The sequence below is a fragment of the Elephas maximus genome, chromosome 6 (genome assembly GCF_024166365.1).
Source record: "Elephas maximus indicus isolate mEleMax1 chromosome 6, mEleMax1 primary haplotype, whole genome shotgun sequence".
In the NCBI taxonomy this organism is placed as follows: Eukaryota; Metazoa; Chordata; class Mammalia; order Proboscidea; family Elephantidae; genus Elephas; species Elephas maximus.
The window spans coordinates 121,406,131-121,550,309 of record NC_064824.1 but is presented as its reverse complement, the minus strand read 5'-3'; the positions used below and the strand labels follow the sequence as shown (position 1 = coordinate 121,550,309).

The following is a 144,179-nucleotide window of genomic DNA, read 5'->3' as shown; positions in this document are numbered from 1 at the left end:
ATTGTTTGTTTTTCAAGCCTAGGGGGCTTCCTCTCTCCTCCCATCTTTCCTTCCTACCCCCATCAGCATGGGCCTGCAGGGAAAGGAGGACACAGATCCCTGAACTCAGATGCTATCGAAACATGAATAGGTGAAACCAGCCAAGTGTTCTACATTAGGAAGTAGCAGGGGTTGGGATAAATGGAAGAACATGTGCCCTTTCTAATCATACACTCACAACTCATCTCCTGATAATTGTTGCCAAAGAGGAATGTGGACTCAGTATTACCAGATCTAATTTTTCAAGAGATACTAGAAATCAGGACTTACATGAGACATTTTTTTTAAAATCCTGTGACATTTAGAAGTCATCAGTGGGGCAGATTTAGATAGAGGCGACCTGTTTGCTACTCCTGGTCGTCTCCCTACAGACCTGACCCCAAGCTGTCCCCCGGCAAACTAGATGATTGTCCAGCCAGGGGAGCATATTTTCCTGGATGGGATGTTTAGTCAGCATAAAGGCTACCAGGCAGGAGATGGGTAGCTCCTTATATTTAACAACAACAACAACAAAAGTCTTCGCACTCATTTCCACTCAGGCTTTGTTGATAAAACGGTCAAACACATGTAGGTCTTGTTCCCATTCCCCCATCCTTAAAAAATTCAGTTGCCATTGAGTCAATTCTGACTCATGGTGACCCCCTGTGTGTCAGAAAAGAGCTGTGCTCTACAGGGTTTTCAATGGCTGATTTTTTGGAAGTAGATCAGCAGGCCTTTATTCCAAGACATCTCTGGTTGGTCTTGAACCTCCAACCTTTCGGTTAGCAGCCAAGCGCATTAACCATTTGTACCACCTAGGGACTCCCCTGCCCCCATCTTTATTGTATCAGATATCTACAACTAGTATGTCACAAGTAAAGGAAAGGAGAGTGGTACCACATAGCCCATGGAAGAAGCCAGTGGGAAGGAAAACTAAAAAGGGGGAAGTGGAGAGAGGTGGATGGAGAGAAAGAAGAAAAGAGGGATGGAAAAGGCAAAAAAGAGAAAGAAATAAAAGAATCCAGAATACAGTTAACATTTATCAAACTTTAGCATGCAGCAGGTAGCTCCTGGATAAAGCCCATACAAATATATGAGGTCTCTTAATTGTCACAGAGGCCTAGCAAGTAGAACTTATTATCCCAATTTGCAAAGAAACAAGATGAAGCTCTGAGAGGTTTCCTTTAAGGTCCCATATCTAGAAAGTGGTATAATAAGGATATAAACACAGGCCGACCTGATCCTCAAGTCCACACACTCTATCATGTCGCATGGTGTAAAAGAGCAAGACAGAAAGTCTGAGGACAAAGAGAGAGAAAAGCAAGTGGCATACTTGTCTGGGAACTGGGAGAGTGCCACCAACAACTGCTTTCAGATTCTAAATAGTAAAGGAATTTTGATTTATTTCTCCAACTATAATTCTTAGCCATTATGAATACTCTACCATCAACTCAGGCTCCCTAATTTTGTATGTCTCCATGCCATTAGCTGGATCATAAAACAACAATACATTTTTTCAGAAACTCTGAAGGTTAAAATTATACAGTATAAACTGCAAAGAATGTGGACAGTGGCTTGGGGCTTCACACAACTCTTTAGGGTTCAGCAGCAGGATAGTATTACAGTCAGATACTCATAAGACTTTTACCAGGACAGACGAACATCGAAATGGCTTTCCCTCTCTTCTGCCAAGAAAAAAAAAAAAGAGGCACACTGGAAATTGCTCATAACATGGACACTTCATTACATTAGGCACTGTCTTAGTTTCCTAGGGTCACTGTAGCAAAATACCACAAAGTGGGTGGCTTTACAGAGCAGAAATTTATTGTCTCCCAGTTCTGAAGGCTGGAACTCCAAACCAGGTTATTGGCCATATTAATTCCATCTGAGGACTCTGTGAGAGAAACTGCCTCATGCCTCTGTCCTAGCTTCTAGTGACTCCCAGCAATCCTTGGCATTTGTTCCCTGGCTTGCAGCTGCATCTGTCTCTGTGGCCACATGGCCCTTCTTCCTCTGTCTGTTCTCCACTTCAAAAACACACCACTAAGAAGGGATTAGGAGCCATCCTACCAAATTATGACCTCATGTAAACCTAGCTGATAACAGCTTCAAAGACCCTATCCCCAGCCAAAGAAGGAAATACTTTAGAAGCCCCTCAAGTGTTGGGTCCTTGGTAATCTGACCGATTCCCTGCCCACCACCCCGTGTCATCTTGTAATAGCAGCACTTATTGCAAGGCAGCTGCCAGTTCCAGACTGTTATGATTATGTCAAGTTCCACCAATTACTGACTCATTTCTCAAACTCCTGCAAACCCTTGTGACATAGTGGTTAAGAGCTATGGCTGGTAACCAAAAGGTGGCAGTTCAAATCCACCAGGTGCTCCTTGGAAACCCTATGGGACAGTTCTACTCTGTCCTATAGGGTATCTATGAGTCAGAATTGACTCACTAGCAACCGGTTTGGTTTTTTGGTTTTCTGTCAACTCCTTTTCTGCTCCCAACTGGAGGAACGATTTCAACATGTGGTGTGACTGACCAGTGGGTTGGTGATCAGGACCCATGCAGAGAACCAGCCTTCCAGTTAGGATCTGATGTGATAAGAATGGAAAAAACTGCCATTTGGTTAAAAAATTAAATAAAAGAAAATGGCCCTAATCACTTCTAGGTTACACTGGGGCAAGTTAGGCAAAAAGAAGTAGGTGGCGTTTTGCACTAGAGAATCTATACTTTGGGTCTTACTGATTGTATGGCTGGGCACAGTCTGGAAGAAAAGGATTACATTAAAAAATAAATAAATAAAAACGAAAACATGCCACAGAATAAAGTAACAGATAATCCTGGAAATAAACCATTTAAGAGGCTTTAAAACTCAGCAAAATGGGAGACGGGAAACACGTGTGGGGAAAAGAGGATCACTAACAAATTGGTAAAAAATAAAAAATGAGGGGGTCTTGTACTCAGATGAATGGTAGTAGTAGGGAGGGTGTTATGGATTGCATAGTGTCCCCAAAAAGGATATGCTGAAGTCCCAACCCCTGCGCTTGTGAATGTGGCCCTGTTTGGGGAGTTGAGTTTTTCTTTTGTTATCACTTGGGTTATACTACAGTAGAGTGCGTCACGGTTCTAATTCCTTTTGAGTGGTGTCTGATAAATAGGGAGTCACACACAAGAAGAATATGAATGCCATGTGACAACAGAGGCAGATGCATCCGTAAGCAACAAAGGAACACCAAGGATTGCCAGCAGTCACAAGAATCTAGGAGACCCACAAAAGAAATCAACATGCCTGAAACCCTGATTTGCACTTCTAGCCTCCAGAACTGGGAAACTATACATTTCTGTGGCTTAAAACCACCCAGGGCTTGTGCTGTATTTTGTTGCGGCAGCGCTAGTAAACGTAGGTCCTTCCTCTGTCTGCCTCTGTCTTTTTTATGGGGACACAAGTCATATTGGATTAGGACTCACCCTACTCCAGTATAATCTCATGTTAACTGATAACATCTTCAAAGACTATTTCCAAACAAGGTCACATTCACAGGTAGGTACTGCAGGTTAGAATTTCAATATATCTTTTGAGGGACATAAAAAATACATACAAGTTCAACAAGGTTTGCTATGTTCAATTGTTCACTAGTTAATATTTTTGCATTGTTGTTGTTTTTAGGTACCATTGAGTCAGTTCCAACTCATAGCGACCCTATGTACAACAGAACAAAACACTGCCCAGTCTTGTGTCATCCTCACAGTTATTGTTATGCTTGAGTTCATTGTTGCAACCACTGTGTCAATCCATCTTGTTGAGGGTCTTCCTCGTTTTCACTGACTCTCTACTTTACCAAGTGTGATGTCCTTCTCCAGGGACTGATCCCTCCTGATAACATGTCCGAAGTGTGTGAGATGAAGTCTCACCATCCTTGCTTCTAATGAGTATTCTGGCTGTACTTCTTCCAAGACAGATTTTTTCATTCTTCAGGCAGTCCATGGTATATTCAATATTTGTCACCAACACCATAGTTCAAAGCCATGGATTCTTCTTCAGTCTTCCTTATTCATTGTCCAGCTTTCACATGCATATAAGGTGATTGAAAACACCATGGCTTGGGTCAGGCACACCTTAGTGCTTTAAAGTGTCATCTTTGCTTTGTAACATTTTAAAGAGTTTCTTTGCAGCAGATTTGCCCAAAGCAATGTGTCATTTGATTTCTTGACTGCATGGACGTTGATTGTGGATCCAAGTAAAATGAAATCCTTGACAACTTCACTATTTTCTCCATTTATCATGATGTTGCTTATTGGTCCAGTTGTGAGGATTTTTGTTTTCTTTATGTTGAGGTATAATTCACGCTGAAGGCTGTGGTCTTTTATCTTCATCAGTAAGTGCTTCAAGTCCTCTTCACTTTGGGCAAGCAAGGTTGTGTCATCTGCATAATGCAGGTTGTTAATGAGTCTTCCTCCAGTCCTTATGCGGTGTTCTTCTTCACATAGGTCAGCTTCTCAGATTATTTGTTCAGCATACAGATCGAATAGGTGTGGTGAAAAGATACAAACTTGACACACACCTTTCCTGACTTTAAACCTTGCAGTATGCCCTTGTTCTGTTCCAACGACTGCCTCTTGGTCTAAGTATAGTTTCCTCATGAGCGCAATTAATATTCTGGAATTCTCATTCTTCCCAATGCTATCCGTAATTTGTTATGATCACACAGTTGAATGCCTTTGCACAGCCAATAAAACACAGGTAAACATCTTTCTGGTATTCTCTGCTTTCGGCCAGGATCCATCTGACGTCAGCAATGATATCCCTGGTTCCACGTCCTCTTCTGACTCAGGCTTAAATTTTTGGCAGTTCCCTGTTGTTGTACTGCTGCAGTCATTTTTGAATGATCTTCAGCAAAATTTTACTTGTGTGTGATATTAATGATACTGTTCGATAATTTCCACATTCTGTTGGATCACCTTTCTTGGGAATAGGCACAAATATGGATCTCTTCCAGTCTGGTTGGCCAGGTAGCTGTGTTCCAAATTTCTTGGTACAGACGAATGAGTGCTTCCAGTGCTGCATCTGTTTGTTGAAAAATCTCAGTTGGTATTCCATCATTTCCTGCAACCTTGTTTTTTGTCATTCTCTTCATTGCAGCTTTGACTTCTTCCTTTTTGATCATATTCTACCTCCTGATATGGTTGAACATAGACCAATTCTTTTTGGTACAGAGACTCTAGAAAACCATATGGGGCCGTTCTACTCTGTCACATGGGGTCTCTATGAGTCAAAATTGACTTGATGGCACACAACAACATAAGGCAGCATAGTACAGTGGGAGACTGTTGACTGAGGGGAGGAGTTATAAAACTTGAGTGTCTATAGAACTGTCACTATCAAGGTGGGTGACCCTGTCCAAGGTCCAAGGTTGGACTTGGACACGCAACCATTCTGGTTCTCATTTTTTTGTAAAACAAGAGAGTGAGGCTAGATGCATATTCCTTAATATTCTTGGCTTTAAGGACAGCTTTGAAAATCTGATGAAATAAATCTATAAAGCCATACCCTTAGAAAAATGCATATTTGTTCTTACGATTTTTTCTATATCCTTTCCTACACCCCCCCCCCCACATCGCACCTTTTAAAGAGGATTTTGTATTTGTTCTATTTTCCTTAGAGCCTTTGTTATACAGATCAGGGTAATGTGTAGAAAGGAGAATTGGAAGTAACAAGAGAGGCTAGATTGATTTACCTAAGAAAGGTCAGGTTGTTAAAGTAGAAAGTAAGTAAGAATAGATGTGGGGTAGATAAATTAAACGTCATCAAAATTCAAAGCATTTGTTCTGCAAAGATATCACCAAGAAAAAGAAAGGATAACCCACAGAATGGGATATAACATTTGCAAATCATATATTTGATAAAGGTCTAGTATTCCTAATATTTAAAGAATTTTTGCCTCTCAACAATAAAAATCAAATGTGCAAAGAATTTGAATAGACATTTCTCTAAAGAAGGTATAGACAGGTATGTTGCTGTGTGCCATCGAGTCAATTCCAACTCATAGCGACCCTCTATGACAGAGTAGAACTGACCCATAACGTTTCCTAGGCTGTAATCTTTATGGGAGCAGATCGCCAGGTCTTTTTTCCCTCAGAGTTGCCGGTGTGTTCAAACAGCCTTTTGGTTAGCAGTTAGTTCAGCACTTAACCATTGTGCCACCAGGGTTCCTTTACAGAGCTATAAGCATATGAAAAGAAGCTAAACATCATTCGTCATTCACCATTAGGTAAATACAAATCAAAACCGTAATGAGATACCATGCCACACCCACTAGGACGGTGAGAATCAAAAAGACAGACAGTAGCATGTGCTGGTGAGAATGTCAAGAAATTGGAACTCATATACTGCTGATGGTAATATAAAATGGTACAACCACTTTGGAAAACAGTATGACAGTTCTTCAAAAGGTTAAACAGAGTTCCCCCTATGATCCAGCAATTCTATTCCTAGGTATATACCCAAGAGAACTGAAGATATGTACACACAAAAACTTGTCTATGAATGTTCATAGAAGTAGTATCCGTAATAGCCCCAAAGTAGAAATGGCCCAAATATCCATAATTCGGTGAATGGATAAACAAAACGTGATATATCCACACAATGGAATATTATTCAGCCGTAAAAAGGAATAAAGAATGGATACATGGTACAATATGGATTAAACTTGAAAACAGTATGCTAAGTCAACAAAACTAGTTACAAAGACCACATGTTGTATGGTTTTATTCATATGAAATGTCCAGAACAGGCAAATCTATGGAGAGAGGAAGTAGGTTAGGGCTTGCCAGGTACTGAGGGGAAGGCAGGACGGGGAGTGGCTACTAATGAGTACGGAGTTTCTTTTTGGAATGTTGAAAATGTTCTGGAATCAGACAGTGCGGATGGGTGCACGACATTGTGAACACACTAAAAACCACTGAATTGTACACTTTAGAAGGATGGATCTTATGGCATGTGAGTTATACCTCAATTAAAAATAATAATGATAGCTTTTGGGATAAAAAGGTGGAGAAGAAAGGAGGGAGACCGAGGAGCAGTTTGTGTGGGAGTTTGAGGAAGAAAGAAAAAACTCAAGGCACCTGCCTTGTTGTACGGGATGTTAGGGGGGTGGATGGGTGTCTTAATTACCTAGTGCTGCCAGAGCAGAAATACCACAAGTGGATGGCTTCAAAGAACATAGATTTATTTTCTCACAGTTTTAGAGGCTAAAAACCCAAATCAGAGTCTCAGCCACGTTGACTCCTTCGTTGGACCTCTCTCCTAGTTTCTGGTGTCTGCTGGCAATCCTTGGCATTCCTGTGCTTGTGGGTGGGTCCTATGCCTGGGTGGGCCTCTGTATCTGCTTTCTCTTTTCGTAAGACACTACTTTGAAGTAATGAGGTTTAGGACCCACCTACTCTGGTATGACCTGATGAACATAACAAAAGAAAACCCCTATTCCCAAATAGGGTTGTATTTACAGGAACATGGGTTAGAACTTCAACACATATTTTGGGGGACACAATTCAATCCATAAAAACCCATTGCCATCAAGTGGGTTCTGACTCATAGTAACCCTGTAGGACAGAGTAGAAGTACCCCATAGAGTTTCCAAGGCTGTAATCTTTACAGAAGCAGACTGCCACATCTTTCTCCTGCAGAGCAGCTAGAGGGTTCAAACTGCCGAATTTTCAGTTAGCAGCCGAGCCCTTAACCACACACCACCAGGGCTCCTTATTCAATTCATATATAAAAACCAAACTGAGGGACGTTCAGTGGATTCCAACTGAGTAGAACTGCCCCTATTTTTTTTTATAGGGTTTCAAACTCTTTACAGAAGCAGACTGCTACATCTTTCTCCTGTGGAGCGACTGGTGGGTTTAAACTGCTAGCCTTTTATTTAGCAGCTGAGTGCTTTAACCGCTGTGCCACTAGGGCTCCATACACACATACACATATATATCTGTCATTCATGGAACAAGTATGAGAGGTTTTAAGGTGGTAAGCCCTTCAAGCTAAAAATAGGTATTAAAATGTCAGTAATTTGGAACTCAACAATTTGGAATTCGTGCAAAGAGGGGCATGGCTGAGATTTAGTTTTATATTATCAGTAAGGAAAGAATTTGCAAAAAAACAATGTAAAAGCCAAATACTTAACTATATCCCTCAATCAACCAGCAGGCATTTCCTGGAGGTCTACTGTATGTAATGCACCGTAATACACTCAGAGAAGCCCACACTTTGTAGATGGTAAAGCTGGAAGGAAACTCATTGACGATCTAACAAGGGCTTCAATCACTTCATTGGACAGAGGAGGAAACTGATATTCAGAGTTTCAAGTGACTCGGCCAAATTTCCAAAGCTTGCTCGTCACAGAGCTGGGGTTATAGTCTCGGTGCCCTAATTCCAGGCTCAGTCAAAAGCATTCATTTCAAAATAACTGATATGTTAATGATAGATTGTCTACTTACTAAATCAAGGACCTAACATTCTTAGTCCTGCCTCTCCCAGTTAACAATAGTGAAACAGCATTTTGTTTGTTGATTTTTTTTAATTTATTTGCATTCTCCATGAAACAATACATTACTTCTTAATTCTTTCTCTATCAGTTAACAAAAATGATTGATTTTTTTTTCATTCATTCAGCACGATACTAGGCACCCTTAGAGGTAGGAATGCCATTCAGATACAGCCTCCTGACCTCAAAAAAATAAAATCCTACAGGAGGAAATAAGACGTTCACAAACAATTGTGATGTAAGGTGGATCTCGATGACACCATTAGAATCGTACCATGTGTCATGAATTCAGGAGGCGCAAGATCACATCTGGTTTGGAGAAACAGGCAAATATATTCTGACTTGACAAAGCTTTTGAGAATTAACTTCTAGAGTTAATTGAAACTGTTCAAGCCTGAGTAACAAAAAAGCATATAAACTTCAAGGGAAAATCAGCAATTTCCTTAAAAGCACTCAAACAAACTGACTTTGTTTAACCAAGAGGCATATTTTAAAAATTCGTTCCTGAGACTTTTAGAACTCTGGGCAAATATCTTGGCAACTTATCCATCATTGCTCCCGGTTGTCCTCAGTTATATCTACACTTGAGAGGTTAAAATACTTGACAGAAAAGAATTCAGGTCTCTCTAAACTGGTACCATCAGTCTTCATATTTTAAGCTTGCGGTTGTAACTAAATAACCTCATCTACTTCTGAAAAATCAGCCATTGAAAACCCTACAGGAGGAAATAAGACATTCACAAATAATTGTGATGTAAGGTGGATCTCGATGACACCATTAGAATCGTACCATGTGTCATGAATTCAGGAGGCGCAAGATCACATCTGGTTTGGAGAAACAGGCAAATATATTCTGACTTGACAAAGCTTTTAAGAACCACTGATCACTTGACAATTGCCCCACCAGGGCTCCTTGGGACTCCAACTAATCAAAAAACCAAACTCACTGCTATCTAGTTGATTTGGACTCCAACTACCCATTACCTGTTACCGTTGAGTCAATTCGACTCCTAGCGAACCTACAGGACACAGCAGAACTGCCCCATGGGTTTCCAAGGAGCATTGACTGTGATGGGAGCTTTTAACGAGGCTTGGTAGTTTGCCATGGAATGAATGAAAGCTTTAAAAAAGAAACCCTCAGGTTTATTAAGTTATAATTTAAACCAAGAAACTAATTGCTGTTGAGTCAGCTCTGAGTCATGGTGACCCCATGTGTGTCACAGTCTAAATGCGCTATAGGGTTTTCAACGGCTGATTTTTCAGAAGTAGATCACCAGGCCTTTCTTCCAAAGCTCCTCTTGGGGGACCTCCCACCTTTGGGTTAGCAGCTGAATTCATTAACCATTTGCACCACTGAGGAGCTTCAACTAAATCCGCTGCCATTGTGTCAATTCCAACTTATAGCAGCCCTATAGGAAGCATAGAACTGGTCCCATAGAGTTCCCAAGGCTGTAAGTTTTTACAGAAGCAGACTGTCCCGTCTTTCTCCCATGGACTAGCTTGTGGGTTCGAACCACTGATCACTTGACAATTGCCCCACCAGGGCTCCTTGGGACTCCAGCTAATCAAAAAACCAAACTCACTGCTATCAAGTTGATTTGGACTCCAACTATCCGTTACCTGTTACCGTTGAGTCAATTCGACTCATAGCGAACCTACAGGACACAGTAGAACTGCCCCATGGGTTTCCAAGGAGCAGCTGGTGGATTTGAACTGCTGACCTTTTAGTTAGCAGCTGAGCTATTAACCACTATGCCACCAGGGCTCCCCGACTCCATTTAGACTCCATTTAGATACCTCTAATTCTCTACCAGACCCCTATCAACCTGGTTCACAGTGGAAATAGAATGCCTTGAACAGCAGTGGTCCTAGGGCTTTGAGTCTTAGACAGATAGGTTCAGAAGTTAGAGAAACAAAAGAATTGCCATGCACACTTGGATGTAGCCCAGCTTGCCCTCACAGAAGCTCTCCTTTTCCCCACTATGAGCAGCTGGCTCAGGGGACACGCACAATGCCATCTAGCGGAGTTCAAGAAGGCTAAAGAAACATGGTGAGGAAGTTCATTCGGCTCTCGTCCAGCAGAACAATGTGGCCACTGTCTTCTGTTCTGGCTTCTCCGGTCTTGTCACATCTTCACAGACTGTAAACAAAGAGATTTGAGTTGGCCAAGACACCCTTATTCTCTTTGGCTTTCAGTTCGTGTGGTTGCCAAACCATCCTTACATCACATCACCCCATTTGCTTCCTCCTCCCACTGTCTTTCAGTAGAGACCATTATTGTCAGGTAGCCTCAGAGGGTAATTGTAAAATGAGAATAAGAGGTGTGACCGTCCTCTCTGCAGCAGCAGAGTGGAATGAGCGTGGGGCCTGGAGTCTGGAGACCTAGTTTCAAATTCTAATTCTGCCACCAAATTGCTGTGCAAATTGGGGTGCCTCATTATCCTTTCTCTCAAGCTTGGTTTCTACATCTGTAAGATGAGATTGATAATAACTTCACAATGCTGCTGCAAAGATCAGGAGTGATAATGCACACAAAGGAACCCTGGTGGTGCAGTGGTTAAGTGCTCAGCTGCTAAACAAGAGGTCCGCTGTTGGAAATGATCAGCCACTCCGTGGGTGTGGCAGTCTGCTTCCATAAAGATTACAGCCTTGGAAACCTTATGGGGGCAGTTCTACTGTCCTGTAGGGTCACTACAAGTTGGAATCCACTCGATGGCAACATGAATGCACACAAATGTCATGTGTAAATTTCCAAGCACGGATTTCAGCATTTTTTACTTGATGACATTAATTAAAGATTTGTACAGCTCATTGGGGTAAATAGACAAGGTGGCCCACAGAGAGTTCTCACTGCCCCAGGGACTCCTGCACCTCTAGAGACTCCTACTACCCACGTCCCTGCCAGGCCATGCCCCAGGATGAGAGAATCGATGACTCATCACACCTCCAACTTGGATATGTCAAGGTGCAGCTCTTGAAAAGCTGTGTATTATGGATTGAATTGTGTCCCCTAAAAGTGTGTGTCAACTTGGCTAGGCCATGAATCCCAGTATTGTGTGATTTTCTGCCGTTTCGTCATCTCATGTGATTTTCCTATGTGATGTAAATCCTACCTCTATGACGTTAATGAGGCAGGATTACAGGCAGTTATGTTAATGAGGCAGGACTCAATCTTCAAGATTAGATTGTATCCTGAGTCAATCTCTTTGAGATATAAAAGAAAGAAGCAAGCAGAGAGACAAAGGGATCTCACACCACTAAGAAAGAAGCATTGATGGCATAGTGTGTTCTTTGGACCTGGGGTCCCTGCACTGAGAAACTTCTAGACCAAGGGAAGACTGATGACAACTACCTTTCCCTAGAGCCGACAGAGAGAGAAAGCCTTCCCCTGGAGTTGGCACCCTGAATTCAGACTTTTAGCCTCCTAGACTGTGAGAAAATAAAATTCTCTTTGTTAAAGACAACCACTTGTGGTATTTCTGTTATAGTAGTACTAGATGACTAAGACAGAATTTGATACTGGGAGTGGGGTGCCTCTAGGCACTTATCAGTGGAGCTAAAGAGCTTTGGAACACTTGCCTGAGTAGGACAGATGTGGGTGGTAAGGCCAGAGGGGCTGAGAGGTGAAGGAACCAGGAAGTAGAAGCCAAAGAGACAAGGAACACAAGAAGCAGAGCTGTCTCAGTCTCAAAGGGTAGGGCCACAACTGCTGATGGGTCAAAGGGTGGAGCCATGGCCTCTGAGGTTTCAAAGAGTCAGATCTTCACCAATTCGGTTATGGAGTGTGGGGCTGCCATTCACAAGGGCCAGCTGGATGGGGCCAGGTCTACTACCCAAAGCTGAGGGGGTGGGGTTGCCATGCCCAAGGGGCAAAGAATGGGTCTACCAGGGCCAACAGGGTAGTGTTACCACTCAGATGGACTAGGAGAATGGGGCTGCTCAAGTCCAAGGGAGCAGAGTTGCTGTCTCAGTAGGCCTAGAAGGCAGAGCTGAAACCCAGGGCAGAGGGTCCTCCACCCAGAATCAGAAGAGTGTGGCCAACACCCAGAGTCTAGAGGGCAGGGCCATTGCCTAAACGGCCTCAGAAAACAGAGGATTATTTTCAAGCCTTGAGGGCTAATGCATTGTGTTCTGCTGAACTTGCTTGGTTCCTGTTATCCCTTCTTTCCCTCCAATTTCTCCCATTTTGTAATGGAAATGTCTACCTTGCGCCTGTTCCACCATCATACTTTGGAAGCAGATAATTTATATTCTAGATTTCACAGATGAAGAGGAATTTTTGGATTCTGGACTTGGAGTTTATTTAAGACTTTTGCTAAAATATAATGGGGTGAATGTCTTTTACACGTGGCAAGGACATGAATTTGAGGGGGCCCAAAAATATGTGGGAATTTGGCTAAGTCATGATTCCCAGCATTGTGTGATTGTCCAGGATTTTGTCCTCTGATGTGATTTGCCTATGTATTTTAAATCCTACTTCTATGATGTTAATGAGGCAGGACTCAATCTATGAGATTAGATTGTATCTTGAGTCAATCTCTTTTGAGGTATAAAAGAGAGAAGTGAACACAGGAACAGAAGAAACTCATGCCACCAAGAAACCAGCACCAGCAGCAGAGCACATCCTTTGGACTCAGGGCTCCTGCACTGAGAAACTCCTAAACCGGGGGAAGATTGATAAGGACCTTCCCCCAGAACTGACAGAGAAAGAAAGCCTTCCCCTGGAGCTGAGACTCTGAATTCAGACTTCTAGCCTCCTAGATTGTGAGAAAATAAATTTCTCTTTGCTAAAACCATCTACTTGTGGTGTTTCTGTTATAACAGCACTAGATGACTAAGACAGTGGGGTTCACGGTAGTGTGGTAAATGGGGACCCACAAGGATCTCATTCTTCAGCTCTTCTTCGTTGGATTGGTCAGTTTCCCCAGAGAAGGAACCTCCAATCTCTTGTTGGGGAAATAGGAAACTGGCTCTCCAGGACTCTAGGACCCCGTATAGGAAGGGGGCTGTGGAACTTACCATTCAATATGAAGATTTTTCACTTAATCCCCTCTGAAGGAACCTCACATCCTCATTCCCCTCAACTGAGCCCAGTGTCCCTCAACTCAGGGCTTCTCTAGAATTTCCAAGAGCAAAGCTCTTATGCTCTACTCAGGTAGGGGTTAAACGACTTACAGGAAACATTTGACTACTCTTTCTGTTTTTGATCCCCTCCACATCCAACCTGCCACTGTTGAGGCTTTGAGATTCTGCAGTGAGAATCAGCTTGCTTCTTAGGGTACTTTCCACTTCAACTCCCTTGGCGTTAAATTTCTGCTTTCTATGCTCTGCCAAGTCAGTTACCACTAGTCCATCTGTTTTCCATTTTGCAAAACAGTGTTAATATCACTTTCTCTTTCCTTTCCTACGCTCTTTGATTTTTAAATTATTTACTATTTTTATTCATTTATTCTCACTGGGGTTTCCTGGATGGCGCAAACGGTTAAGTGCTCGACTACTAGCCGAAAGGTTGGCAGTTTGAACCCACTCAGAGGCACTCAGAAGGCGAGCCTAGTGACCTACTTCCAAAAGCTCACAGCCTTGAAACTCTATGAAGCAATTCCGCTCTGCACACATGGGGCCACCATGAGTCAGAATTGACTTGTGGCAACTAACAACAGTATTCTTATTTCAGCAGAGTTTCCAAGCACTAAATTCATCATGTTTAACTGAAAGTAACAAAGATTAAAGTTTTAGGTACTAAATTTTATCTAGGCATATGGGCACCTAGCTAGCTATGTGTATATGTGAGTGTGTATATTAGAAAGACAAAAATATATATATTTATATCTTTAGCAAGAGAGACTATACTTTCCAGCTTCCCTTGCAGCTTGCTGTGTCATGTGACAAAGTTCAGGCAAATGTGATGAAAATGGAAGTAATGGCGCCTTTTCTGGGCCTGGGTCTTAAAATATCAATTCTGTGCTTCTCTTTCTGCTTTCCTTATGGGCTAGAATGTACATATAGCAGTGACCAGCTATAGAGACAAAGACAGAACTCCAGGGGATTGTGAAGCAACAAAACAGAAGGAACTTGGGTCTTTGATGAGCACATAGAGCACAGTCACCCCACCATTTTGGATCATTCACCTCCAGGCTATGTGAGGAAGAAATAAACTTCTTACGTAAGCCTCTGTAGCTTGGGTTCTCATTGCTATGGTAGCTTACTTTGTATGCTAATGCAACCCAGTTCAGTGGTTCCCAAACTGAGTCCATGGGTAAACTGCATCTGTATCACCTAGGATGCCTAAAAATATACAGATGCCCAGGCCCCACCCACAGAAATTCGGATTCAGTCATCTGGGGTAAGGTGCAAAAATCTGTTTTGTTTTTTAGCTACCTAGTTTTTTTTAATGATACATACATGGCCAAGATTATGAACCACTGGCTTTGCCCAATCTGCTATAAAATGTTTTCTTTCCATTCCCATAGTTCTCTTTTATTCATTTTCTTTGAGTCTCTCATATTCTTTTTCTGACTCCTTTGTTAAAAGTCAAATGTAAATGCTAGTGTAGTGGACAACTGTTTTTTTGCCTTTCCAGAATCCATTCACCTTGACTTTCCTCTATTCTCAATCCACGTAGTTCAGACAAACAAGCCAGTCTCACAATACCCTCAGCTCTAGAGGGGATACTGAACCACACAGCCAGGCCACAGCCCAGGTCATCCCAGCCCAGACCTAGCAATATGCCTACAAGGTCAGCATATTCCTGTCCGTAGACCGTCAGGGTGGGTTCAAGGGTGGACACATGGTCCAAGTCAGTTCAATGAGACTCAATTCTAAGAAAACGAGAAGCTGTTTTTCCTCCAGGGGTGCTGCCCAGGTAGGATATGTGCCTGCAGCTGCTGGTGGCCCTCTAATTACCATGAAGGAAGTCTGGGGGAGGGAAGAGAGGAGAGAAGGAGAGAGACTGCGTTCTGATGCTGTCATTTGAGCTTCTGCATCCATGTCTGAAACCCTGAACTTGTCAGCCGTGTAAGTCAATACATTTCTTTTCTAAGAAGGTGAATATCCTATTACGGTTATTAAAATTAAAAAACAATTTAATTATTCAGGTCAAGTTTTTCTTGTTTTTGCCAAAAGGCCCTATATATCCATTTACATTTATATGCACATACGTAAACATACACACAATGTGATCATAAAATCATTACAATCGTCAAGTTCGAAAGAGAACTAACAGAAGGTTTCTAAGGTCATATTCACAAGTAATATTTTAGAGATATTTTCAAAAAGAAGAATCTTTAGACCAACATATCACTATCCTGTTTTAGTTAGCACCTCTAAGAGTTTTATCCTGAATTTTCAAGCAGCTGATACAAACAGGCCTTTGAACAATTAAGCAAATTATCATATGTCTTACACCATCAGTAATTATCCTCTGTTGGTTACAAGTCTGGACTTTATTCTAGAGTTTTCTTGTGAAGAATCAGACCCAGTTTTGCAGGCATTTTAGGGCAACCTAAAACAAAATATGTAAAATGTATAAGTCCTCTGGCCCAGGAGATCAACAATATAGATTTTCTGAGTTAAAGGTATCTGGTAACTTTGATTTGTAACCAAGAGCATGATTTAGAAGCAGGTCTTTTATTGTTAAAATCAAGAGAATTAAAGGTGACCTGATAGACTGAGCTTCTGTCATCACTTTTGACTATTCTATATCCAAGGTACAGAGCCTATTTACCGTAACACTGTTGGTGAGCCTCCCAAAGCCATTCCCATCTCCTTTCACACTACAGGGCCAGAGTCAGCAAACTAAGGGCCAGATTGGCCCGCTGCCTGTTTTTGCGCAGCCTGCCAGCTAAAAAATGGTTTTCACATTTTTAAATGGTTGAAGAAAAGTCAAAAGGATACCATTTCAGGAAAATTAGATAGAATTCAGATTTTGGTGTCCATCAATAAAGTTTCATTGGAACACAACCACGTTCATGCATTTACATATTATCTATAGCTGCTTTCATGCTACAACGGCACAGTTGAGTAGTAAATGACCTGCAAATTCTAAAATATTTACTATCTTAGTCTTTATAGAAAAAAAGTTTTCCAAGGGGCAGCCGGTGGATTCGAACTGCCGACCTTTTAGTTACCAGCTGAGCTCTTAACCACTGTGTCACCAAGGGTCTAACCACAGGTATAAAAAGAGGGGTTAGGATTTACAACACATATTTTGGGGGAACACAATTCAATCCATAACAAAAGACCAGGCGATTTACTTCTAAAAATCAGTCAGTGAAAACCCTATCGGTCACAATGATCTGATCTGCAACCAATCACGTAAATGGTACAGGGCTGGGCAGCCTTTTGAGTTGCTGTACCTGGGTTCATCATGAGTTGGAGCCCGCTCGAAGGCAGCTAACAGCAACAGCAGCCATCCCTCCCAAAGATGGAGACAACTGCTACCTGGGCCCGGGATACTAGGGCTATGTGGTATTCTGCCTTAATGCCTATCAAAACTAATTATTCAAGTTCGTCTGAGACTGAGGAAATTCTCAAAACAAGAGCTTTCAGTGCTAAAACCGGGAAAGTCCCTCGCAAACTATGACAAGTTGACCGCCCTATCCTGACTCCTTTGCCTGGGCTTTGCCTTCATTCTCACTTCAGTCTTCCTCCTTGCAAAACTAACTCAATTTCATTGCTTCCATGACTCCCATCCAGTTGCCCTACCAGAATCAATCTCTCCAAACACCCAAAGCACGAGGTTGGAACTTCTCTTAGGACACTTGCTTCACTCCCGCTCCTATCAGATATTGTCCTAATTCTGAGCTTGAGTGAAGAGCATACATGCACCATGCCTGGGCTTTCTTCACTGAGTCAGGGCTTGATCAAAAGTGTCCAATTGAAATGTCACTGGAAGAATGTCCAGAAAAGGGTTCTGAGTATCTTCTTTTCCATTACACTGAGATTTCTCCTTGCATTTACTGGTAGGAACACGCCTTGAGTCCTGGTCTCAACACCTCCTCCAGAATCTCTGAATTGCTGGGAGATGCACAAAATTCCAAATGAATCTAGTAACCACAAAGAAAGCTGAAAATAATCCTTCGATGGACTCTTGCCAAAGAACTCTGGCAGAGAAATATCCCTGATGGAATTCAGTGAATTAGCAGAAAACACATTACATATCCCAGATCAGGCTAGAGTCACTGGATCCCCATGTTTCACAACAACTAGAGCCCAGAGAAAAGAGAAATCACAAGCAGCATGGAAGGGAAACTTATGCTTTGAAATGATGGCCCTGGGGCAGCTTCTAAAGCCTATCAAGATGTGGAAAACAAATACCCTCTGCAATAAAGACAGGCCAAAAGGATGTGGTTAACAGCTTCAGAGGAATACAGAAGTTCAGTGCCGACAGTTCCTTATGGAAAGAGTTTTCTCTGGCCACAAATGACCTTTAGGGCAGACTGCTTTACATAAGCTCTATCGTGGAAACATCTGAACTCAACAACTGTAGTTGAATCCTCCTGATGGTTTGTTTCATTATCTCTCAACAATAACCATGGAGATACATCGTTCTAAAGGCTATATTGCCTATAAAGTTTTGAGAATGGAATAGTAAAATAGAATTTTAACATTTTCACTTAAGGAGCCCTGGTAGTGTAGTGATTAAGCATCATAAAGTGTCATTATAGCATATCCCCTGTGTTTACTTGTAATAATGGCACTAAGTAAAACTAACCATATATTATTCAGAATAGAAATCAAATTCTATCTTTTTTAAAATTATAGCCAGTTACCAAATGATTCTTGTTTTATTCCTAATGATTTAAAATGTCCTTTAATTATTATTTTTAAAACACCAAACATATACACCCATTCCTCACACGGTTAGGTTCCAAAGACCAGGTGGTTATGCTAAAATCAGCATTATGCAAAAATGGAGGATGGCCATGTCAGATCATAAAACGGTGGATGACTACATCATTAAATAACTGCCAAATTATATCATTACATAACTGCCAAACCACTGAGAATCATGGCCCAGTCCAGTGGACACAGAGCCATCACAGGCAGCATTACTCTTGCCTCCCACCTCAGCATTAGTTACTGCCAGATGTACATTGTTAATGCACAAAATAGTCAGATAGTAGATTTTTTACTATTGTCGTAAATTTAAAATGTTGGATAATGAGATAGTCGATAAGTGAGGAGTAGGTGTATATCCTTTCTGCAAATCCTGCTAAACTTATTTGATAATTTCAGGTTTTATATTCCTCTCATAAACCAAAACCAAACCAAACCAAACCCAGTGCCGTCGAGTAGATTCCAACTCATTGCCACCCTATAGGACAGAGTAGAACTGCCCCATAGTTTCCAAGGAGCGCCTGGCGGATTTGAACTGCCAACCCTTTGGTTAGCAGCCGTAGCATTTAACCACTACACCACCAGGGTTTCCATTCATGTACACATAAAAAACCCATTGCTGTTGAGTTGATTTTGATTCATAATGACCCTATAGGACAGAGTAGAACTACCCTATAGGGTTTTCAAGGAGTGGCTGGTGGATTTGAACTGTTGACCTTTTGGTTAGCAGCTGTAGCTCTTAACCACTGCAACCCCAGGGCTGTACCATAAACCAGATTAAATGTTGTTTTAAAGTTAAGTCAATTTGATGTTATAAATTGTATGATCCTGCAATTTATAATAATCTAAGAGAATACTGACAGCAGTAATTGTGATAATGAGCACCAAAGGGTGTTCGTTATCACATCTCAAAAATCAAGGCATAGAAATAAGTCAGTCACAAAAAGATAAATACTGTATGAACTCACTTACATGAAGTAACCAAGTACATAGAAATCAAAAATTATTAGTGACTACCAGGCGTGGAAGGAAGGGGAAAGGGGAAGTTTTTGCTTAGGGAGCACTGAGTTACGTTAATAGTGTGGAATAATTTGGAAAAGGGTAGCAAGAACGGTCGAACAACTTGAAGAATGTTATCAATGTCACTGAATTATACATGTAGAAATGGTTGCATTGGCATATGTTGTGTTGTTCATATTTTTACCACATTAAAAAAAATTATTAAAAAAATGGAGGCATAAACTTTATCATACAAAGTGCTGGCATTCAGAGGGAGGCAATTACATTCTTGACACACAAAAAAGGAATTTTGGTTTTGGTGTCTTCTTCTTCCATTATTTTGGCAAATGTATGATTGACCTGATTTTTTTTTTAAAGACAGCTTTACTTCGATGTAATTCACTTACCATAAAATTCACCCACTAGAAATGTAGTTCGGCAACCATCACCACAATCTAATTTTACATTTTCTTCACCCCAAAAAGAAACCCCATACTCATTAGTAGTGGTTGGTTTGATTCATAATCTATAAATTTTTCTACCAGTTCTTGAAAAGTCTGGAGACAATCTTCACTCTTAGCCCAACCACGTGAGGCCACGTCAGTTTCCAGGTCCATTTCTTCTTGCTGTCCCTTGTTCTTGCTTCACACCTGTTCACCTGCAGTTTTCAGTTAGCCCTGCTGACACCTTATGTTTGGTCTTTTATTCCAGCAAGAGGATTTAAAATACCAACTCTTCAGTATGAGAATCTGCCATGCTCACGGGACATTTTGCTGCGATTCCCTTGCTTATATTCATTCCTAAGTCTAAATCTAGCCTTGCCGAAGTGCGGTAAATGAAAACCATTCCATCCAGGTTAAAAATCACACCCACACATTGATAACTTGGGCATAAAAACACATTTATTGTTCAAAACTTTATAATCTGAGAGCTTTTTAAAAACACACACAGGTACACGTACCATATAGAAAATATAAAAACTCGCTGTCAATAAAGAGTTTAGCACATAATAAACCAGGTTGTTCCACAGTTTTCAATGATATAAAAGATGAAGCGTCTTAGATAAATTTCTTTTACTTCAAGAATTAATTTTTTCTTAGAAAAACCATGACCCTTGAGAAATTTCATTTGCGATTTGTGTTTTATATAGACGAAGAAAGGGAGACAATCATCTCAGTGTATTTCCTGGGAGAATAGAATCAAAGTAAGGATGGTACTATAAAAGGAAAAGCCATCAGATAAGCCTACCTCTCTAGAAGTCATTACCAGGGCAGAAAAAAAGGCTAGACAGAGACAGAGCCAGAAGGGACCTTGCAGACCATTTATTCTAACTCTATTTATATATGAAGGAACTCAGCCCAGGTGTAGAAGCCTGTAGAGTAGAAAACCATGAGGCAGTTATTTTCCCTGTCACCTTGACATCACTGAACACCTACACTGGAGGAAGTAAAATCCAACCAGAAAGAACTAAAGCTCCAAGCTAGCCTGGAAATGGAGCAGGAGAGAATGACGTAGCCCTTGAGAATATGAGGACAGTCAGGATTAGTTTTGTTTTCAAGAAATCAAAATCTAAGAGCTATGAAAAAGCAGCTGCAACATCCAGCTGGGTGAGGCAGGAACCAGAATGACCTCAGCTTGGGCTGAAAATAAGGCAAAAGAAGCTCTATTTCCACCCTGTCCAAGCTATGGGATTGCATTGGCCTACACTAAAGATTGAAATTTAACTACTCAGGAAGATTCTTTTCTGGGCCCATCAGTCATCCTAGGCACAGGGCCCCTGGCCTTACCCCCGCTGCTCTAATACACAAGACCAGTGGCTAAGCCGTTTTCGAAAACTTGGGCTTTCCCAGGACACATCACAAAAACAGCCCTTGCAAAAGGGAAAAATCAACAATGTGGTGTACTGGTCTTAAAAAAGAAAAAAATGTTCTCAAAACCAGTAAGACAGAGCTTGCTTCAGAGTTGTTAAATACCTTGCTCTAAGTGTATTTTTAATTTAAAATTTTTTTTAATTTTTAATTTATACTCCACTTTTTTCCCCCACATTTGTCTTATAGAGGAATTCTTAAGTTTATATAATCAGTTATCATGGAATAACAGAACCTCCTGCTCAGTCTACAAAAAAATGAGTGCAATTCACATTAAACTTTGCTGGGATGCAGAAGGATGAACTAGTCAGACTATGAAGTCTCTTCTCACTCTAAAACTTGCGTCTATGACACAATCCACCAAACTTCCAGATTACTGCCTATCTTAGTCATCTAGTGCTGCTATAACAGAAATCCAAGTGGATGGCTTTAACAAAGAGAAATTTATTTTCTCAGTCTAGTAGGCTAGAAGTCCAAATTCAGGGTGGAAGTCTTTCTCTGTCGGACTTCTCATCAGTTTTCCCCCAGACTAGGAGCTTCTCGCGTAGCAACCCGGTGTCCAAAGGACGCGTTCTGCTCCGGCACTGCTTTCTGGGTAGTATGAGGTCCCCCTGTCTCTCTGCTGACTTCTCTCCTCTATATCTCAGGAGATTACCTCAAAACACAATCCAATCTTGTAGATTGAGTCCTACCTCACAGACACAACAGCTGCCCATCCTCCCACATTAACATCATAGACGCAGGATTTACAACATAAGGAAAAAATCACACATTACCGGGAATCATGGCCCAGCCAAATTGATACACACATTTTTGGGGGGACATAATTCAATCCATGACAGTGCCACACACATTTATTGACTGTGGAAGGTCCTGGTGGGCACAATGGTTACTCAGCTACTAACCAAAAGGTCGGCAGTTTGAATCCACCAACTGCTCCTTGGAAATCCTGTGGGGCAGTTCTACTCTGTCCTGTAGGGTCATTATGAGTCTGAATCTACTCAATGGCAACAGGTTTTGTTTTGTTTTGTTGTTTGAGTAAATGTCAAAACACAAATAAAATCCAGATTCAGCTATTGAACAACTCATCATCCTATGGATTAACTATGGATTGACAGAAAACGTTCTCTTTCTCATGTGAGATATTAAGGCACTAAGTTGGAGATGTTTGGGAAGAATCAACTAAAATACCTAAAATATAAGGGACTAGAACTACTATAATGTTTGCTATCTCGAGAAAATAAATCAACTGATTCATTATTTTAGAAGTTCACCATTTTTTCTCCTTAAAAAGATGTACAAATTATACTTGAAGTAACTCTCTCAACCCCACAAATAGGTATTTTATTTAGTGTCATAAGGTATGAATATGACCTCAAAAGTATGGCCCCCGGCCACCCTTTTAACTCAGTAATGAAGTCACTCCTGAGGTTCACCCTTCAGCCAAAGGTTAGTTAGGACCATAAAACAAAACGAGACTAAATGGGCACACCAGCTCAAGGGGAAGGATGAGAAGGCAGGAAAACTGGTAATGGGGAACCCAAAGTCGAGAAGGGAAGAGTGTTGTCGCATCATGGTGTTGGCAACCAATGTCACAAAACAATATGCGTATTAATTGTTTAATGAGAAACTAATCCGCTCCATAAACCTTCATCTAAAGCACACGTACAAAAAATATTTAGAATGCAACACATTCATCAGTTGGAAAATAGATTCTCAAGAAAAAAAAGATACAAATATGAGCACTGGCAATTTGGACTACTGGGAAATAACAACCAATCAGCAAATTCCATCAACACTGCCTCTTGTTGGAGGCAAAGAAAGCAGAGCTTATGCACCCAAAAATTGTTTTCATATTTACCACAAACTTTGGTATTCTGCATTAGCGAGGCAGTTTGGAAGACATGTGAAGTTAAAGTATGGACATCACCAGGCATCCCAATTCTACCTCACAAGCCTCCCATGATGAAGATGTACCTTCTCATGAAAGTAGGGATTTTCCTTTCAACCCTGTGCAGGTAACAAAGGCTCACCTATCATCCCTGAGCTATACACACTTTGATTGTTTTCATAATAGTGGTGAAGGGTTTGCATTCAATCATCCAGCTTCCCTTGCCCTGGTTTCTGTTGGGACAAAGCAAAACAGGCTATCCTTCATAAGAGTTGAAGCTGCCACCTTCAATGTGAGCATAACAGAGTTAGCTGGTTATAGACAATTCCATACACTTCTAGCTGCGAGATAAAGTTAACGACTCAGTCTGAACCCTGTATGTGAGGGCAACAGAGCAGAAAGAAACCCCAATTCAACCAATGTAAATGCACATTTCCTCCAGACTACAGCCTCAGTCTCTCTGCAGTGTTCTAGGTTATTTCTGTTGTTGTTCTGTGTCATTTTGTTATTTAAAATTATGTGCAATTGCATAGTAGATGAGAACCTTTCAAATAGAGGAAATCTCCATCGAACCATAGTAGGGCATAAAATAAATGGCCTACATTTGTGCTGAGTAAAAACTCATATCAAGAAAATTCTTTCACAGCTTTGGATGTTACATTACACATCCAAAGGATGGACTGGTATGTTAAAAGAAAGAAAGATGCAGACCCCAAATTCTCACAAAAAGACCATACTTAATGGTCTGACTGACTAGAGGAATCCCGGCGGGCATGGTCCACAAACCTTCTGTTGGCCCAGGACAGGAACCATCCCCGAAGACAACTCATCAGACATGAAAGGGACTGGACAGTGGGTAAGAGAGAGATGCTGATGAAGAGCGAGCTAATTATATCAGGTGGACACTTGAGACTGTGTTGGCATCTCCTGTCTGGAGGGGGGATGGGAGGAGAGAGAGAGTTGGAAGCTGGCAAAATTGTCACGAAAGGAGAGACTGGAAGGGCTGACTCATTAGGGGGAGAGCAAGTGGGAGTACGGAGTAAGGTGTATATAAACCTATATGTGACAGTCTGACTTGATTTGTAAACGTTCACTTGAAGCTCAATAAAAGTTAATAAAAAAAAAAAAAGAAAGAAAGACACTATTTTCATAACATGGGAATTGGTTAAATTCCATAAACGTATCATCAGAATTTTAGTCTAGAGACATGTGGTTTGCCATGCTAAGGGGAATTTCTTCTTCCTGAACCTCCCTCTTGACTGTTCACAGTCTTTGGTCAGGCAACCTTCTCCTCTTACTTATCATTAATATACATCTAGGTTATAAAAAAAAAAAAAATTCCTTTGCAATCTATAGGGTTATATGGAGCTTTGAACATATGACAAGGTTTCTGGTATGGCTGGATTAAGACCTCTGGAGACTCCGAAAAGAGACAGACCCTCCACCCATGTGTCCTTAAAAATAAGATTTTACTTATGTCAAAAATAAAATTTCTTCTGTCTAGATTTCTTTAATGGCAAAATTCTAGATAAATTCATTAGAGCAAAACTTTTTTCTCTCTCATTTTTTAGAATCCCTGCTTTGAGTTTTAGCTGCCTACAAAATAATCCAGCTGATGTTGGGTGGTCAGCTTGGCCTCCTCACTACTAAGTAGGAGATTAAAATTTATACCTCTGTAAAATTGCGAAAGGGTATGTGTTACGGACCTTTAATAAGCTTCTCCAAGGGGATAAAAACATGGATTTTATAATAACTTCAAGGGCTTTAGTTGTTGGGGTCAATGGACTCCTGGATCACTTAACTAGTGTGAAGTCAAAGAAATGCAGGCCAAAAGACCTCATGTAGAGGAATGGAGAAGGCCCATTTTTTTTTTTTTTTGCTGTGTGAAATGCTTTCCTACTCAAGACATTCAGTATAATTTTGTTTCGCTATCACTGAACCTAATCCACGCTTTAGCCCAGGGCTTAATGTTTTAAAAATCAGAGGCTTAAAGACATATTAACAATAAGTAATATGTCAACTCTGTAAAGTTACCCTCAAATATCTAGAGTGGATGAGGCACAAAAACAAATATCCGACAATGGAGATCATTTGGAAACCCTATATTCTTCTTACCTACTTACTGACTCTTAGTGACTAATTATCAGAAACCTCGCTCTGACTTGGTCTGTATGAGTACTGTCGATTACAGGTGCAGGACAGAAAACAAAGCAAGTTATCTCCTTCTGGAAGTGGGTCTTGTCTCATAATAGGTTTCATCCTATGGAATAACTTTAACAATTTTTGGCCTTATGGCAAAGGTTGGTTGTATGTTCATCTCTACACGCATTCATTAAAGTCTTGTACGCCTACTAGGTGCCATGAACTGATCCAGGCACTGAGGAGCCAGCCATCACCAGGACAGCCAAGGTTCCACTTCCATGCAGCTAATATACCCCTTTAGAGAAGATTCAAATAACCTGAGTCAACTTTGAACAAGACACATCTCACCAGAGGGTACTTTGTTTCATAACTTGTGCTACCACATCTGACCAGAGGGGGCACTTTCATAACTCGCACCAAAGGGGCCATTTGGGAAAAAAATTAAAATTTCATGTATATTAACATGAAAATCTCTTGAAATTTCAGTGTTCCAAAACCTCTGCAAAAGCATATTTTCCAAATAGACCTCCTTGTCTATAGCAGATGAACGTATTTCTAAGCACACATAAAAATGAAGATACATACTCTTGTCCACATGGATGTCCATATGATAGATTTAGTCTATTTCCAAAACTGCATAAAATTCTGCACTACTGTTTAAAAATGCATTGATCGGCATGACCTAAAGGATCACATTTTCTAAGTATTAAAGTAGTATTAGTCACTAACAAACGGTCTGTTCAAGCTAAAAAAGAAAGAAACGATCTCTAGTTCTATATGGCAAATTGTTTTACATACTGTCTCTTAAATATTCCAGCTGTGCTGACCAACATCTGTCATATTTAGTCAAAATGCCTTCTTATATTATGGTCATGTTTAGTAAAAGGATCAAATTGTTTCTGAAGTTATAATTTTGGGGGAACACATGAATAATTCTAAACCTTTTCCTTCCCAAATGAGGAATATTATTAAAATTTTTATAGTCCTCCCCAACATTATCTAATAATCATCTGCTGTGTTTTTATTTACCACAGACAAAAACATCAGTATCGGCCACCATAAATAATACTTTTCAGTTATAAATTGATGCCACAGTCAAAGAAAAAAAAAGCTTATTATTTATTCTCTCAATCGAATGTTTTTTTGTCCTCCCTTACGCCTTCTGAGAGTGTGATTATTTAAAAATGAGAGTTCCGTGCTCAGAAATATCATGCTTCCATTTGTGCTCCTCAAATAATTTCCTGAGCTCCTCCAGATAGGTCTGATGCAACTCCTCAGTCTGCTCTGGGGTTGGGTGCTGAGTCTGATGAACAGGGATTGGGGGGCCAACTGCAAAAATAGAGACTACATCACACACGAGAAACCAAAACCACGCCACCACAGACAACTGTCTCTAACAGACAGCTCTGAATCCATTCAGGCCTGCTCGTTCTGATCCCTTCTTTATTTTACTGGCTGCCCGCAGTCATCACACCACCCCAGCTGGTATCAAGTAAAGAATTTTCCTTCTCAGCAGACACTGGACGGTCAGTGTCCTGGTGGCTTGGACTTTGACTGAAATGAGCTGCTGTGCTGACTGCAGCTGTGAGGTATGTGAACAGGGCTGGGCGTCCACGTCACCAGCATTCTCCCTCTGGTACAGCCGAGAGCCAGACCACAGTAGGCTATCGTTGCTGACTATGAAATCCCTTCATCGTGTGGCATCGAGCTTCCACTCTGACTCTTCTTCTGTCTTTCTAAATAACACAATGTGCGTGTGTCTCTGTGTGTATCTTCACAGCTAAAGGTCTGTACTAGAGAAATACACAGTCTTGAGGATTTCACTGCAATCATAAAAAAAAACTGAAAGTCAATTAAAAGTCTCAATAAAAGAATTATTGGAATGGTCATTTCGATGGAATCCTGGGCAGTAATTTTTTAAAAAATGAGATCATATATACGTGTATACACACATAAAAAAAATAGATGGTTCAAAATGTATTCTTAAGTGAAAAAAAGAAAGCTATAGGAATGATACAGTATAATCCCGCTTATGAAAAACAAAACAAAAACCTTCTATGTCTAGACTTAGAAAGAGAGTCTAGAAAGTCTAGAAAGAGGGATAACAAACTGGTAACAGTGGTTACCTCTAGGGAAGGAGGTAGGAATGGGGAACTTTCACTTTATCTGTATTATGGGAATTTTCTAAGGGAATATATTTACCCTTTACCCGTATAACAACAAATCCAATTAATAAAAACAAATCCGGCAACTTCTATTTGTATTCTAAATGGCATTTAATACAATAAATAACGTTTCTCTCACTTGTCTCATATGTTGGCATCCTTGGTACCTGTTCTCCTGGATCCTCTCTGCTATTCACTTTGCCCCCTGCTGGTCTGGTGCTGCTACTGAATGTCGTTGTCAGGTGCCCTGGAGTCGGCTCTGACTCATAGCTACCCTATGTACAACACAAAGAAACACTGCCGGGTCCTGGGCCATCCTGGCAATCATTACTATGTTTGAGCCGATTGTTGCAGCCACTGTGCCAATCCATCTCCTTGAAGATCTTTCTGTTTTTCGCTGACCCTCTACTTTACCAAGCATGACGTCCTTCTCCAGGGACTGGTCCCTCCTGATAACTTACCTAAAGCACAAGAGAGGAAATTTCACCTCACCATCTGCAGAGCATTCTGGCTGTACTTCTTCTCAGACAGATTTGTTCGTTCTTCCAGCAGTCCATGGTGTTTTCAATATTCTTTGCCAACACCATAATTCAAAGGCGTCAATTCTTCTTGGTTCCTCCTTATCCACTGTCTGGCTTTCCCATGCAAATGAGGCAATTGAAAATACTATGGCTTGGGTCAGACACACCTTAGTCTTCAAAGTGACGTCTTTGCTTTTTAACACTTTAAAGAGGTCTTTTGCAGCAGATTTGCCCATTGCAACAGTCAATTTATTTCTTGACTGCCGCTTCCATGGGCGTTCATTGCGGGTCCTAGCGAAATAGAATTCTTGACAACCTCAATATTTCTTCTGTTTATCATGGTGTTGCTTATTGGTCCAGTTGTGAGGATTTTTGTTTTCTTTATGTTGAGGTGTAATCCACACTGAAGGCTATAGTCTTTGATCTTCATCAGTAAGTGCTTCAAGCCCTCTTCACTTTCAGCAAGCAAGGTTGTGTCACCTGCATGTCACAGCTTGTTAATAAGTCTTTCTCCAATCCTGCTACCACATTCTTCATATAGGGATTATTTGCTCAGCATACAGACTGAATGAGCACGGTGAAAGGATATAACCCTGATGTACACCTTTTCTGATTTTAAACTACTCAGTATCCCCTTATTCTGTTTAAACAACTGTCTCTTGGTCTACATACAGGTTCTGCATATGCACAATTAAGTGGTCGGGAATTCCTACTCTTTGCAATGTTATCCATAATTTGTTATGATCCACACAGTCGAATGCCTTTGCGTAGTCAAACACAGGTAAACATCTTTTTGGTATTCTCTGCTTCCAGCCAAGATCCATCTGACATCAGCAGTGATACCCCTGGTTCCACAGCCTCTTCTGGATTTCTCACAGTTCCCTGTCAGTGTACTGCTGCAACCATTTTTGAATTACTTTCAGCAAAATTTTACTTGCATGTGATATTAATGATATTGTTTGATAATTTCCGCATTCCATTGGATCACCTTTCTTTGGAATGGGCCCTTATACAGATCTCTTCGGCTGGCCACGTAGCTGTCTTCCAAATTTCTTGGCATAGACAAGTGAGCGCTTCCATCGTTGCAACAGCAACTCCGGGTGGTTTCAAATCGCCAACGTTTCGGTTAGCAGACAAGTGCTTAACGATTTGTACCATCCAGGGTCTTTTCAAATAATACAATCAACAACAACAAAAAATTACAATATGCACTAGTATATCCATCAATTCCTGGAGCCTTGTCTTTCGCCAATGCCTTCAGTGCAGCTTGGACTTCTTCCTTCAGTATCATCAGTTCCTGATCATATGTTACCTCCTGAAATGGATGAATGTCAGCCAATTCTCTTTGGTACAGTAACTGTGTATTTCTTCCGTCTTTTGATGCTTCCTGTGTTGTTCAACTTTTTGCCCATAGAATCCTTCAATATTGCAACTTGAGGATTGAATTTTTTCTTCAATTCTTCCAGCTTGAGAAATGCCGAGCGTGCTCTTCCCTTTTGGTTTTCTAACTCCAGGTCTTTGCCCTTTTCATTGTAATACTTTGTCTCCTCAAGTCGCCCTTTGAAATGTTCTGTTCAGCTCTTTTACTTCATTTCTTCTATTCACTAATGAACGAAGGCCAGGCAAGTTGTAGGATGACATCAAGGACTTCATACATGAAGAAAGCAAAAGGTCATTAAGAAGACAGGAAAGAAAGAAAATACCAAAATCAATGGCAGAAGAGACTCTGAAATTTGCTCTTGAATGTAGAGTAGCTAAAGTAAACAGTTCTGTACTGAGTTACTGAAAATCAGAATACTTCTGAGAAGAGTCCCTGGAGCCCTAGAAAACCAGAAGTTACTCTTTCCACAAAAAGAGTTTTTACTACTAAAGAGAAGAAAACATGTTTACAACATAAGACTAGATTAGATGCAAGCTGCTGCATAATTCTTTTTAAACCGCAAGGGGAAAAACAGCTTCATCAGGCTGCTCTTGGAAACTGCACTTCTTTTTTTATAATTTTATAATTTTTATTGTGCTTTAACTAAAAGTTTACAAATCAAGTCAGTCTCTCACACAAAAACCCATGTACACCTTGCTAAAAAAAAAAAAATTTTTTTTTTTTTTACACACTCCCAATTACTCTCCCCTTAATGAGACAGCCCGCTCTCTCCCTCCACTCTCTTTTCGTGTCCATTTTGCCAGCTTCTAACCCCCTCCACCCTCTTATCTCCCCTCCAGGCAGGAGATACCAACATAGTCTCAAGCGTCCACCTGATCCAGGAAGCTCACTCCTCACCAGCATCCCTCTCCAACCCATTGTCCAGTCCAATCCATGTCTGAAGAGTTGGCTTCAGGAATTGTTCCTGTCCTGGGCCAACAGACGGTCTGGGGGCCATGACCACCGGGGTCCTTCTAGTCTCAGTCAGACCATTAAGTCTGGTCTTATGAGAATTTGGGGTCTGCATCCCACTGCTCTCCTGCTCCCTTAGGGGTTCTCTGTTGTGTTACCTGTCAGGGCAGTCATCAGCTATAGCCGGACACCATCTAGTTCTTCTGGTCTCAGGATGATGAAGACTCTGGTTCATGTGGCCCTTTCTGTCTCTTGGGCTTCTCATCACCTTGTGTCCTTGGTGTTCTTCATTCTCCTTTGATCCAGGTGGGTTGAGACCAATTGATGCATCTTAGATGGCTGCTTGCTAGCCTTTAAGAACCCAGACACCACTCTTCAAGGTGGGATGCAGAATGTTTTCTTAATAGATTTTATTATGCCAATTGGCTTAGATGTCCCCCTGAAACCATGGTCCCCACACCCCTGCCCCTGCTATGCTGGCCTTCAAAGCATTCAGTTTATTCAGGAAACTTCTTTGCTTTTGGTTTAGTCCAATTGTGCTGACCTCCCCTGTATTGTGTGCTGTCTTTCCCTTCACCTAAAATAGTTCTTATCTACTATCTAATTAGAGACTACCCATCTCCCACCCTCCCACCCTCCCCCCCTCGAAACCACAAAAGAATGTTTTCTTCTCAGTTTAAACTATTTCTCAAGTTCTTATAATAGTGGTCTTATACAATATTTGTCCCTTTGCAACTGACTAATTTCACTCACCATAATGCCTTCCAGCTTCCCCCATGTTATGAAATGTTTCACAGATTCCTCACTGCTCTTTATCGATGTGTAGTATTCCATTGCATGAATATACCATAATTTATTTATCCATTCATCTGTTGATGGGCACCTTGGTTGCTTCCATCTTTTTCCTATTGTAAATAGTGCTGCCATAACATGGGTGTGCATATATCTGTTCGTGTAAAGGCTCTTATTTCTCTAGGATATATTCCAAGGAGTGGGATTGCTGGATCCTATGGTAGTTCTATTTCTAGCTTTTTAATGAAGCACCAAATCGATTTCCAAAGTGGTTGTACCATTTGACATTCCCACCAGCAGTATATAAGTGTTCCAATCTCTCCACAGCCTCTCCAACGTTTATTCTTTTGTGTTTTTTGGATTAATGCCAGCCTTGTTGGAGAGAAATGAAATCTCATTGTAGTTTTGATCTGCATTTCTCTAATGGCTAATGATCGTGAACATTTCCTCATATATCTGTTAGCTACCTGAATGTCTTCTTTAGTGAAGTGTCTATTCATATCTTTTGCCCATTTTTTAATTGGGTTATTTGTCTTTTTGCAGTTGAGTTTTTGCAGTAACGTGTAGATTTTAGAGATCGGGCGCTGATCAGAAATGTCATAGCTAAAAACTTTTTCCCAGTCTGTAGGTGGTCTTTTTACTCTTTTGGTGAAGTCTTTGGATGAGCATAGGTGTTTGATTTTTAGGAGCTCCCAGTTATCTAGTTTTTCTTCTACATTCTTTATAACATTTTATATACTGTTTATGCCATGTATTAGGGCTCCTAACTTTGTCCCTATTTTTTCTTCCATGATCTTTACCATTTTAGATTTCATATTTAGGTCTTTGATCCATTTTGAATTAGTTTTTGTGCATGGAGTGAGGTATGGGTCTTGTTTTCATTTTTTTGCAGATGGATATCCAGTTATGCCAGCACCATTTGTTAAAAAGACTGTCTTTTCCCCGTTTAAATGTTTTGGGGCCTTTGTCAAATATCAACTGCTCATATGTGGATGGATTTATGCCTGGATTCTCAATTCTGTTCCATTGGTCCATGTATCTGTTGTTGTACCAGTACCAGGCTGTTTTGACTACTGTGGTGGTATAATAGGTTCTAAGATCAGGTAAAGTAAGGCCTCCCACTTTGTTCTTCTTTTTCAGTAATGCCTTATTTATCCGGGGCCTCTTTCCCTTCCATATGAAGTTGGTGATTTGTTTCTCCATCTCATTAAAGAATGTGATTGGGATTTGGGTTGGAATTGCATTAAATGTATAGATCGCTTTTGGTAGAACAGACATCTTTATAATGTTAAGTCTTCCTATCCACAAGCAAGGTATGTTCTTCCACTTATCTAAGTCTCTTTCGGTTTCTTGCAGAAGTGTACTGTAGTTTTCTTTGTATAAGTCTTTTACATCTCTGGTAAGATTTATTCCTAAGTATTTTATCTTCTTGGGGGCTACTGTAAATGGCATTGATTTGGTGATTTCCTCTTCGATGTTCTTTTTGTTGGTGTAGAGGAATTCAACTGATTTTTGTATGTTTATCTTGTATCCCAATACTCTGCTGAACTCTTCTATTAGTTTCAGTAGTTTTCTGGAGGATTCCTTAGGGTTTTCTGTGTATAAGATCATGTCATCTGCAAATGAGATACTTTTACTTCTTCCTTGCCAGTCTGGATGCCCTTTATTTCTTTGTCTAGCCTAACTGCTCTGGCTAGGACTTCCAGCACAATGTTGAATAAGAGCAGTGATAAAGGGCATCCTTGTCTGGTTCCTAATCTCAGTGGGAATGTTTTCAGGCTCTCTCCATTTAGGGTGATGTTGGCTGTTGGCTTTGTATAAATGCCTTTTATTATGTTGAGGAATTTTCATTCTATTCCTATTTTGCTGAGAGTTTTTATCACGAATGAGTGTTGAACTTTGTCAAATGCCTTTTCTGCATCAATTGATAAAATTATGTGATTCTTGTCTTTTGTTTTATTTATGTGGTGGATCACATTAATTGTTTTTCTAATGTTGGACCATCCCTGCATACCTGATATGAATCCCACTTGGTCATGGTGAATTGTTTTTTTGATATGTTGTTGAATTCTACTGGCTAGAATTTTGTTGAAGATTTTTGCATCTACATTCATGAGAGATACAGGTCTATAATTCTCTTTTCTTGTGGTGTCTTTACCTGGTTTTAGTATCAGGGATATGGTGGCTTCATAGAATGAGTTTGGTAGTATTCCGTCCTTTTCTATGCTCTGAAACACCTTTAGTAGTAGTGGTGTAAACTCTTCTCTGAAAGTTTGGTAGAAGTGAAGCCATCTGGACCAGGGCTGTTTTTTGTTGGGAGTTTTTTGATTACCTTTTCAATCTCTTCTTTTGTTATGGGTCTATTTAGGTGTTCTACCTCTGTTTGTGTTAGTTTAGGTAGGTAGTGTGTTTCTAGGAATTCATCCATTTCTTCTAGGTTTTCAAATTTGTTTGAGTATAGTTTTTCACAGTAATCTGATATGATTCTTATAATTTCAGTTGGGTCTGTTGTAATATTGCCCATCTCATTTCTTATTTGGGCTATTTGCTTCCTCTCCTGTTTTTCTTTTGTCAGTTTGGCCAGTGGTTTATCAATTTTGTTGATTTTTTCAAAAAAACAGCTTTTGGTCTTGTTAATTCTTTTGATTGTTTTTCTGTTTTCTATTTCTACTCTGTCCCATAGGGTCGCTATAAGTTGGAATCGACTTGACGGCACTCGGTTTGTTTTTTTGTTTTTTTTTCATTTAGTTCAGCTCTAATTTTTATTATTTGTTTTCTTCTGGTGCCTGTGGGTTTCTTTTGTTGCTCTCTATTTGTTTGAGTTGTAGGGATAATTCTTTGATTTTGGCCCTTTCTTCTTTTTGGATGTGTGCATTTATTGATATAAATTGGCCTCTGAGCACCGCTTTTGCTGTGTCCCAAAGGTTCTGATAGGAAGTGTTTTCATTCTCATTGGATTCTCTGAATTTCTTATTCCATCCTTAGTGTCTTCTATAATCCAGTCTTTTTTGAGCAGGGTATTGTTCAGTTTCCAAGTGTTTGATTTCTTTTCCCTGCTTTTCCTGTTATTGATTTCCACTTTTATGGCCTTATGGTCAGACAAGATGCTTTGTAATATTTCAGTGTTTTGGATTCTGCTAAGGCTTACTTTATGACCTAATATGTGGTCTATTCTAGAGAATGTTCCATTTGCACTAGAAAAGAAAGTATACCTGGTTGCTGTTGGGTGCAGTGTTCTGTATATGTCAACGAGGTAAAGTTGGTTGATTGTAGCAATTAGATCTTCCGTGTCTTTATTGAGCTTTGTTCTGGATGTCCTGTCCTTCACTGAAAGTGGTGTGTTGAAGTCTCCTACTATTATTGTGGAGCTGTCTATCTCACTTTTCAATGCTGATAGAGTTCCTTTTATGTATCTTGCAGCCCTGTCATTGGGTGCGTAAATATTTAATATGGTTATATCTTCTTGGTGTATTGTCCCTTTAATCATTATATAGTGTCCTTCCTTATCCTTTCTCATGGATTTAACTTTAAAGTCTATTTTGTCAGAAATTAATATTGCCACTCCTGCTCTTTTTTGATTGTTGTTTGCTTGATGTATTTTTTTCTATCCTTTGAGTTTTAGTTTGTTTGTGTCTCTAAGTATGCAGCATATAGACGGATCTTGTTTTTTAATTCATTCTGCCACTCTCTCTTTATTGGTGCATTTAGTCCCTTTACATTCAGGGTAATTATGGATAGGTATGAATTTAGTGCTATCATGTCTTTTTTTGTTGTTGTTGACAGATTCTTTTTCCCACTTGATTTTATGTGCTGAGTAGGTTTTCTTTACATATTATCCTTTCCTCATATTTGTTGTTGTTGATTTTGTTTCGCTGAGTCTGTATTTTTCCTTGTATTTTATTTTGGTGAGTAGGATAGTTTGTCTCCTTTGTGGTTACCTTATTATTTACCCCTATTTTTCTAAATTTAAAACTTTTATTTCTCTGTATCACCGTATCTTCCTCTCCATATGGAAGGTGTATGATTACATTTCTTAGTCCCTCTTTATTATTTTAATGTTGTGTTCTTTTGTATAATAACATTGCTGTTACCCTGTTTTGGGCTTTTTCTTTCTTTCTTTTTTTTTAATAATCTTGCTTTTTTTTTTTTTTTGGATTTCCCTGTCTGGGTTGACTTCTGGTTGCTCTGCCTAGTGTTCTAGTCTTGGGTTGATACCTATATTATTGATTTTCTAACCAAAGAACTCCCTTTAGTATTTCTTGAAGTTTTGGTTTGGTTTTTACCAAATCCCTCAACTTGTGTTTATCTGGAAATGTCTTAATTTCACATCCATACTTAAGAGACAGTTTTGCTGGATATATGATTCTTGGCAGGCAATTTTTTTCCTTCAATTTTTTAAATATGTCATCTCTTTGTCTTCTTGCCTACATGGTTTCTGCCAAGTAGTCCGAGCTTATTCTTATTGGCTCTCCTTTGTAGGTGACTTTTCGTTTATCCCTTGCTGGGAAACAGCACTTCTTGCCCTGGAAAAATCAGCCAGTGCCTACTTGCCATGGTGGAGTCATCAGGAACCACAGCTTCTGTTTATGTTTTGCTGCTTTTGACCGCTGGCACTCTCAATTGTTGCCTTTTCCAAGTTCCATCCAACAATTCAGGATTTGTTATATATGAATTCTGTACACAGTAAGCTTGCTCTAATTTCTATTGTGCCATGCTGCATTTACCTAAGATGAGGAATGAGCAGCTTCCGACCCATGTGTGTCAGAGTCGAACTGTGCTCCATAGGGTTTTCAATGGTTGTAATCTTTCAGAAGTAGATCTTCAAGCCTTTCTTCTTAGGCAGCTCTGGGTGGTTTCCAGTTGGCAACCATTTGGTTAGCAGGCGAGTGCTTAACCATTTGCACCACCCAGGGTCCTTGCAAATAATGCAATATGCACTTGTATCCCAGATTCACCAAATTTTAACATTTTACATCACTGGGTTTCTCTCATTTTTTTTATTTTTGTAGAATCATTTGAAAGTAAGTTATAGACATCAAGTCTAAATATTTCAGCATGTGTTATCACTTAAGAATAAGGACTGTTTTACAGAACTGCAATACCATCATCATACCCACAATGTTTAACATTTATATAAAAAATTATTTTATACCTACTCATTTACTGACTATCTCATTATCCAACATTTCACATTTGCCACAAAAGTAAAAACTCTGCTATCTATTTTGCACATTAATGATGTATGTTTAGTGGTAACAAATGCCAAGGTCGAGGTGAGAGTAACGCAGACTATGGTGGTTAAGGTATGTGTATCAACTTGTCCAGACCATGATTCTCAGTGGTTTGGCAGTTATGCAATAATTTGGCAGTTATATAATGATGTAATCTGGCAGTTATGTAATGTTGTAGTCATCCTCCATTTTGTGATCTGTTGTGGTCATCCTCCATTTTTACATAACGCCAATTTTTGCATAATGATCTGGTCTTTGGAACCTAACCATGTTGATAAGTGAGGGGTGGGTGTGTATTTAATTTATATTCAAACGTTATGAATTGTCCCAATAATACCCTTTACAGCTGCTCTTCCCGTAATCCCTGACAGCTGCTGTATGTCTGTAAGTAGCCTTTCCTTTTTCTGTCTTTCATGACACTTATTTTTTAATAGTCCAAGCCAGTTGTTTTTTTTACAGTGTTCCACAATCAGGATTTGTCTGATTACTTCATGATTTGGTTCAGATTAACATTTTGGCAAGAATACTTACACAGGGAAATTGGAACACATTTGAATGCTCTCAACAATGGGATTGGGACAGGCTTCTGCTCTGTATACCAGCCAACGTTCACCTATCATTTGGAGTTTATGGAGTGCTTTCCTACTTTTCATATCATTTAATCCCCAGAATAACCCTGAGAGAAGATAAAATCCAAAAAAAAAACCCATTGCTGTAGAGCCAATTCCAACTGATAGCAACTATACAGAACAGGATAGAGCTGCCCCACAGGGTTTCCAAGATTGTAATCTTTATGGAAATAGACTGCCACATCTTTCTCCAGCAGAGCAGCTGGTAGGTTTGAACCGTCAACCCTTCAGTTAGCAGCCGAGCACTTAGCCACTGCTCCACCAGGGCTCCTTTGAGAGAAGATAGGACAATTATTATTTCTCCTCTTTACAGCTGTAAAATCTGAGGGTCAGCGAACATAAATGAAACATCTGAAGTTACTCAGGCCTCAAGCCAATGCCACCACCTTCGAAACATCTGGCTGATGCATAATGAATGCCTTCTGAATGTCAATATGAATTTGTAAGTGTGGCTGGCACATGAACATTAGCCGTTATTGGTCATGCTGGGCCTACAGTTGGACAGAACCAATTTCTTTTTGTTGTCATTGTAAAAATACATAGATTTCAACATTTGCCAATTCAACATTTTTCAGGTGTACAATTTAGTGATATAAAAACCAATTTCCTGATGGCATTGCTTATATTTCCTCAATGTTACTTTAAGAATAAAAATGGAATCAACACTTCTGTCACATCCATAATCAGAAAATAGGTTCAGGAGTTAATAGAAAGTCAGAGAGAGTCTTGAGGAGAGAGGAGATGGGATTGGAGCCCTTCTGTGCTACATACAAACATCATTGATTAGCCCATCTGGGTATTTATAATTCAAAGTAATCTAATATTGGGAGAAGAGAAAGTTCTTCTTCAGAACTGGATGCCAACTAATAAATGTTGAAGAAATGCTAGACTTAGAAAATCACCAATTTGCAACCACAACTGTAATAACTGATTTGAGCAAAAATTATCAATGGGTATTAAAGCCACTGAGTGGACCGAAGCAATTTTCCCTTATTCTGAATCTTTCAGAGAAGCACACTGGGCGGACATGAGCAAAACCCACAGGTGTACTTCTCTAGGATTTACAACTAACTCAGATTCAGTAATTTCCATTTGACTCTTGGCCAATTAATTATTCTGTCAGTAACCAGGCTGTATCAAATGGCAAGCCACTTTTTTAAAAACGCTTAGTCCAACCAGAGGATAACTGTAACCACTTAACTCAACAGAATACACTTTCAACATTTACAAGTTAGTTCATGTGTGCATGAGTTTCTTTTAGATTCTTAGTTTCTTAAATAATGTCTTACAATTTTCTTTATATGCCCCAAAATACCAACTATAGTACTTGGCACGTAAGAGATCAAAATGATTAATACTGTCCCAAAGAAATGTGGCCAGCTTATTTTAAAAAGTACAATTGCAAACTTAAACTTGTTATTCCTATGATAGGAAATAATCATCAGTCTGCTAACATTCCATCTAGCTAAAGACAGCATTTAAAAATAACACTGGGTGACTGCATATGAAATTCAAAGCTCTTATAACCCGACAATAGTAAAATCCTACTCTAGTGAAATAGACCTAAAATATATATATACACATATACATATATATATAACCATACTTGAATTTCATTAATCTATGGTGAAAACATTACTTCCAGTTTCATATAAAGTGTATAAAACCCAAAAAACCAAACCCATTGCCATCGAGTAGATTCCGACTCATAGCAACCCTATACAGTGTATAAAAAAAAAAAGTATAGTTTTGGCTAATTATGTTATTGACACTTTCTCATTTTCAGCTCAGCAGTCCCTTCAACCTGTTAATTTCTTTGTTCCTCAGTCTTCTTTAACATGCTTGTCACCCTCTTTCCCCACCTCAATCTCCCCAAACATACAACTTTTTAAAATAAAATTAGTCTATATTAACCCAGTGCCGTCGATTCGATTCAGACTCATATTGTTAGACTACATATATGTAGTACATAGGGTCGCTACAAGTCAGGACTGACTAGAAAAAGAACAACATAAATATAGCTAGTCTACAGATGATGGATACTAAAAACATCTTTTGAAACTGATGCTCATGTGAATTGAATATGATGGCGAGGTCTATTATACAGAGCTTTTCTTCTATTAGTAGACTTTGATATTAACTTATTCATCAAAGAATTTTTATGTTATAACCTACTGGTACAGAAAAATAGATTTATTGCAGGCAATTAGAAACTTAGTTTTTAAAAGCGGATTCTACCTCTAGCTCAGTAGCAGTATTCTTGAAAACAGTCAATGCCCATCCAAATGGAAAATGTAGTTATTTCATAAATAAAAGGTATACTCTAAATGAAGCTTAAATAACATCCATAGGATTTTTTTTTCAGTTGTCTTCCTCGTATTTCAAAATCAAAAAAGAAAGCAATTTAAAACCTCTTTTAATACTTCTTCGTAACCCTCCACAGAACATTGATTAGACACCAGACATAAATGTTGGCTAACTCCAAACACTTGTTGATATTTCAGTTCCTCACAACTGCTGCAAACAGGGAAACAGCACCAACTTCTAATGAAAATCTCTCATACATTTCTTTTTTTTAAATTGCACTTTAAGAGAAAGTTTACAGTTCAAGTTCGTTTCTCATACAAAAATTTATACACACATTGTTATGTGTCCCTAGTTGCTCCCCCTATAAGGTGACAGTACACTCCTTCTTTCCACCCTGCATTTCCCATGTCCATTCAACCAGCTCCTGTCTTTCTGCCTTCTCATCTCGCCTCCAGACAGGAGCTGCCCATTTAGTCTCACGTATCTACTTGCACTAAGAAGCACACTCTTCGCAAGTATCATTTTATATCTTATAGTCCAGTCTGGTCTAATCTTTGTCTGAAGAGTTGGCTTCTGGAATGGTTTTAGTTCTGGGCTAACAGAGAGTCCTGGGGCCGTGTCTTCTGGGGTCCCTCCAGTCTCAGTCAGACCATTAAGTCTGGTCTTTTTACTAGAATTTGAGTTCTGCACCCCACTTTTCTCCTGCCCATCAGAGACTCTCTGTTGAGTTCCCTGTCATGGCAGTGATGGGTAATAGTCGGGCACCATCTAGCTCTTCTGGTCTCGGGCTGATGGAGTCTCTGGTTTATGTGGCCCTTTCTGTCTCTTGGGCTCATACTTTCCTTGTGTCTTTGGTGCTCTTCATTCTCCTTTGTTCCAGGTGGTTTGGGTCATTCTCCTTTGTTCCAGGTGGGTTGGGACCAACTGATGCATCTTAGATGGCTGCTTACTAGCTTTTAAGACCCCAGATGCCACTCACCAAAGTGGGATGCAGAACATTTTCTTAATCAACTTTGTTATGCCAATTGACCTAGATGTCCCCTGAAACCATGGTGCCCTATAGGATTATTATTTTAGGAAGTTCTTATTCAAAGCCACTTCTCCTACACGGGCACTTCAGTCATTAATAATAAACATTGCTCAGCTGATCAATAAGATAATATTTTTACTCATTTTAACAAGCCTTTAATTTTCAGTGTACACTGTAACTTTTAGGTTATACCAACAGTGTGGGTAGGTTTCAAACAGGGTATGAAGCCAAAATTGTACTGACAAATTCCTCTTGCGTAAAACAGTGGCAAACCAAACCTCCTGATACACTGCAGTTTCTCCTGTAAATTTCAAAGTCATGAGCCTTCAGGGTTGTTTACTTGTTTAAATAGCTCATTTTCACCAAAAGAAAACACTGGGACCAAATAGTCACTGCAAATAACAAAGGGTAAAAATTTGAATTTTAGATGAAAAGGACTTAATATTTCAGTCTGTCCAGCTGACTTTTGCAACTAAAAACCAGTTGCCATGAAGCTGATCCTGACTCATGGTGATGCCACGTGTGTTAGAGTAGAGCTGACTGTGCTCCATAGAGTTTTCGATGGCTGATTTTTCATAAGTAGACCACCAAGCCTTTCTTCCAAGGCTTCTCTGGGTGGACTTGAACCTCCGACCTTTTGGTTAGCAGCCAAGTGTGTTAACTGTTTGCACCAGCCAGGGACTCCAAGTCTCTTTATATCAATAACTTCATGTTACCTACATTGAAACGGCCGTGTTCTTGAAATCTTTTGGACAGTACTTCAACAGTCTAGCCATTTACAGAATTTTATTCTATACAAAATCAAGGTTCCAGGAAGTTTCTTTTTCAGTTATAGCTTTGGCCATTGTTAATTTGGCTACTTTGGCTGGTTCCATTCCCTAAAAATGTACATACCTACTTATATTTTAAGATTGATTTGGGTAAGTCTGTCTTTAAGGGCTAGAAAAATTATTTACCTCTTTTTGTTCATTTAATAATGTCATAACTTCCCTGATCCAGGGAATAAAATGAAAAGCTACTTACCCATGGGTCAAAGCCATTTTAACAAATCCTTTTTGCTGGCGGATGAACACAGTGACGTTGCCAGGATGTGCATTCAATGACTCTTTTGCACCCCCAAGGACAATGGCTGAAATGTTTCTACCTCCCTCTTTGCTCAGCACATAAGACACACTTTTCTTGGAAACTGAGACTGGCCCTTAGTGAACAAAACAAAAGTTACCCTCTCGGAAAAAAAAAAAAAAAAAAATTACATTTACTTTTTTCATAATGTTCTATGGCATCAGCAAACATCAAAGAAAATTTCCTACCCTGTTTACATTTGGAATGCTTGGTAAGATTATAACTTCTACACAGCCAAATCTTTCGTAATGTATTCCATTCATAAGATCTAACATTTGGCAGGTATGGGATTAGGTCTTTAAAATGTGAAGCACCGCATTTTAAAGGTTTGGGATTATCAAATGTCACCAGACCATTGCTAGGTCCACTGTTATGTTTGGGCATGTTGAGCTAGGTTCAACTCAGCAGAACCCCATTCACAATGCATTCCAAGTCAAAGGTTTCCCCTGGAGTTGCTCCATGCATAACCTGCTTGGTCATATGTGGTGGCCTTGATCATCACCACGGTCAGTTTTTGCTCAGAACTGAAAAGTATATCCTTCAAGAAGCTGCAGTGGATCTTCTAAAAACATAATGGCCTGTTTTCAGATATTCTATATAGATTCTTGTTTTCCAAACCTGGATTCATAATATAAATGGCTTTAAATATTTCAGACATTTGACAAACAACCTAGATCATTTGCACATCTCTATACAGTTCTGAAAAATGTCTAGTCTGACTTTGGTAAGTTGTTCATTTAAGACAGCTGCATAGTTGTCTAGTCTTTGTATTAGGCTTTCCCACGTAAAAATAACTTTAAAGAGTCTTTTTCTGATTATAAATTTAGGGACTCTTAGTGGAAAATATAAATAATAAAGATGAAAACACAAACCACTCATGATCTACATTTCAGAGATAATTGTTTTTTAATGTCTTGTTATGTTTCCCTCCACTCTTGATTTTATCTATTTTTTTTAGTTATAACAGAATGTGTTAGACTGCTGTAAGTGCATTACACATTTCATCTTCCAGAGAAAATTATGTAGTTTGTGGGCTTCTATTACTGGGGGAATTTTAGAACGATGACAGGATTCTGAATCACTCTCTTTTCGGAAGAGGCAGAGGGTGGTGAGTCAGAGGGAAGAGAATCTGAGCCAAGATAGGTTTGAACTTTCATTGACTTCAAGGCATGGTCATCCTCTCTGCTCCATGTCAGCAGAGTGACAGGTGGAGGCATCTCTTCCACAGGAAAGAGCCTCGGTGGATTTCAAGCCACCTGGCTCTCCTGGCTTGCCTCCTACCCCTTTGGTCACTTTTTCTGTTTCCTCTTCAGGCTCCCTGTCTTCAAGTCACCCTTGTATTTGCTATTTCCCAGCATTCCTTCATGGTATCTCTTGTCCTGTAACCTCATCCACACCCATGGATTCAACCATCACTTGTGTGTGCTGAGTTCTCTCAAATCCATCTGCTGCAGGCCCACATCTCTAAGTGCCCAATGGACACCTGAAACTGGATGTCTCAACGTCACCTCAAACTCCATGTTTCTAAACTCACTTCATTAAATTCTCCCTCAAAGTTGTTCACCGTCCAACATTACCTATCAAGGTGACTGAGGCCATCATCTATTCAGTCACCCAAGTCAGAAACATAGGCTCTTCTTAAATTTATTCCTCTTAGTCACTGCATTGACTGGCTTACTCATCCGTTCATTCAAAAGCATTTATTGATCATCTGCTACAGACAAAATACAGTAGCTGCCTTCATGAGTCTAAATGAATCATTAAGTCTTACTGACCTGTCCAAACATTTCTTCATATTGATCCCTTCTTCTATGCTTCACTGTCATGGCAATGTTTTACTTTAGCCCTTATCATCTCTCCCAAGAACATGGCAATGGGCCTGTTCCATCATCACAGATTCAATGTTTACCTCCCTCCAACCTGTTTCCACGCTGCAGCCTGAATGATCTAACACACAAAATCCAATTGGGCTCCTCCTTTATTAAAAATTTCTCACATGTTCCCTGCTGCTTATCCAGAGGATGAAATCTAAATTCCTTTGCACGGTACATAAGGCTGTTGTGATGTGATCCCTGCTACCTGCCCAGCCTTAATGAGTAAACAAAAGAGGCTATAAGTTTCAAAACATACAGTCTGCTCTGGCTGATACCTGGTTAGCATAAAAAAAAACCCAAAAAACCAAACCTGTTGCTGTCAAGTTGATTCCGACTCATAGTAACCCTATAGAACTGAACAGAACTGCCCCACAAGGATTCCAAGGAGCAGATGGTGATTCAAACTGCTGACTTTCTGGTTAGCAGCCGAGCTCTTCACTACCGTGCCACCAGGGCTGCTTGGTGAGTATAAAAACCAAAAACCAAACCCACTGCCGTCGAGTCAATTCCAACTCATAGCGACCCTATGGACAGAGTAGAACTGCCCCATAGAGTTTCCAAGGAGCGCCTGGCGGATTTGAACTGCTGAACTCTTGGTTAGCAGCCATAGCACTTAACCACTACACCATCAGGGTTTCCTTGGTGAGTATAGACATACCAAAATAGTCCAAGAGGAATGGGTTGGAGGTGGGATTCCCGAGGACTTACAGCCAGAGAGAAAGGCATTGCTGATTCAGAGGCAGAATTCTCATCTTCCACGAGGGAGAACCGGCTTGGATTTCCAGCCAGTGTACCTCGTGTGCAGCTACCACCTGTCTGCCAGTGGACGCTTGCGTGCTACCCTGATGCTGAACAGGTTTCAGTGGAGCTTCCGGACTAAGATGGGCTAGAAAGAAAGGCTTGGTAATCTACTTCTGAAAATCAGCCGATGAAAACCCTATGGATCACAACGGTCCAATCTACAAAGGATCATGGGGATGGGACAGAATCAGGGAGCATTTCATTCCATTTTGTATGCGGTCACCACGAATCAGGGGCTGACTCAACAGGAGGTAACATCATAGCTATAAAAACTTCTTGGGTAAAAGCTAAACAAACAACATTCAGCAAAGGTTCTCTAAAACCCCACTGATTCTTCACTACACGAGATCTAGTTATGTCTGTCTGTCCTTCATATCCAGAGAGGCAGCCACTGGGGCAGACACAGAGTAGATGGGCAGGCTTGAACCAGGAGTTGTCCAGGGAAGTTGGTTCTGGAAATGATTGAGAAACGTCTACATTTAGAGACAAGGACAGCCTAAACCTCCACTGGATATTTGGATATTTTTATTTAGCTGTTGGAAACCGTGGTGGTGTATGGTTAAGAGCTATGGCTGCTAACCAAAAGCTCAGCCATTCGAATCTACCAGGTGCTCCTCAGAAATCCTGTGGGGCAGTTCTATTCTGTCCTATAGGGTCACTTATGAGCAGGAGTTGACTCGATAGCAAAGGGTTTTTTATTTAGCTTTTAGGACATTTAAGGTTGTAGTAAAGGAAGGGATTTCATGATGTTATAAACCAATGATTACAGATAAGTTTCATCTCAAGTGACAACTCTAGTAAACTGCAGTGGCTGTGGGAGTGCTATGGAAGAAAATTCTAAGACTGATTTTTTTTTTTGTCTCTGGCATGCCCATGGGAGAGGGGCATACAGACATCTCTTAAACCACAAATTTGTCACTCTTGCTCTCAGCTACAATATTCAAATTCACCTTTAGCTATACTTTGAACTAACAAACCAAAAAACTAAGCCCGTTGCCATTGAGTCGATTCCGACTCATAGCAACCCTATAGGACAGAGTAGAACTGCCCTGTAGGGTTTCCAAAGAGTGGCTTGTGGATTTGAACTGCTGACCTTTTGGTTAGCATCCAAGCTCTTAACCACCGCACCACCAGGGCTCAAATTAACAAACAGTATATGCAATGGGTTTTTTTGTGTGTGTGTTGGGGGGGGTGTATACTGTAAATGGAGCCCTAGTGACACAATGGTTAAGAGCTCAGATGTTAACCAAAATGTCAGCAGTTCAAACCCACCAGCCGCTTCACGGCAGCAAAGACCTGGTGATCTACTCTTGTAAGATTGTAGCCTAGGAAACTCTATGGAGCAGTTCTACTCTGTCCTATCGTGTTGTTATGGGTCAGAATCGACTCGATGGCACACAATAATGTAAATGTATTTCTGTGTTTTTGAAATTTTCCTTTAATTTTCTTCCTTTTGAAAAACTCTAACCCAATGTCTGCATAAAACAACAGAGAGGGGATTTTTTTCCCTTTATAGCAGTTGGGGGGTTTTAGTGCGCCCTCTATAGGTCAGATAGAGTGACAGTGCAGACTGGACTCCAGAACCCAGGGCTATATGAGTGAACTTCCACAAACAGAATATGAGAACCCAGCTATGGATCCTGATTCTTTCATGCTTAGTCATTTCCTAACAGCTACCTAGCGATAACAGAGACTTGAGAAATTAATAGGAAGAACAAAAACCTGGAAGACCACGAAATATTCTATTCCTGAATATGCCATTTATTGATCCTGAAATTATAATTTTTTTAAGAGAGTGTACTATTCTTCATATCCAAGAAATGCAAGGACAATAATAAGTTACCTACACAATGCTCATAAACATAAAACAATCCATAAGTTATTACAGTTCATGGTTCATCCATAAGCTGATCAACTTGGAAAACTAAACAAATTGAGCCTCTGAAGTAGAAATGAGAGCTACCAACACAAGCTATACACATCCATAAAAGTATCTTTAAAACATTTTGGCTTAATTTTATCTTGGAATTGATAGAATTATGGTTTCACTAATCAAAGAGTCTTCCATTGGCTGACAGCAGCATAGCAAAAAGAATCCCTGTTCCTGAACCAAGTTATAGTTAATCTGGAAATAAAAAGATAGCCAAGTTGAGTAGGTTTAGTTTCTATCATTGTCATAACTTCAAGACACATTAGAGGACATTCTCTTTCTCTAATATTCACAAAAGCATGCCAAGGGCCTCTCCTAAGGTGTGATGTGCCATTTACTTGACCCATGATTCTTCCTTTCACATCTGGATACAAGAAACGCATTCAGTCATTTTTTTTTTTTAATGCAACAAATATTTACTGAGCTTAGGTGTGTCTCAGGCACTGTGCTAGATGCTTGAGATGGAACAGAAGAAGAGGCATAGGCTGCGTCCTCCCAGCACTTACAGTCCAATGGAAGAGGTATGAACTATCCAGACAGCATAGGAAATACTAGATAGGGATAAGGACACAAGGTTTTGCCCTAAGAGACTGTAAACCTGACTGGGTTTGGGAGGGGACATTCTGCATGCTCCTGCCACCCTCAATCACTGCAGTCATCTGCCTTCACTTCCCAATACTCATCAGATATTCTCGGAAGAAAGGACAACAGAGCCAAAATGGGAGCATATGAAAACATGCAGTAAAGCCAGGAAACAGCTCCTTGAAGTCCGAATGGTTTGCACAGAAATTTCCAAAGGCTCCAGCAACCAGTACTCCATGGGGGTGAAATCCAAATATGTAGTTGTGACTTGGATCCAAATCCCAAGTTTTGATGAGCTACAGTGCATTTATATTGAGATAAAAAATGACATATTCTCTTATCAGTTTCCAAAGAGAAATGAAAGGACTCAGCATTAGTTCTTATGTCAAGAGAAAACAGAGAGCAGGACTCTTTTCATTTCTCTAGGCTGGAGATGTTTCCAAATCTCCAAACTATCTCCTGAGCTCAGAGTCCTTTTGTCAATTTAACTTAGAGTCCGTTTAGCAACTTGGGCCAAATTGTACGCTTTCACCCTCTAAAAAGGAACAAGCTGGAAAACAGGCAATGAAAACAAATCCCCATTCTTCTCCCAGCTCAAATCAATATCCCATAAAACAATGCAACTCACATGAATTGGAAAATAGTCCTTAAAGTAGCCCCAAACGGCCCAGCTTCTGATCCACTGGGCTCTCCTGCTTCCTAGCTCCGGAGTACACCAGTCAAAGTAAAGCCATGTCAAGTAAGGGACCTGAAGGAACCAACAGGTGTGTATGATCAGGATCACGAGGGTTCCAATGCACTCCTGCGCTGTAAGAAAACAAAAAACCCCTCGTGAAATCAAGGTCCGTTAGTATCTGCTCATTGTATTACACAATGGATGGCCCACGGGAGGGCGATTTATACATACAGGGGATATTGAACTGAGCCTCAGTTCCAGTGTGGTAATTGTCATCAACTGAATTATGTCCCCCCAAAATATAAGTCAACTTGGTTAGGCCATGATTTCCAGTATTGTGTGAGTGTCCTCCATTTTGTGATCTAATTGTTGGATGTGTTGTAAATCCTAATCTCTGGCTGTGGTTAACGAGGCAGGATTAGGTCATGTTAAAGAGGATTAGGGTGGGGTGCAACACACTTACTCAAATCACAGTCCTGATCTGATGTAAGAGCGGGGGTTTTGCTGGGGTGTGGCCTGCATCACCTTTTATCTTACAAAAGATAAAGGAGAAAGAAGCAAGCAAAGAGAGAGGGACCTTTTACCACCGAGAGAGAAAAAAAAAAACAAACCAAACCCAGTGTCATCGAGTTGATTCCGACTCATAGCAACCATATAGGACAGAGTAGAACTGCCCCGTAGAGTTTCCAAGGAGTGCCTGGCGGATTTGAACTGCCAACCCTTTGGTTAGCAGCCATAGCACTTAACTACTACACCACCAGAGGGAAAAGCAGAGTGAATTCTTTGGACCCAGGGTCCCTATGCTGAGAAACTCATAGACCAGGGGAAGATTGATGCCAAGAACCTTCCCCCAGAGCTGACAGACAGAGAAAGTCTTCCCCTCGAGCTGGCACCCTGAATTTGGACTTCTAGCCTCCTAAACTGTGAGAGAATAAATTTCTGTTTGTTAAAGCCATCCACCTGTGGTATTTCTGTTACAGCAGCACTAGATAACTAAGACCGTAATATAACAATAAACAAATGACATAATATTTAACATTTATTAGATGTTTACCATATGCCAAGCATCGTATTGTGTGCTCTGCCTGAATATTCTCATTTAACATTCATTATAGCCTTAGTACTTAGTAGCCTTAGCGGTTCAGTGGCAGAATTCTCACCTTCCATGCAGGAGACCCGGGTTCATTTCTTGGCCGATGGACCTCACGTGCAGCCACCACCCAGCTGTCAGCAGAAACTTGTGTGTTGCTGTGATACTGAACAACTTTCAGCAGAGCTTCCATTTCAGACTAGGAAGAAAGACCTGGTGATCTACATCTGAAGATCAGTCAATGAAAACCTTATGGATCACAATAGTCCAGTCCGTAACCCATCACGGGGATGGCACAGGACTGGGCAGCGTTTTGCTCTGTTGCACACGGGGTCGCCACGAGTCCGGGGTCAACTCAACGGCAGCTAACAACAAACTTAGTACCAATAAAAAATAGCCATAGTAATTTATCCCTTCTTTAGAGAACAGAAAATGGACGCGGAGAGAGGTTAATTAAATTGCCCAAACGATACCGTATGTACATGGCCGATCTGTCTGACTTCAGCCTCCTTAGCCATGACCATACTCTACCTCCCCCATTGTGATATACGGAGGGACATCCTTGACTGGGGGGATGTACAGAATTTCCTACTACAGGTGCTCACCTTGACTGAGCAGCCATCACTCGTATGCCTATGAAGAGGGCACCTTCTGGCCACAAACTTCATTTCCAGGAACTCTGTTGACAGAGATTGAAACAGCACAGGAAGGACTCTAGATCTTAGGTCATGTGCCACTTCTTGCAGCATTTCAGAGTGACAGAGCAATTCTAATTGCTTATGCACCTAATAACTAAGCTTCGAAATACAGGAAGCAAAAATTGAAAAAACGTGAGTGGGAGTTACCAGAGTGCTTACCTTAGTGTGATTATGTTAAGCTAAGCTATACGTGGTTTTAAACCTGTGCTGTGTTATAATAAAAATTATTTTTAAAAAGAGAAATATGTCAACGAGAGAGAGAATGTACGCAAAGATACAGTCTAGCAATAATAAGTGCTCAAGTGCCAGCTATTACTACTACTTTAGGGAGTTCCATCGCCTGTCTCTTCCATTATCTGCTGCCAGGTCCAACCTGGTGCTGACTTCAGTCGCCACGCTCCTTTCCATTCCTTATCAACTTTGTTAAAAAATGATCCATTAAGGTAACTGAGTAATGGTGGCTCAATTTATTATTGTTCTCTGTGTGTGTGTTTTAAACCAAGAACAGGACATGTATTTAAATTTCTAGCAATACCTAAATTAATGACTTTCCCAATGTGGATTTAACCAAAGCAGACAATTGAACCTATTCAAAGCATTGACTTGTTGCTCCTTCCAGGGTTTTTAAATAAAGGTTAACAGAGAGGGGTGTTTCGTTGCATCTGGAACCGCCAAGCTTCCAAGAGTTCAGAAGCAAGGCCAAAAGCATGCCCTCTACCCTCATGTTTGCCAAGGTCATTCCATGTTGCTTCACCTGCTTCCTACCACCCAGGTTAGAGGACTGACAACTTATCATCATTGGTTAATTTTTTGCTGATTTACTAAAATGTACAAAAATGTACAAGAAACATAGTTAGGCCTCATTCTTCTTTACTTAAAGCCAGATCAGGTTGAGCTAAGGCGGACTAGGGAAGGGAAGTACAGCTGTTGAGAGGTGACCATCGCCCAGTCACTCTACACAGGCAATCACCTTTACTCCTCCCCACAACCCTCAAGACATGTATTACTGTCCCTACTATTCACTTGGAGACACTGAGGCACAGGAATTTTGAGGGCCCAAAGGGCTTGAGCCTGGTTCTGCCTAATCCCTAAGCCCATGCCCTTTAATTAAAAAAAAAAAAACACACTATCCTTCAGCTAATGGTAACAGCCCCAGTAATTTACGAGTAGTTATTGCAAGTGCATAAGCAGATTCATAAAAATCAGGTACATGGAAGAGTCGCTTTTCCTTACTACAAAGATGGAGAGGCTGAGACCAAACGCAAACTGACTTAATTTGACAGAGTGAGCCAAGGGCAGATCCAGAAAAAAAGTCTCCAAGCTACTGATTCAAGGTTCCACTAACCCAATCACATGTACTCTATATAGCTTTATCTTTCCCTTAGATACACATTTCTATGGCTTGCAATTATTACAAGAACATATTTCCATATGACTTGTGTGAGCAGATAAGCCAATAAGAAAGTGCAACTGAAAAACATGAGTCAGGCCTACCTTGTAAACTCCTGGTGGGCAGACACTAAACCTCTCCTTGATGCCTCTCTTTGTTTTTCTGCCTCCACTCTGCTTTGTGGGTATTGAGAGTCATTAGTATTCAATCTTAGCCCAGTTCCTTTGCATATCTTTTTAACATTCATTATATGTTTTGTATATATAATGGTTAAGACTTGGGTCTGGAACTAGACTGCCAATGTTGGACTCTGCCACTGAGTATAGCTGCCTGACCTTGGGCAAGTCCCTTTACCATCTGAGCCTCAATTCCCTCATCTGTGAAATGGGCTAATGACAGCATGTGTCTCCAAGGACTGCTGGAGGAATAAATGACATAAGGAATGCCACACTGCCTGGCACAAAGCAAGCACTCGATGTGAGCTATTGTTATAATACATACATTTATTATTATACGTTTGTAAATTCAAAAAGTAGAAGGAGACAAAATATCAGCTCTATCCTTGTCACCCATCAATAACTAATATAAAGTTTTCCTTTTCATCTTTTTTCTCCTATGAACAGGTTTTTTTTTTTTTTTTTTTTAACATAGACGATCATACAGTTTTTATTCTGTATTTTATCACCTGCAATTACATCACTTTAGCAGTGTGGTATTATAAGTTTGGCATTATATCACCTTCATAAACATTTCTCTTGGTGGTAAATGTGTACATAACGAAATATTTGGCAATTCAACATTCTTCACATGTACAATTTAGTGGCATTACTTGTATTCATCATGTTGTACAACCATCACCATTACCCGTTTCCAAATTTTCCATTATTCTTAACAAAAGCTCCGTGTTTCCAAGCAGTGAGTCCCCTTTTCCCCCTCCCTCCCACCCAACCCTGGTAACCACTAATAACCTTAGGTCTGCATACAGTTGCCTCTTCTAGATACTTCATATAAGTGGAATCGTACAATGTATGCCCTTTGGTAGCTGACTTATTTCACTCAGCAGTATGGTAAATGTTATTTTTTAAGGCCTGATCAATACTCCATTGACTGACAGTGTAATTCGACCATTCATTTTTGAACGATTTGGGCTTCTAACAAATCTTCTCTGTTAAACGTAACCCCTTTTGCAGTGAACCCTTTTGTATATAACATTTTCCCCACATTTTAATTTGCTACCACAGGACAGTAAGTGAAATATGGAGCGCTGGTGGCACAGTGGTTAAGACATTGGCTGCTAACCAAAAGGGTAGCAGTTCGAATCTACCAGCTGCTCCTTGGAAGCCCTATGAGGCAGTTATACTCTGTCCTACAGGGTTGCTATGAGTCGGAATCAACTTGACAGCAGTGGGTTTAAGCACACACACTGATACCTTGGTATCCAGAAGAGTTGTTCTAAAACTCCCACTCTACACATTGCATAGATTCTTTTCATATTTCACATCATAAACGGCACCAAGATAGTTTTTTAACCGCTTGATTCTAAATTGGAGCTAAAGAAGAGGACATTACAAAACTAGGTGACTAGTTCACCTCTGTTTTCTGTTTTTATCTCATTAAGCAACCCAAGGTAATTCAAGTCTTCTGAATTAGAGGCCAGAGGGGAAGAGGAAGATGCAAAGGCCTACTCCAGTACATTGTGCAGTTCTCAGAACTGATGTTGATACCTTTTAAGTTTGTCTAAATTCACAAACCAAGTTGTATTGAAGGCTCGAATTTCAGCTGGCTTTACTTTTTTTTTTTTTTTTAACTTAGGCATGGAGCCCTGGTGGCACAGTGGTTAAGAGCTTGGCTGCTAGCCAAAAGGTCAGCAGTTCAAATCCACCAGCTGCTCCTTGGAAACCCTACGGGGCAGTTCTACTCTGTTCTATAGGGTCACTATGAGTCAGAATTGACTCAACGGTGAGTTTGGTTTTGGTTTAACTAGTAAAGAATGTCTGCCTTAAACATTGTGCTCTTTAAGATCTATCTACATGGGATCGAACTGACAAAAGCAACTCGAAAGATTAGATAGGAATCTTAGGGGTAGTGAGTTTATATTAATGGGGAAGGAACACCTTGGAATGAGAGGGTGAGAACAGTTGCAAAACTCGAAGAATGTAATCAATGTCACTGAATTGTACATGTAGAAATTGTTGAATTGGTGTATGTTCTGCTGTGTATATTCTCAACACAACAAAAATAAATTATTTAAGAAAGTAAAACAAATGAATCTTATTAAGGCTCTCTGCCTTTCAGCGCCTCTTCAGCCGAAGACCTGATGTACATAAGCTGATAAATTTCTTAAGTTCTAGGTTTTAGTTTCCCTACTTTACCAGACAGTAGTATTCATAATATGGAGAAATAATTGATTTGTGAAGACTAAATAAAATAATACACACAAAGTCTTGAGAATGATTATGGCATAAGGAAACTCTCAATACATGTCAGTTATTATCAGGCTGAACCATATGAACCATTCGACTGCTCCAAAACCACAAAAGCACCAGTTTTACGTTGTCCGAGCCAGTATGTTATTTGATTTGTTCTTATGTGCGTATATTACTTTGATAAAATAATTTCTAATACATGCACAGGAGTAAAGGAATATGTCCAAATATTAACAATGATTATGTCTGGATGGGAATATAAAATGTCCTAGTCTCTACTAAACGTTCTTCTACTTTTTTTTTTTTTTAATTTTTCTCATGGCGTGAGTCATCTTTTTTTTCAAAAATTTTATTTTGAAAAAGAAATAAAGTTGCCTCTACTAAGGGGAAAAAACTAAATGAAGCTCTGCAGAAAAAATCCACTTATACAAGAATATTCTCATCTTGAAAACGATTTCATTAAATATTCATGAGCAACCTGCATCAGAAAAACATTGTGAAAACCGTTAAAAGTTATTTACTTGTGTTACATAATGACCAATAATAAAAAATAATTTTAAATACTTAACTTGTCTGTGTATCCTTCCCATTCTCCTCCAAGAAGTTTTAATTCCTCCCTCCCCAGGAAACCGTTTCTGTATCATTACTGAGTAGTCTCCTTATTGTAACTATCGAACTTAGTCTTGAGAAGGAAAATGGATTCAGAAGCAAACAAAACATTAGCACACTTTTTCTTCTGATTCTTAGAGGCTTTATTTCTGTGTTGTATTTTAAATCACCAATCAGTGCTACCCCCTGAACATAACGATGTAAGTGTGACATTCTTCTGATTTTTAAAAGTCCAGTTCTAAGAGGTCTTGTCTCCTAGAGTTTCTTCGGATGGTGCTGAAAGACCAATTCCAGGCACCTTTGCAGAATTTTGCTGCTCCACACTGCTTTTAAAAAGTATTACTTGGAGGTAAAAATAATATTAATAGTTGAATTGGTGGATGTTTGCTGTGTATATTCTCAACAACAAAATAAATAAAAGAAGTTTCCCTCTTCATGAAAACAAATAATAAAGTATCAATTGCAGGAAACTATGTTTTCTTGTTTCAAATCAAATTCATTACTGGACCCACTTCTTGCCTAAAGAAGGCAAATAAATTTTGGCAAGTATCCATTTGAAACAAATATTTCCCTGTTATGAATATTTCATAGGGGTTTTCATGCTTGAGAACAAAATAAGCACAATACTTTGTATAGTTACAAACTGAAAACCATGGAGATAATCCACCCTAAAAGTAGCGCAATAGTGTTCATGAAAGTCCAAGAATCTAGTAGGATCCATTCAAGTAAATGTTACGATACCCTCCCCCAAAGTTTTCCAGATTAAAGGAGACTAAAGAGAGATACGGCAACTAAATACAGCATGTGGATTTCTTTGCCACAAAGGGTATTTAGTGGGACAATTGCTGAAATCTGAATGAGGTCTATGGATTAGATAATAGTACATCATCAGTGTTATTCTCCCGATTTGGATAATTATACTGTGGCTATATAAGAGGTTGTCATTGATTTTAGGAAATACATACTGAAGTCTTTAGAGGTAAAGGGACATCACGTCTCCAACTTACAGAGAGTCCAGAAAATACTAATACATTTATTTATACGATATATATTGATTTAGGAAATAACACTGGAATCATCGTTCCCTGTCCTTGAGCGTAGAGAACGTAACCCAGCAGGAGTTAGGCTCAGAAGAACTCATAATGACTCACAAGGACACATTAATTGGGCCCTGAGATATAAAGACGATAGACTAATCTTAGAAAATATCTTTTAGGGAACCTTTTACATAAGCCAGAACACACAAGACTTTCCACTCTTATCTTTTTCTTATTAACACGTAGTGAACAGAAATGTGTTGGACCAGTGAAGACCCTCCTGACTGTCCTTACTGAAACATGTACCAACGATCGTTAAGAAAGACAATTCAGAAGGTAAGATGAAGGTTTCTAGCCAATCTGTGAAAAGGTGACGCTTTCGATGGTTTTGCCCGTTTGCAATGTTAACACGTCCTGATGACTCTGCAACCTTCCTTGGACTCGGGCAGACATGGCTGTGGCAGCACGCTTGTCCGTTTTCCCACTTGTCTATTCTGTAATATTCTCTGGACTAGAGCAGACATGGCTGTAGCAGCACGCTTGTCCGTTTTCCCAGTCTTGCTTACTCTATAATATTTCCTGGGATTCCGGCAGACATTAGCTCTGGCAGCATGCTTGTCTGCTTCTCAACTTTTGTCTTTTTGCTTTACTAAATTTTGTGATATTTTTTCCCCTACAACAATATGCAGATACTGCCTCATAGGGTTTCTAAGGGGCGGCTGGTGGATTTGAACTGCCGACTTTTTGGTTATTAGTTGTAGCTCTTAACCACTGTGTCATCAGGGCTCTGATAATAATATGTTTGTTTATATAATATATACGCAGATATGGAGCCTTGGTTGCAAAGTGGTTAAGTGCTGGGCTGCTAACCAGGAGGTCTGCAGTTAGAATGCCCCAGCTGCTCCGCAGGAGAAAGACGTGGCAGTCTGCTTCCACAAAGATTTACAGCCTTGGAAATCCTATGGGGGCAGTTCTATTGTGTCCTATAGGGTCCCTAGGAGTCGGAATCAAGGTGATGGCAACCGGTTTGGTTTTTTATATTATTCATATGTATTCATTATACATATATATGAAGACAGAGAGAAGGACAAAGGAAACATAGCAAAATGTTACATTTGGGAAATCTAGATGAAGGAATATAGGATTTGTAATACTTTAAACGGAAACCCTGGTGGCGTAGTGGTTAAGTGCTATGGCTGCTAACTAAGAGGTCGGCAGTTCAAATTCACCAGGCGCTCCTTGGAAACTCTATGGGGCAGTTCTACTCTGTGCTGTACAGTAGCTGTGGGTCAGAATCGACTGGACGGCAGTGGGTTTTTTTTTTTTTAAATACTTTAAACTTTTCTGTAATTATTATTTCTGAAATTATTTCAAAATAAAAAGTTACCCCGAAAATGTTAATAGCGCTCCCTATGACCTGATGGCAAGGATCTGGAGCAACCGAAATGTTTCATACACTGCTAGTGGGAATATAAAATCGTCAACCACTTTGGAAGAAGTTTGGCAGTTCCTTAAAAAGTTAAGCATGCATACTGCCTTATGATCCAGCCACTCCACTCCTAGGTTCACCCAAGAAAAATGAAAGCATACGTCCACACAAAGACTTGTAAGTGAAAGTTCACAGCAGTATTACTCAGAACAGTTACAACCCAAATATCCATCAACAAATTGATCTATACGATGTAATACTACTTAGAAACAAAAAGCAAGGAACTATTGATATACCAGCAAGGGCTGCTAACCAAAAGGTTGGCAGTTCAAATCTACCAGGCACTCCTTGGAAACTCCGTGGGGCTGTTCTAGTCTGTCCTATAGGGTCACTATGAGTTGGCATCAACCTGATGGCAATGGTTTTTTGTTGTTATTGTCGTTATTGATATACCAAGGAAATAATTATGCTGCATAAAAGAAGCCAAACAAAAATGAGTACATACCATGACTCTCCACTAATATAAAACTCTAACCCTTTGCCAACATGTTGATTCTGACTCATAACAACCCTACAGGACAGAGTGGAACTGCCCCATAGGGTTTCCAAGGCTGTAATCTGTAAGATGGCATAGTGGTTAAGTGCTACAGTTGCTAACCACAGGGTCGGCAGTTCAAATCTGCCAGGCGCTCCTCGGAAACTCTATGGGGCAGTTCTACTCTGTCCTATAGGGTCACTATGAGTCGGAATCGACTCGACGGCACTGGTTTTTTTGTTTTGGGGAATCTGTAAGAAGCAGACTGCTACATCTTTCTCCCTCGGAGCAGCTGGTGGGTTTGAATCACCAATCGTTTGGTTAGCAGCCAAGCACTTAACTGGGCCACCAGGGCTCCTTATATACATAAAACTCCAGGAAATGTAAAATAATCCGTAGTGACAGAAAGCAGATCAGTGATTGCTTGAGGATGGGGGTGAGCAGGAATTACAGAGAAATCTTTGGAAATGATAGGTATGTGCACTATCCGGATTTGTGATGATGCTTCTTGGACATACATTTATCTTTTACCAAATTGTATACTTCAAATATGAGCAACATATTGTATGTCAGATTTACCTAAATAAAACTGTTGAAATATATACCTAAGCCCGTTCAGTAAAAGATCATGGTCCTACCACTTATTCACATGTGGTCTTAGGTAAGATACTCAAACTTCTGAGCTTCAGTTTTCTCACCTAAGACACAAGTAATAATAATCCCTGGCACATGGGGTTGTAGGTAGATGAGGTTTAATATACGTCAGCTCTGTTTTTTAGATTTCAACTTTTCAGTTAGCAGCTTGGTGGTATACAAGCTTCTAACATTTTTTTTTTTTCCATCTTAAAATTGGATGACCGGTAGTTAACATTTATCTCAAAGAAACAGTGTTTGATTTCAAAGAACGTTTTGCTATTTTTGAGTACATCGCAAGTGCTAACAGCTTAAACTCACCTGGTGGTGGAAAAGAAAACGCATTCCAGGATTTTGATTTTGAGATCTTAAAAAATACAGTAAATAAAATCTCTCGTTACCTTTGGAAGTAGCTGTTTACATCAACTCTTTGCTTGAAAACTGATGATTTAAAGGAAAGAATTAACCATTTATCCTGCCCTCCCTGTAAACATTGCATTCCAGGGTAGCCAAATGGCCCTATAAATGCGAAGGAAAAGTTCTTCCTTAAAGAAATTCCAATAATGGTGAAGAATGAAAGACAGAATAAGAAAACCACCATTTTTCCAGTCCCAAGCAAAATGATTAATCCAGGCACTATCATTAACGGAGGCTTTAAACCACTAGCTGAAAGGTCAACAAGACATCTGTTTGCAAGGTGTTCAAGTTACCATCCTGCAGATTACTTCCTGGTTGTAAAGGGAAAAATCACAACTTCAGAAGAAGGGACTAGGGGACCCATACCCGGACCCACTGATCAATCTCGGACACTCCTAACATTATGTACATCCTGATTCAAATCAGCAGCTGGGAAGAAATCTTGCCAGAAAGATCTGTATCTAAATCTAATCAAGCCTTTAGATTCAACTTCCATTTTAGAATACAGGGAACAAGGTAACACAGTAAGGAAACAGGTAGGTAAATTCTGAAGGTGAGACATCCTGGCTCTTTCAAATATCATTAACAAGAAAACAGAGAGGGGAGCATTGTTCTAAATTAAAAAAGACATAAAAACAAACACAACATGCGAGTCTTGTTTAGATCCAGGTTCACCAGTAAAAGTGTATGTCTGGCCACATTCAGGAAATCTGAATACGAACTTGGTTTACATGATTTTAAGGAGTTATTCTTAAGATCGTTAAGTGTGGGAATGGTATTGTGATGATGTAAAAAATAAATAAATAAAACCTTATTTTTAAAATGTGCATACTAAAGTATTTGGAACTGAAACATCACAATGTAACTTACTTGAAAATACTTTAGCAAAATAATAAATCAAACAAATACAGCAAAAGATTAAATCACCGTAAACCTAGGTAATGGTTACACGGGAGTTCATACCCTTCTCTCTACTTCTCTGTATACTGGAAAATTGTTATAATAAAACTATCCAGATGTATGATTATACAAAATAAATGTGCAACTATAACACAAATGTCAGATGCATGGAAGAAAAATATTTAAATAAATTGTCCATGGAACCATCGTAGTTCGATTCGAATTAAGAATTGTGTATTGAGCACCTGCCAAGTGCAAATCACTAGTCTTCACATTGGGCAACATGTGGCTCCACCACCCACCACTGAGCAGCGTGACCCTGAGCAATTTACTTACCGCTTAGTTCCCTCATTTATACGAGTGCAAGAGCGGTGCTTACCTCAGAGAGTTGTTGTGGGGATTACATGGGAAACTGCGGTGAATAAGCATTTTCTCTTTTGTGTGACAGAAAGAAACTAGACATTGAACAGATATTTACTGAAAGCCTTCGTGAATCAAGCACGTATTAGGTATTGCCCTCTGTGAGCACAAGACTTTCTCAAACCACCACCAAACCAAACCCATTGTGAAGCAATTCCGAGTCATGGTGACCTCATGTATGATAGAGTAGAATTGCCCCATATGGTTTTCTTGGCTATAATTGTTACAGAGGCAGATTGCCAGGCCTTTCTTCTGTGGTACCGCTGGATGAGTTCAAACCTTCAGGTTACCAGTCAAGTACAAACAGTTTGCGCCACCTACCTGTTGCCATCGAGTTGATGCTGACTCGTAGTGACCCTATAGGACAGAGCAGAACTGCCCCCTCGAGTTTCCAAGCTATAAATCTTTACGGAAGCAGACTCTCCCCCGGAGTGGCTGGTCAGTTCTAACTGCCAACTGCTTAACTGCTATGCCACCAGGACTCCTTCTGCCCCACGTAGGGAACCTCCAAATAACCATATACACAAACAAAAACCCACCCCCATAGCCATTGAGTCAATTCCGACTCAGTGACACTACAGAATGGAGTAGAACTACCTCACAGGGTTTCCAAGGCCGTAAATCTTTAGGGAAGCAAGGACTGCCACATCTCTCTCCCACGGAGCAGCTGGTGGGTTCAAACTTCCAACCTTTCAGTTAGCAGCCCAGCGCTTAACCACTGCACCACCAAGGCTCCTCCAAATAACCACAGGCATACAGAAATACAAGTGGTGATAAGCAGCATGAAAGAAAAGTACATTAGGCTATCAGAGATGTGCTGAATGATCAGTCAGGATATCCAGCTCCAAGTTCAAGCTATAACATGGTCAACATAGTGGTTAAATGCAGGAGCTGCAGGCAGACTACTTGGGTTTGCATCCAGCTCCTCCACTCCTTAACGAGCCACGCGACTTTGAACATTTACTTCACCTCTTAGTTCCCTCATCTGTAACATGAATGCAGGGGCGGCACCTATCTCATCCGGTTGTTGTGGGAATTGTTTTGTCATTAGCTGCCATCAAGTTGGTCCCAACTCATAGTGGCCCCATGCACGAGTTGGACTGCTGTGATCCATATGGTTTTCATTGGCTGATTTTCAAAAGTAGATTGCCAGGCCTTCCTTCCTAGTCTGAGCCTGGAGGTTCTACTAAAACCTGTTTGGCATCACAGCAACAAACAAGCCTCCACTGACAGATGGTGGCTGTGCTTGTGGTGCGCTGGCTGGGAACAACATGGGTTAACAAGTGTGTCTGGTTTAGAACAGCACCTGGCATATGCCAAGCCCTCGTAATTGTTATTTGTTATCATTTCTGTGTCTCTTTGGCCCAGAGCAAAATGGAGTGTAATCCCACAAAATGATTAATCCAGACAAGATCATTAATGGAGACCTAAAAAAAAAAAAAAATTTTTTTTTTTTTTTTAACCCACTAGTTAAAAGGCCAACAGGGACATCTGTTTGTAGGGTATTCAAATTACCACCCTGCAGATTATTTCCTGGTTTTAAGGAGAAAAGCACAACTTTAGTGTGATTATATTCCATTTTGCTGCGGGCCAAAGACACACAAAGATAATAACAAAAAACACTTACCGAAGGGTTGGTATGTGCCAGGTGCTGTACTAAACATTCTAAACAAAATCTTAGCTCATTAAGTCCTTTCCATGTGGCCCGTGAGGACAATGAGCTAATATTTTGAATTTCTTTTACCGAAGGGTTGGTACGTGCCAGGTGCTGTACTAAACATTCTAAACAAAATCTTAGCTCATTAAGTCCTCACGGGCCACATGGAAAGGACTTAATGAGCTAATATTTTGAATTTCTTTTCTCAGTAAACCCTAGCGCACACTGGTCACTGGGAGAGATCTTCAACAACAACAACAAAAAGCTCTGATGCAAGGGCTCCTTTCTGAAACCGATGAATTAGAAATTCTGGGGGAAAAGCCTGAGCATCCATATTTCTTATAAGCTCCTCAAGTGATTTTTACTGTGCAGCTATGATTGAGAATCACTGATCTAGTTAATGCAAAATGTCAAACCATTTTAAAAGTGGAAACTCTTCAGTGCACGGAGGTTTGTTTTGATTTGTTTTAATCATTGCATTTGCCTCACTGGCACCAACACCACACGACCCATGGTCTCATGGCAGGTGAATGACCTCAGCCTTCAGGAGAGTTTCAGCTCCCATAGAAAAAAAAAAAAAAAAAACAGAAAGGGATCCCAATAATTGATCTCTCCCTCCACCCCACACCCATTTACTCCAACCAAGAGTAGAACAAGCATGCGGAAAAAAGGGCTCAGATAAGGCTTCCTGACCCATCTGGCCAAGGCCAGACCACATAAGGTTAACGTCTCATGTGTAGTGATTGGCTCCTGTGCGTTTTTCTACAGTGGATTTAATTTGGGATCAGGCTGGAACACACTCCTGGGCCAAATTATTTCCACACAGGAGCCACCTGTAATGGATTGAATTGTGTCCCCCTATTTTTTTAAAAATGTGTGTCAACTTGGTTACGCCATGTGTGGTTGTCCTCCATTTTGTGATTTTCCTGTTATAAATTATCATCTCTGCCAGTGGTTAAAAGGATTAGGGTGGGATTGTAACACCATCGTTACCCAGGTCTCATCCCTGATCCAGTGTAAAGGGAGTTTCCCTGGGGTGTGGCCTGCACCACCTTTTATCTCTCAAGAGTGTGTCCTTTGGACCTGGGGTCCCTGCTCCTGAGAAGCTCCTCGACCAGGGGAAGATTGACGACAAGGACCTTCCTCCACAGCCGACAGAGAGAAAGCCATCCCCTGGAGCCGATGCCCTGAATCTGGACTTGTAACCTACCAGACTGTGAGAAAATGAATTTCTCTTTGTTAAAGCCATCCACTTATGGTTATTTCTGTTATGGCAACACTAGATGACTAAGATACCACCCAATCCGTTCTGTTGCTCGGGGCTTCCAAACCAGTTCGTTCTGGTTCGACTCACTCTTGAAAATTTGCCTTTCTACCCCAGATATTTTAACAAGACTCCCAGGTGATTCTTGATCTATACATAAGAATCACCTGGGGATCGTGTTAAAATGTAGTCTGATTCAGTATATCTGGGGCAGAATCGCAAATTCTCAGCCAGGGATGAAGCCTGAAAGAAGCAGTTAAATGCCTTGGTTTTGCTGCAGCTTTCTTATCTTTCAGCATCCAGGAGACCTTACACACGGAAAACAAACACAGCTGCTTGCCATCAAGGTGGAGAGAGAAGGAATTAGATTTTAAATACTTGAGCTTTATTTTTCCATTTCCCAACTTAAAGAAGAGAAACGAGTTTACCAACTTTTAGAGGCTAAAGTGCAATGTCCTACGGCTAGATTGGGACGTGGCTACCTCGGGTATATACATTCGTTAAAACTCATCGAGAATAAGAGTACTTAAAATAAGTGTACTTATAACCTGTACGTTTTATTGTTGGTAAAGTATAACTCAAAAAAAAAAAAAAATCAGGACAGGGAAAAATAAAGTTGGTAAACAGTCGTTTGCTACGAGGTTCACCAAAAGCCAAAGAGGAGAGGTCCAAGTTAGCTCCAAACGCCGTTTGACCTCCTGCTTGGGCTGACAAGGGAGCAAGGGCAGCGCGGTTCTGAGCGGGTCTTCGGAGCTCCACTCACACGGCGTTTCGCCTGGATGTCCCGTGGCCTGGAGTGCGCGGACCCCTTACCCAGCAGCATGAAGGACAGGACCCACTGCAGCACCGCCGCGGTCTGCAGCCGTCGCGCCAGCGGGACGTTGAGCGGCGCAAAATCGATCTTCATGGCCCGGCCCTGGCGAGGACTGCGCAGATCGTATCGCCTGGAACCCTGGTTGCTCCGCGGCCCGCGGGGTAAGTGCGCGGCCGGATCCCGCCCTGCGCTGGGTAGTCGAGGAACTAAGAGGAGGAGAAGGCGGCCTAGGGCCAGGCGGGGGCTTGACTTCGCCTTGGGTGGGAGGGCGCTCCCGGGCTGAGGCTGGCGGCTGCCAATCACAGGCGCCAAATGCAGCCGCTGACCCCGAGCGCCCGTGCCCCGGAGCACCTGGCGCGCCCAGGGCGCATTGGCCGGCACCCCCGGGCACAGGCGAGAATGCGCCCGGTGGGGAACAGGAGACTGGGAAAGGGGTCACCTGGCGGCCGGCCCGAACCTGGCAGCGCAGGCTCTTACCTCCTCGCTGGTGACCTGGTATCTCCACAGGGATCTGACCATGGTTCAACCGATGGGTCTCCGTGCACTTGACTTCAGCATTCGCCCTTAAACCCACTGCTTCCTTCGAACTTCCTGCAGCTGGGGATGGCTGGTGCTCCAAAGAAGGCGCAGGTCTTAGCCTCTCCGGAATAGCCTCTCCGGAATAGTCTCTCCCAGCGTAGGGTACTCATCTGTTTATTGGTCTGTGTCCGAACACCACCTCCAAGCTACAAGATAGTGGGGACCTGGCCTCCTCACTCTTATGTCCCCAGATCCATACCCAGGCCCTGGAAGCCTTTCATTTATTCATTCATTCAACAGACACTTATTGAGCACCTACCATGTGGTGGGCACCATTCTGGGCACTGGTGATACAATGGGCCTGGAGTCATCCATGGTCTCTGCTCTCAGAGAGCACAGGTTATGGGGAGAGAGACAGAAGCCAAATAACCACACAATTGGGTGTATAATTACAAAGTGAGGTCCTACAATGAATGAATGGAAAAAAGTTCTAGGACCTAAACTGGAGGGTCAGGGAAGTCTCCGAAGAACTGACCCTGACTTGAGCTATCATGATAAATGTACTCAACAGAAAGGAGTCGCTGAGTGGTACAAATGGTTAACGTGCTCTCCTGCTAACGGAAAGGTTGGAGGTTCGAGGCCATCCAGAGGCACCTCAGAAGAAAGGCCTGGTGATCTACTTCCAAAAAACCAGCCACTGAAAACCCTACAGAGCACAGTTCTTCTCTGACACACGCGAGGTCCACATGAGAGGGACGCACCCAATAGAAGTTAACCTAGGGGATCATCCAGGCAAAGGGAAACACAAGTCACAAGCCTCGTGGCAGAAACTCAAAGACCAGCAGGGAGGAAGCTCAGGGAACGTGGAGGAGATTGAAGTGAGATGAGGCAAAAATGGTGGGCAAAGGCTGGATCCTACAGGGCCTTGCAGGCTGTATTTAGGGTTTGAGTCTTCACACCAAGAGCAATAAAAGCCTGTGAAGAGTTTCAATTATGACGTGTTAAATGGATGCATGGATTCTAAATAGTGCCTAATCCTTCTGGGAAAAAACACAAAAACCAAACCAACTGCTGTGGAGTGGATTCCGACTCATGGCGACCCGACGTGTGTCACAGCAGAACTGTGCTCCATCAGGATTTCAATGGCTGTGACTTTTCGGTCAGGCCTTTCTTCCGAGGCACCTCTAGGTGGATTTGAAATGCCAACCTTTAACCTTTCTGTTAATAGCTGAGTGATTAACCATCCAGGGACAACCAGTCTTTGTGGGCATCCACTATGTTTTCTTTATAAATATTAATTACTGTAGAGTTGAGAAACCTCAGCGGCTGGTGGCTGTTGAGTCATTCCTCAAGGGGATTTGGAAGAGGGCAAGACCTCCTAGCCCCATGCTCCTTTCTCCTTCAATATTTTAATATGGAAAATTTTGGATAAAAAAAATACCAAGGCCAGCTACTCAGGGGAGTTTCTTGTGACTTCTTGTACACAAAACTTGTGGGGTTTCTTTCCTAGTTGAGGAACCACTTTCTTCAGTCCTTTTCGAATTTTTTCCTGAGCCTTCTCCCCGCAGTAGGTGGGGCACCGTGAGTACCCAGTGCAGAGCCCATCACAGGCCGTATCTCATCAACGGCAGCCCCATGAAGTAAGCCTTAACTCCAGTCGAGCAACTAAAAGCACTCAGGGTTCAAAGTCACACAGCTGATAAGCAACAGAGTACAGAAGATTCAAATACAGTTTGGCCTAAAACTTGGAGAGGTGATTCATTGCTTCATCAATTGAATCAAATATGGAGCAAATAATTATTGAGTGTCTGCTTTGTATCAGATGCATGGGAGGATTCTAAATAGTGCCCAACCTTGGTGCTGGTGACACAAAAGTGAATTAAGACAGGGTCTCTGTGCCTTTGAGGATTCACATTCATTCATTCCTTGACTATCTGAGGAAAGAATGCTAGGTACTGGATAGGTGCAAGAGGGTGGGGTGGACTATAATGGTGCATAAGAAAGGTCTCTGTCTTCCTGGAGCTCACAATTTGTTGGGAGAAACAGAAAATAACCACATATGTATATAACCAGGAGCACGATCGTGCCCTGAAAGCAGCATACAGGTCCAGCAATAGAGAATAACAGGCATCTATTGAGAACAGATCAGAGGTAATAAGAATGGAAGTAGGAAGGACCCTAAGGAAGTTATTCTAGTGAGAGAGGATGGCGGCTTGGCCTACTTTGGTATCAATAGAGAATAAAGATGGATTTAAGATATGCACGGGAGATACAAATGGTAGGATTGGTTGATTAATTAGATTTACAATCTGTTGATGAATAAGAAGAGCAAGACACCCAGAATTCCTGACCCTAGTCACTTAGAGCTAACTGTACTTGCTTAATAATGCCTTTATTACCTGCCTGGCTAGAAAAGAACTGCCATATCCTACCACAGCCCAATGAAGCCCAGCATGGTCCCACTAAGGCTCAGTCAATTTAACAGTTCATCACCATTTAGTCAACAATTAAGTCCTTCACTCCTTCATTTGACATTCAACACATGTTATGTGTGTGTTGAGTGCTAGGTTACTGGATTTAAATAATTACTGTAATTAAATGGTTAAAAAAAAACCCATTGCCATTTATTGCAACTCATAGCGACCCTATAAGGCAGAGTAAAAGTGCCCCATAGGGTTTCTAAGGAGCTCTTGGTAGATTCGAACTGCCAAGTTTTTGGTTAGCAGCCTAACACTTAACCACTACACCATGAGGGTTCCCTTCAAATAGAAGGTTTTAATTTATCAAGCTATTTAAAACAATTCTTCTGTATGAATCTTGTGAATCTCGTGAATCTCTAGAATTTAAATAGGAAAACAGGAACCTTAGGTATTATCTCTACAAACTATACATTTCACAGAACAGCTAGCTTAGAGAAGTTAACTGATTTGCCCAAGACAACCCAGCCAGCTAGTGCAGGGAGTAGACCTAGGCCTCTTTATAGCTTTACAACTGATACATGACATTTAGAGCTAAAATCAATGCGGAGAAGCATTGTGGTGGAGGATAACGGTTTTCAAACTTTTAGATTTTTTTTTTCTTCATCTTCAAAGAACTTCAATTTATAAAACAAATCAGAGTGAAGCTGCTCTGGTTGAAAATGGATAGACAGCCTGGCTCCTACCTTCTCAGCATCTTCCTCCTTCCCGAGGTGACTACTTTGAGCAAAATGAAATCCCCATCGGTGACAGAACTTTGGAGCGTTCACCAAAACCCAGGGTGAAAACCATTGCTTATTTTGCTCTTCGTTTTTTGTGGGCAGCCCATTATTTGGGGAAAAACAAAGTTGGTTTCCGGGTTGCAGTTCAAAACTGTGCACGATATACTAATACTACTGAGCAGTTACCACCTACCAGGTCTTGTGCTACGTACTTTACGTGCCGTGTCTGCTTTAAACCTCACGACAACCTTCCAGGGTAAGGGTAGGTAGTATTTATTCCTTTGACCACTTAAGAATCTGAGACTAGAGGTCAAACTGATTGTTCACCTTGTATGAGTGGAACTAGGTTTCTGTGATTGGAAAATAGGTTTGTCTGTTTCCAGAGCCTGAGAAAGTTCTGGAAATAAAATTATAAGGAAGGAAAGAAATGTTGTCAAAACAGAGGAACAAGTCATTGAAGGGTATGTAGTGAGTGCTGAGGACCAAATTAGTCACAGTCTGGGCTGGGGTTAGTTTTCCATTCAATCAGCAAATATTCATCAATCACATAGTACGTGCTGAGCATTGGATATACATAATACAATAAATGTAAGTTTATAATAGTTCAACAAAAAACTAAGCATCTCCTGTGGCAAGTCTGAAGGGGCTGGGGATAGGATGGTGAGAGAAAGCCAGCACAGACCTGTGTGAAGATCTGAGATTCTATTACCCAAGTATGGTTCTTCTTTCTCCTTCGAAACTCTAATGAAGGAACAAGAAGGCAACGTTTCAGATTGTCTCATAGATTATGAAAGTCTGCTGTTGGAAATTAAAAATCATTTCCTTTTGTTTCTTGTCCGTTTTATCACAGATAACTTCTCCTAGCAAGAAGGTGACAATGTCTTTCTGTGACGTGACATTTTACTGCTAACATGTTCCCACTGCCAAGTTAAAAGGAAAATAGTTTTATTTCTAAACTGAGAGTCCTTAGAGCGGGAAATTTCTGACTTTCACAACATGTATTAATCACAAGTCTGTCTCGGAGGAAGTACAGCCAGAATGCTTCTTAGAAGTGAGGATGGCAAGACTTTGTCTAACATACTTTGGATATGTCATCAAGAGGGATCAATCCCTGGAGAAGGACATCATGCTTGGTAAAATTGAGTTAGTGAAAAAAGAGGAAGACCCTCAATGAGAGGGATTGACACAGTGGCTGCAAAAATGAGCTCAAACGTACCTACTATTGTGAGGATGGCACAAGACAGGGCAATGTTTCCTTATGTTATATATAAGGTCACTATGAGTTGGTGTCAACTCCACGGCACTAAACAACAACATTAATCAGAAAGCCAAATATTTTCTCATTCACGTGTATGAAACGTGAGGGCCCTGCATGTCCCCAGGTCAGGCATAGTGGCCGATTCCCCTGGTCACAGGACCAGGAAGCCAACTACATGAATTCTAAGTGTGCCTTTCCCATCCTCCCTTGAGGCAAGGCTGCCCATGGGTCCCTGGCCTCAGATGCTAAACCCACCTAGGGGTGGTTCATAAGGAGCTCACAGTGACTGGCAGCATCTAGCTGTCCGCTGTCCAGTGGACTGCTGAAGACTCTTGCATCCTCCAGGGTTCACGACTCCAGGCTCCTTTGCTTGGCTCCAGATTTTTCTATTATCCCTACTTGAGAGGCAGTCCAGTATAGTGCTAACAGTTCTCTATATTAGTCAGACTAAAAACAACTACAAGAATTCAAAAACAAAAAATATATAGAGAAATAATTTTAATAGACTTCTATATTGTTAAAGCAATCTTGGATTTCTGGTATGTGACAACTTGGAATTGGTAGTGATTTTTTTTTTTTTTTTAATATTCCTTAGCTTTTATCTGCCATAATTTTTTTCTTTTGCATCTGTACTTTTAAGAGGGATTCTATCTGAGCTTTTTAGCCTATCTGAGCTACTTCTATCAAGTGAATTATTTTTTTTTTATGAAACCCTGGTGGTGTAGTGGTTAAGACCTATGGCTGCTAACCAAAAGGCTGGCAGTTGGAATCCACCCGGTGCTCCTTGGAAACCATATGGGGCAGATCTACTCTGTCCTATAGATTACAACCATTAATTAGGACACTTTCATCATACAAATTATTTGTTACTTGAAACAAATACAGGCATTTCTTTTTACAGGATTTTTCTAACAAATTCTTTCAATTTTTTTATGTGGTTATAGATCCATTCAATATCTCTATTTGTTATTAAATCTCATTTTGATGATATTTTCTTTACAAATTATGTTCATTGCATATTTTCAAATTCTTGCAAACCATTTTTTAATCCCTATTTGTGAGTAAACCCCTCTCTCTTTATCCCATCTCTCACTCCTTGTATTGTGAATTATGTTTTTCATTAGGAGCCCTGGTGGTGCACTGGTTAAAGCGCTTGGCTGCTAAACAAAAGGTCAGCGGTTCGAACTCACCAGCCACTCCCTGGGAGAAAGATGTGATGATCTGCTTCTGTAAAGATTTACAGCCTTGGAAACCCTATGGGTCAGTCCTACTCTGTTCTACAGGGTCACTATGAGTCGTCATCAACTCAACGGCAGCAGGTTTTTTGGTTTTTCATTAGACAGGCAGAGATTTTTTTCCCGAAGTGCCATGTCTTAGATTTATCAATTTTATAACTTTTTTCCTAATGTGGTAATTTCTGCTTTTATTTATTAATAAATGTTATAAATAAGTCAGACTAGAATCCTGGCTCTACTGCTTACTAACAGAGAGCTTGAACAATTACTGAATACTGATAAGGCTCAGGTGACCATCTTTAAAATGAAAATAATAATAACCTACCTTCTTGGACGGTTATGCAAATTCTAGGAGAAAGAGTTTGTGTTAGGGTTTGGCCTATCTCGAACGCTTGACACATACCCACTCTTTCACAGCCTTTTCTATCTCCTCCACTACACTTTCCCTGCCTTCAGAGTAGGTGCTCCCCAGAGTTACATCCTCCTGGTGATCTTCTCCCTGAGTGACCCCCTCAGCTCCCACAACCATCTTAACACAGACGGCTCCCATTCTAATCTCTAGCCTCTCTCTCGCTTCTGTGTGTATTTTGTACAAGCTTCTGAACATCTGTACCTGGACATCCAGCAGGCTGGCATCTCATATTCAGAAAGAAACTGAACTTTCTCCTTGCCCCAAATCTTCTTCTTCCTCCTGTATTCCCTTTCTTTTTCAATGTTCCTCCTCCCTCATGTCTTTTTTCTAATTGGCTATGATTGCTGACACTTGGGATAATCAGCCCAGAATTCCTTTGCTCTCTCATTCACAGGGTAAGCTTGAGAGTCACCATGTTAGAGTAATTGGACCCCGTATCTCACTCCAGTGCATTGGTCTATTGGGTCTAGGAGTGAACATCTAATCAATGCTGGATTTTAGACTTGGGACCACAGAGAATTTGAAGTCCATTTTATTTAAAAAGCTGTAAGATGTGCAAGTCTGGAGCCTTTGGTGGCCTTGTTTCTCACCACATGGAGGAAACTCATCTGTGCTGAAAGAAAACAACACGGATGCCAAAAAAGAGCATAGCAGAAAGAGGCCTGGGAGCATTTAAATCCCTCGTTGTCCATAAGGCCCAGGTGCCTCCCTCCTCTTCCAGAAATGTGGCAGTTCAACTGAAAGAAGTTCAGAATGATTAAAACTTAGAGTGTCAGGGTTGAACAGACTCAAGAGGTAAGTAGATGCCCTACACTGCAGGGTCCAAAAGCACGTTTAAGACTTTGGAACTTATCTTAAGAGCAACATGAAGGAATTCAAGGAAATTAAGCAGAAAAACAACATGATCAACTGAGTATTTTGGAAAAATTACATTGGCGATATTGTGGAAATGGTATTGGGGTGATAGTTTGGAAGGCAAACCAAGGAGAATTTCAAGAATTAGGGAATGCTCAATAATATAAAATGCTGAACAAATTTACTTTTAAAATGCAATTAAAAATTACCTTTGGTTTGACAATGAGGAAGTCAGCATTATTCAACTGGATTTTTGATGGGCCTAGCAGACCTCCTGGGTTTCAGACAGAGGAGTTAACAGAAGCCCAAGAAAGTAAGTGGATTTTGATCATGTCTTAAAATTCCAGGACCCAGCAATCCCAATCCTAGGTATATACCTAGAGGAAGTGAAGGCAAGAATGCAAACAGAAACCTGTACAATAATGTTCATTGCAGCACTTTCCACAATAGCCAAAATGTGGAAACAACTGAAATGTCTATCAGCGGATGAATGGATAAACAAAATATGGTATACATATCCAACAGAGTAGTATGCAGCTGTAAAAGGAAAAGAAATTCCGATGCATGCCACAGCATGGATGAACCCTGAGAACAAAAGAAGTCAGCCACAAAAGGAAAAATACTGTGTGAGCTCACTTACATGAAATAAGCAAACATATAGAAACCAAAGATTAATGTTTACTAGTTGGTTTTTAGTGTGGAAGGGAGGGGAAAAAGGGAAGTTTTTGTCTAGGGGCACTGAGTTTATGTTAATAGACTTAATATTGGAACATATTAGAAGAGGTTAGTGATGATGGTGGCAGCAAAACACGGAAAATATAATCAATATCACTGAACTGTAAATGTGAAGTTGTAAATTCTACAATCTATTATCCTGCTCCTTGAAAACTGTGGGGCAGTTCTACTCTGGCCTACAGGGTTGCTATGAGTCAGAATCGACTCGACAGCACTGCGTTTGGTTTTTGGTTTTGGTATTATCCTGCTTACCCCCGGGAGACAGTAGCTCAAGTTTTACTAAACTTAACACCGGAGAGAATTTATATTCTCGGACCACTTGGGTTGTTACCTGGAGTAAAATATCTAATATTTGAATGGCACTTTGCAGGTTTTAAATTGTTACTATACTTTATCCTCACAATCATACAAATAGTTACTATATGCATTTTATGGATGAGGAAGCAGGTTGGGAGTGGACAGTGTTTACTTTCAGAGAACGGCTATGCTGCATACAATCCCAGCGTACCCATGTAAATTATCTGTTGCTCCAGTTCACAATGCTGTCAGATACAGTACTGCATTTTTAGAGCCTACGTAAGGAGGACTTCCAGCCCGTCTGTTTCCCAACTGGTGGTCAACGCACAAGCATTACAGGAAAGTGGCACAATCATCTCAGAGAATTCCTCCATCTCCAGTATTACATGGTTTACAGGCAAAAGCAATCAGGATGACACAGATCTAAGCAGGCTCTGACCTCTGTGGTGATGACAGAACTGGATTGTCTATCCATACCTGGTTGGACAGAGAACTGAACACATCAGGTTTTATAGTAACCTGGTTTTTTTCCTCACAATAAATGTAATACCTGTAAATTACACAGTTACAAAATACAATACAATTCCTATCATATAAAGGTAAAAAGAAGAAAATAATCTCATGATCAAGGACAAGAATTACAAATTAAACTGGAATTTTAAAATAGTTTTTTATGGGGGGGAAAAAAAAACTTAAAACGTCAGATGTCAGGTAATTCTACTGCTTCCACTCAGCCAGAGGCTGGCAGAGGGCAGTGGTGGTTCAGTGCTAGAATGCTCCCCCCCACCTAGGACACCTACTTCAACTCCCAAGGTACCTCATGCGTAGCCACCACCCTTCTACCACTGAAAGCTTGTGCGTTGCTATGATGCTGAACAGCTTCAGCGGAGCTTTCAGGCTAAGATGGATGAGGAAGAAAGGCCTGGTAATCTGCTTATGAAAATTAGCCAATGAAAACCTTAAGGATCACAATGATCCAATCAGTATTTTGTTCCTTTTTGCCTGAGTCCCCATGAGTGTGGGCTAAGGGCCGCTAACAAGAACAACACAGCCTGGCAAGTATTTGTGGCCTTCTCACCCACAAAAAGAATGCCACACTCATCTTTTTTCTCTCCTTCATCTTCAATTTCTTAAAATACAATCATGAAGGTGCACCAGGTTAAACAGAACATTACCAATACTTTTGAAACCCTCTGGGCATTCTAACCGCCCAGGCTGTATCCTCTCCAGCTCAGAGCTAACTAGTCTCACGTTTTGTGTTTATCATCCTTTACTTTTCCTTAGAGTTTTACCACCTATTTATGTATGCCTAAACAATATACTCTTTAGCCTGTTTTTTCAATTTTTATATAAATGGCACCATATTGGATATATTGTTATATATTGTTTTATAATTCGTTTTTGCTTAATATCATGCTTTTAAGATTTATCCAAGATGAATAAAGAAGACCAAAGAACTGACGCCTTTGAATTGTGGTGTCGGTGAGGAATATTGAATATACATACCGTGGACTGCTAAAAGAATGAACAAATCTGTCTTGGAATACAATCAGAACGCTCCCTAGAAGCAAGGATAGTGAGACCACATCTCACATACTTTGGACATGTTATCAGGAGAGATTAGTCCCTGGGGAAGAACATCATGCGTGGTAGAGAGTCAGTGAAAAAGAGAAAGATCCTCAACGAGATGGACTGACACTGTGGTTGCAACAATGGGCTCAAGCATAACTAAGTGAGGATGGCCCAGGACCGGGCAGTGTTTCGTTCTGTCGTACGCAGGGTCGCTATGTGTTGGAACCTGCGCCCCAGCACCTAACAACAACAACAGAGTTGATCCATGCAGCTGTAGTTCATTCATTTTCACAGCTGTATGGTGTGTCATTGTATAAATTTACCATGATGATTTGCCCATTCTAGTACTGACGGATATTGGGTTGTTCCCAGCTTTTTGTTATAATAAAGTGTAACAATCAACATTGTTATTTGTGCTTTCTGGTGTACCTAAGTGGGAATTTCTCTGGGGAATATTCTTAGCAGTGTAATTGCTGGGTGGCAGGGTATACATAAGGAGCCCTGGTGGTGCAGTGGTTAAGTGCTTGACTGCTGACTCAAAGGTCATCAGTTCAAACCCACCAGCTGCTGCACAGGAAAGATATGGCAGTTTGCTTCTGTGAAGACTTATGGCCTTGGAAACCCCACAGCGTAGTTCTACTCTGTCCTCTAGAATCTCTCTGAGTTGGAATCAACTCAACTGCAGTGGATTTGGTTTTCATTTTACAGTGTGCATATGTCCCACTTTTCTAGGGACGGCCATATTTCCCAAAGTCGTATCCATTTGTACTTTCATATTCTTGCCAAACTCTGATTTTGTCAGACTTTCAAATTCTTACCATCCTGGTACGTATGAAAATATATTTCATTATAATTTTAATTTGTGCCTAGGTTTCGGCAGAGCTTCCAGGGTAAGATGGACAAGGAAGAAAGGCCTGGCTATCTACTTCCAAAAATCAGCCAATGAAAACCGTATAGATCACAACAGTCTGATCTGCAACCAATCATGGGGATGGTGCAGCACGGGGAGGCATCTCGTTCCAATGTGCGTGGGGTCACGAGTCAGGGGTGACTCTGTAGCAGCCAACAACAAATTTCTAATGAGTTGGGAATCTCTTCACATTTGCTGGCCCAACATGAGAGCATTCCTAGAAATGCTACCATGTGCTCCTGCTCTCTGCTACCATGTGCTCCTGCTCTCTGCTACCATGTGCTCCTGCTCTCTGCTACCATGTGCTCCTGCTCTCTGCTACCATGTGCTCCTGCTCTCTGCTACCATGTGCTCCTGCTCTCTGGCTGGCCCTAAAATTAGATAAGTACCTTCCTACACCTTTTGATACATTTATCTCCATATTTGTCAAGTATCTTTCCTACCACTCGGCCAATGTCGTTAGTGATGAGCAAGCATGGCCTAGTTTTTTCTTATTCATTAGAATCTTCTAACAGATTAGCTAGTCACAGAGAAGGTACAGGGTACCTGTACGTGCACAAAGGTGAAAAGCAGGATGGATAAGCTGGGAGATGTGGGGGAGGAAACAGAATGTCCTTGAGTGGCCTGCAGATAACAGGAAACTGACTCAGAGGATAGCTAATCATCATGAACACTGTCCTACTTCCAGGACTGACAACGTGGTAAGAACTACAGTAGTCATTTAAGGGTACTGTTTCTAAGAACTAGATGGTGCTCCGCTACCATCAATGACCGCCCTGACAGAGAGTCCCGGACAGAGCGAGAGAAAAGTTTAGAGCAGAACTCAAACTCACATAAAAAGACCAGACTTAATGGCCTGGCCGAGACTGGGGAAACCCTTGAAACCACGGCCCCCAGATGCTCTGTTAACCCAGAACTAAAACCATTCCCAAAGCACACTCTTCAGACAAAGATTAGACTGGACTATAAGACATAAAATAATACTCACAAAGAGTGTGCTTCTTAGTTGAATCAGATATATGAGACCAAATGGTCGGCTCCTGTCCAGAGGCAGGATGAGGAGGGAGGAAAGGACAGGAACTGGTTGAATGGACACAAGAAACCCGGGGTAGAAAGGGGAAGTGTGCTGTCACATTATAGGGATTGCAACTAATGTCACATAACACTATGTGTATAAATTTTTGTACAAGCATCTTAGTCACCTAGTGGTGCTATAACAGAAATACCACAAGTGGATGGCATTAACAAAGAGAAATTTATTCTCTCACAGTCTAGTAGGTTACAAGTCCAAATTCAGGGCATCAGCTCCAGGGGAAGGCTTTCTTTCTCTGTCGGCTCCCGGCACTGCTTTCTTGGTGGTATGAGGTCCCCAACTCTCTGCTTGCTTCCCTTTCATCTCTTGAGAGATAAAAGGTGGTGCAGGCCACACCCCAGGGAAACTCCCTTTACACTGGATCAGGGATGTGGCCTGAGCAAGGGTGTTACATCCCATCCTAACCCTCTTTAACCACAGGCAGAGATTATGATTTATAACACATAGGAAAATCATAAAAGGGAGGACAACCACACATGGCCTAAACCAAGTTGACACATACTTTTTGGGGACACAGTTCAATCCATTACAATGAGAAATTAACTTGAGCTGTAAACTTTCACCTAAAGCACAATAAAAAAGAAAAAAAAATACTGTTTCTAATCTTTATAATAATTCTCTTAAGGTGTGTATTATTACCCTTATTTTACAGATGAGGAAACTGAGGTCCAGAAGCCACAGAGCACTTTGAAATTCCCAGAGGAGGGCAGCTCAACATGCAATCATTCAAGAAGTCCTTTATCCATGAGCTAAGCACCGATTTTTGAACAAGAATCGTATTTGGCATTGGGAATGTTTGCCATTCACGAGATCCCTGTCAACCCGTTACGTTGGGTACTGAAATAAGACTGCCTGCAGCCATGGGCAGTGAAAGTATAACAACATTGTAAAAAAGTGTTTGGGAGACCTAAATCTGGCCCAGCTATGATTCCCTCACCTGTACGGCCTTGTCGTTGTTGTTAGGTGCCATAAAGTGGAGTCTAATTCACGGCGATCTGTTTTTGTAAAAATTACAGCCTGTAAAACCCTAGGGGGCAGTTCTACTCTGTAACACATGGGAATAGCACCTACCTCAGTGTATTAGTTTCCTATAGTGCCTGTAACAAATTACCACAAACTTGGTGGTTTAAAACAATAGAAATTTACTCCTGAAGGGAAAAACAGGCTTTGTGAGGCCAGACACAGTTACCCTCATGCTTTCCATTAGTTCGCTGCTGTTTCCCAACCCATCATGGGACCTTGCTGAGGCAGCCTTATGTAACTCTCCTGGCATGTAGCCACTATTGTCCCTGACCCCTGTAAAACCTCTGCCGTCCCACTGTGGATCGTGGAGATTTGCTTGGGTCCTACATCTGCCAGGGACTGCCTTCTAAGTCTCCCTAATAAAGTCCTTCACCGCCACACTGGGATTGCCTGCCTCTTTCTTTGGTCTCTCAGCACCCTCCAATTTTAGAGACCAATTTCAAGTTACTGGTCCATGCCTGGATGACTCCCTCACAGTTTTGGAGGTCTGAAGTTCAAAACCAGTTTCACTGGGCCAAAATCAGGTTGTTGATAGGCCCACTCTAGAGGCTCTAGGGCAGAATCTCTTCCTTCCATCTTTTATCATCTGGCCACATCACTCTAATCTCTGCATTCCTAGTCACATTGTCTCTTCCTTTTCTCTCTGGATGTCAAATCTCCCTCTGCCTCCCCCTTATATGCATACTTTCTTTGTCATCTAGTGCTGCTATAACAGAAATATCACAAGTGGATGGCTTTAACAAAGGGAAATTTATTTCCTCACAGTAAAGTAGGCTAAAAGTCCAAATTCAGTGCATCAGCTCCAGGGGAAGGCTTTCTTTGTCAGCCTTCTCATCAATCTTCCCCCAGTTCAGGAGTTTTTCTGGGCAGAGACCCTAGGTCTAAAGGACGTGCTCTGCTCCTGGCACTGCTTTCTTGGTGGTATGAGGTTCCTCTCTAGCCCCTCCCACCCCCACTTTTCTCTTTTATATCTCAAGAGATTGCCTCAAAACACAATCCAATCTTGTAGGTTGAGTCCTGCCTCATTAACACAACTGCTTCCCATCCTCCCTCATTAACATCATAGAGGCAGGATTTACAACATATAGGAAAATCACATTATTTCCAGGAATCATGGCCCAGCCAAACTGATACACACATTTTGGACGGACATAATTCAATCCATGAAAGATACCAATCTCTGGAGAAGGACATGATGCTTAGTAGATTGTGAACAAAAAGAGGAAGACCCTCAATAAGATAGACGGACGCAGCAGTTACAACAGCCTCAAACATACCTACTACTTTAAGATTGGTGCAATGTTTTGTCCTGTTATACATGGAGTTGCCACCAACTCAACGGCACCTAAGAACAACTGCATTTAGAACTCACCCTCATAATCCATCTCGATATCCTTAACTTAATCACAACTGCAAAGAACCTGTTTCCACATGAGGTAACATTTACATGTTCCAGGGATTAGGACCTGATATCTTGGGGAGTGGGAAGCATTACTAAGTGTACTACACTCTGGGCTGTTTATAGAAATCTGCTAATGCTGGCAGAGAGCTGAGCACAGTATCTGAAGGGTAGAGAGTGCTGAGTAAATGTCAGCCTGTTTCATCTTTCAAAAAGAAGTCTCTAAAAATGCCTCCCTTTAGCAAGGCCTGCTGTAAGGTTCAAGCAAAACCCAGGTCTAAAAAAAGTGGAAACAACCCAAATGTCCATCAACTGAGGCACGGATAAATAAAATTTGTACATCTATATAATGGAGTATTACTTCCTACCATTGAGTTGATTCTGGCTCACAGCGACTCTACAGGACAGAGTAGAACTGCCCCATAGGTTTCCAAGAAGTGGCTGGTGATTTTGAACTGCCCATCTTTTATTTAGCAGCCCAGCTCTTAACCACTGGGCCACCAAGGCTCCCAGTGGAGTATTACTCAACTATAAAAAGGAATGAAGTACTGTTACATGTTACAACAGGGACAGATCTTGAAACCATTATGGTAAGTTAAAGAAGTGAGACACAAAAGGTCACATATGGTATGACTCCATTAATATAAACTCTCTAGAATAGGCAACTACATACAGAAAAAAGGTAAATTAGTGGTGGTCAGGGGCTAGGGGTACGGAAAGGAGCCCTAGTGGTGCAGTGGTTAGAGCACTAGGCTGCTAACCAGAGGTCCTCTGTTTGAACCCATCAGCCTCTCTGCAGGAGAAACATGTGGCAGTCTGCTTCGGTAAAGATTACAGCCTTGGAAACCCCATGGGTCAGTTCTACTCTGTACTACAGGGTCACTATGAGTGGGAATTAACTCCATGGCAGCGGGGTAGGGGTATGGAAGGATAGGGAGTGAATGCTAAGGCGTACGGTTTCTTTTGGGGATGATGAAAATGTTCTAGAATTAGATAGTGGTGATAGTTGAATATTTCTGTGAATATACTAAACATCACTCAATTATGTTTTAAAAAAGAATTTCCTGATATGTGAATTATACCTTAATAAATATAAATTTAAAACAATCATGATGTAAGACTCATAAAGGTACAAAGTAAATTAAGGAATGAAGTACCAACTGCTACAGTTTTCCCCGCTTCCATTACTTGGGTTTGCAAACCTTCGTCTCCTGGCTGCTTTTCCGCCTGCTTCCAAAACGTCGCCAGTCAAATCAACCAGCCAGTAGGCAATTCTACTCTGTTCTATAGGGTTGCTATGAGTTGGAATTAACTCCAGCGCAATGGGTTGGCTTTCCGCTTTACCTTTTACCCAGACCAGCAACTCGCCTCCTCTCCTGCTAGAGGTGAGTAGCCGCCTCCACGAAGCCCCGCCCCCCTCGCCCCGCCCCATCTAGTTTGGTGTCGTTTACCTCCAGGTCCCTTGCTGCTGAAAAATCCTGTCTATCCTTTTTACTGCCGGAAAAAGTCTAGCCGATTCCATCCAATTTTGTCTTCTTCTCCGGCCTGTAAGTTATTCATCCAGTGCATGTATATTTTACAACATAGATAGTGGCAATCCGCTTGCTTTCGTATGAAAAATAGAGAGCAGGGGCTGTTGCAGTAAGACTGGCAATATTCAAGACAGCCCGGACGAGACCGACGGGGTCCTAAACACTGCGGTCGCTGACGGCAGCCCGGCGACCGCGCATGCCCAGTGAGCCCGACTCGCCATGCCGACTGTCAGCGTGAAGCGCGATCTGCTCTTCCAAGCCCTGGGCCGCACCTACAGTGAGTGTCAGCCCCAAAGCCTGGGCTGTACATCCCGGGAGGCGTCCTCGCAACGTTCATGCTGCGTGGGAGCCCAGCTTTGGCCCGGGGCGGTCGGGATCTGCACAGGGAGGGCTGAGGACCGGGGCGGCATGGCTGGGATCCTGCCTCTGAGGTTGCCTCTGGAAACCCGCATCGCCGCAGCTGCCATTGCATCATCTCCTCGTGCCAGGCCGGCTGTGTCATTCATTCAGTGAACTCGCATTGAGCGTGCCTGGCATGGAGCTCGGTGCCAGAGCGTAGGAATGAAGCCTGGGGTTGCGCAGCCAGTTTAGTGCAATAAGAAGAGGGCTGTGGGAACTGTGTGAGGATGGGAGTAGTTTAGATCAGAAAAGAGGTAACGGCATCCCATCTATCTTTGTTTAATTTTATTAAGGTTTACCGAGCGCTTGTTCTAAGCACTTGGGAATACAGCGCTGAGGATGACACATACGGTCCATGTTTTCTTTCTACTGAGGGCGACAATCATTAACTCGCACATTAATGAAATGTTTTTGGATAATGTTAAATGCTGTGAAGGAAATAAAACAGGGTATTGTGCTAAGAACAACATTAGATAAGATGGTAACGTTTGAACTGAGACTTGAATTACAAGGAGTGTTCCCCCAGGGGTCTTAGTCTTCATGCTACACTTAATCTCTTCTTCAGGTCTAAAAAACACCACCACCAAAAAAAAAAAAAAAAACAGCGAAGTGTTAGATACAATCGTCAGTTACCACATAGTTGTAGCAGTTGAAATAACATCTGCCTCGCCTCCTAATTATCAGCTTTTATAAAAGCTGTAGCCGCTAATCCGTGACAGCGCTTTTTGGTTTCAGAGCTCCATATGATAACAAAGCCCTATGGGCTTTAGTAACAGTTGGGTGTACAGCTTCACAAAATAAAATATTTGTCAAACGTTACTGTGAAAATAAACCTTTTGCCATGGAGTCAATTTCAACTCATAGTGACCCTATAGGACAGAGTAGAACTGCCCCATAGGGTTTCTAAGACTGTAATCTTTACCAAGCAGACTGCCATATCTTTTCTCCCATGAAGGAGCTGGTGCGTTTAAACCGCCGACCGTTTGCTTAGCAGCCGAGTGCTTAACCACTGTGCCCATCAGAGCTCCTGAAAATAAAGTTAGCTTTTTGAAAAACTTTCTAGAAGGTGCACTTTCATATGCTCTGTTCTTTTAAGTTTTCTTACTCGTGAAATTCTGTCTTAAGTTCCTCAAACTAGAGCTCAGCTCTAATTTCTTAATACCAAAAAAAAAAAAAAACCTCAAACCCATTGCCATCCAGTCGATTCCAACTCACAGTGACCCTCTAAGACAGAGTAGAACTGCCTCATAGAGTTTCCAAGGAGTGCCTGGTAGATTCAAACTGCTAACCTTTTGGTTAGCAGCCAAAGCACTTAACCACTAGGCCACTAGGGTTTCCAATTACTTAATAGCTTTTTATTTTGTATTATGCTTACATTTCTTACCTGTCCTTCTAAACCAGAAGCTCACTAATCGTGTACAATATACCTGAATTGCACAATGTGGCATGTGGCAAATATTTGTTCAAACCGTATGTAATCAGTTCCCAGCCAGGGCTCCATCTCTGAGGAAGTAAGAAACAATCCAAGTTGTTTAAAATGGTGAGGTTTATAAACTGTTTACTGTCATCTGGTATTTTAATATATTCCTTAGCTGCCCCCTCCTTTTTTTTTTTTTTATGTTTAGAAAGATCAAGTAAGCTAGATTTTTCCTGTTTGTTAGCTATTGGGTCTTTAAAAAATTTCAGTCAGAAGATTAATGTTATTAGGATGTGCTTTAAATCAGTCAGAAATACCATTAGTTTATATTTGCTGAGCTCCTTCTTGAAACCTTTTTATTCTTAGTTAGATTGAGGTGGGAGCTGGAAATCATGTTCATCAAAGAATCTGGTTTCCAAATGATGTGGCACTATCTTATTTCTCACCTCCTCCCCCCCTTTTTTCCCCTTGTTTTCAGATAATGTCTCATTCATTCACGCTTTGCCTATCCACGTTTTTTTTCCCCAGCCCCTCTAGGAGTTGCTTTCTATCTATCCTAAAATCCATTTTTTCTACCAATCACCACCTTCTCCTTCACCACCTTCTTGCTTATCAAGGATATTTCTCAACCCATTTTTTTCATTCTGACCATTTTGCTCCTCTGACTCCTCTAGGTCAGCTTTGTCTCCTTATTCTACCTTTTTACTGCCTTTCTACTCAGTTTTTTTTTTGGCATGTGGGAGGAACAGCCACTGGGGACCAAAGGATAACTTGGTAGTAAGCCTCCAAGACGGCCTCCAAGGATCCCTGCCTCCTAGTATTCACACCCTTGGGTAGTCCCCCCCATACTGTGCCAGGATTGGTCGGTGTGACCAAAAGCGTCTACCAGAAGCGGCTATATATCACTTCTGAGATGTTATTAAAAACTGTGGCTATCGAGAGCACTCTCACTTCCCTGCTCTCTCTTGGTTATCTCACTCTGCGGGAAAACAACTACCATGTAAGCAGTCCTGTGAAGAGGCCAATGTGGGAGGAATTGAAGCCTCTGGCAAAAAAGCAGTAAGCAACAGGGGCCTGCCAACAACCATGAATGACCTGGAAGCAGATTCTGCAGTCCTAGTTATGCCTTGAACTAGCTGACAGCTTGCCATGCAAAATATATGCACCCCAGAAGTATCATCCCGTTACAGCAGCAGCTTATGGTCTAGAAGCTCATCTTCTAAATCAGGTTCAGGTGGGGATGAGGCATCTCAGGTATGGTTCCTTAATCCCAGCTCCTTGAGAACTGTTACTCCTGGCCTGAGAAACTAGAGACAAGTTATCTGCCCCCTACTCAGTTAATAAAGGAGCCCTGGTATTACAACAGTTAAGCACTTGGCTGCTAACTCAAAGGTCTGTGGTTCAAACGTGCCAGCGGGTCTGCAGGAGAAAAGACTTGGCAATCCTGCTCCCATAAAGATTGCAGCCTAGGAAATCCTATGGGGCAGTTCTGTTCTGTCACATGGACCTGCTGGGAGTTGGAACAGACTTGTCACACAACAAAACACCTAGCATACAATAGTATGTTAGGGGTGGTCATAGGATGACAACTGTAGACCTTGCTCAAAAAGGGAGAAAACAAGAGACACAGAGGAGTCACTGGGGCATGGCAGTTCTGAAATTGAGCTGGCGAATGCTGCCTTTCCTTGATTAGGTCTCAAAGTCTGGAATAACCCTCCATGACTCCCAACTGTTAGGCTCTTGATTCTGTCCTCCAAGTGGCCCTTGTGGAAGGAAGAAGGTGCTTGCAGCTAAGTTTTCTCAGCCTGTTTCCTGCTAATAGAATCTTAGGGATCCAAAGACTATTTTGCCCTGTCTCTGTCCCGTTCAGTCCAAGCTGGCAATGTTTCTGCACATGTAATGCTTTTAAAAACTTTGTGGGGCTTTGGTGAATTTCACCAGGTTCCATTTCATTAGACAAAAACCATGTCCACAGATTTCTGCAGTTAGCTTGAGCTTCTGCTGATACAATGCCCTTAACTATATAAGCCCCGCTGTAAGTTAGTGGATTTGTGTGATCTTGGAGGGCATTGTTTCTTAATAAGTAGCGCCTTTAATCTACATTTTAAGAAAAACTTTTACTGTCATACCCCTGATTTCATCACTGGATTATGTTTTCCTGGCAATGCCCTTTGCTTTTCTCAGAAGCCATTTCTAAATGTTAACATTGTCTTATATCTGGAGAGACTGAGAATTACCAACACTGTCAAGCCCCTGCTTTTTAGCAGCCTTTCACTTATCTTTTACGTTTTGTTCGAAAAAGTAAGGAAAAACCAGATGGTGTTTTCAACACTGGTTGGGAATCTCAGGTACATCACCCACTTGATTGGGTACATTTTCTACAGTTTGCAGAACTGCAGACAACAGCGTTGCTCAACTTTCTGCCTCTGAATAACAAGGATTTGCCTTCTTTCAGTTTCCAGTAACCTCCCAAACCCAAACTACTGCCGTTTAGTTGATTCTGGCTCATAACGACCCTAGAGGACAGTAGAACTGCCCTACAGGGTTTCTCAGGCTGTAATCTTTATAGAAGCTGTCAGTCTCACCTTCCTCCTGCGGATCGGCTGGTGGTTGGCAGCCGAGTACTTAACCACTTTGCCACCAGGGCTCCTCCGTAACCTCCAGTCTACCCGATTTCCCTCTACGTCCTCACCTGCATCCTCATCCAAGACCATGAGGCTTCTGTTAACAGTTTCCCCAAGCCCTGGTGGCTCAGTGGTTGAGAACTTGGCTGCTAACCAAGGTCAGCAGTTCGAATTCACTAGCCACTCCTTGGAAGCCCTATGGGGCAGTTCTACTCTGTCCTGTGGGGTTGCTATGAGTTGGAATCAACTCATTGGCAATGTTTTTTTGTTGTTGTTTTCCTAAGGCATTGTAGGTTTTCTTTAACACTTTCCTTAAAGCCTGCTGCCCGATTCTGAATCCATTCCCACATTTGAAGTTTTTGTTATGGCAGCACCCCAATTCCAGGTATTAAAACCTGTATTAGTTATCTATTGCTACATAACAAATTACCCCAATACTTAGGCATGTAAAAACATTTACAGGCAGTTCCCGGGTCACAGATGAGATCTGTTCCTAAGGGTGTCTAAGAATGTGTAGGTAAGTCAGAGCAGGCACTCAGGGTTCTTGTGTAGCCTTACTTTAGTGCAAGAAAAAACTCGAAGCCTTTTCAGTGATTTAAGAGCTACACAGGCAGCAAGTGAAGGTGATTGTGTTGAAGAATTTGTTGCCAGTAGAGGTTGGTTCAGTTGTTTTAAAGTGAGGTCAAATTTACACAACATTAGTAAGAGCAATACAAGTTGTTGCCCAGGAAGTTAGTAGCCCAGAGACTTACTGTATTGTTTCACAGTTTCTGAATGTCAGGAATTGGGTAGCGCCTATGCTGAGGTTTCAGGGTCTGTTGCCAACTTACAGTCAAGCCGTCCACTGGGCTACAGTCATCTCAAGTCTTGACTGGGCTGGAGAATCTGCTTCCGATCTCACTCATGTGGTTGCTTCAGGCCTTAGTTCACATGAAGGTGGGAATACCAGGAGGCAGGGATCACTGGAGGCCATCTTGGAGGCTGGCTACCTCTGTATTCCCTGCCTAGTTAGTGATACCCCTACCTACCACTTCACCCCAGCTAGAGACCTAGAAGCCATCCTAGACAACCCCTGATCACTCACTGTTCCCACCTCCCATCCAGTCATTCTGCCTCTAACATCACTCATATTCATTTCTTCCCCATACTCACTGCTGCTGCTTTAAATCAACCCCTCACTGCATCTCACCTCTAGCAGTGGACTCCTTGCTCCAGTCCATCCTCCACCCTGCCACCAGTCGTTGATCTCCAGAATGGAGATCTAGCCATGCGTTTGTTCAACTAAAAATCCTCCTCGCTCCCACTGCCTGCAGGAAAGAGTGCAAATTCTTTGATGTGTCTTGAGTTGGCCTCTTTCTACTTGTTCCATCTTATCTACCACCACTTCCTGCCATGTACTGTATGTTTTATCTGTATTGAACGACTTAAAAAACTTTTTGCTGTCGAGTCAACTCCAATTTATAGCAGCCCTACGGGACCGAGTGGTAGTGCCCCATAGGGTTTCCAAGGAACAGCTGGTGGATTTGAACTCCTGATCTTTTGGTTGGCAGCCGAGCTCTTAACCACTGCATCACCAGGGCTCCATTGAACAACTTAGGGTTTCCAAATTTGCCATCCTGTTGCTTCAGTCCCCACAGTCTCTGCCTAACGAACTCATCTTTTTTGTGAGTCCTTAACCTGCCCTCAGTTGAGCTGATTACTTCTCTTGTGCCACCTCCGTACCTTGTTCTTAATATATTTATTTGTGCATCTAGTTTCTTTATTGAAATAAAAAGTAGTTAAGGCAGGAGTTGTGTTTTATTTATCTTTGTAACCTTTGAGTGCCTGGCATATAGTAGGCACTCAATAAACATTTGTTGAAGTTGAATTGATTAAGCTCAATGTCAGGATCCAGAATCTTAAGACCAACTTTTCACTAGAATATACTGGTGGTGGTAAGGTTTGTGCTCAATTTTGGATAATGTGGAAATGCTCTATCCAGCACCAAAACAAAGTGACATATAATTTAAAACTGAGAAGAAATACTACTCGGTTAAAGCACTCAACTGTTAAGCAAAAGGTCAGCAGTTCAAACAGCCTGCTTCTGTAAAGGTTTCCAGCCTTGGAAACCCTATGGGGCAGCTCTACCCTGTCCTATAGGGCCACCGTGAGTTGGAACTGACTCGACGGCAGTGGATTTGGGTTTTATGTTTCAGGCCACTGTGCCATGCCCGTTATCTGCATGATCTCATTTAATTCTCTCCAACAGTTCCGTGCTTAAATGGCTGTAAAATGCCGCTTTACGGCTGAGGTTCAGAAAGTTTGCATAGGATGCCAAGCTCTCAGAACTACTAAGTGGCAGAATCAGAATTCAAACTGATAATGTGAACTCCGAAGCCAAGTGTTAGGCTGCCTTAGAGAATTTTAAATAATAGAGCTTATATAATATTATTCTATTATGTTGGATCTGTGAGTTGGAGCCTACATTATAGTTGATCCCTGCTCAATGGTTGTTTTTCTTCTAAGTAAATGGAAAATTCCCGGTGCAGGTAACCTAATTCTGTAGCTGATGCTAGTAAGGGTTAGTCAACCATTTAATAATTTTGTTTCTCTTTTCTTATTCTTTTATTTTATTTTTTTTGGTCAACTACTTTTGGTTCCTAAATTGTTGTAGCTGATGCCCAATATTTAGCTTGCTTGATCTAACACCCTTAATAATAGAAAAATACATTTTATATAAAAAAATATGTACTATTTTATATACTATTTTCAATTATGCCAAACAGATTAAAATTAGCAATTTCCTTTTTCCCCCCCTAGCTGATGAAGAATTTGATGAACTATGTTTTGAATTTGGCCTGGAACTTGATGAAATTGTATGTATTGATATTTGTTTATTTTTCACGTAATCCATGTATAAACTCGTTTGTCGGGGTTTATTGTATTTATCTTTGTTGCCTTGTACTCACCTAAGATCATGCCCTTGTGGGCCATGGGGATTTCTGTGTTCGGGGGGCTAAACTCCAGTTCTAAGAGTGTCTTTTACTTGAGTTAGAATCTCAAAAGGGGTTCATGCCTTATTGTCTATGCCATTACCTCAGGTTATCAGGCTAATGCTGTGGAGATGGGTAGAACATGTCAGATACCCCCAGAATAGCATGAACTCTCCAGCAGTGACCTCCCCTTTCGCAGATTAGAAGGACCCCTGGTCACACAGTGGTTAAATATTCGGCTGCTAACTGAAAGGTTGACAGTTGAATCCACCAGCTGCTCCATGGGAGAAAAATGTGGCAGTCTGCTTCCGTAAAGATTACAGCCTTGGAAACTCTGTGAGGCAACTCTACTCTGTCGTTTAGGGTTGCTACGAGTCAGAATCAACCTGATGGCAGCAGGTTTCTGGTTTTGCAGGTTAACCGTGGAGAGGGACCTGGGAAGCAGTAGACATGTTCTTCAACTGGAGTTGCTCATCTCCTTGGTCTCTAGCAGCCCCTTCTTCAGGCCCTCTTTGCCCCCACTCCCATCCTTCCTCCATGCTGATTTAAACAGCTTCAGTTCATTCCTAACCCATTACTGTCCACACTGATTTCCTTGGAGAGTGAGCTCACCTATTTTTTTATGAATTGCATAGAAAATGAATGTAAAGGACTTTGCTGGTCTTTTGATGGTATAATGATTAGGGTATTTAAAAAAATAACATGTATGGGCAGTATACTTTAATTACAAATATATTATTAATGGTGACCAAAGACATTATGCTTATAATTAAAAAGTTAATTTAATAGTTCTCTTGTAATTAGTGTTATTTTTTTCCCTAAGCCTTCTATCTTTTTGATCTACTCTGTGGTTTCTGACACTATTTTAGGTGTGAGTTTAAAAAAATCTTCAGGCTAACAAAAGTGTGTATTGTTTTGCCTCATTTTTCCCTGATGTTTCTTTATTATTGATACAGGAAGATACTTTTTATATTGAGCATCTAGATGCTTGAGAAGTAGGCTGAAATTTCTGTGATTTCCATTAAAGTTTATTAATAATTTTATTAATTCTCACAATGATTTTTTAGGCTGTGTGATAGCCAAGAATATCGAGCTGAATATCCAAAAATTAGAATCGTAGTGTCAGCACCAGAATTTACTAGGTGTGTGACGGTGGACAGTTACTTTGTTTTTCTGAGCCTCATACTTTAGCCTTTCTGGACTTTCTTTTTATCTGTGAAACAAAGGGTTTAAATTATATGATTGCTATTGATTCCTTTTGCCCTAAAATTTATGTGGTCTTTGATATTTGGTGCACTGACAACCCAATCTTTGAATATGGTCTTTGCATGAATTGAAATACTGAAAATAAAAGAAGATTTAAGCAGCAGTGTCTTTGTTTACGGAGTCCCTGGGTGGTATAAATGCTTAACACACTCAGCCAATAACTAAAAGTTTGGAGGTTTGAGCCCACTCAGAGGCCCCTGGGAAGAAAGGCCTGGTGATCTGCTTCTAAAAAATCAACCATTGAAAACCCTATGGAGCAAAGTTCTCAGACACACATGGAGTCACCCTGAGTCAGAATTGACTGGGCAGCCTTTGGTTTTTACTTGTAGTCTTTATTTACAAAGGAATTAGGCCATGTTTTATTCAGTTGCTTTTATTTCTTTGGTCTCCATGTTATTCCCTTTCTTCATATAGGTTTCTTCTGAAATCCAGCATCTCCTGTGAGGTGACTTACTTTCTTCACTGAACAACAGTAATTTTATTGACCCCTTTGCTTAAACATTATTTAAGTTCTATTTCTTCCTCTTCTTCCTTGCTCTTGTCCCTCTCCCCCCCCCCGCCCCGCCCCATCTTTCTTCACTCCTCCTCCTCCTCTATGTTTTCATTTCCCTAATTAAAAAAAATTTTTTTTAAATACACCTCCTTGGTTTGAGATGGCCAGGCTATATGATGTTTGTTGCTTGGCTTGGCCTTAGATAGTCATAGCATTGTGGGGACCCTTTGGTTCCTCAAGCGTGAGTTAGGCACACAGTGCTTATCCACCAAAAGTGAGTCCATTACATACTGTGCAAGTATAGATTATAATTCTTAATTTGAACTACTCCTGTTGTGGCATTGGGGGGCATCATGTAAAACAAAAATCATTGCATATTTTGATAGGAATTCGTCGGTTATTTCAGCAGGTTACTGATGGTGGTAATAGTGGGAGTTCAGGTTAAGTGGAATTTCCACATAATTAAGCTCTTTGCCACTGCATTAAAAATAACCATTCTAATATTACTCTACTCTCCTTCGGGGTTGCCTGCATTCTTTGCTGCTCTGTATCTTTGTCTTCACTGTCACTAGGTTGCTTCTCATTGTACCTGTGATCCCTTCTAACTGTCACCACAACATCTGTTGATCTCTTTGAATGGTTTTTGATGTGTTTTTGTATTATCATTCTGACGATGCTTCTATGTTTGGGTGCCCACAGGATTTAGCTTTTAGAGCCATTATCATTATCCTGTAAGAAGTTGTGTTTCTTTCGTTTGGAAAATTATCTTTGCTTTGTGTCTTTAACACTGTTGTTTGTTTGTTTGTTTGCTCTGTGTTCTTTGTGGTGTTTTAATCTTCATTAGATCAGGAATGGGCACACTTTTCCCGTAAAGGTCCAAACCAAAAATCCAGTTGCCTTTGAATTGACTCTGACTCATGGCAACCCCATGTGTTGCAGTTTTGTTCCATAGGGTTTTTTAAGGCAGAAGCAGATTGCCAGGCCTTTCTTCCAAGGTGCCTCTGGGTGGATTCAAACTGCCAACCTTTTGGATAGTAGTTGAGCGCTTAACTATTTGTGCCACCCAGGGACTTGTAAGAGGCCAGGCAGTACATACTTTAGGCTTCATAGACTAGATAGTCTCTGTCCCGACTACCCTACTACGCCATCGTAGTATGTAAATAACCATAGATAAATGGGCCTGGCTGTGTCCAGTAAAACTTTATTTACAAAATGGCAAATGTTTTGTTATATTTATTTTACCACAATAAAAATTAAAAAACAACCACATCTATCGTAGCCTCCACCAGACTGAGTCCAGTACAACTAGATGGCGTCCGGCTACCACCACTGACTGCTCTGACAGTGATCATAATAGAGGGTCCTGGACAGAGCTGGAGAAAAATGTACAATAAAATTCTAACTCAAAAAGAAAGACCAGACTTGCTGGACTGACAGAGACTGGAGAAGCCCTGAGAGTACGGCCCTCAGACACCCTTTCAGCTCAGTAATGGACTCACTCCTGAGGTTGACCCTTCAGCCAAAGATTAGACAGGCCCATAAAACAAAACGAGACTTAAGGGGCACGCCAGCCCAGGGGCGAGGTATAGAAGGCAGGAGGGAACAGGAAAGCTGGTAACAGGGAACCCAAGTTTGAGAAGAGAGATTGTTGACATGTCGTGGGGTTGTTAACCAATGTCATAAAGCAATATGTGTACTGACTGTTTAATGAGAAACTAGTTCTGTAAACCTTCATCTAAAGTACAATTTAAAAAAAATTAAAAAACAAAGCAAAAAAACCTTTTTAAAAACCAACAGTGGGCATGTGCTATTTTGGGATGACTGAGGAAGCTAGATGTCTGAGCTCGGTAAAAGTGGGAGTATTTTCTGTCTGTCATTATTATAGCATTTAGTAGTCTCAAACCCATCTTGTTTTTGTTGCAGAAAAAGTAACTACTGCCTCATAGGACCGATAGATTCAACTTTTTAAAAAAGAGTTTAGTTTTATTAACTTCTATTTTTTGGCTTGTTTTAGACTTCTGAGAAAGAACTTATAAGTAAGGAGCAAGGCAATGAAAAGGCAGCCAAGGCCTCTGATGTTGTTCTTTACAAAATTGACGTTCCTGCCAATAGATATGATCTCCTGTGTCTGGAAGGATTGGTCCGAGGACTTCAGGTCTTCAAAGAAAGGTAAAGAAACATGTTCATTAAATACTTTGCTAACTTGGATTTCATTTCTTTCTTTTTAATCCCTGTCATTATCAGCAACCTTTAGTTAAGTTTTTAGAAAAAAATCTTGTCGGACAGGTTCACAGCTTTAGATCTGCTCAGAAAGAGGGATGTTTGGAGGATGAGATTCATGTGGGCTGTAGCCATTCAAGCGTTTGCCTGAACGCTGAGTCTTAGCCTTTCATTTTTGAACCATTTTAAAACTGGAGTGGTTAATGATTTTATGGCTTCTTAAATGAAAAAATTCTTTAGCACCTTCGTGCTGTTTACCTAATCTATAATGAAGAAGAGTTCAAAAGGCCCCTTTTAGATGTTCATATAATGCATATACAAGAGTGACTATATAAAGTGAAAAACAGGTGAAACAATAACAGCTGTCAGAAAATAATTACTTTTGGTTTGGATTAATTATACATTTGCTGGTTATTTGAAAAGAATAAGAACCTCTGGCTGATGGGCTGGACTCTGAAATTGTGAGGCTTTAAGTGAGTGATGGGTCTTGAAAGGCATTTGGTTAAGGTGGTTGAAGTTTGGGGTTGACTCAGTTGGTTCCATGCATGACAATCAGATACTTGTGTCCTAGGGTCAGGGATAATCCCTTAGAGTTGTGTTGCTCAAACCTGCCTAATCAAAATCTATATTTTTAACAGGTATCTCATGCAATCAGATAAATGTTGGAAAAGTGACTTAAAACCATTGGTACTCAAAGTGCAGTCTGTGAACTAGCAGCATTTGTATCACCTGGGACCTTGTTAAAAATGCAGAATTCTTCCTCCATCCAAGACCTATTGAATCAGAATCTGTAGTTTAACAAAATCCCCAGCTCATTGCAAGCACATGGAAGTGCAAAGCACTGCCTTAAAACAGTAGTTCTCATCCTCTTCTGGTGACAACAGTTGCAGGGAAATGTCTTCAAAGTGTATTGTTCACCAGGCCTTCCCCTTGTATATCCTAATTCACTAGGTCCTGGTGGGATTCAGGAATCTGTATTTCAAAAACAAAAACAAAATCCAAACCTGTTGCCTTCGTCAATTCTGACTCATAAGTTGTGTTTTTCTTAGAAGTCCAAAATCTTATGTTTGGAGTAAAACTTAAAGGTTATCTAATCCAGCCCTTCAGCTAAACAGTCGCTTAGTTAATGGTTTTCTAGCATCTGCTAGGAAACTCATTATCTTATGAGGCATCCTATAACTTCAATCCATTGTCCTCGTTCTGTTTGTTTTGTATACTTGCCTTACGTAGACATAATTACTTTATCAAACATTTTGATTAATTGTATGTTTCATTTAATTTTATTTTAGGATAAAGGCTCCAGTATATAAACGGGTACTGCCTAAGGGAGAAATCCAGAAATTGACTATCACAGAAGAGGTAAATGAGGATAAGTCCTTTTTTTCTTTCATTTAAGAATCTCTTTCGTAAGTATGTGTATAAGGTAGGGAAGAAAAAGGAACAAATCTTTTTTGCCAAATGTGCCCTTCTTTGTTCATTTGCTAAAATGATGTTTTAATACTTAGCCTCTCGCTTTAAAAATTGTCAATTTGTCTTACCGACAAATAAAAGGGAACAAGTCATCTATTTTTCATAAATAATTTTGGAAAATAATATCTAAGTGTTTATTTATTGCCAAAATAATGGTATATTAACCATAACCATAATCGACTTTTTGGGGGGCGCTGGTACAGTAAAAATATTAAAGATTCATTTTTTCTCAATTTTTAGCTAATTTTCAAAAATCTTGCTGAAATGTAAATTTCTTGAGGACTGTGACTTTGTCTTTGTTCACCGCTATTTATGTGTTGAGTGAATGAATATATACCTGTTGGAAAAAAAAATTGGTGACAGTGTCAAGAGGGCAGCTAACTTTCTATTACAAGACGTTATTTTAAAGAAAAGCATTACTATATTAATGATATTATAAATTTCAGACAGCTAAAATACGCCCTTATGCTGTAGCAGCAGTTCTCCGCAATATAAAGTTCACCAAAGATCGCTATGACAGTTTCATTGAACTTCAGGAGAAATTACATCAGAATATTTGCAGGTTTGTAGTTGCCTTGTCTTGCTCCCACTTTCCGCTTTTTCTCCTCACTTCCCCTTTTTCCTTCCTTCTTTTCCCTCTCTCTTTTTTCCTCCTCCCTCCTTTTATTCCCCGTTCCTTCCCCCTTCCTTTTTTCCTCCTTTATAAATTTTTTTAAAAGCATTTCTAAATTAATAATATGTGAGAGTAACAAGCATTTAAATTTGCTTCATCAGAGAGCTACCGGTCAGGTATTTGTTTCTGCTTAGGAGTGGTGTATGCATAGAGAAACAGGAGATCGATTTTGAATATAATGTAGAAAATACATATCTAGTCTTAGAAAAAAATTTTTTCTTGGTTCAAACCGTTGGTAGCAGATTATGCTACTAAATATAAACCATGATAATTTGAAGTGTGATCTGTAGTTCTATAAACAGAAAAAAAAATATGGCTATAATTATAAATTGTCAGAGTAATCTCTAAAATGAAACTTCTGACTTTAAAGTAACTGAACTTGCTGTATCTTTGACGTTGTTATACATCATTTCCTGTCACGCTTCTACGAGGGATGCAAACCGAGAAAAACCCATGCCGTCCAAGTAATTCCGATGCATAGCGATCCTATAGGACAGAGGAGAACTGCCCCATAGGGCTTCCAAGGCTGTAATCTTTACAAAAGCAGACTGCCACATCTTTCTCCCATGGAGCTGCTGGTGGGTTCAAACCACCCAACTTTTTGGTTAGCAGCCAAGGACTTAACCACTGTACCACCAGGGCTCCCTCAAAGATCTTCAAATCTGTATAATTTAGAGGTCAAGAAAGGTAACAGTGGGAGTCCTTGAGCTAATTTCAGTATTCCGGAAACCACTGATGATCAGAAAACTCAAGCTTTAGCTAACACATCAAGCTTCTTTGTGTAGTCCTGAGATGTACTGGTTATTTCATGTTGCTCAAAACGTGATTGGCAGTTACATATGTCTTGAGTAAAAGCAGAAGAGTAATTTTTATTTTTTAGTAATTGCAGTTAAATCATGGAGACTAGGAGGAGCTCTTGTGTGTGGGATAGGCTATAGACAGGGCTGAGAGAGAATAGTCAGTGTTTTCTGTGATGAAAATGTTTAAAAATAAAAATCACACCTGTGGTTAAGCTCACTTAAAAAAAAAAAACAAAACCCTGTTGCCGTTGTGTCAATTCCAACTCATAGTGACCGTATAGGACTAAGTAGAACTGCCTCATAGGATTTCCAAGGAGCAGCTGATGGGTTTGAACTGCTGACCTTTTCGTTAGCAGCCAAGTTCTTAACCAGGGCTCACTAGGTTTCTCTCTTCCCTGAAACACAGTTGCTGCTACCAAGTGGTTGAAGCAATATTTTTTCGTGCTTGAAGTAACATTTATTTCCAGCTCTTTAAAGAGTCTATTTGTTAGCTTGTTATTATGTAGTTATTAAACAAAACAATAAAAATTTAAATGTAATTTCAAAATAAAAAACAGGATATAAGATTTCTGACAAGCATAGGTTTCTGGATATGCCTCGTTTTAAGAACCTATTTTTATGTAACTCAGAGGGTATTCCTTCACTTAATTCAGCTTTAAGTTCTATTTTATCTGATATTTCTGGAACTCATGAGCTTTTTCTAAGGGGAAGAATAGGACTCATCCTAGTATGTTGGTGCTCCAGAGTCGCCACCTGTCAGTAAGTCCTAATTAACCTCTTTTTAGTGAACTCTGGAGATTTCTGTTTTTCAAGGATTGTATCCAGTTTATCTGAGTTGTCAAATTTATTGGCATAAAGTTGTTCATAATGTTCCCATATTATCCTTTTAATGTCTGTAGTATCTGTAGTGATATCACCTCTTACAGCCTTACTTCTGTTTCTTTCTCTCCTGCTTTGTATATTGCTGTAAGTTCCTAAAATTACCTTCAATCCTTTGCAGATAAACTATGGAACAAATGAAATTAATAGCTTTTGACTTTTCTTACATAAGTTAAACTTTAAATGTTATTTGCAGCTTTTAAATTAAAATTTTTTATTACTAAATAATATAGCTATCTGACAGAAAATTGAGGAAAATAATAGAAAAGCCAAAAAATGTAGAAATTTGGTACTTTATTCTAATTTAATGAAAACATTTACGTTCACTTGAGGATGCTAAGAAGAAACAGATTAAAAGAATGTAAAGAAAATGCTGACTTTGAAAATGTCCCAGTAACAATATTTGGGAAAGCATAGTGACAAGGAATATATTTCAGCCAAAAAACCATATTTTTACACAAATAATGTGCACTTTCTATGTTTGTTTGCCAACCACTCCCTCCCCCCATGAGGTATTTTCATAAGCACACTATGCTAATTATTTTTTACAGCAACATGTGAAAAAATTGACATAGTGGTGCTTATGAAAATACCTCTCAGGGGAGGGAGCAGTTGGCAAACGAACGGAGAAGGTGCACATTATTTGTATAAAAATGTGATAATGTGTTTTAAGTAGTTTTGTAATTTCTCATTATTCTTAATGGTTGAGAGAATTTGTTCATTGTATTCCCCTAAAGGTGCCATTTAAAAAAAAAAAAAAAAAAGGTGCCATTTAGCAACAGTTTATTTTAGGGTAGTATCTAAAAAATAATTTCTTAAATTGTCTGTGTTATCTTTAGAATTTCTGCTTTGGAATATTCACATATCTCTCTTTTTAACATTTTAGAAAAAGAGCACTGGTTGCTATTGGTACTCATGATTTGGACACTTTGTCAGGCCCATTTACTTATACTGCAAAGCGTCCTTCAGATATCAAATTCAAGCCTCTAAATAAGACCAAGGAGTATACAGCCTGTGAACTGATGAACATATACAAGGTAAATGTTCTTTTATATTACGCAAATACAAAAATCCAAACTCACTGCAGTCAAGTTGATTATGACTCCTGGTGACCCTATAGGACAGGGGAGAACTGCCCCATAGGGTTTCCAAGGCAGTAAGCCTCTACGGAAGCAGACTACCACATCCTTCTCCCACAGAGCAGCTGGTGGGTTCAAACCACTGACCTCTTGGTTAGCAGCCAAGCACTTAAAACCACTACACCACCAGGGCTCCTTTATATTAAGCAATAAAAAAAAAAAAAAGCCCATTGCCATCGAGTTGATTCTGATGCATAGTAACCCTATAGAACATAGTAGAACTACACCCTAGAGTTTCTAAGGAGCGGCTGGTAGATTTGGACTGCTGACCTTTTGGTTAACAGATGAGCTCTTAACCACTACGCCACCAGCATAAATCATGAAATTCCTTCAGAGCGAGTTCTTGGAACTAGGGAAATGTAATGAGTGCTTTTTAAAAAAATACTAGTATATAGTGAAAACCCTGGTGGTATAGTGGTTAAGTGCTGTGGCTCTGAACCAAAGGGTCGGCAGTTCAAATCCACCAGGCGCTCCCTGGAAACTCTGTGGGGCAGTTCTACTCTGTCCTATAAGGTCGCTATGAGTCAGAATCGACTCGACGGCACTGGGTTTGGTTTTGGTTTTAGTATATAGTGCTCACTTCAGCAGCACATACACTAAAATCGGAACGATACAGAGAAGATTAGCATGGCCCCTGTGCAAGGATGACACGCAAATTCATGAAGCGTTCCACATTTTTAAGCACAATAAAAATTAAAAAAAAAAAAACTTCCCTAATTGAGGTGAAAGGTGAAGTAACTGCTTCACAAAGTGAAAGAGAAGGTATGGTCAGAGGGCTACCAGTTATACGTCTGACCTCGGGCAAGTCTGAACCTCAGTTTTCTAACAAACCGTGCAGTAACATCTATTTCACAGGGCTGTCGTCTGTTGTGAGGATCAAATAGGATAATGTATGTGAAAGTGCTTTGCAAAATATAAATTTGTAAGCAAACATTAGTTATTATTAATACAAGGAAAGTTTCCTTCCTCTATAAATAAAAAAAAAAATACTAGTGTAGCTATTATAAGAATTCAAGAAAAGGTTTAAACATAGAAGAAAATATTCGAGGGTGGAGAGGGAGGGAGAGGGGAGTTCACTAACCCGATAGTAGACAAAAATCAGCTTAGGTGAAGGGAAGGACAACACACAGTACAGGGGAAGTCAGCACAACTGGCTAAACCAAAAGCTAAGAAGTTTCCGGAACACAGCCAAACACTTCCAGGGACAGAGTAGCAGGGGCAGGGGTCTGGGGACCATGGTTTCGGGGGACATCTGGGTCAACTGGCATAACAAAGTTTATTAAGAAAATGTTCTGCATCCCACTTTTGTGAGTGGTGTCTGGGGTCTTAAAAGCTTGTAACTGGCCATCTACGATGCGTCAATTGGTCCTGACCAACCTGGAGCAAAGGAGAATGAAGAACACCAAAGACACAAGGAAAATAGTAGCCCAAGAGACAAAAGGGCCACATAAACCAGAGACTGCATCAGCCTGAGACCAGAAGAACTAGATGGTGCCCAGCTACCCCAGTGACTGCCCTTACAGGGGACTCAACAGAGTCCCTGACGGAGCAGGAGAAAAGTGTAGTGCAGAACTCAAATTCGTGTAAAAAGACCAGAATTAATGGTTTGACTAAGACTGGAGGAACCCCAAAAGACATGGCCCCTAGACTCTGTTAACCCAGAACTAAAACCATTCCTGAAGCCAAGTCTTCAGACAAAGTTTAGACTGGATTGTAAAACATAAAATAATACTTGTGAAGAGTGTGCTTTTTAAGTTCAAGTAGATTCATGGAACTAAATGGGCAACTCCTATCCGGAGGTGAGATGAGAAAGGCAGAAAGGGACAGGAGCTGGTTGAATGGACACGAGAAACCTGGAGTGGAAAGGGGGAGTGTGATGTCACATTATAGGGATTGCAGCTAGGGTCACATAATGATATGTGTATAAATTTCTGTATGAGAAATTAACTTGAGCTGTAAACTTTCATCTAAAACACACACACACACACACACACACACACACACACCTTGTGAGCGGCCATCTAAGATCATCATTTGGTCCTAACCCAAGTGGAACAACGGAGAATGAAGAACACCGGACACAAGGAAAAAAATAGGCTCCAGCCCAGAGATACTGATTCATTGGATCTAGGATGGGACCTGGGCATAGTTCTGTTTGTTATTTTTTCAACTTCTCCGATGATTTTAATGTACGATTAGGATTGAGAACCACTAAAATAAGCCATACCTCACTGTAACCTTCGTATTTAGGTATAATTAGAACTCATGCAAGTTTAAGATTTAACTAATTTTATGTGAGAAATAACAATTGCAAAGTGTTTATCACCCATTATTAGCATTTTAGAGTCCCAACAGTGAAAGTGAACTCAGTAGGCACTGTAAAGTGCATGGAAGTAGTGGGTATCATTCGGAAAAGCACCTATTAACCTGGTCTGATTTGCAAACAGTTTCTTCCTACTTACCTGAATAGTTCAGTGATGGTTGTATTTTGTTTGAGATGATTCAGGCACCTGATGCCAATTTATTTTCACTCTTTAAAACACTCAGGTGTGTTCTCTTTCCCCTTAGAAACCCTATGGGGCAGTTGTACTCTGTCCTATAGGGTTGCTATGAGTCGGAATTGACTCAGCGACAATGGGTTTGGTTTTGGTTTACCTTTCCCCAGTAGGAGATGAAGTGGTACAAGTATATTAAGATATTAATTTATATTAGAATATCTTATAAATTCAGAGCTGTCTGTAATGTGAGCCTTTTTTTTTTTTTTGCGCCTGACTTTCCCCCTCTCTTTTATGTTAGGTAGCTTTGTAAGCTAATTATAGTGCTAGAAATAAAAGACAAGTTTTATTTGACTTAATTTTTTTTTCCAGACTGACAACCAGCTTAAACATTATTTACATATCATTGAAAATAAACCTCTGTACCCAGTTATCTATGATAGCAACGGTGTAGTCCTTTCAATGCCTCCAATCATCAATGGTGAGTTATTTCAAAAGCCTCATGGAATTTCGCTGTTTCTTCTTTAACATTGCTGTAGAATTCTCAATAGATTTGGCTGAATCAAATCAAATAACTCTTAACCTGCACATCTCAAGTCTTTTGTAGATTTGATTGTAGTAGCTCTTTTCATTCATTCAAGAAATGGAGTGATCTAACATTTCACTGGTGATTTTATGAAATTTGTAAATGCACAAGTATTTATAAATATTTTTCTATGCCAGTCTCTGGATTCTGTTATATTCCTCCAAAAGGTGTTGTTATTCTGGTTATAGCAAGCAATTAATGTAGTTCAATTCAAAGTCAAACTCTGTCTTGTCTGCATTTTTATAGTTAAACTAAAACTTTCAAACTAAATTTTGCCATCTTAACTCCTTTCTGAAGGCTTTTTTGGTGAAGCAACTTAAATGTATTTATAAAATTTAATGACACGTCAGCCATAGATGTTTGCTGGTGCTGGAGGTGAGAAGGAGGATGAGCTGATTCACAGTGGGAAGGAGAGTCTTCCCTTCCTTCAGATCTTGGATTGTGGTAGTTACGGTGTTTTGGAGCACGGCTTTGGAGTTATCCAGATCTAGACCCAAATCTCAGCCTGGCTGCCTGTTAGCTTGTGATTAATGGTCAAGTAGCTTACTCCCTCTGAACCTTAGTTGCCTTGTCTGCACCTCCATCGTAGGTGATCTTTACCACAAGGTAAATATTAAATGAGACAACGTACGTTAAGTTCTTGGCACAGCACCTGACACAATGTATGCACTCAAAACAGGCTTTTTTATTTTTATTTCCTGATTCACAGTGGGGACTTAAAATAAAAGTTGAATACCCCCTTACCTCTGATTTATGTTATGCCCTAAATTAAAAATGTAGTTTCCGTTTTGCTCAGTTTTTAGCCCACTTATATTTCTGAAAATGATTTTGTTTATTGTTATTGTTTTGTTTTCTTTGCAGGGGACCATTCCAAAATAACAGTAAAGACTAGAAATGTGTTTATTGAATGCACAGGAACTGACTTTACTAAGGTAAGTAAAATTTTTGTCCTATTTTTATACTATCAGACGAGAATGATTTTACTTCTGGGCCAAGATATATGGCTAAACTTTAAAATGTGTTTGTTTTGTAGGTATAAACATATTTTAGATATTTTGAAAATTAGAAAGATGTAGATATTCTGTACTTTGGTTATGGTGCTTTCATTCATTCAACAACTATTTGATCAATACCTACTGTCTTCCCAGTGCCAGGAATTTAATAATGAGTGACATGTTTCTTGACTTCGAGGAGCTCTTTAATCTCTTGGAAAGAGTTAGCCATATACTCATATAAACAGACTGGGATGAGTGCTATAAGGAGAGCTGTACAGATTATTTCTCTTAGTTGACTTAATTTGAATGCTGAATAATTTCATACCTTTGTGTACTTGGGAAAAAAATTAATGAATTGGCTCTAAAGAAGTTTTATTTACCAAATTGTTAAAAGATTTATGCATATAAAGATATCTTTGTTCATTTGTCACTACATTTATTGGAATGGATTGCTATGAAAGCTTTTTTCTACTGCCTCTGACTTTACACACGTTAGGGAAGGCATAGAGTCAGCTGGCAATTAAGCAGTTAAAGAAAGCTAAACTTGAATGGGGAAACCCTGGTGGCATAGCGGTTAAGAGTTCAGCTGCTTACCAAAAGGTCTGCAGTTCGAATCCACCACATGCTCCTTAGAAACCCTACGGGACAGTTCTCGTGTGTCCTAGAGGGTCACTATGAGTCAGCATCGACTCAATGGCAATAGGTTTGGTTTAAACTTCAATGGCAGGAGAAGGCTGAACAACAGAAGTAGAGCAGATAAATGGCATTCACATACATTTTAAAGGATTGAAGACCATTGTAAGGTATTTTATGTTACAATAAAACGGTTGCTGTTAGGTGCCATCGAGTTGGTTCTGACTCTTAGCAACCCTATGCACAACGGAACGAAACAGTGCCCAGTCCTGCGCCATCCTTACAATCCTTGTTATGCTTGAGCTCATTGTTGCAGCCGCTGTGTCAATCCACCTTACGGAGGGTCTTCCTCTTTTCCGCTGACCCTCTACTTTGCGAAGCATGATGTCCTTCTCCAGGGACTGATCCCTCCTGACAACGTGTCCACAGACTTTGGATATCTTCCCCGAAGCTTAGACATACAAGTGAAACAAGTATGAGCAAAACATATATCCCAGTAAGATGACCATATTTTTTCCCAAAGCTTAGAACCAAGGCTTGCGTATACTAAGGGTCTTATTAGTTGGTTAAATGTTTTTTTTTTTTTAATTGGAAAAAAAAAAATGCTTTGGGAAAAAAATATGCATTTAATCCTCATGATAACCGAGTGACGTTAATTTAACAGATGAGAAAACGGAGGTACAGAGATGATAAGGAGTGACTTGTCCAAAGTCATACCACTAATAGGTGGTTGAGCCCCAAGAATCAGACAGCCTGGCTGCAGAGACTTATGAGATGGATAAGATTTTCTCCAGTAGTTAGCCATGCAGAGACTTATGAGATGGATAAGATTTTCTCCAGTAGTTAGCCATTTCTCTGTCTTTTGAAACTTGGTGAATCCAAGGGTGGGGGCAGGAAAAGCAAGTGATTCATTCATCTCAATCTCGGATTATAACTCAGAATTGCATAAATGTAGAACATCTGCGATAAAAATGGCCCTACTTTAGCTCATACATTTTTATTCCACTTCCTTTTTTAGAATGTACATGTAAATGGCCACTTTTAGATGTTTGGAGACTAAATTATATTAAATATTCATTTCCATCTGTGTGAAGAGAAGGTATATTTATAGATAACCATGCTGTTTTTTTTCCATTTGCAGGCAAAAATAGTCCTTGATATTATTGTCACCATGTTCAGTGAATATTGTGAGAATCAATTCACGTAAGTTCAGTTAGCACCTTGATTGATTGCCTAAGGAGCCCTGGTGGTGCAGTGGTTAAGTGCTCAGCCGCTAACCGAAAGATCAGCTGTTCAAACCCACCAGCCGCTCTGGGAGAAAGATGTGACAGTCTGCCTCTGTAAAGATGACAGCCTTGGAAACCCTATGGGGCAGTTCTACTCTGTCCTGTAGGGTCACTGTGAGTTGGAATCGACTTGACAGCACTGGGTTTCTTTTTATTGATTACCCACTGATCTGAAGGCAAGGCATTAAGGCCTTGTGCTAAATATAAAAATGAAGCTTATGATTCCTGAAACTCAAACATAAGACATACACAGAAATAATGTATAAAATAAATAAAAAGTGACTGAAGTATTTTTAAAAGTTTCAGTGATGTTCTAGGTGTTTGTAAGAGCATGTTACTGTCAAATGAGGCGATCTGGGAAGGCTTCGTGAAGGGAGTGAAACTTAAGCTGTGTTTAAGGATGATTGAGTTTGAGAAAGTAAAGGTGGGGAACAGCAGAACCAACAGCTACACTAAGGCATAGCAGCATCTGTAAGAGCACAGCACGTACCTGGTATATCTCAGTGTGATTGCTATATTTCTTTCAAAGCACATCTTTTTCAATTAAAAAAATTACTTAACAAACCTACATGTCCCTTACTGTGTGCTGGCATTATAGTTTATTCTAGAGTATTAATTATAATTAAAAATAAATGAATATCTGTAGAAAACGTGACTGAAATTGTATGGGCAGCATCTTTTTTTTTTTTTAATATGCATTTTAGTGGTTCTATCAGTTTTTTTTTTTTTTTTTTTTTTAGTGTTGGTTGTGTAACAAACCACCCTGGTAAAGCCTAGACTGTGTACATCAATATTGGCAAGGAGTCCATATATAGACGCATGCTTTGGAGTACTGGGAAGTAAACGTATCAAGTGGGCATTGCCTAAAGGGACATGGGAGCCCGTGGCGATGGACTAGGACAGTAATACTGTAAACAGGAAGACTAACCCAACAGTAGTGTTGGAATGCGAATGGATGGAATGTGTTAAAGCTATAGTTGTAGATCAAGTGGAAGATTTGTTAACTATACACATTTCTAGAATTTACAGCCCTTTTTTTCCTACGTGGAGCCCTGGTGGCACAGTGGTTAAGAGGTTGGGTGTTGACCAGAAGGTTCACAGTTCGAATCCACCAGCTGCTGCTTGGAAACCCTATGGGGCAGTTCTACTCGTGCCACAGGGTTACTATGAGTCAAAATTGACTCCACAGCAACGGCTTTTCCTAAAGAACTTTATTTTTGGCTTTTGTTTTTTCAGGGTTGAAGCAACTGAGGTAGTTTTTGCTAATGGGAAATCACATACCTTTCCAGTAAGTATTTAAGAAGTTGCTTACTGATGGTGATGATGAGAACAATGCTCATAATAATGGCTGTAGAATGTCAGTCTTCTGTCTACCTACTTATCCATCCAACCATCTACCCACCCACCTAGCCACCCATCCCCCTGCCCATCCATTCACCCACCCACCCATCCCCCTGCCCATCCATTCACCCACCCACCCATCCCCCTGCCCATCCATTCATCCACCCACCCATCCCCCTGCCCATCCATTCATCCACCCACCCATCCCCCTACCCATCCATTCACCCACCCACCCATCCCCCTACCCATCCATTCATCCACCCACCCATCCATCCACCCATCCCCCTACCCATCCCTCCATGTTCTTTACATGGTGAGGTTGTTGTAGCAGGAGCGAGAGAGCAAGCCCAGTGCCCAAGTGCTTGTCAGCATGGAATGTAGATTATATTCCCCAACCTGGGCACTGATAAGAAAGGAATATCTTCATTACACGGTAGACTTAGTGTGCCAGACAGTACATTGTGTTGCTTGAATTATTCTCTCTCGGTCACATACACCTGCTTGCATGAGATGAAATGGAAAATCTTTAGCAAGATTTATAAACGTCTTAGAAATGATGCAGTGTGCCAGTATTTTACTATAGGGAATGGTGGTTAATCAGAAACAAGAGAAAAATGTTTGGTGTTTTATATTAGTTCCCAGCAGTGTGAATTGTCTAGCAAATAAAATGTTCATATATGAATCTAATGTAATGAATTTGTTCCTCCATAATAATGTTTTGAAACACCGGATTTATTTCCAATCTCTGGCTCTAATGAAAATTTCTTGGGAGGGTAATGAAATTCAACAACAATAAGAAAATTGGAAAGAGTCAAAAACAGTATCTGATGGGGAATGATTAAGCAGGGCTTCAAACTGTTTCTTCCAGTTCCACCCCCTGCTGAGAATTTGCCTTTCTACCCCTAGATATACTGAATCTGAATCTACATTTTAACAATGTGGCTCTCAAAATTATTGTACATAAGAATCACCTGGGGATCTTTCCAAACTATAGATTCTGAGTCAGTATATCTGGAGTGGATTGCAAATTCTCAGCAGAGAGGCGACCCAGAAGGAACCAGTTTGAAGCCCTGAATTTAAGCTTCTCAACTATTCTTTTTCTTTTTAAGGAGCTGGCTTACCGAAAGGAGATAGTGAGAGCTGATCTAATTAACAAAAAAATTGGAATCAGGTATGCTCTGAAAACTTCACTTACTTATTGTTGAAAGAACTCAAGAATGACGTGCATGTGAGAGTATTTAATCTTTCCTGAAAGAATGCTTGGAAGAGGGTTTTGATTCCCCTTCAGAGTCAATTAAGTGTTGACGGAACATCAGCTCTTAGAATGTGTAGGGTCTAATAAAAATGGAACTCAAAAAAGAAGGGTTACTGTTTCAGGTAGTAGGATATTTTAAAGCAGAATATTAACATGTTTTAAATAATCCAGTGAAGCTTATGTTTCATACATTCCTATTTCAGAGAAACTCCAGAAAATCTTGCAAAACTTCTGACCAGGATGCATTTAAAGTCAGAAGTCATAGGCAATGGGAATCAGATAGAGATTGAAATCCCTCCAACCAGAGCTGACATTATCCATGCCTGTGATATTGTAGAAGATGCCGCCATTGCTTATGGATATAACAACATTCAGATGAGTCTTCCGAAAACGTACACCATAGCTAATCAAGTAAGATTGCACCTTTAAATAAAGACACCTTATTGTTAGGAACTGATTACTGAGTGCCAGGAAGACTTGGAGAAAAGCCGAACAGAGAGATTAAACAGTATTTTGGCATGCTACGAGAGGCATTTGCTATTGGGAGGATACAAAAGAGATGCCCAATTGATCAGAGTAAGTTGAAAACCTGTGATGACTAGTTCTTTGAAGAAAGACAGATTTCAAGCTTGGAGCCCTTTTGAATCTCTAAACTGGGAAATTCATTTTCTGAACTGGGGTTGAAGGTAGGCATGGTGTGTGGGAGAGGGGATTTGTGCATCTGTATGAATAGTGGGGTGACACGTGGGGAGGAGGTGATGGTGGGACTAACAGTACCTTAGAAAGGCTTTCTCTTTAATGATGTGTTCTGTCTGAATCTTTTTGTTAAAAAATAGGAAATTTGATTGATGGAAATACAATGAATCCTTTTTTTTTCTTTAGTTTCCTCTTAATAAGCTCACAGAACTTCTAAGACATGACATGGCGGCAGCTGGCTTCACTGAGGGGCTTACCTTTGCTCTGGTACGTCTTACGTGCTTTTTCTGCTCAGCTGCTTGTTTACTTTGAATCTCTAAATTATTTATTCTACGATTCCTATGTGAATTGATAAAATCTAGACAACTAAAATCTCCAGGTTCTAGAAGAATGACATTGTTATTTGAGATTATACCATATCTGGTAAATAAGTATTGAAGATTTCTTTTTTAGTAACAGAAAAATATGAAGGACTAGAAAAAGTGACTTAAATGGCAACATATTTTATAGTATCATGTAAATGTTAAGGGTTTCTGATGAATTTCAAAACCAAGTTTATCAATTTAGAAACTTTTGGTCTTAACTTGGTTATGGCCATGCCTACGAGATGCCACCCTGGTTAAGGGCTTTTGGACTGTTCCACATTAAACTTATTTCTTTGTCTTTGAATGTGTTCACAAACATTTGCTTTGAGTTGAAAAGCTGACATAAAAAGCCTAAATCAGGAAATGACTTTTATTACAGGAAGAGATGGATGCTCCCCTCCGCCACCAGATTGATCATTTGAAAGAATAAAATGTGTATGCAATTTGTAATTCTCTTTTCTCTTTTGCTGAGCATTTCTGTGATGCATACAGTGTAGTTCCTGAGTATTCAACTAAGTTTCAGCTTAACAACCGAGGGCAAAACACACAAAAACAACCAAAAAAGGATAGCTTGTTTTAGCCCTAAAATTCTCACCCCTTTAGAGTATTTACTGGAGGTGGGAGTAGGAGTGACCATAAGGAGATACGGCCTCTCTCACGGCCCTTTCTTGAGCATCTGCAGTTCGTGGCACATCAACATTGGAAGGACCTTAGCGATCTTCTAGTTCAACACCTTCATTTTTCTGGTTGAGCAGTTATTCTCCCCACAACTTCTGTTGAGCATCTTTTGTTTGCCAGGTACTACACCAGTGAAAAAGCCTGAGGCCTGGAGAGGATAAGTACCTAACAATTTTACACAGAAGCAAAACTGTGACCAGAATCCTGACCTTTGGTTCCTAAGTGCTTTTCCATAGCCCCATACTATGTATGCTGGGTCTGTAGAACCATGTTGTTCATACATGTATATATACATATATACACACACGTGCACACGCATATGTGCTTATGTGTTTATGTATATATACATATATATATGTTGTTGTTAGGTGCTGTTAAGTCAGCTCCAATCCATAGTGACCTTATGTATAGCAGAACAAAGCATTGCCTGGTCCTGTACCATCTTCTTGATCATTGCTGTGTTTGAGTCTATCATTCCGGCCACTGTGTCAACCTGTGCCACAAGAAGCCTCCCTCACCTTCACTGACCCTTCACTTTACCAACCATAATGTCCTTTTCTAGTGATCAGTTTTTCCTGATGACGTGTCCAAAGGAAGCAAGCTGAAGTCTTGCCATCCTCACTTGTAAGGAGCATTCTGGTTGTATTTCTTCTGTGTGTATGTACATAGAGAGAGAGAGAGAAGGAGACATGAGCATCGGTGATTTCATGTAAAATGAAATGCAAAAAACAGAGAAGTTTATTTTTATTTTTTGAAATTATATAAATGGCACAGGAATACAAAAGATTCAGACTTTACAGAGCTATGTAGAATAAACCATGGGAGTTCCCCTTCAGTTCCCTTCCCCACTTCAAATCCTATTTTCCTTAACAGAACTAACTATTGTGAACGGTTTTGCATGTATTTTCCCTGAGAAGAGCACATACTCTGACCCCGAATTGTGGTGGCTCTGCAGAGTGTTCACCCCACACCGAGGGCTCTGTGGACCTAGTCCCATTTCTCCACAGTCCAGCCCTGTGAGGCAGGCATTCCTGTCTTACCAGCAGTTAGTTTAAGTAACTGGTCCCAGGCCACAGAGCCAGCCCACTGTGGACCAGGTATTCAAGCCCAGGCCTGTCTGCATCCCAGGCCTGTGACTGAGCTGCCACACCAGGGCTGTTGGAAACAGTGCTGTCAGAAGTCACTTTAAAACACAGTTCCACTAGGGGGGAAGAAGCAGGGTGGTGGAAAGTTTCCGATTTGTGAGAAGACTTTTCCTCTAGGAACTACAACACTAAAGGTGTTTAGAAAGTTAGAAGCCTCAGGTGCAAAGAGGGTCTGTATAGGTGCATCTGGTTTCGCACTAGAGTAACAGCCCCTCTTTCTAAAGAATAGTTTTTCATTTTCCAAATATCAGGAATTCACATCTCATCATTATGACTTTTGCTGTATCTGCATGCTGGTTATAATATTTTCTTTTAAATTAACTCTCTTTTAATACAAAATACCTACTTTGGCCTTATAAGCAATAATATCTGTAAAAATTATGGGCTTCATTTACTTGTTATATTTTTATCTAACACTTTAAAATAAACATATAAATAACATTTTTAAAATGTACCTTCCTATATACCTAACTTGGAGTCCTGGTGGTGTAGTGGTCAAGAGCTCAACTGCTAACCCCAAGGTCAGCAGTTGGAATCCACCAGCCGCTCCTTGGAAACTCTATGGGGCAGTTCTGCTCTGTCTTGGGGGTTTGCTATGAGTCGGAATCGACTTGACAGCAACTTTTTTTTTTAATATACCTAGCTATTGCCACTTAAGGCTACCTTGATTTAAACTGCTTCTTATTGCTGTATCTCATTGTCCACCCTTGTGATAAAGCGCAAGGTTACTCATATACTTAGCTATGTAGCCACGTGTCTGCGGAGCAGTTTATTCTTTGATGGAGACAGTCAGTGCTAGTTCTGTTTGAGAGTGAGTTGCATCGTGTAAGTTGCATGTCCTCATTTAGTGATGACATCATATCTAAATCTTGAAATCTTGTTACAAAAACTCCCCATGCCATAGAAGAAGCAGTTGTAGCCACAGGCCTGGCCCTGCCCTCCCCCCCCCCCCCCCGCCCCAACACACACACACTGTTCTCTGCAGCCATCATAGATCCCAGCACTCTCTTCTGCTCAGCCTGGATGTGGCTTCAGAATCTTTCCCAAGAAAGCATGGCAAGAGTCACTAGAACTGGCAGGAAGTGGTTACCAGTTCACTTGTTCTACACCATCCTTTTTTCTAAGCGAAAACAGATCATTTAGTCCTTGAAGACCATTTGTAGAACAGTGAGATGAGCAATATTGCCCAATGTTGGAAAATAGTACAGTAATATGATGGCACATTAGTTTTCATGTTAAGTTTTAAATTCTTTTCCAGAAAGCTAGCATCAAGGTGTGTAATCATTGTTCATTCTTAGTAATGATTTATTTATCATCATCATTATTAATATTTATCAAGTGCTTACTCTGTGCCAGGCACATTATTTCTATCATCTCGTCTCATTTATTGGACATGATGTGTCTAATAGTCAGTGAGTTTATTTGTGTAGCTTCTGCCTGTTGTTGTTGTGTGCCATCGAGTTGATTCCAACTCATACCAACCCTGTAAGACAGAGTTGAACTGCCCCATAGGGTTTCCTAAGCTTACAAGCTTTACAGGAACAGATCGCCATGCCTTTTCTTTCAAGGAGTGGCTGGATGGATTTGAACCACCAAGTGCTTATTCATTGTACCACCAGGGCTGACTTCTACCTACCACACTGGTTTCCGGGATGGCTGCAAGTAGGGCTGGGGGGGTGTTTTAGGTAAAGACAGAGAAATGTGTAAGACTTAGGGAGTGGGTAAGGAATCTATAAATAAGACCGGAGGTGCAGATAATACCACCGTCTCCATGTGAACATTCACCTTAGCTCTGAATCCAGGTTAGAAGTTCTGGTAAGAGAACTATTAATGTTAAGTTGCATCTGCTATGGGCCTGAAATTAATAGATGTATGTTTATGCTTACCTTCTTCTTAACTTACTGACTTATGTAGAGAATGTACATTGCTACAAGAGCATCGTAAGTTGACTTACAGCATTAAATAATTTTTATATTAAATTTAGCCACTGTTTTTCCATATTGATCTATTTTGTATGTACTTCTTAGTGCTCCCAAGAAGATATTGCTGATAAACTTGGTTTGGATATCTCTGCAACAAAGGCAGTGCACATAAGTAATCCTAAAACAGCAGAATTTCAGGTACGAATTTTAAGTAGATAAGAATTTAGGTAAAAACCAAGAAGCAATGCATGGGTTAGGAAAAGGCGCTTCTGTTATTATATTTCAAATGACAAAGTCTTACAAGCTTTTTTTATAATCTCTTTTTGGGTAAGTTTGTAGTTGGTTCTTACAGGCTTTGCTGGCAAAAATTCTTAAAAGTTTTTTTTATTATTTTTTAGTTAACTTTATAGTTGGTTCTCACTTGCTTTGTGCTATCTAGCCCAATCTCTTCTTTTTTTTTTAATTGTTGTAAATGGCCCAGTCTCTTTAGTCTGAACTTTTCATTTCATAATTGATTTTTTAAATATTATTTTCAAATTTCATCTCTTTTCTACTCATTTGTAATAAAAGAATCAAAACCTGTTCTCAGTACCCCCATTAAATTCTTGACTCTGCTGTCTTTGTCTTTCATTGTAATTTTCTAGTTTATTGGCAGTTTCATGTAGAGTTTAGAAAGATTTTAATGAGAATGATACTTTAATAGTAAATATTAAACCTACTAAATTCCGTAGAGCTACCTAGGTTAGAGCTACACTAATTAAATAACCGATTGGTAAATAATATGCGTCAAGTACCTGGGTTCTTCCTCGACATTCAGTACCGGAGCTTTGAAGAATCCTTTGACTGGTTTCGGAAGAATTGCGATAACAAGTTTTCATGTTTTTTGAGGTCACTGTATTTGGTTAGAGTGATTTTCAGTAAATCTCAATGGATTTTTATTTGATTTATTCCAAATTTCCCTTTTTCTCCCAGTTTTATTAATCAAGTTTGATAGGTTTATTAAGATATGGTATCTCTTATGTTCTTTAGGGTTTACAGCCTGTTGTACCTATTTTGTGTAAGTGGGAAGAAAACAAACAGAAATCCATTAAATGGTACTATAAATAGCTATGGCTTAGCACGGTTTTAAGAATCAATATTTCTGCATCAAATACATTAGAAATGACAGTGAGTATGTCTTTTAGACTTGACAGATTCTATATTTTACCCCTGCTTTATCGTTTTTTTTTTTTTTTTTTATCAACAGATAAACAGGTTATCATTACTGATGTGTGCCACTTTTCCCTATCAACAGAGGGGCAGGGATGGCTTGCGTATGTTGCCGTCATCTCAGAGGGACGCTGGGTAGTTGCGGGATGTGGTCTGGTTGGTTATGCTGGCGTACTTGTAGGGGTTGAGTCGAAGCAGACGCATGTTGCTCACTTACTTTTAATCAGATTTCTGATTTTTCATTTTGTAAGTTTGGAAGCCAGAGTCTTTTCAGTTATTTTAGTGGTCCTGGAATTGACAATTAAAAATGATTTGGGTTTTCCTGAAATATCTTCCTGTGAAGCCAAGGAGTCTTTTGGCTTGTCTTTAACCGAGAAGATCTGTTTGGTTCCCATTTGGTCAGTGCAGTTTCACGTCTTCTCCTGCAGGTGGCACGCACTACCCTTCTTCCTGGCCTTCTAAAGACAATAGCCGCGAATCGGAAGATGCCCCTTCCTCTGAAGCTGTTTGAAATCTCAGACATTGTAGTAAAAGATTCTAGCAGAGGTAAGAATGAGTCACCGTCAATGAATATGCTTAAAATTTTTTTTTTTTTTTTGCATTATGAAATTTTTCAAACACATGTACAAGTAGAGGAAATAGTGTAATTAACCTCTATGAACCCAGCACCCAGTGTCAACAACTGTCAACACGTGACCAGTCTCCTTCATCTATACCCCCACCTACTTCCCCATATTATTTTAATGTAAATCCTAGGCATTATAATATTTTGTCAGTAAATACTTTAGTATATATTTCTGAAAAATAAAGATCACTACTTCTATTTTGTTCTCATTTTTTTATTTTAATAATCTAACACCGTTATCATGCCATAAGATCATCAAATATCTAGCCTAGTATTCAAATTTTCCCAGTTTCATAAATGTAGTTTTTATTGTAGATTTATTTGAGTCAGAATCCAAGCAAGGTCTAGATAGTTGGTTGCTGTGTCTCTTATCCCTTTTCATGTAAAGCACATTTTAGCAAAGAATTTAGTAAGATTTATGAAGAGCCCTATTAAAACCTCAACTTGAAAAGTACTGTGGAAAATTTTTTTTATTCCTTTATCACATGACTTTTAGGCATATCGTTTTAATGTACTTCATATCAAGTCATTCTAGTTTATCATGACTCCTCACAATCTCTGTTATATCACTTTCTTTCCATTTTGAGTATGATCTGGGCTTGTTAGTCCTGGAAGTAGCTTGGTCCATCATTTGGAACACAGGAGTTGTTTCATAAATATATTGTATATTTAGTAAATACCTAAACCTGGTTGTGAGGGAGGCCTATTCCATGCAGACATCCATGTCTCTAGTCTCTGACACAAGCCAGACTGTGATTGCTTCAAGCTGTCTTTCTGGTGGTCCTTGGTGAGTGGTGCCCTCAAATGACTAAACCGCTGGCAGCGTTTCCTAGGTTCCCTGGATTTAACAGCTCAAGACCCAGCATTGTCTATTCAGCGACTCTTGCTCTAGAGTCTATGGACTTCCTGAACGTTCTTTTGAATAAGATGGCAAATGCAAAGGCCTTTTCCTTAGCTTCCTCCTAAAGAAGATACTGTGGCATCATTCTTAATGACCAAAACTAGTCAGAAACAATTGGTTATGAATTTACCCATCTTAGAAAATATTCTAAAGGTATGACCACCTTGACCCTATATCAACTGTCCATAGTGACTTTTCAACCAAGGCTGGATTCTGTCCATTCGCCAGTGTCAGCCTATCTTTAGTTAACAGCATTGCCTTGCATTCGTATAGTACTTTTTACTTTTCAAAAAAAGATTTTAAGTATACTTTTTATCTTTTGATTGTTAAAACATCTCTTTGAGACAGATGGCACAAGAAATATCCCCATGTAACATATATAGGAAAATTGAGCTAGAAAAGTGGTGCCTTGTGTAGGGTCACGTAGAACTATTGGACTTGACGCCAGAGCTAAAGTTTAAGTCTCAGTGCACGTGTCCTCAGAGAATAAAAGTTCATTTTAATAGCAGTCTATGTAGAATTTGTGTTTTGGGCAGTAAATCTGGAATAGAAATCAGAAAGCATTTTCTTTGCCAGCTGCAAATAGTTTGAGGGTTCTTGTGCCTCAAATCCTCCATTGGTTGAGATAACTGAGAATTTGTTATAACTCCAGTGTCGGATTTTTCTGTTTGCTTTGACTTGTTGCCTTTCATCTTAGCTCTCTGATTTTTATGCTGTTTTGATCTTTGGTTATATCCATGCATATTTATAAATACTGGATTTGGCTAATTAGACTAAGCTTCCTCAAAAGTTCTATAATACTATAATGCTTTTCAGGAATAAGCCTCTCCCCTAATTGCAAGGGCTCCCTACGAGGCTGTGCAGGCTAGTGGACTGGAGGCTCAGAGCCTAGAAGGTGACAGCGGGAAACAAGCTGGAATCCTCACAATTGCCACAAGGGAGGTTTCAATGTAGGTATGAGCACTTTACTGCAGTGCAGTCCTGGGTGGAGGTGTGTATTTGTTGGGAAGGCATGGACTCTACTCTGCTTCTCTTTCTGGCCCCAAGGCTCATTCTTGAAGATGACTTTCCTGTTTAGAGAGCTGTTCTTAAGCATTAATGCTATAGGCCATCTTTTAACAAATCACCCGGGTGTTCACCCCAGAAACCCAGTCCATATACTTTTAACTCAAAGATTTCATTTCTGCTATATTTTGCTTCATCAGAAAGAATGGTTCTTGTCTACTTAAAGAGCAGTCTTCTTTTATACGTGTTTTTAGTTGTAATTATTCTGCTATTTTCCCATCAATTCAATTCTGTCTGATATTATTCTTTCCTGTTCCCATGCCCCATAATGATTTATTCTGTTTCTTTAAAATGCTGTATCGTATCAGTGGGATTTGAAGAAGGAGGGGAGGTAAATGTACACAGTAAGTCTACCGTCTTGAAAACAGAGGTTGGTTTTAATTTATTTGGGGTGTTTTATGTTTAGCAAAGAGCCCTGGTGGTGCAGTGGTTAAGCGCTTGGCTGCTGATCAAAAGGTCGGCCATTTGAACCCACCAGCCACTCCTCCGGAGAAAAATGTGGCCGTCTACTTCCATAAAGATCACAGCCTTGGAAACCTTATTGGGCAATTCTGTCCTGTCCTATAAGGTCGATGTGAGTTGGAATCGACTCCATGGCAGTGGGGTTGGGTTTGTTTTATTATTTAGGGCTGGATTTTATTTCATAACAGAAGAAGCTTTTCTGGCGGATTATCCTAAGTATGTGTGTGTGGGTCCCCAGCTTGTCATCTGGCGCACATGGAGGTCTGTGTAGGCGAGGCAGCACAGCATCAGGGGTCCAGAGAGACTGGAGTCAGAGGGCCTGCCACTCACTAGCTGCTTAACTTTGGGCAATTTACTTAACCTCTTTGTGGCTCAGTTTCCACATCTTCGCAATGAGGAAAATAATGGCACCTATTAGATTTGTTGTAAGGGTGAAATGAAATTGCATTTTGAAAAGTTTTACTACGTAGTTAGTACTGTTTGATATCCTCATTATTGTTATCGGTACATCAGCTATCCCGCAGGCCAGATAGCTAGCATTCTGGTCGTGAAAACTTTAGCTGGCCATTAAAGGGTTAATATCACTTTGCTAAGGTCCTTGGGACTATTGTTTATCTGAACCTTTGACTTACTTGGTTCTTCTTCTTTTGCACCCTCTTTTAGGATAGGAAAAACAAAAAGTACTAACATTGGAATTAAGAAAACAGGAATGGTGTTTTTGAAGTAATTCATCTCCCGTTCCTTTTCAGTAAATGGAGCATGAGTGTTTTTACTGTCTCAAAGCAGTAACCACCTCTCTGTTGGATTTATACTAGCCATATCCTCCCAGATAAGGTGACTTTCTTTGAAGAAAAAATCTAGACTGTCAAAAATCAAATGATAGAGGTTTCCAGTTAGTTTGGAAGCTTCTCAAATCTTCATTAGCGGGGGTAATATTCAAAGTACTAGTTCAAAAGGGGTGGGTAGATAGCGAGAGTGGGCAGTCTAGCTCAGTGCATGGATAGAAAAGTTTTTTGGAGTTCCTTTCCTTTGCTAGGGATTGCTTGGTATACAGGGGAAAGAGTTTCCAGTCTTAAAGGAAAGACAGAGCAGTGAGCAGATTCTTACAGATAGTGTTCATAGGGAACGTGAAGGTGCCCCAGGAGCACAGAGGAATGAGCAACATCTGCCACTTACATACATGTTGAATAATATTAAGAAAAAACCCAACACTCCCAGGCTCACATCAGTTTTGTGTAGGTAAGTATATCTTCCACAGTGGAAATGAAAATGGAATCCACGCTGGATTTCAATATGCCTCCCACACATTTTATCTGACTGCCTCCCTCTCAGAGTAGATGGACTATCAGCCCCTGTTCTCATGCTTGACCTAACGGGACAGTTTATTATGCCAGTGAGGACTTCTTTGACTGATGGTCTATGTGGTGTAAGGCTGTCAGGCTGCCAGCCTAGAGACTCAGCCAAGCACACTTCTCAAGTGCTAACACTTCCTCTCTAAATCAGACACGTTCAGGTTCTTTGAGGCTGCGCCAGCCACTGCATTTATTGAACCTCCAGATCCAAAGTGGCTGCAACATTTTAAAAAATTAGTCATGACTCAAGAGTCGAAGCTGATTGATGCCTTTTGTTGGGCAGAGTGGCATGTGTGTTTGGAATGAGAAGTTGAATGCAGACTGCCTTGGGATACTTTTTTCAGCTTTGTAGCAGGGAAGTCCGTAGAGCCAGCACTGAAATTACTCCTAGGGGGCATCTGGGTGAGTTATTGGTGGGTTTTGGTCGTTAATATTTTTGTTTATTCTCTTCGATGTCCGGAATAACTATAGACAAAATGGTAAACACATTACTTCAGGGGGACAAAGGACCTAATTATGGATTGCTAATCTTTGTGCCCAGAAAAACAACTATATTTCGCAAAGTCATATATTCCAGGTTTTTATTAAATGCAGATTGAATCCTGTAATCACACTTTATTCCTTGATGGTCACTGAAGCTGCTGGTATGTCTAAAATCTCACAGAAAGGACAGGAGGAAACACATCACGAGGTTGAGTCTGTTTACCTTTAAAAGGATCAAGAGTCTAAGAGAGGAAGACCTAGTTTGGCCTTGTAAAGTACATCAGGTGATTTAGATTTAACATGACACAATTACCATTTGGACATATATCTATGAAGAACACTGATAATCAAATTGCCTTGCACCTTAGTTTCAACTACTGCATTTAAAATTTTTTGGATGTTAATAACTATTATAGTAGATGGAGTAGGTTAACAGCCCTTGACCACTCAGAGAGCTCCAGTTACCTGGATTTCCTCACCAAGCACATCGCTCCAAGCCTGCCTTTCTTGCTCACGCCACCCGCCTTCCTCCAAGGCATTGCTGCAATCCTGGTACAAACTGCATTTCCCTAGCCCCCCAAAGCACTGTTTAAATAGTTTCTGAAATTTCATATTCTCTATGAAGCTTGTCTAAATCAGAGAATCACCTAGTTTTCTTCACCCCACCTAGTTTGAATGTGGAAATCAACTTTTTTTTTTTTTAACTTTACTTTCAATATATACGATTCCTGTTCCTTTCTCCTCTCTGGACTGCCATGGCTGCCGTAGACCATAACTAGTTCACTGTGCTGTTGTGATTTGGTTTATTCTTTCAATCTACTGCCAGTTTGTACCATATATGTATGTACTCTAGTGTTCGTGGATCTGTCTTATATTGTAAGCTACTAAAATATGGAGGCAGATCTTTATAGTTTTCTCGTGAAACTCTCTTCTTGATAAAGAGCTTGGTAAAAACTTCTGATTACAGGCTTGTGCTGTATTTTCTCAGCTCTTAGAAATTGTCCATTTATTCAACAGCCATCAAATAATGGAAGCATCCACATGTGGAATGTGGTTTTCTGAAGGGAGCTTATGTCACCAGTCTGGATTAACTTAATTTTACTATTTCATATTTTTGGCATGTAGAACTTCCAATTAATAATTCAAAAAGTATGGGTGTAAGGAGGATTAACATTACAATGTTTGAAGCAGCATCATTCGCATATGTGATGGCATCTTCGCTGTACAGATACATCATTTTTAATATAGAAAGTTATTTTAGTTTGTTTAGTTCCACATAGTTAAGATCGGCTAACGTGAATATAATGTGCTTTGCCATGCATTGAATATGATATTTTTTAATAGATAAAAATCCATTCCAGGTTTACGTTAATGAAATAAAAACCAACCTATGAGGACACAACTTTTCATTTGTGCATTGCAAAGGTCATAGTTTCTCCTCGCATTTGTTTCGTGGTTTTTCAGCATTATCTAAAAAAGAAAGACCCTATACTTTAGGGCTGTAATATAAAAATGTTACAAGAAAGATTGTTCTTAAGTTTTACTGTGTTTATTTTTTAAATTGAAAGTATGTTTATAGTATCTTTAATAGCTTTCAAGAATACATACTTTTAACTTAAGTGTAATTTTATTCTTTTTATTAAAAAGTCCTTCCCCTGGAGCTGAAACCCTGAATTTGGACTCCTAGCCTCCTAGACTGTGAGAGAATAAATTTCTCTTTGTTAAAGCCATAAAAAAAAAAAAAAAAGTATCTGGAGTCCCTGGGTGGTGCAGTTAACATGCAAACTGCTAACCAAAAGATTGGAGGTTTGAGTCTACCCAGAGGTGCCTCAGAAGAAAGGCCTGACAATCTACTTCCAAAAAATCAGCCATTTGGAAAAAAAAAAATATATATATATATATATAAGTATCCCACTTCTCCCTAATACTAGGCATTTCCTATGCATATTCAACCATATGTTTTACATTTCTTTATAGAGCCAGAGCTATGGATACTTGTAGCATCTACAAAAACAAGATAAAACTTGTTCTGTTGTGACACCTTGCTTTTTCCTATGAATACATACTGTGGACATCCATCCGCCTCATTCTTCTTAAGGGCTACATGATGTTCTGGCAGAGGGATGCACTATAATTTATTGACTTAGACTGTAGTGATAAATATTTCGATTGTTAGCAGGCTTTTACTAAAAATGTGTTGCAGTGAACATCCAGGTACTTTTGTGCAGATACGTACTTTAGAAATAAAAATGGGTCAGTCCATGGGAATGTGCACGGAAATGTTTGATACCTTGTCAAATTCTCTTTCAAAAGAAGGATTGTTTCAAAGTTCACAGTCCTCCCAAGAGTGTATGAAAGTTCCCATTTCCCACTATTAGGTATCATTTTTCAAGGTGTTACATCTTCGTAGGATGCTTTCAGCTCTTGTAATCCTTTAGGCCGACCTTGAAATTCTCTAGGGATATGTAATATCTGCAATACCACCTTTTGGGTCTTTCAGGTACTAATGTTAAAGTGAATTTGTTGGATGGAATAGACTTAAACATCAGGGTGATTTATCTTTATTTTCTGAGCTTGGCCACAGTATTAATCTCAAGCTTAGGATCAGCCCCTGATTAGCCGGGAAACCTTACTGGTCTCCCAGAACCCCCTTCTCCCAGTATCTTTATTTGGGCCTCGTGGATACGGATGAGAACAAGGACGGAAAGGTTCTCTCGAAGGCTCTGCTGTTTTCCAGTCTGTCCCATATATGATAACATAACCTAGCACCCCTCGTTTGCTTTTCATCGCTGGTACCTTGGTGAAAGAGGATCTCCACTGAGCAGGAGCCTGTTCTAAACATCTGCGTTATGCGCAGTAGTCACCTACCAGGGGACATCACATACATTCTTTTCCTTTTCTCTTCTTTGAAAAATCATTTGGCATGTTCTTTCAGTTTATAGAGTCGTGGCCAGCTGCCCCTCCTTTGGGTGGTTTAGATCAGCCTCTTCAGGCAGTACTTTGAAGTCTGTGAAATACATGTATAATTTAGCCTGACATACTTGGCAGGCCCATTTAAAAAGCAGAATTGTTTGATGGTATGACACAAGAGGTCTGTTAACTGAGTTATAAAGAACTGAGGCATTTCCAACAAGCTCTAGTTTTGGCATAAAATTTAAATCGTTCTTATTTTGTGGCATGCAGTCAGTGAACTTCCTGTGATGTAATATGGCCTCTCGGTGCAAGATATCAGGAAATGGGAATTTTACTATACCTAGCAGTTTCTTGTAGGAGGAATGGGTGGAACGGAGTATGTGGTTATTTTCTCTTTTCATTCAATTCATCTACGGTAGCGGGAACATCTTAGCAAGATGTGAGGAAAAAAGTCTAGATGGAGTGGTAGCCCATGGGAGATGTGAAAACCAGCCAGTCGGTGGGGCCGAGAGGGGGGACCTGATTAATGAGTTTAATCTAATTCTTATGGTGTGTTTAATATATAGTCCTAAAAGTCAGTGGCCTCTCTTAAAAACATTGCAAAATTAATTCTAAAAACATACAGTTCATTATTGCATGTGTGTGCTGTTAAACATCCTGAGACTTCTATGGAATGAAATCAAATATATATTTTTTTAAGGCCCTGTATTTTTTATTGTAATTTCACTATTCTGACCACCAAATATCACTTAATTTGTTTTTTAAAATTCTAAGACTTTAATCCAGATGTTGCACTCTTATCAGAAAGGCAAGTTTTACATAATTTGGAGATCAGGAAAAAAGCACTCCCAAGCAGAGGTTACCAAAATAAACTTGCAGTTCTTTTGCCCAGCTCTGAAGGGTGGCATTACTATTGGGCTAAGTCCCTCACAGCAAAAATGGAACTACAAAGTCGTTTCAATACGTGTCTGTGTATTCAAGTGGAAGCATGTGACACCAACAAATGGGTACCACATGGCAGAGATACCCAGAAGCAAGTCAGCAGTATGAAAGGGATAATTTGGTTCTGTTTCATTTCATTTTTTTCCCCTTCAGGGAGAGACAGAAAAAGCGCGAGAGCAAGCTAGAGAGGGAGGGTGCGGGCATCCACAGATGAATCAGGCCCCATTTTAGTTTATGCATGTGGTTAGTTTAGTTTGGTTTCATGCCCACCAGGTTTTAATATTGATCTTTTATTCTTACACCTTTGATTATAAGCTTTTAGAGACCAAAGTTCTTTTCCTTGAAAACAGAGGGGATGGAGAGCGACAGCCGTATGATACGTTTTCCACATCAGCTGGCTCTTGAGCTGACTTAGAATGCGGTCCCCCGGCTGGTCCTGGCCTTGATGATTATTTGTGTGTGCCTTCCCTCCCTTACCAGGCTTTATTCATTTACTTAGAAAATAATTATTGAGGCCTTAGTCAGAGCAAGCTCTGTACAGGCTTTAATCTCTACTCTCTATGGATACCTGGATTGGAGTGCCTTGAACACAGTAGGTACCCAGAAATATTAAATGGCAAGAATGGTTATTTCTCCACATTGGTTCCGTTAGGAATTTAACTCAGAATATACTTCCCATGAGTTACAATACTGTTGATGACTGACTTTTAATATAATTTAGTTTATTGACTTCTAAAATAATTTATTCCAGTTGATTACATAGAATTTATAATTATCAAGGATAAATGCATGGGAACTTTAAAAAAAAATTAAAACACTGGTTTATTGTATCAAAGTCATTTCACAGATGCACATCTTTGACTATGTAAAGTAGGTATACATCCATACATAAGTTTGCCCTAATTTGTTTATTTCCACCTAAATCCTTTAAGGTGCACAGTATAGTGAAGGGCATGGGTTTTAGAGTCAATGCTGGTTAAATCCTGGTTATTAATTACGGTTAGTTTTAGCCAGTTAGTTTGGCTTTGGAAAAGTTACTTAATCTTTCTGAGCATTTTTTTCCTTAACTGTTTTATAGTGATAATAATACCTACCTTGTATGATTGTTGGAAACCCTGGTGGCATAGTGGTTAAGTGCTAAGGCTGCTAACCAAGAGGTCAGCAGTTCAAATCCACCAGGCGCTCCTTGGAAACTCTATGGGGCAGTTCTACTCTGTCCTATAGGGTCGCAATGAGTCAGAGTCGACTCGACGGTAGTGGGTTTGGTCGGTGGGTTTGTATGATTTTTTGGGAATTAAAACATTATAGATAGGTAGATAGGTATTAAGTACCTGGCACAGAGTATATTCAGTTGTTGTTAGTTGCCATTGGGTTGATTCCGACTCATGGAAACCCCAGTGTGCAGAATAGAACTGCTCCATAGGATTTTCCAGATGGTGAGCTTTTAGAAGCAGATCTCCAAGCCTGTGTTCCAAGGCACCTCTGAGTGGGCTTGAACTGCCAACTTTTTAGGTAATAGCAGAGTGCTTAACAGCTTACATTACCCAGGGACCCTTTATAATTTAGATATCTGGAAGGGCTGGGTGTATCTGTTTTGTGTCCACTATGGCTAGTAACAATTATCTGTGGGAACCAATCTGGGGGAGAGTTTTTGGTCAAAATATGCTAATATGAAGCAATTTTTTATTTTCAGCTGTTTCCTCAGATAGGTATTAGCTTGTTCTTTCTCTTAATTTGAAAAGCAAAACGAGGTCAACATTCATTCAGTGTTTATCTTGGAGCAATGAAGAAGTATTAAAGGGCCCCAAGTATATATACCTATTATAAATTTAAATGACACCACTGGATTTGAGTCTACCTTGATATGCTGTGCAATTTTTTTTTTTTAAGATGCATTTCACGAAGGTTTAGATTCATGTAACCATCACCATAGTCGGGACACATAATGTTTCCATCACCCCAGAATACCCTCAAATCGCACCATTGTAGCACCTTCTCTCCTCGCACCTAACCCCAGACAACTGAGCTGTTCCTATCAGTATAGTTTTGTCTTTTCCAGAATATCATTTAAATTGAATCCCACTCTATGTAATCTCTTGAAATTGGCATCTTTCGGTCAGCATAATGCCTTTGAGACTTATCCAAGTTGTCAAGTCTGTCAATAGTTTGCTCCCTTTTACTGCTGAGTAGTATTCCATTGTATGGATGTACCATAGTTTATTTATCCGCTTGCCCATGAGAGGACACTTGGGCTGTTGCAAATATCAAGTTCTTAGAATTTGTTTTAATTTTCAGAATAGAATAATACATATAATCAAGGAAAAATTGGAAAACAGATAAAACTTGTAAAAAAAATTATCCTCACTCAAACATGATGTTATTGTGTGCTAGTGAGTCGATTCTGACTCATAGTGACCTCTGTTAACATATAGATATATTTCTTTTCAGTCTTTTTTCCTGTGCATGGAATGTTTTGGCTTATGGTTATAGTCATATATAGTTGTGATGGTACTTTTCATAAACTGTTGTGTTCTGCTTCGTTTTCATGTTTTAATTGTAGGGAATGTATGTATCAACCATATAGAGTTCAAACAGTGATAATAAAGTAGACACCAGTGCAGCCATCATGCAGATTCAGAAATGTAGTATTACTAGTACTTAGCATGTATTTTATGTAACCACGCCCCTATTTAGTTGTTTCTGAATTTCACTATTGGAAATAATGTTGCAGCGAATGCCTTTGTACCTAAAGCCTTTTTTGTATTTAGGGTTATGTCCTTTGGATAGTATTACCGAGTAAAAGAGTATGAAGTTTTAAGGCTCTGGTATAGATACTCCTAAATTGTTTACAAAGGGTTTTACCAATTTATACTGCAGTCAAGCATTACAGTCACTGCACCAGCATCTCCCTAAATAAAAACATCTTAGAGAAACTGATGGTTGCAAAAGGCTATTTTATCTTATTTTGCACTTCTGAGGCTAAATGTTTCTCTGTATGTTTATTAATCAGCTTTCTTTTTTTGTTGACTTTGCCGAAATTTGTATTGGCATAAATTAGTTTCTAAAGCAATGATGCATGTGACCAATTCTTTTATTTTTCTAGATGTAGGTGCAAGGAACTACAGGCATCTCTGTGCTGTTCACTATAACAAGAGCCCTGGGTTTGAGATAATCCACGGGCTTCTGGACAGAATCATGCAGCTGCTAAATGTGCCTCCTGGTGAAAGGAAAGGGGGCTACGTGATCAAAGCATCAGAAGGTAGGACAGATCCACTGAACCCAGAAGGGGCTGAGCTGTACTTTTGGTAAAGATTCCTGGTTTGGTTGGAGGGGCGAGGATAAGGCTTAACTTCAGTTAATTGTTAGTATTTTGCAGAAAATATCCCTTTTCCCTCCAGCATTTTAAGAAAATGCCTTTCAAAGCACGTGTAAATCCACACCATGTATTTTTGTTCCAGTGAGCCATGGTAACCCCTAGTTGCTGGCACCTGCAAGCCACCAGCACCATGGTGAACCTATAAGTCCAAACTGGAAGCTGAGAGAGCATAGGCTGCTCGAAAGCGGCCTGTCTGAAGCCTTTAGGGCAAAAGAAAAACACCTCAGAACTGACTCCGAAAGACCTCACATATGTGAAAAACCCATTGCCATCAAGTTGATTCTAGGCCATAGCAATCCTTGAAGGGGACAGTGCAGAACCGCCCCGTAGGGTTTCCAAGGAGCGCCTGGTGGATTTGAACTGCCAGCCTTTTGGTTAGCAGCCATATCACTGTACCACCGGGGCTTCTTACATATGTTAGTCATAAAGTAGACTGAGGAAGAGTGGGAATCATCCCTCCTAAAAGCCCAAGTGGAAACCCTAGTCAGCAGTTTTGGAAACCAAAAGGTCAGCAGTTCGAATCCACTAGCTGCTCCTTGGAAACCCTATGGGGCAGTTCTACTCTGTCCTATACAGTCGCTGTGAGTCAGAATCGACGTTGGCGGGTTTGGTTTTTAAAAGCCCAAACACAGTAAAATCTTTGTCTTGGGCGGTTGATTAAGTTAGTCTATCTAAAAAAAAAAAAAAACTAGGAAGGGCACATATATTCCTAATATGTTAGTTCCTCATTGTCCAAGGAATTCTGAAATTTTTGCTTTTTAAATCCTCATAGCTTGAATCTAAGTTCATTGTGCTAACACAAGAGATCCTGAAACAGCTTGAAAGAAATATTTTACCAATGATTCCTACTGTCTGCCTCATTTTTATAACCATTGTTGGCATCTTAAATTTCTAATAGAGCATTCATTTTTCAAACTATTAATTGTAGTTACTTACATTTGTCCAAGGCAGAGTGGAAAATATTTTTGTTTTTCTCTTAGGTTTACTTCTCTTAATCCTCAGAAGTTGTTTTTGTTTAACTTTTGTTACTGTTTCGTGTTTATTTTAAGCCTTTTTTGAAAATACACTAACCTGAAATGTATGAGTCTTTCTAGGTTGATTTGTGGATTGTCTTTTTTTTTTTTTTTTAATTTTAATAAATTTGAGAACTTCAGTGATGCAAGGAGTTGTTACCTGCATTTTCTGCCACATGTCTCATTAGAAATATTCCACAAAGACATGTGTTATGCTTATGAAATTTTAGAGTGTTAGGACTGGAGGGGATTTAGGGGTTTGTCCAGTCCAGTTCCTTGGTTTTACAAATGAGGGAACTGGGGCCAGGTGAGTTAGGTGAGGTGGGCTGGGCCACGCATATAGAACCCAGGGCTCCTGCCTCCCAGTGTCCTTTCCCCGAGGCCACGTTGCCTTACTTCTTGTTCACTGGTTTACTTTCCTAGAATTCTGCTCTAAAGACCTTGCCATCCACTCTAATAGCAACCTGTAATCTCCTGTGACATATTTCTTTATGTTCTCTACAGAGCCTTTTCTCAGAAATCTTACTTCATAAGCAGTTAACTGGTAAAAATTGGTTCCCCAACACAGACTGTGCTGTGTGAGAGGTCTGATTGCTTTCTGACTGGAAAGGTTGCAAAGAGCTGAATGGGCCACTGGGGGAGAGTATGTTGTAGATACGATACTCTGTGTAACTTCTGTATTGACAATATTTCTATAAACCAACACTTCAATATTGTGACTTTCTGGTCTCAGTAAGTTTCTTAGACATTTATTTCTCAGAAGTCTGCATTCCCAGTCATGAGGCAGGCTTTAAGAAGATAATGGTAAATAGGACACAGGCCCTGCTGTCAAGGGAAAAAAAAAAGGAACCAGCGGGGAAAAGACCACTCCAAACCATCTCAAACTAAGCTGCTAAGAAGAGTGTCTTTAGGTTTCAAAAGAGGGAAATCGTGCGCCTTCTTGAGGGCATCTAGAAAACCATTAGTAAGCTTCTGGCAAGTGAAATGAGCTTTTGAAGGAATAGGCAGAGACAGAGGAAGCAAAGCAAACCATATGAACAAAGTCAAAATGATGGGAAACATGTGATGTGTATAGAGCAGCAGGGAGTCCAGTGTGGTTTGACTGCAGGGTGAAGAAGGAGCTTGGGACTAACGGAGTTCTAAATACTAGAACAAGGGTTTCAGCTAAGTTGGGGAGGGGGGAGTATTAAAGCTGTTTCTTCCTTTTTTTTTTTTTTTTAAAGCAGGCAATGGTGTGATTAGGTCTGTAATTTAGAGGGACTTATCTGGCGATATATAGGGTGGATGGCATGAAGAGTAGTGGTAAAAAGAATGGTTTGAAGGTATTATTGTATATCCTAGAGCAGTGAAAATGAAGACTTGAGTTTGAATGGTGGCCATAGTTATAAGCCAAAGAGAAGACTGATTTAAGAAACTCCAGGAAGGTAAAAGTTATAGCTTTCAGTTTTGGGAAAATTTCATGATTTGTGCCACTTGGAACCTTTTATGATACAGCTAATTTATGTTGATCTCCTTTTAAAAAGTCAGATTTTTATAATTCTAAACGTATGATACTGTAACTTGAATCCCATATGCTTCCACATCAAAACAGAATATTCTGATGATTGTACTTAATTTCCATACTTATCATATGCTGTTTTGGTTTGGAGTGTTTTTGAGAGTTTTTTTTTTTTTTTTAATTAAGAAATACATTCATAAGCTATAACTACTTTTGATGTGGTACAAGATCTTTATGTTCAGTTTTTAGGCCAACCTGTTACTATGGGTTTTGATTTAGTATGAAGATTTACAGACTCATCCTTGAGTCTCCTTTCCAATCTACTTTGGCTTTCAAAATAGAATACTGCAGTGGTTTAAAGTTTTTACATTTACGAACTGCCCAAGATTTATGAATTTGAGACGCTTTGGTAGAGCTTCATCCACATGCTTGGCCCAGGTCAGCACGTATTTCATTGTGTCTAACTGGTTTCCTCTGGAAAAGGGCAGGATGTTTTCTTTCACTGGCCCATCCCCACCATCGGCTGCGCCAGTCTCCCTGGAGTCCTGGACATCTGCCTGGTTCTAGCGCTTGTTTCATAGATGCCTTCTGTGAGAGCCATGAAGCCAAAGACAGTATCATTATAAATAATAGTTTCTCATTTCTTGTAGGGATTTCTAAATCTTTTGATAATCTAATGAGAAATACTATTATCCTTTTTCTATGGTTAAATAAATCAAAGCCTAAAAAAGTGGCTTGTCAGAATAAGTTTAGCAAAGCTGGTGTTAGTTCTTCTTTCTCTGTCTCTCTTTCTCTCTCTATGTGCGCGCACACACACGTACAATACACACGTACGTACAGAGGCATTTGGTTGCTGGGGTGTGTTTAGCTACCTCATCACCTCAGATTTATGCTCTTGTCTTGCACATAGCTTTTTCTGCTAGGAAAAGGTCTTCAAAGTACCAAACAGTAGAGTAGAAACAAATTAAGAACTACTATTCCCTGCTAGTCTTGATTATTGGGTTGTCTTCTATTACTCTGACATATGGTTTACTTTTTAATAATTAAAAATCCCTGGTGGTTTTGCAGTTATAATTGACCTAAGTCTGTTCACCAGATTCCTGCTAATGTCAGTTACGTTAGAAGTTACACCTAATTTCTGTCCTTTTTAATGAACACTACTAGGTTCCTTTTTTGCTGCTTTGTTTGGTGGTAGGGATGAGTGGGAAAGAACTTAATTCTTCTTTGAGAAACCTGGCTTTTGTCCATTGTAAGAGAAACCTAGAAACTCGTTTCATTGACCACCGCAATGATCCCAAGGAGTTCTGTTGACACTGGAGTGTAACCTTGCTTGCTCTGCTGGCAGCAGCGCTCCGCAGTGTGTGGGTCTCTGCAGAAACCCTTAGACGTGGTGTTTCTGCAGCTAGAGCTGGAAGCCATGGGCACTTAGTCTAACATATCTTTTATTTGCTGAACACCCTTGCAATTAAGAGCATAGGATGAGATAGAATGTTGAGCTGATGATAGAATAAGGTTAGTTGTTGAGTGAAAACAAAAAAGAGCAAGAGAACCACATTTAACTTTTTAGCATACTGCAGGGCATTTTAAAGGTTTCAGAAGGGCTTTAATACTTTGGTGGCATTTGATCAGATTATTTTAGCATATGTATATACTTTTTTTCGGGCTTTTTCCCCTTCGTTTTTGTGGTTTATTGCAAACTAAATTATGTATGTTAAAATGCATTTATCCTTTTCAAAAACCACTTCTGGGCAAGGAAAATTCCCAACATTTTTGTGTCTAGAACAGTTCGGTGGTTGCTGGGCAAATCAGTGGCGAAAATAATTTCTTGTAGAATGTAGTGGGCTTTGGATGTGATTGGCTGTGATGACTTGAGAGTGTGGTTTTTTTTTTTTACCTTCTTTATTACCTATTTCAGTTTTGATTATTCACAGTTCTATAGAAAACTTCAGTTTAACTTCAGACAAGACCTCTGATGAAGAGACAGACTTTTTAGACCGTTTAGTTTTGACAATTCTAGCTTTCATGCTGCTCAGAATTCATTTTGTGCAATGAAAAATAACCTTGCGAGTAATCCGCACATTTAATCCTCCACCATATGTACGAATAAGGGTTATTTAGGCACCTTCTGTTACAGTAACACCTAAACGATCATTGACTTGACCTGGAGGTCATGACCTTTTTCCTCTTTAAGGACACCTGTGAAAGGTTTCAGATGCTACAAAATATGGGTGAAATTGTGATGTTTCCCTGGTCTTCACACTGGTTTTTAGTGTAATACGAGCTTGGAAATGTATGAGAAAAATGTATATTGGACAACTTGTTGAAATAAGGCTGTTCAGCTTATGATTTGATTTATATGGAACTTTCTGGACCAGAATAAAGAAGGGTGTGTGTGGCGCATCCACATTGAGCTCCCCTCAGCAGGGGCGTCGTTGCACTAAAGTTTGGAAGTGTTTAAGCTTCCTGATCTTATTACTCAGTGTAAAAAACACTGGTTCTCTACTTTTTGTTGGAGGCCAAGTTTTTAAATACTATCATTTTTGTTAGCTTATTTGACTTTTGAGTCTTTATTAAAGACTCAACATGTTTATAAAACCTCCACACTGTTCACTTAGTCCTGCAGTGTTTCTGAGCGTGTTTACTGCGCTTGCCTCACTCTCTCTAAGGGGCTCAAGGCGAAGTTCTCCACTCAGCACCCTCTTTTTGTTTGTTTTGGTCCATACTTGACATTTCAGTACTCACAGCAGATTGGCGTGCTCTACAGCAGGTCCCACGTTCAATGACTTGGCTTACTTTTCCTTCTGATAGGTTTGCTGTAACAGTCTTCCTCGGCTTTTTTTATTTTCTTAATTATCTCTCCTCTAAAGAGGATTTTTAGACTTTTTTTTCGTAATTACCCCTCCATGAAATTGTAATACCACAGATACTCTATGTATCTCTTTATGTACTATATTTATATCTGTGCTATATACATAAAAGACAAAGTATAAAACTTATTCTTTTCATTCATTTCAGGCTTAAGAATGAATAAAAATTTAAGTTAAACAATTTAAAAAACTTAACATTTAACTTTGTAACTATTTGCTGCATAACTTTTAATGCTATTTATTTACTTATGTGAATTATAATATATCAAATTAGATATACCAATTAGCAGTTTACATAAATACATAATAGTAGCAGTAATAATCCAAACATCTTTAAAATCATTTAAAACTTATTTTTCAGCAAAAGTAAAACAATTGAAAAAATAATTTCTTAAAAATTATTTTTAGTGAATTTAACTTTTAACTTTTGCTCGATACAAAAAATAGCTTGGATATTGTCAGCTTTTTTTTTTTTTTTCTTTTTAGCAATTGACATAATTAATGATGGGTTAAATAACTTTTTTGAATTAAATTTAAAAAGCGAACAATTTTTATTTAATTCTCAAAGCCCGTGTCACACACTAAAGCTCTAATGATCACACATAGATAGTTTCCACAAGGAAACCATGAACGGCACTTGCAGGCTGCCTCCCACATACGACTTTGAGAGAGCAATCAGTGGACAGAAAGTCTTGTCACAGCCATCTATCTGCCATAGTAGCATATACAAAAATGCATGCATTTTGTGTATCTTCCATGTCAATGCTGCTTGTGTGATACCCAAGAAAACCCAAACTAAACCCAAAACCCATTGCTGTCAGGTTGATTTCTACTCATAGCAACTCTATAGGACAGAGTAGACCTGCCTCATAGGGTTTCCAAGGCTGTAATCTTGACAGAAGCAAACTGCCACATCTTCCCTTGGAGTGCCCGGTGGATTCGAACTGTCGACTTCTCAGTTAGCAACCTAACTCTTAACCATTTCGCTACCAGGGCTCCAATCACAGGTATAGGGGTTAGAATTTACAACACATATTTTTGGGGGGACACAATTTTAATCCATAACCACCACCTTGTGCTCCTTTTTTTCCTGATCCCAGTCTAGATATTGGCTTACACTATTCTGAAGAAAAGGGTGCCACCACCCAAATGCAGAGTTGTTAAAGAAGTTCATTTTTAGCCTGTGATCTTTCAAGGGCCCAGGTCCTGAAAGTTAAAGAATTTTAAGGATAAATTTGACTATTTCATTTTTATCTTACACATATAAGACTCAGTTACACTTTCATCACTTTCAGAATTTGGCAGCATCCTGTTTGTTTTTTTTAATTTTTATTGTGCTTTAAGTGAAAGTTTACAAATCAAGTCAGTTTCTCATACAAGAATTTATATACACCTTGCTATACACTCCTAGTTGCTCTCCCCTAATGAGACAGCACGCTCCTTCTCTCCGTCCTCTATTTTCGTGTCCACTCAGCCAGCTTCTGACCCCTTCTGCTGTCTCATCTCCTCTTCAGACACAAGCTACCCACATAGTCTCATGTGTCTACTTGGCAGCATCCTGTTTGGCACAGTGGTGTGCTGCAGAGGATTGGTTAAGCCCCTGTGCCTGGTGAACTTTTGGAGAATGTGCCCTGGTATATTAAATGTCAGCCTTCTAAGTGGCCAAGCCAGCTCTTAAATTGATGGAGGGATTAAAAGAATTGATGAGTGGGTGGATGGAAAAATAGATAAACATATCAGATGAATCCCTGGGGTTGATAAGTGTGGGGTAGTCTGCTGAGCACATGGCCACTCAGAAGAAAGACCTCAGTTCCCTGGAGCACTGCTTCTGACTTTGACATGAGCAAAATAAACTTCTGCCTTGTTAAAGCCACTGGTAGTTGGGGGTTTTTCTTTCTTAAAGATTAAACTAATCTTAATTTACAGCTTATATTTTGATTTTTTTCCTTCCTGAACTTTTTGGCAATATTAAAATGCTACCCAACTCTAAGATTACTGAATCAAGTTTCAAGCTAACTCCTAAGTTATTTAAAAATTAACTCTTACTAAAATCATTTTCATATTCTCTCTCCCTTGCTCCCTTGCTTGTAAATGGAGTATCCCTTCACGTTTGAACACAATTCAGATGGCTGGCTCTCCTCTCATATCCACATATGTAATGGTTTCATCCCACCCACCCTTGTGTGCATTAGCTTCATGGACACACTTGCATCTCGCTGCCTTTCAGGCTGTGTTGTCGCTAACCACTGGCATTTATTTCCAGTTTGCATTTTTACAGCTAATGAAGACACTGGCCATTCCCAGGGGATATGTTTTAGAGCACCAACTATTAAAGTGGATTTTGGGTTTCCACCTATAAGCCACTTTAAAGAAAAAAAATCCACTTGTATATGTACTTGTAAATAAGATTTTGAGCGGAGGGTCCTTGTCTTAAAAAAAAACCTTTGAATCCTAGTCTTATAGAGATCAGGAAGTTCATGACTACCATAGTGATGCTGATTAAATAGCCTCACTCTTCTCTGTACAACTCAATTTCACTTGCTTTTCTTTTAGGTGCCATGATTAAGGGTATCTGTAAGAGTCTGTTGTAGATAGTCCCATGGCCACGAGTCGGAGTAGACTCAGCAGCAACTATCTATCTGACATTTTAGTAATAATAGGACATCCTGTCACAGGGAGTGGCACATTGTGAATGTGAAAAATGCCCAGGAATGCCAGGCACTTATGGGCATCTTACATGCCTAGGTACTGGAAGCAGACTCCCACATTTTTCTCCCATGAAGCAACTGGTAGATTCAAACTGCCAACCTTTCAGTTAGCAGCTGAGTTCTTAATCACTGTGCCACCAGGGCTCCTTAGTCTGTCTTAAAGGTTCCTAAAACTTCCCAAATATAATCAAGTTAGTCATTTAAAATAATATATTAAATCTAATACTGTGTCAGTGGTAAAGTAACAAAATGAAATAAATGATAGGGCATTACATTTCCAAAAGTATTAGGAAATGTTGTAATAGAGAAAAAATATATGTATTTTTACATATATTTAGATAGATAGAATATATGAATATATCTAGATAGTCAGAAAGGAGCCCTGGTAGTACAACAGTTTAGCCTTGTTCGTTGACCAAATGGTTGGCAGTTCAAACCCACCAGTGGTTCCACAGGAAAAAGACTTGGCAGTCTGCTGCCATAAAGATTACAGCCCAGAAAGCCTTGTGTGGCAGTTCTGCTCTGTCATATGGAGTTGCTGTGAGTCAGAATCAACCCAAAGACTCTCAGCAACAAGAACAACAATAATGTTGCAGAGCGTACCTGGCTACGTGCTAAGTTAGCGCTGGTCAGTTATCACGGTCTTTTTTTTTTTTCTTTAGGTTTGTTTATTTATTTTAAACTAGAAGTTTGCAAACATGAAATGGACAGCTTGACCAAAAGCTTAAAAACATTATGAAATCGGCCTTCTGCACCTGTGGGCCACACACAGAGGTGCCGGTTCAGTGGCTCTTCTCACCTCCAGCTTGCTCTCTGGCTATACGATTGCTCGCCTTCGGCAAGTTTCCTAATCTCCTTGTGCTTCCCTTTTTCCCATCTGTGACATGCCTGTCCCACAGAGGGTTCTGCCAGGGCCGCTCTGGGGCTGACTCGCTGCTTTCACTGCAGATGGAAGGAGATGAGAAGAAAGCAACGTACGATATTTTCACACTGTCATTATTCTTTCACTTTTCTTTTTCTTCTACACGCCCTACTTGTCAGCTGACGTGTAGTTCTGAAAAGAAAACACATCTGTCGTGATTACATGTTAGAAGTTACGTTTACTCCAAGTTGGCCAAAGGTTGATTGAATAAGTTATCTGATGTGAAATTATAAATACAGTCTCATATACTCAACATTGCCTTTCTGTCCATAATTAGTCCTACAACGGTCTATTATTATTATTATTTCACTATAATTGTGGAGAAAGTAATAAGCTGCTCATCTTTGGTTTGAGGAGTAGCCGTCTTCCAGGTTTTTCTCAGGGAAAAGCCATATGCAGGCCCAGGAAGGTAGGATGATCCATACCATTTATTTTTGAAGGTGTTATTTTAAATCTGTCTGAAGAAATGTGAAAATCCTTGGAAAAATGATTTAAGTGTCAGACAAGTGTAGAGTGGTACCTTATTTAGGAATAAGGAGTTTTTAAAGCAGATAGTGGAGACACTTTTTAACCTAGAGTTAAAAATCCTTTGTACATAAGTGTAGCTGAGACTGATTTAAATATGCAGTTAGATGGATCACATTTAAACTCTTGCCACATTCCTGCCCTCTGTCAGGCTTTGAAATCTGAGTGTGTATGTGTTTGTGAGAGACACAGTTTAGATTAGACTTCAGAATAGATCCTATGTTTCCCTAGCATTTTCTATTTAATCATTTAGTTTTTGGCCAGCTAATTAAATTTTTCATAAGGAATGTTAAAAAGTGACAGTCATGGAAATAAATTATGGGTTTCTCTGCACAAATTCACAAAAGAAGGTGATTGTTTATCAAAGGTATTTCTCCATTGGTTAGGAGACTGTGCAGTCTGGGCTTTGCCGATTAATTTTCAAGAGTAAGGTCTTCCAGGATCCTGTCTTTATTTGTAATACCAATTTTGCCATGTCCTGTCTTGATATAAAGTCACTGTGAACACAGGCATCTTCTCCGAGTTCCATGCTGTGGGGCTAAGTAGGTCCCAGTTCTCCTCTCACGTCCAGTTCCTAAGCTTTAAGAGGTAATGATGTCTGCAGGTGTGTTGGGATTAGCACTGTAAAGTTGTGTAAGGGGGTTTTCTTTCTTTTGATCTTCAGAAAGGGATGAAAGATAGCCATTAAACTCAAAGGATTAGGTCTCCTCTCTTTAAAGACTTTAGGTACCATAAATATTTCACTTCAGATGTAAGGTGAAGAATTGTACACATCTGGAGGGAAAGTGGGTGTTTTATATTACCAGTTGGAAATTATTCAGTCTCCACTTACAAATTAAATGGACTTTACAGAGCTGTTTTCTTCCAACCCAGAGTGTAGTAGGATCGGAAAAGTGTGTGCATGTGTGCGTGTGTTTCCAATGCCAGTTTTTCTTCCCATGTTCTTAAACTTTTTTTTCCTTTTATATAGGTTAATGTCTTACCTACATTGTGCTTTTTTCCCCCTTGGGTCCTCCCCCTTTTGTATAATTCTATTGGTGGCCTCAAATAACTTCTGGTTCTAAAATTTTGAGAACAACTGCCGTGAAGAATGAAACCGTGCTCACACGTATGGTATCATAAGTGTGTGTTCAGTTTTATAGGCCCTATATTCTGTATTTTCTCTGCTTCAGCAAAGGAAGGTGATATTGATATGCTGGTGGTGGTTGTTAAGCGCCGTCAAGTCTGCTCCGACTCATAGCGACCCTCCGTAAAACAGAACGAAACACTGTCCAGTCCTGCACCATCCTTACAGTCCTTGTTATGCTTGAGCCTATTGCTACAGCCACTGTGTCTATACATTCGATTGAGGGTCTTCCTCTTTTTCTCTGACCTCTACTTTACCAAGCATGATGTCCTTCTTCAGGGACCGGTCCCTCCTGATAACATCTCCATCCTTGAGTGAGTGAGTCTCACCATCCTTACTTCCAAGGAGTGCTCTGGCTGTATTTCTTCTAAGACAGAGTTGTTTTTTCTTTTGGCAGTCCATGGTATATTCAGCATTCTTCACCATAACTCAAAGGCACCAATTCTTCAATCTTCCTTATTCATTGTAATTCATTGTCCAGCTTTCACATGCATATGAGGTGATTGAAAATACCATGGCTTGGGTCAGGCACACCTGAGTCCTCAAAGTGACATAGGTGCTTTTTAACACTTCGAAGAGCTCTTTTGCAGCAGATTTGCCCAATACAATATGTGGTCTGATTTCTTGACCGCTGCTTGCATGGGCTTTGATTGTGGATTCAAGTAAATGATGTGCTGGCAGAACCTGTTGACGTAGAGTCAACTCCAGCTCATGGCAACCGTAGAGGACAGAGGGTTTCCAAGGAGCAGCGGGTGGATTCAAACTGCCAGCCTTTTCGTTAGCGGCCATAGCTGTTAACCACTGTGCCGCCAGTGCTGGTAGAGTTAGACAGTAAGTAACGGTTACTATATCCTCAGAAAACTGGTGGGAAACGAGGAGAAAGTCCAGCATGGGAAATGATGGTTTCAACCCTTTTCCACTCTTTTCCCTGTCATCCAGTCCATCAATTTCACTCCAGAATGGGACACTGGAGATTTTTTTCCTTCCTGTGATTTTTGAGGATAGGTTGTTGGACCATGGAATGGATTATATTATATATATCTAACTGCAAGAGAATTAAGGATTTGGGAGGAGAGAGAGAATTTGGGAAGGTGCCAGCCTTCAAGTCAGATGGTTAAATGATTATCACTCACCCACCCACCCACAGACTCCATATTACGTAATCAGTAATTTAAAGCTGAGATTTAAATATATTCACTTGGCCCAATGGTGTACTATATCTCTGTAATTCTGTATTTTGTGTTTTTGGTCCTTGAATTTGGTTGGTTGTTTCACAGTGCACAATGATAAGTTTCAATTAGTTTCTGTGATATATGGACATTCCTTTTTTGGTGTTCCCCACCCTTCTTTTTGTTTTGTTCTTTTTTTTTTTTTTTTTTGTAAAAAACTTGGGTGGTCAAGTTCCACATTGTAAGCAGTTATGTGGGTTTGAACACCAAAGCGTGTATTAATAATATGAAGAAAGGGAAAAGTAAAATTGTATGAGTAGGTGATTTTTAGAGATGGGCCAAATGAAGTACCATACGAATTAGTCAAATATAGCCAATGGCAGGAGGTCTAACATTGTTATCATACTTGATAACACTTGTCTGATCCTTTCGGATTGTGGGTCTGCTCAGATACCTCCCTTAAGCTTCTACTTCCGAAGCTTCATAAAATTATAGGAATGACTCTATGTGGAAAGCCTCTCCCAACTCTTGGCCTATAATATTACTCTAAAAGAAAGACTGGGCTAAAAGAAACTGTGAAAGGTGTTTGGCAACGAGCAAGACAGGGCGCTCACAAACTCTTTGAAGGTCAATTAGCCAGAAAATGTGCTAAAGACTAGGTGCTGGGCTGGATTACGGCCCAAGAATTACCCCCAAGGTCCTCAAAGTGGTCCTGCCATTTGAGCACAGAGAGGCAATTATAGCCTTGGAGGAGATGCTACAAAAGCTTTCATTAAGGGACTTACTTACACCCCACTAAGTTTTGGAAATTAAATTCTTATTTGTGCTTAACTGCTGTTTCTTTTGTCCGGGCTTCCACATGTATTTCAACAGGAACACTGTTTTCCCCGGAATCCGTTTTGTGTGGGAAGTGGTTTTACTGTGCAAAGCTGACGGTGTAATCTGTGAGGAACTGGTGGAAAAGGAGACTGTGAGGCTTTTTGCTGGGGAGCACTTGGGGCACGGGTTGAAAATTGCATTATTTATGTACTTTGATATACCCGTAAACCAGGACCTCTATTTAGGCTTAAATACGTGAATAAAAGAAATGTAACATAGTTTGATCATAGAATTTGAATTTTAGAGTTCCGAGGCAGAAGGCAACACGATTTTCCTTGTGTTGGCAACTTTACGTGTCTAGATACAACATGCTGCTGTTTCCCCAAAACCAAACCAAACCCATTGCTGTTGAGTTGATTCCGACTCGTAGCGACCCTACAGAACAGAGTAGAACTGCTCCATAGGGTTTCCAAGGCTGAAATCTTTATGGAAGCAGACGGCCACATCTTCCTCCTAAGGAGCCGCTACTGCGTTCGAACTGCTGACCTTGAGGTTAGCAGCTGAATGCTTAACCGTGGCACCACCAGGGCTTCTTAGGCTCTTTCTCCAGAAGTGTTTTTGTTTGTTAAGTTAAAGTAGCCTTTGGCTACCATCCAGTTCTGATTATTCACAAGCTGAGACCCGTATTTAGGTTCCATTCAGATGTGGCTTCTTTGACTTCTGGGAAGATGTCTTGGTCCTCGTTACAGCATGATGACTGCATTGATCTGCCTGAGTTACTGGGCTAAACAACCTTCCTTCTGCTGATGGTGGAGATGCTCTCATCTTTGAACTCAGGCCTTATTGTGCCTTAGTGAGTCGTGTTCCCTTTGTTTTGTTGGTGAAGCAGTTATTCTCTCTGCCCTTTGAAATGCTTCACTTTTGACTGCAAAGTTGGGTTTGAGCCATAAATGTTTTAAAAGCACTAAAGAATGCCTGCATTTTAGTAATTTTAATTTTTCTTTGAGTATTTCTAATTCCCATGCAAGGTCAGTCAAGTGGCACAGTTTTTAGGCTGTCTTAAAAACTTGAAGGCTCTTTTATGTATCTCTCAATTTGTATATATGGAGACCAGAAGGTCAGCCGTGCACTTATTGAACAGAGGCATCAAGAAGAAATTCATGCCAAGTGTTTATGTCATAATCTGACCTGATTAGAAATGGAAAAAATGGCAAGAAATGTTAAAATTGTCATCACAATTTAAAGTATACAGTTTTTTTTAACACATCAGAAATCCCATTATTGGACTTAATTTTTACATGTGGGTGCGTGGGGGAAGATCAGAGTCCCTGGGTGGTGTAAATGGTGAGGCACTCTAATAGCCGAAAGGTTGCAGTTCAAACCCATCCAGAGATGCCTGAGAAGATAGGCCTGGAGATCTGCTTCCAAAAGGTCCCAGCCTTGAAAACCCTATGGAGCAGTTGTACTCTGCACACATGGGGCCGCCATGAGTCACAATCAACTCGATGACAACTGACAACAGCAACAGGGAGGATTAGTATTAGAGGCGAGGGCAGTAGGCCCCTGTGATGGCTGCTGCACGTGGAAGCAGCCCCTCCGCGGGACCGATTGAGGATCTGAAGTGACTCTCGGGGTCAACGCGCTGGTTCGAGAGCTTTGGACATTCATATGATTTAGAATACTCTCAGAGTGGATATGTTTTTAATAAAGCATAATATTGAATTTCACTTCTGTTTGCTTTTCTTTGAAAAGAGAGAAAATTTATATTTACTGATATGAATATTTTTGTTTGACCGCGTACCTAGCTGGCTAATGAGCTAGAGCAAAGTTTGATCCAAACTTCTGGAGAGAGGTCCAGCGGACATTATCGTGCTTACCAACTGAGTTTTTGCTAAAAAGTGCTGACTCAGAAAGTTGTTTTATAAAGTAAAAATTCTAAAGTTCTTATCTCGTAGGCTTTCTTTTGCTAACACTGTCAGGATGTAGCACACATCTGGCTTAGATTCTGAAAGAGTCTGGTTTTATGCATCAGTAAAAATGAATCCAATCAAATTGGAGTTGAAGATAGATAAAAAGAAGGATTTCGGTAAAGCGAGGATTCTTAAACCTAAGGCTGGTTATCAGAAGATCTGAACCTCCCTTCTGAACGGCTGGCGTTATCCCTGAGATGTAAAGGCTTACTCAGTCAGATACAGCTCTGCATAAGGGCGGGGGTGGTGGAGTGAAGGGCTTCTCAGTTCCCCTGATCCTTGATGATACTGCCTTAGTACCCTGTCAGTACTTTATACAAACTTTTCTTCATCACAGAAGATTTCTCTTCTTTTTGGGGGGAAATAGTTTTGTTTTTTAGGTTAGGTTTTCATTGTGATAGAATTAAAATATGCCATCTTTATCACATTTAGTAACATTCGCATTTCGCTAAGGCTCTATACAATACGTAAAAATATTTTATATTATTTTATTTGATTTCCCTCCCTGACCCCTCCCCAAGTGTGAATTAGCACACATAGCCAAGTAAAGTGAAACCTGTGAGAGCCGGAACTCGACAGGACTGCCTTGTTTTTCCAGGTCTCGCGTGTTTTCTGCCTTTGACATGATGCAGTCTTACCACTTTTCTATCACTCCTTTTCATGGAAAATATTTGAGTTTTCCTTCTCTGGCAGGTTTCCATCTTAAACATGGAAACCAGGTTTTACTGTACTTAAATGCAGTTCATTAAAACTCTGGCTTTAATAGACAATGAAGCCGAATTTTGTTTGGGTTATGTGCAAAACAGACCACCCTCTATTTCAGCCAGGTTGCATTGGGGTTGTTTAAGAATGACAGCAGAAAACGCTTTCAGGCCTTTCCCCAGAAATGAACAGCCTCCTGTGAGGGTCTGGTAACACATGCCATCTTCCGGTTTCTGTATGGTAAACAGACTTGACAGTAGCAGGATCCCCTCCCCCTACCCGAACTCAGATCTCTATTCCTTGAATTATGCTGACCTTGGAGCCATTAGTAGAGACTCAGCAATTTACCCTTTCATAAATAATGCACTCGCTCTGAAATGGCAGCCTGGTGGCTGTGGCCCAGCTCTGCTGGGTATTTATAGTTTATGGCAGTAAGTGCTTCAGTTGGGTTAGTCAGGAGCCGTGGGCCTGACCCTTTTCAATTTGATGGTGAGAGAAATGAGTCAGCTTTTTTTTTTTTTTTTTTAAAGCTTCCATAGAGTAGAGAGCCTTGATAAACTCCTCTGTGGCGCAGATAATCTAGTGAATATGGAGCGGGCCCATGTGCTTTTTGGGTTTTGGTGTTACTGGCTCTTTTTTTTTTTTCTTTCATAAGCTGTTTAAACTTCAAGAACTGTTACTGCTTCAGTAAGCTGCTCAATGCATTCATCCCTAAACTAAGACAGGACTTCTTGCCTGACTCAAAGTTTAGGGCTGGCCTTTGCTATGGTTTTCCAATAGATGCTCCCAAACTGCTTGTTATTAGGTGCCATCAAGTCGGTTCCGACTCACAGAGACCCTGTGTACAACAGAATGAAACGCTACCCAGTCCCACGCCATCCTTTGAGACCATTGTGGCAGCCACTGTGTCAGTCCATCTTGTTGAGGGTCTTCCTCTTTTTCACTGACCCTCTACTTTACTAAGCATGACGTCCTTCTCCAGGGACTGGTGCCTCCTAGTAACGTGTCCAAAGTGTATGAGATGAAGTCTTGCCATCCTTGCTTCTAAGGAGAATTCTGGCTGTATTTTTTGGAAGGCTCTTTTTCAGACAGAACTGCGAGCCAAATTCTGGCACTGTGGGCTGTAACCAGATCCGGCTGATCACCTTAGCCTGCAGATGACAGTGCTGGTGTGTTTCTCTGTGTAATAAGGTAGATGAGTGATGTTCTGAACAGAAAATGCATTCGCTATAGACTAATCCAGCAAGTATCTATGAATAAAGCTGAATTTTCCATGCACAAGCACCTTGGTGTATTATCATGTACTTTTACTACTAGAAAGTGTAAGGAGGCACTCTTTTCATAGCCAGTGGTTTAAAGAGTGGCTTTTTTTTTTTTTTTTTTTTTAAGTAGACTAAAGTGCTTTAGTGTTAAATATCTATTGGCATTTTTTTCTAGGAGAAACATTGATTTTTCGCTGTCTGTTTTCCAGGCTCCGCTTTCTTCCCTGGGCGATGTGCTGAGATCTTTGCCCGGGGTCAGAGCATCGGGAAGCTTGGGGTCCTTCATCCTGACGTCATCACCAAATTTGAGCTGACCATGCCCTGCTCCTCCCTGGAGATCAATATCGAGCCCTTTTTGTGAAGATGGGGTGCTAGTGTGTGACCCTCTCTCGAGTGTCCCTTTCTTCTTCCCCAATGTCCTTTACCCTCCTCCACAGGGGACCTCCATTTGTGCTGTAATGTTTAATAAAGTGAAAAACACTGGCGCTCTGGGTCGATATCACCTTTCACTGCTTCAAGCCAGCTTGTGCAGTACATGAATGCGGTATTGGCGCGTGATGTTCAGGGTTGGGCCAAAGCCCAGCAGACTGCCAGCAGAATGCACTACTAACAGGAGATAGGGGCGGTTCCGAACGTCAGAAAGGCTCCTCAGACAGCGGCGCTTCCTGCCCTCACTGATGACTCCCCTGCAGAACAGGGTCCCATCCTTTTCCTGACTGATGAAGCCAGATCATTGATAGCACATACGTTGAATGACCGTGAGCATAACGAAGGGTTTAGCGTTTATTTCCTACATTTCACATGTGCTCATCATTGAGAAACAATAACAGTGTTTTTATAAAACTTTTAAGAATCATAGAATCGGTATTGTGAATTTGATTGATTGAATACCAATTCAACCACCATTGAATAGTTGCAGCCTTTGAAAGTCATTTTAAAGTAAAAAAAAAAAATTTGCAATGCAAGTATTCAAAATATTTGAGGTTGCCTAGCTATTTTTTATGCCGTGACTCTCTAAGGTAGCGTTCGAGGACTTGCAATACAGATCCGTTCTACTAGAAGAGTTGAAACGGACAATCGTTGATATCAGTGCAATATGAACATAATAAAACAGTGGAAAACCCATTTTTGCCCTAGGCTACACGTTACTGTAATTGATCAGTTAGAAAGTCATGGTTTTAAATAGTTAAGCTACTAGTTTCTGTCTTATTTTACAGGAGTTATTAGATCTCTCCTCTGAAGCTAAGCTTCAGTCAGTCCCCTTGCCTTACCTCCTCATTTCTTTTCAGACTTTGATCTAGAATCCTCCAACAGGTATTCGGTCTAATGTTTGAGAGAAGTTCCTGGTATTATTGCAATGATATGAAACACAGTAAAATGTAAAACTTTAAAATAAGCCCCAGCAGAAATAGCTCAGAAAGACAGACAAATTTTGTTTATGGACATTCTGCATCCCACTTTGGAGAGTAGCGTCTGGGGTCTTAAACACTAGCAAGTGGCCATCTAAGATGCATCACTTGGTCTCAGCCCACCTGGAGCAAAGAAGAATGAAGAACACCAAAGACACAAGGTAATTATGAACCCAAGAGACAGAAAGGGCCACATAAACCAGAGACTACATCAGCCTGAGACCAGAAGAGCTAGATGGTTCCTGGCTATGCCAATGTCTGCCCTGACAGGGAGCACAACAGAGAACCCCTGAGGGAGCAGGACAGCAGTGCAATGCAGACTTCAAATTCTCATAAAAAGACCAGGCTTAATGGTCTGACAGACTAGAAAGACCCCAGAGGTCATGGTCCCCAGACCTTCTGTTAGCCCAAAACAGGAACCGTTCCCAAAGCCAACTCTTCAGACAGGGATTGGACTGGACCATGGGATTGAAACTGATACTGGTGAAGAGTGAGCTTCTTGCATCAAGAAGACACATGAGACTGTGTGGAGGGGAGATGAGAGGGCAGAGGGGAACAGGAGCTGGCTGAATGGACATGAAAATAGAGAGTGGAGGGAAGGAGTGTGCCGTCTCATTAAGGGGGGAGCAACCAGGAGTATATAGCAGGGCGTATAAAATTTTTGTATGAGAGACTGACCTGATTTGTAAACTTTTAAAACAATAAAAATTTTTTTAAAAAAGAATTTTGTTTATGGAGCTCTTGCTGACTGAGCCTGTTGCAAAACCCAACCCTATTACAACCTTGAATCAGAGGCAGCAGTGTCCAACATGGCACAATTTATAAACATACGAACTTCCAGCTATGCCTTCCCAATCCTAAACAGAATAGCAGATTCTTAGGTTTTCGAAATGAAGTAAGATATACCTATATAAAAGAATGTATGTCAAAGGACTTGTATCAGAATACATAAAGAATTCTTACAACTTAAGAGAAACAACCCAATTTTGTTTTAAATGGACAAAAGATTTGAACAGACATTTCCTGAGAGAAGACAGATGAATGGCCAGTAAGCACATGAAAAGAGGCCCAACATCATTAGTTATCCCACGCACTGCCGTCAAGTTGATTCTGACTCACAGTGACCCCATAGGACGGACTAGAACTGCCCCCACAGAGTTTCCAAGGACCCCCTGGCAGGTTCAAACTGCCGACCTCTTGGTTAGCAGCCATAGCACTTAACCACTACGCCACCAAGGGTTTCCACATTAGTTATGAGAGAAGTGCACATAAAAAACACAATGGAATACTGTTTTACACCCAGTGGAATGGCTAAAATTTAAAAGACTGATCATACCAAGCGTTGGCGAGAATGTGGAGCAACTCGGACTTTCATGCACTGTTGGTGAAAATGTAAAATAATACAGCCACTTTGAAAAGCAGTTTGGTGGTTTCTTCCAACCGAAACACACACCTACCATGTAATCTAGCCATTCTATTCCTAGGTTAACCCATGTGGCCCTACAAAGACTTGTATGGGAATGTTTACAGCAGTGTCATGGATAATACCTACAACCCAAAAGTCCCCTCGGATGGATAAACAATGTGTGACATATCCATACTATGGAATTCTTCTCAGCAATAAAAACCGGAATGAACTGTTGATACAGAAAACAACGTGAATGAATTTCAAAAGCATCATGCTAAGTGAAAGCAGCCAGACACAATTGGCTACATATGATTTCATTTATGTGAAATTCTAGAAGAGTCAAAGGCAGATTAGTGGTTGGCTGGGGCTTGGGGAGAAAACTGGCAGCAAAGAGTTGAGAGAAAACTTTGAGGTGATGCTATATATTCTGTATTTTGATTGAGGTGGTAGCTACACTTAGAATGCAGGTTATACCTCAGTAAAGCTAGGAGAAAAAAAATATAATGCACCGTGTGGTATTTTAATAATTTTAACTATACAATACCAGCAAATGCATGCACAGGGTAAAAGAACATGAATTTTAGGATTGGCATTTCTGCAAAAGGTGGCTTACTTGTCCACTACTCTTACTGAGACATTCTAGTTTCAGGTTCACTGGTTAAAATCATGGCTCGGGATCATATGAGAGCTAGTGGGGAGCCATTTGTCCTCAGTTAAGCAGCCAGCCACCTCGATATCTTTTGGGTGGTCAGAAATTACTTGTAATGAAAACCCTAAAAACAAAAACCCAGTGAAAGGGGAAGATCAACTCCATCTATCATATAGCTCTTCTGCCCTCTGGAGCAGGGAAGGGTAGGAAGAGACACAGTATCGGGTACCTTAGAAGAAGAAATAACCCTTCAGCTTGCCAGTCGATGTTCCACCACCAGATGACCCTGCACTTGTCCTGTGTGAAGCACTTGAACTGGAGCCAGGGCAGTCTGGGCACTGCCAGGAGCCTCCAGTGGAGAAGGCACACACCTTCTCAGTAAAAAATGAGAGCCTTACTATTAAAAGGAAAATTAAATATACTTGAGTCTTGTTCTAGCTTGCAGATAAACTCTACTACTGCAGTCTCACATTCCTGCATTCATTTTATATTTTCACATGTGATCTTATTTCAACTTTTTTTTTTTTTTAGTGTGACAATTATGGATGGTAGTTAGAATAGGAATTCTCCCCCATTTGTAAGATGAGAACAATTGAGGTTCTATGAGATTAATAACTTGTCCAAAGTCACATGGATAAAAAGTAAGCTGGAGATACTGAGTAAGAGTGACTTAAAGCCTACAGCTCACTTTACAGTTTGCTGAATTTACCTATTTACCCTAAATGTTGAAATTTTTTATACATTTTGGTTTTTTTAATATAAAAAATACCAGAAAACTTACACTTAAAGCACAATAAATTTTAAAAAACCCAGAAAACACAAAAAGTTAAAAAATCATATCCCACTACTATAAAATTTTTTGTAAAAAACTACCTTTTCTTCTCCAGTGTCCCCTAAAGTAACTGTTATTAGCAATTTCACATGTCCTGTTTCTGACATTTTCCCTAATTTGGGCAGTCAGCCACACACACACACTCATGTTTTTGGGGTCATGCTCTAACCTGAGTCGGAATCGACTCGACAACACTGGGTTTGTTTTTTTGCTCTAATCTATGTACTGGTTAGTGCTAAGTTTTGTTTTTTATTTTCACATAGTATTTCTTATGACATTTCACTTATGCCTCATCTTTCCAAGTCAGTACTTACAGACGTTACCTCATTCTTTTAAATGATACAGTATTCCAAGGCTGCCCCCCTCCCCCGCCCTTGTTCAGCTATTCCTTGGCTGGTGGTCATTCAGTTGCAACATTTTGCAATTACAATAGTGCTCCAGTGAATTTGCGTATGTTGTTGGTAGGTGCCATTGAGTCGGTTCTGACTCATAGCAACTCTGTGTATACTGGACAAAATGAAACAGTGCCTGGTCCCGCACCATCCTCACAATTGTTATGCTTCAGCCCATTGTTGCAATCACCGTGGCAGTCGATCTCGTTGAGGATCTTCCTCTTTTTCGCTGACCCTCTACCAAGCATGATGTCCTTCTCCAGGGACTGATCCCTCCCGATAACATGTCCAAAGTATGTGAAACGCATCTCGCCATTCTTGCTTCTAAGGATCATTGTGGTTGTACTTCTTCCAAGATAGATTTGTTCGTTCTTTTGGCAGCCCACGGTATATTCAATATTCATCACCCATACCACAGTTCAAAGGCATCAATTCTTCTGTCTTCCTTATTCATCGTCCGGTTTTCACATGCATGTGAGGCTACTGAAAACATCATGGCTTGGGTCAGGACACCTTAGTCTTCAAGGTGACATTGCGTATGCATCCCCCCTAAGACAGCACTCACTGGTTCAGCTCAAGGAAAACCAGTCAGTCCTAATGGATGCAAGACTGTGAACATCCACATTAGGTATTCGGTAGACGTGTTCGGGAAGAATGGGATCCATTAGATGTGACTTTTGTACTTGGAGCCCTGGTGGTGCAGTAATTAAGAATTCAGATGCTAACCAAAAGGTCAGCATTTCGAATCCACCAGGCACTCCATGGAAACCCTATGGAGCAATTCTACTCTGTCCTATAGGGTCGCTATGAGTCAGGATCAACTCAACAACAGCAACGGGTTTGTACTTGAGCGATATAATTTTAATAGGCTGGATTCCTAGGTATAGGGGTTGCCAGGTAAAAGGATATGTTTTGAATTAAAAATATATTGTTGAGTGACTCATTACTTTTCAAACAGGAGTAGCCTAACCAGAAATTAGTTAGCCATCACTTGGCTATTAACCAAAAGGTTGGTGGTTCAAATCTACCCAGTGGCACCTCAGAAGAAAGGCTTGGCAATCTACTTCTGGAAGATCACAGCCACTGAAAACCCTGTGGAGTAGTTCCACTCTGAAACGCCTGGGGTCGCCATGAATCAGAATCAACTTGACAGCTACAGGAACTGGCACCTGACCGCTGCACCAGTCT

At 40.3% G+C, this 144,179-nt stretch overlaps 2 protein-coding genes and 1 non-coding gene across 4 annotated transcripts; 2 read left to right on the top strand and 1 right to left on the bottom strand.

Moving 5' to 3' along the window:
• Window positions 1–26,322: 26,322 nt before the first annotated feature.
• On the bottom strand, window positions 26,323–78,505 carry MOGAT1 (monoacylglycerol O-acyltransferase 1). The gene is given in 6 exon segments (XM_049888842.1): window positions 26,323–26,622; window positions 40,493–40,692; window positions 41,324–41,498; window positions 46,695–46,905; window positions 47,238–47,416; window positions 62,604–78,505. Coding segments are annotated over 6 exon segments (1,014 nt in total). The 5' UTR covers window positions 62,698–78,505; the 3' UTR covers window positions 26,323–26,467.
• Window positions 78,506–78,832: 327 nt separating this feature from the next.
• FARSB (phenylalanyl-tRNA synthetase subunit beta) lies at window positions 78,833–139,227 on the top strand. 2 transcript variants are annotated; one of them, XM_049888308.1, is made up of 17 exons: window positions 78,833–78,920; window positions 85,883–85,938; window positions 89,829–89,983; window positions 91,324–91,393; window positions 91,951–92,066; window positions 94,743–94,893; window positions 97,863–97,971; window positions 98,938–99,008; window positions 100,846–100,907; window positions 102,227–102,278; window positions 103,441–103,502; window positions 103,790–103,997; window positions 104,469–104,549; window positions 108,498–108,590; window positions 110,030–110,147; window positions 121,448–121,603; window positions 138,511–139,222. In XM_049888308.1, exons 1-17 carry the CDS (start codon window positions 78,863–78,865, stop codon window positions 138,660–138,662), a joined length of 1,770 nt encoding a protein of 589 aa, XP_049744265.1. In that variant the 5' UTR covers window positions 78,833–78,862; the 3' UTR covers window positions 138,663–139,222. The 2 variants fall into 2 exon arrangements, with proteins under 2 accessions (XP_049744265.1, XP_049744266.1); XM_049888309.1 differs by lacking the exon at window positions 121,448–121,603 and having other exon boundaries at window positions 138,511–139,227.
• Window positions 95,568–95,674, top strand: LOC126078609 (U6 spliceosomal RNA). Its single transcript, XR_007518095.1, has one exon. It is a non-coding gene; the product is annotated as a U6 spliceosomal RNA (small nuclear RNA).
• Window positions 139,228–144,179: the final 4,952 nt, after the last annotated feature.

Bases quoted from the DNA above. Each gene is read 5' to 3' on its own strand.
- FARSB (XM_049888308.1), top strand. From the start codon at position 78,863: ATGCCGACTGTCAGCGTGAAGCGCGATCTGCTCTTCCAAGCCCTGGGC. The intron at 102,279-103,440 runs GTAAGTATTTAA...TTTCTTTTTAAG, and splicing joins GGAAATCACATACCTTTCCA to GAGCTGGCTTACCGAAAGGA. The intron at 121,604-138,510 runs GTAGGACAGATC...TCTGTTTTCCAG, and splicing joins CGTGATCAAAGCATCAGAAG to GCTCCGCTTTCTTCCCTGGG.